The 144179-nt window shown below is 47.4% G+C and overlaps 2 protein-coding genes and 1 pseudogene across 13 annotated transcripts; all 3 read right to left on the bottom strand.

The window, feature by feature from the left end:
- Positions 1-23843: 23843 nt before the first annotated feature.
- Positions 23844-39679, bottom strand: LOC308633224 (palmitoyltransferase ZDHHC19-like; the record flags this gene model as incomplete). Its single annotated transcript, XM_081265753.1, has 10 exons — positions 23844-23903; positions 25033-25171; positions 25506-25576; positions 30832-30937; positions 31377-31546; positions 32309-32448; positions 32961-33082; positions 33151-33196; positions 39308-39368; positions 39671-39679. 10 exons carry the CDS (start codon positions 39677-39679, stop codon positions 23844-23846), a joined length of 924 nt encoding a protein of 307 aa, XP_081121879.1.
- Positions 39680-46479: 6800 nt separating this feature from the next.
- On the bottom strand, positions 46480-67047 carry LOC308633635 (chromodomain-helicase-DNA-binding protein 1-like). Of its 11 annotated transcripts, XR_014018816.1 has the most exons (9): positions 66535-67039; positions 64731-64899; positions 63815-63927; positions 60715-60817; positions 60096-60210; positions 59232-59263; positions 51619-51700; positions 49136-49298; positions 46480-46546 (listed from the first exon to the last, which is right to left on the bottom strand). XR_014018816.1 is itself a non-coding variant. In XM_081266565.1 (6 exons), exons 1-5 carry the CDS (start codon positions 67022-67024, stop codon positions 49242-49244), a joined length of 393 nt encoding a protein of 130 aa, XP_081122691.1. In that variant the 5' UTR covers positions 67025-67041; the 3' UTR covers positions 46480-46546; positions 49136-49241. The 11 variants fall into 11 exon arrangements, 1 of the variants encoding a protein (XP_081122691.1); XR_014018817.1 differs by lacking the exon at positions 51619-51700; XR_014018818.1 differs by lacking the exon at positions 60096-60210.
- Positions 67048-75489: 8442 nt separating this feature from the next.
- LOC308633223 (MICOS complex subunit MIC25-like) lies at positions 75490-103555 on the bottom strand (annotated as a pseudogene). Its single transcript, XR_014024331.1, has 4 exons — positions 103362-103555; positions 83687-83807; positions 77643-77712; positions 75490-75820 (listed from the first exon to the last, which is right to left on the bottom strand). The product of XR_014024331.1 is annotated as an MICOS complex subunit MIC25-like (transcript).
- Positions 103556-144179: the final 40624 nt, after the last annotated feature.

Below are 144179 nucleotides of genomic sequence, written 5' to 3'. Positions count from 1 at the left end.
CCTGGTCCAGGGCAGTGGGCTTGGCCTCTTGGCGCCTTGGTGCTCCCCAGGGGACAAGGTAGCCCTGCGCCTTGCCTGGTCCCTTTGGCCTCCATCTGCCCCTATCAGGTGGAGAACATTTTCTGTGTGTGTGTGTGTGTGTGTGTGTGTGTGTGTGTGTGTGTGTGTTGTGTGTGTTGTGTGTGTGTGTTGCTGGGGATAGAACCTAGGGCCTTACACAAGCAGTCTACCACAGAGATTCATTCAGCCCTTGTCCCTTTACCATGCAAATCTGCCATCTCCCTTTATTGATCCCCATAACTTCCTAATAATGATTCAGATACTCATACCAGGGACCGTGGCTGTGTGATCTGCAGGGAATTCAAGTTTGGTTTTCTGGGATTCCCTGGAATCCCAGATTCTTGGGAACCCTGGAAACTGTTTTGTGGATGTCACATGCATGATACTCTTTGTGCATAGTCTAAGGCTGTGTTTCTCAAAGTGTGCATCGTTGACAACTGAGGAACCACCAGATAATGTTAAATCATGTTGAGATCACCGCTTTTATGAGATATTTATTTTATTGGGCAACAGAAAATAAAACAACTAAATCAGATGTGAGATTTCACAAATATTATTACTTAGGGCTGGGCTAGATTTAAGTTGGATGTATGTCAGTTAAAAAAAATAATTAAGTAGGCTAGGGATGTGGCTCAGTGGTAGAGCATGTGCTGAGCATGTGCTGAGCATGTGTAAGGCCCTTGGAAAAAAATTTAATCCCAAGCATGGAAAAAAAATTAAATCATAGTATTGCTGTTGCACCTCGATGGTGCCCATTGTGACAATAGAATGTGAATGACTGAAGTTTGGGAATCCCTTAGAATTGGGGCTGTGAAGAGCTCTTTTAATTGGACTACCATATGAAGAAATTTTACAAGGATCTTTGGATTCTACCATGATAGAAACTGACTGCCCCAATAGGAGCCATCTGCTCAGGCCATCCCCGGACCTGGAGCCACTCCCACCAATGGACCTGCCCTCTATCTTGCCTTCTTTTATAATGCATCTTAATAATATCTCCCTTCTCTTTATGTCCACCTGCTCTGTAGCTCCTGTGTGTCTGTAGTCAGTCCATGCCCATCTCTCCTCCATAGTCCTTTTCCCAAGATAAACAAACTCACCCTCCCCGTATCAGCATTTTCTTGGAAATGATGAACTACTCATTTCTTGCTGTAATCCCCCCTGGTTTAGCTTCGGTGACTGATTCTCGGCAACCACATCCATTCATTTCCCCACGTCTTCCCTGAGTGTCAGAAACTGGTCCAGGTGCAAAGGGGAAAGAATGAACACCTGGGCTCAGGGAGTGCTACTTGGAATAACATAAGTCACAGAAGTGGGAGGAATTGGCCCAAGGAACATCAAGAGAGAGTTTGTTCTCTCACTGCTTAGGTGAGAACATGTCTCAAGTTCAACTCTCTCCTTTATATTCTTATGAACGCTGAGTAGACCCGTTTGGATTTCACCACCTTCTCTGTGCAGTTGATGCAGCTCTATGTGCCAAGGGCCAGACCAACCCCCACTGCCCACTGGACACCTTGAACATGGACCTAGAGTCAACACGCTCCACCACATCCCCTTGCACTGCTTCCATGCTCTGGCTGGCTCTCGGGGACTCTGGTCCTCACCTCTTTCTTCCTATGGCCCTTTATCTCATCAGTTACCAAAGCTTATTCTGCTTCTTGCATCATGTTCCTGGTATCAGGGTCAAGCCCTTCTTTTGTGTCCCAGCTCTGAGGCCAATTCTTTATCTACTGACAAGCCTCCCTTGATCCTCCCAGCCAACAGGGACCCCGCCCTCCTCCGGATTCTGAAAGCTCTTATTGTCTCCTGACTTATCCTTTGGCACTGGTTACAATCTGCCTTGATAGTTTTATTTTTTTTTCTTTTCCACTTCTGTTTGTGATTTATCTTCCAAATTTTAGAAGTCAGGACCCACTGCAATACTTGCCTCCATCTTCCATAGCAGTCAGGAAAGAGGAGTTAACAGCTGTTGGATGGTTGATGGATCCTGTAGCCAAGAGGCCACACTTGCAGGGAGGAGATGATTCTTGAGACCCTGTACCCTGGAGAGGGCACAGGCTGGTGAATAATTTTTCCCTTCATGACTATGAAGCCTTTAGAAAAAGTGAGTCATCGCCATACCCAGATGTTCTTTCTTATTATCATTACAGGACAACACGATTCATCCTAAGGAGGACAAGGGCCTACAGAGAACGTGGTCTATTTTGGTTGATAGCTTTCAATTCATTGGAAACAAAAAAAGGGGGGCTGGTCTTCTCTGACTCCATTAAACTCAGGAAAATTTGACTTGGTGGAAATGATCGTCAGTCTTTTTCACTTTGGGGATCATGAACTTCCTGCTGTCTTTCATTTGTATGTGTGGCCCCCGAAAGGCAAGACCTACCTATTTGCAGAGGCCAAATGGAGAGGTCATTAGTATACTTTTCACAGTCAATTCTAGTGATAGAGGACCATTAACAAAACAGAACTCAAGTGGCTTATGGGTTGAGATGCCAAGAGGTACCCCACCAGTAAACTCGTTACAATGTATTTGTGAATCTTTCATTTCCTAAGGGATTAATGTTGGGGAAGCCAAAAAAAATTAAAGTGTCTGCAGGACTAGTGTGTTCTACTTGGCCCTGGCCAGAGCATATTAGCTTCCTGGTTTATAATGGCCCAGAGAGGTCTCTTGCCCTTGACCAGGGCCATGTTGGAGTTTGCAAGGGTGACCATTGCTGTGTAACCAGTAGTGCTAGATTGCCGTATTGTATCTGTTCATCTGTGTGGTGCTACTGTTAATGCTGAACAGGCTTAACTCTGTCCCCTCTTGTGGTTTTAAAACCAAGAAGTCATGGGCTGTGAAAGCTTCCATGGCCATTTTAATTCCACAAAGCCTGAAGGACTGAAGGCAAAGGTTTCCTCCATCTAGGATCAAATGCAAGTTTGCTTTTATCTTCCTGTGGGTGAGCGGGATTCCAAGAGCAGAAAGGGACCTTGATCCTGTCTGTGCATTTCTGGCCTCAAAGATGAGGGTGTGGGTTCCCCATCAGCATCCCTCCCACATTTCAGAGAGAAGATACCAATAACTGCTACCGGTGGGGACCCCACTGCTGGATGCCCACCTCCTCTTAGTGGCTGGCTTGGGGCCATTTGACAAATGCAAGCAGAGCGTTTCTTTTTCTTTTTATGATGGAGGCAAGAGGAGAAAGGAGATTGCCTCAAAATTACTTGCTCTGAGTTTCTTCTTCCCATTTATGTATCCTGGGACTACGATGAAAATTTTTTTAAAAAAATTGAGTGCATTGTAGTTAAACATGATATGGGGCTCATTTTGATATATTCATAAATGCATGTAACAGTTTTCTCCATTTCAATCCCCAACACTATCTCCTTCCCTCCTCTTCCCCGCCCATCCCCTTCCTCTATTCCATTGGTCTCCTATTTATTTTCTAATTGGTACATTATGGTTATATAGAAAACTGGAATGCACTGTGATATACCCATGCATGCACATAGCCAACTGGGTGAGCTTTATCCTCAGTTCTTCTCCTTTGCCTCCCCTCCTTCCTCACCCTTGGTCCCCAGCTTCTGTGGCACTGATGCTCCTTCTGTGATGAAATTTTGCAAAGAACAGTACTGATGATGTCTCCTCCCCTGCTCAGTACCCACTGTTGCTTTCTTCTTGCTTATAAGAGAGAGTCGGCACTTGCATTTCCTTTCACAAACAGACCTACCTTCATTTTAGTACTAACCTATTTGTGTGTGTGTGTGTGTGTGTGTGTGTGTGTGTGTGTGTGTATTTGGTACCAGGGACTGAACCCAGAAGCACTTAACTACTGAGTCACATCCTCAGACATTTTATTATTATTATTATTATTATTATTATTATTATTATTATTTTAGTTGTAGTTGGACATAATACCTTTTTTTAAATTTATTTTTATGTGGTGCTGAGGATCAAACCCAGTGCCTCGCTTGTGCTAGGTGAGTGCTCTATTACTGAGCCACAACCCCAGCCCCGCAACCGTTTTTATATTTTATTTAGAGACAGGGTCTTGCTAAGTTGCTGAGGCTGGCTTTGAACTCAGGATCTTCCTGCCTCAGCCTCCTGAGCCACTGGAATTATAGGCATGCGCCACCCCACTCAGCCTCTCCTGATTTTTTTTTTTTTTGCTCTCCTACTGGCCACATGGCTTGAAGTATCATCCCTTGACCTTCCTTCCTGATCCATCTCCTCTGTTAAATGCAGATAATTATCTTCCCTGTTGATTTGTTAGGTGGATTAAGTGACATCAGATATGTGAAATTCACAACAGCTCCCGGCCCAGACTGAGTGCCTAATAACAGGTCCCTGTGGCGTTCTTAGAGCAGATGAGAGCCCAACAGTTAGATAGGGGGAAGTAGAGTCCCCCAAGCAGCCATGTCGATGGCTTTGAGGAGGAAAAGATGAGTGCTGTCACAAGGTGTGTAAGAGAGAACATCAGAAAAGCAGGGTACAGTTTGGAAAGCCAAGAGTTGATGTGTCTGTCAAAGAAGAGGCTCCCTGTGACCCACTCTGCGCATGCCACATCCCTAAGCAGAAGGGCCCACGACTCACAGGGTGCTGGCCGTGTTGCCTCAGTTTCCTCAAGATTGCACACAAAAAAGAGCATGGGGAATCCTGCTGTAGATGCTCAGCCTCCCTTTCTGGTCTGGCTTTCCAGGGCCCCTCACCAAGAGGCTGAGTGACTTCCCTCTGCATACACATTTCCCTGGAGATTCTTCCTGCATGTATCTCACAGATTGGCTTAAATAAATGTCCCCAGGTCCCTTGATTTAAACCATCTCTGTGTCCCAGACTTTTTTTTTTTTTTTTTTTGCGGTACGATACACAATGTAACATCTGCCGTCTTCACCATTTTTGGATGTCTGGTTCAGTGGCATCAAGCATATTCACGTTGCTATGCAGCCGTCACCACCATTACCCACAGAACTCTTCCATCTCGCAGAACCAAAACTCTGTCCCCATTAGACACTAACTCCTCATTCTCCACCTCCGAGCCCCTGGCGACCACATTTTACTTTGTCTCTCTATGAATTTCACTACCTGAGACCTTCATATAAGTGGAATCATACTGGAGTTGTCTGTTTGGACTAGTTTAATTCACTTAGCATAATGTTAAGGCTTATTCATGTTGACCCCTAAGATTGGTTCATGCTGTAACGTGCCAGAATTTCCTTCCTTTGTAATGCAGAAGAATATTCCACGGTGTTTTTCATACCACTTTTGATTTACCCATACATCCATCAATGTCCCCTTGGGTTGTTTCCACCATTTTGCAATGTGCATATAATGTCACCATGAGCGGGTGGGCAGTGTATAAATATCAGTTCTTTGCAATATAAACCCAGAGTGGAATTGTTAGACTATAGGATGATTCTATGCTTCATTCTTTTTTTGTTTTCTTTGAGGGATCATCATGCTTTTTTCCCTGGGGGATACACCATTTTACATTCCCTCCAACAATGCACAAGGGTTCCAATTTTTCAACATCCTCACCAACACTTTTTCTTGTCTGGTTTTATTTTCCCATATTTTTTCCTTGGTGCATTATAATTGTATTTTCTGTCTTGTCATTGTGGTTTTGATTTGCATTTCCCTAATGAATGGTAAATGTTGAGCATCTTTTCATGAGCTTGGAGGGCATTTTTACATCTCCTTTGGAGAAATGTCCTTGTTTAATTTTCAAGGGGCTATTTGTTTTTCATTGCTGATTCTAGACTTCTTCTTGGGCTCAGAGATACTGAGGCTCCTCATCTTCCAGCCATCGATGATTGTAACTGCAATAATACCTGCTTTTACTGAGCACTTACATCTTCCTCACACTATGCTGAATGTTTACAGCCTTTTGAGAAAAAAAAAAGTGGCTATCTCCATTTCACACTTGAAGAAATTAAACCCACAGGCCTTGCCCAAGGTCTTCCAGCCAATGAGCAATGATATTTTTTTGTTTTTGTTTTTGTTTTTGGTGCTGGGGAAGGAACCCAGGGCCTTGTGCATACTCGGCAAGTTCTCTACCACTGGGGTACACCCCCAGACCCAACTTATGAGTAGTGAGACAACTATAGCTTGGTACTTGTCTGACTCCATCCATAAATGGGAGACTTAATTCCTTAGCCCCTAACCAAGGAACAGCTGTGAAACTGCTTCATAAATAGCAGTTCTTCCATATGCTTTTGAGAAGCAGTGTCATATAAGAAACCACAAAGACCTCGGGACCTCAATTTTTCTGTAAAGCCGTATTTCATTCTTTACAAGGATTATTTCTAAAATCCCAAAGGTTCACCTCTGAGAGTAATCACAGAAATAGATGGAACTTTAAATGCTGAATCTTTAGCTACCCCAGAAGGCTTCTAAATGGAAGATGATGGATTCAGCCAGGATCCAGACATAAACTCAGTTTGTTGGTGGGTGCTATATTGCTGTCTGGGCCTAATCCTTTCTTTACTTGTAACTTACAACTTTGCGATCCTCCGGCCCTGTTATCTGGACCACATAGCGTTACCCCCTCCTTTGCCTTGGGTTTGTCCAGGTTTGATGGTTGAAAGGACAAAGCGAAGGCCCAGGCTGCAAACCCACATCTTGACCTCTGGGGGCACCAGATGAACAGCCCTGGACAGGTCTCAAACAACAGGTCTTTGGGGGGAAACATTCTCCATTCTTTTTATGTTGGCTTTTATCTGGCCTTGGGTTCACACAGCTGGGGCCCTGGTCAGGGCCAGAGCCAGGGCCAGAGCTATGACTTAGTGTTGGGAAGAAATTGGCAGAAACATTCCCCAGTGGAGTTTGGGTAGGCCCCAGGAGTCCCGCCTAAAAATGCAGTGGACAAAGCTGCCCTTGTCCACAGGCCAAGGGGTGGGAGGCATCTGGTCAGTGACACAGGCTTGGCTATTGTATGCCCTGACCTCAGCCAACTTTTTCTTTTAGCTGAGAAAGGGGAAAAAAGAGTGAAAGGGAGGCGGGGGGGAAATGAAGTCCTCCAGAAACTTTGCATCTGGAAAGTCCAGAATGAGTTGTTGATTTCCCAACAGACACTGGAGCAGATTTGGAAGGAACTATGCAATGTAGTGGGTTCTTTGTGCAAGAACAACTAAAAGAAAAACCACAAGAACATCCTCCGGGGTGCCCAGAGCACAGACCCTGGGGTAGCTGCTTGTCAGCCTCATTTCTCATAGAGGGTGACATGGAAAGGAAGCCAGCCTGAACCGGGCTCTGAGTCTAGGGCTTCAGACCAAACCTCAGTCTCTGGGTATAGCAACCCCCCAAGAGGATCAGCCGTTCTTCAATGGTAAGGATCAAACCTGCTTGTCTGCAGGTATGGGCTCAGGGCTCAAATGTCCTTCTGTGCATATTTCTCAGATGTCTTTGACGTTTTAAAGGGGCCATTCTGAAAACCTGCTGATCTTTGAAGGGTTGGGGACCCTGTGTGTCTGGGGGTACCTTTCACGGGCCGATGGCGCGAACAGGGAGAAGAGACAACATGGGTCACTGTGTAAGAAATCAGGAGAGGAGGGGAGGAAGAGAAAGGTTTAAGAAGGGGTGTTTGCAGAGGGAAAGGGGCCCCCAGCAGCAGTGCAGTTGCGGGTCTGGGGCAGAGAAGCAGAGTATTGATGTGGTTGATGATAGTCTGGGAATAGAGTGCAAATCTTGCTCCCTCTACTTTTCCAAATATGAAATTTAGCTTCTACCTGTGTATCTCTGTTGCCCACCATGGCCCCATTCTACCTGGGGCACTATGAGGTACAAGCTCTTGGGGGAGATTATAAGATGCTACATGAAGACTAGGGGGAGCTATTGGAAACCTCAGAAGGTAGTGGAGTATCTTCCCAGTAATAGACTATGCTTCCAAGCCTGGCTGAGGCTTCTTTCCAGTTTGGGAGCGGCAGCGGCCACAGTAGAAGTTCTTCTGAGACTTAAGAATAGAGCGACCTTGTTTTGCCACCAGAAATTTAGACATTCCCTTTTCCTGGACAAGAGAGACCTCTCATCAGTTTAGACTTTTGGTGCTCAGGCTCTAAAGGCTCTGTACAATTGAGAGGTCCAGTTTGTATAGAAAGGTGGGGGTATTTCTGCCTAGAATCTTTCTCCACCTCGCTGGACCAGTGAGCCTCTGTGATTTTGGTGTGGCTTCTGAGAAAGGCTGGGAGAAGGGAGATGGGGCTTGTTATCCAGCAGCTTCCTCCAACGGGCCAGTGGACCTCCTAGGAAACACCACAGCAGAGCTTCTTCAAGGTTAATGTGGCACCATGGTGCATGTCAATAATCCCAGCTACTCGCTCAGGAGGCTCAGATGGGAGAGTAGCAAGTTCAAGACCAGCCTAGGCAATTTAACAAGACCTTGTCTCAAAATAAAATAAAATTAATAAAAGAGTTAGGGATGTAACTCAGCAGTAGAGCACTCGCCTAGCAAGTGCAAGGTCCTAGATTCAATTCCCCGGTACTTCCCCCACCAAAAAAAAAAAAATTTTAATATGCATCTGGATTGCCCAAGGGTCCTTCACAATACAGATCCAGCACTGGGTATGGCCTGGGACTCCATATTTGTAGCCCATACCCCACAAGATTCCTGTTCTGCTGGTGCAGAGGGTTATCCTTGGAAAATAATTGCTATGAGGAACACAGATCAGTCCATCAAGTTCTGACCAAGTCACAGCTGCCCTGCAGCTGCTGCTATAGGTGCTCAGGATACTTTTCAGGTCTGTCTGTGTGCAGATGGTGCATGGTGGGTTTTTTTTTTTTTGGAGAAGGAGAGAATACCAAAGAAGATGAACACTGAAAGACAGGAAAGGAACTGGGAAGAGCCCAAGAAGTCAAGCTCTTGACCGTGTGGGGTATGTGGGTGCCCAGGCCATGGGTGGGGTGTGCCCAAGCTGATGTGGACTGTGTGTTTGGGCTATAATGTGACAGGTGAAGCAGGTGTACTTTCTGCTAGCAGGAAGACCCCCCAAAAATTCCACTGGAGCCTGTCTGGGAGTGTGGGCAGGTGAATTCTAACTTAAGAGTATAACAGATGCTGGACACAGAGACAGAAGCTCAGCATGTGGGGCAGGAATCAAGTTGCTAGGAAAATAGAGCTGGGATCTTGAATGTGGCTCTAACAGGGAAACATGGACACAAGCCTATCAGGACTATACTCCCTGTGGTGAGAGGTAGGATTCCAGGTGTCTGGGGCCTGGACAGCATTTCAAGAGTGGTCTGTGCCTCCAAATCACATCTACGCTTGAATGTGACATTTTTTTTTCCTCCTACAAAAATGGTATGCCCTTAAAACAGATATATTAATGCTAATATTTAGAATCATTGAGTATTAGGATAATATATATATATATATATATATATATATATATATATATATATATATATATATATATATATATCCCACAGAGACCATCTGGTCCAACTTCTGCATTTAAGCGATGAGGAAATGGGGGTCCCTTAGCAGTGATGCAGTGGGTTGCTTAAGATCTCATAGCAAGACCGAAGTGGCTTCCAGTCCTGGCCCCCGGGGTCCCAATTCATATCCTGTGTCCTTCTCACATTGCAACAGCACCATGCTAGCTCCCGAACCTTGGCTGTCACCCTCTGTGCATCAGTAGCAGAGACTCCAATAGTGCAGCCAAATTGGGTTGGCTGCAGTGCACCCCTGACTGACTCAGAAACTGCTGTAGCCCCCATGAGGCTTCATCTCCCTCGGGGGCTCCTGGTTCAGAACCAATTAGGAGCATCTCTTGGAGTCAGAAGACTTTGATCAGGATGACTGGGAGCACAGGCTGTTAGAGCGGCAGAGTTAACCAGAAGTAACTCGAATGGTGAGACTTGCTACTTCCATTTCTTTTTGGTGCCTGCGGGTTGCTACAGCCCACAAGGAGCAACCACAAAGCCAGGCCAACTGGATGGCAGGCCTGGGTGGGTGAGAAGACAGAGCCACCCACCTTTATGCTCTAATGAGCTCCCATCCGCCTTCTGTTAAAAACGACACCAACTCCCTGAGGAAGCCTGCCTTTGCCCCCCACCCCAGAGCATCTGCACAGAGTGGCTCTATCTCCTGCCCTTGAAGTCTCTTTCTGGTAGGTAGTTGTTTTGCATGTGATGACAAGCTAGCAACTTTCAACTGCCTTCCTGATTTCCTAACAAATTCTTCTATTATTATTATTATTATTATTATTATTATTATTATTATTTAATATATTTTTATTTTCAATTCATGCACAATAATTGCACACACTCATGAGGTACAATGTGACATTTCAGTACGTGTATACAGGGTGTGGTGATCATATGAGCGTAATTGGTATATCCATCACCTCAGACAGGTTTTCATTTCTTTGTGCTGGGAACACTTGAAATCCTGTCTACTAGCTGTTTTGAAATATCCAATTAATTGTTGTCAACTCTATTTATCCTACTGAGCATTGGAAGTTATTCCTCCTACCTAACTGCGTCCCTTTACCTGTTCACCATCCTGTCTGCCTCCTCCTCCTCCTTCCCCACACATTTCCTGGGCTCTGCTTCTTTGAAATCAAATTTTTTAGCTACCACATATATTTCTGAATTTCTTAAATCCATTTTCAATGGAACAACGCTTGGTAATTTGGGTTACAGGTTTTCGGCAGAGGCACAACAGCTATAGAAAATGCCAGAAATATTCAGAAAGGGGTAGAGGGGCTTGTAGCTTAATGATAAAGGAGAACTTTGGAGGATAGTATATATTTTCTGTCTGTCTGTCTGTCTGTCTGTATGTCTCTCTCAGTACTGAGTGTTGGCAAATCTCTCTTCTTCTCAGACTTTCACCTCTGCAAAGGGAAATTTGACCAGGAATCATCTAGATGGGTCTCACCCTATCCGGAGCTCCCTGGGGAGATCATTAGAAGTGGATAGTCCTCAAAGTGTCTTTCAAAAGTGTCTTCTAAGTTGGATACAGTGGTGCACAACTCTAATCCCAGCTATTCTGGAGGCTAAGGCAGAAGGATGACAAGTTCAACTGGGCTATTTAGTGAGACACTGTCTCCAATAAAAAAAAGAAAAAGAAAAAAGTTTTCTGGAACATGGTAATAATTGATGCCATTATAGATACAAGCTAGCATAGAAAAGCTAGGATGTATTTCAAGAACTTTTACCTTCAAGAGAAATGATAACCTCTAACCCAACTCCTTTAAACAAATCAAGACATGTCAGCACAAATTGGCCATAACAGTGACAAAAAAAGAGAAGAATCCCCAAGAAGTCAGTCTCCTTGTGCAGACCTGACACCGTAGCCACAATCTTGAATCCTGATTTGGGCATGTATTTCATGTCCAGTTTTGTTAGATCATTTTTATGTTATTGATGTCTCAGCATTTCTTTTCCACCAATTTCAAGTTAGATTTGGCCGAGGAAATGGACGAAAATGGACCTAGACTAAAAGATTTGAGGCCTACTCATTTGGGAAAAACATGCAGTTTAAAACAAAACTAAATGAACGTTTCATGATCATTTGTGTTTCTTATCAGGAGCTCTCTGTCAGCCTCATTTGTTTATGTGACTGCTGCTTTTGCAACTGAGCTGAGCACCTAAATGCTTTGAAATTTCCCTTGTGGTGGTGTTAGGCTCCATTACGAAAGACATCCCCTGGGTTCTGGAACCTCAATGCTTGAAGACTGGCAGCCCCTTCACTTTTACAGATGAGGAAGCAATGTGCCCAGAGATGATATAGGAAATGCACACATGATAGCTAGTTGTCTGTAACAACACTTGAGAATTGTGCTTGCTTTCTTTTTTCTTTTTTTTTTGGTATGGGGGATTGAAACCAAGGATGCTTTACCCCTGAGCTACATCCCCAACCCTTTTTACATTATATTTTAAGATAGCATCTCGCTAAGTTGCCCAGGTTGGCCTCAAACTTGCCATCCTCCTGCCTCAGCCTCCTCAGTACTGGGATCACAGGCCTGTGTCACCAAGACCCGCCTACCACGTATATACTTTCTACTAATGCTTTTGCCATCCTGGATTGGAGGTAGACTCTAAGAATGGTCCACTCTATTTAGAAACTGCCAGAGAAGGAGTGGGAGAGAATGAACCCACAGTCTTCAACTGCCCATCAGGAAGTGGGACGTTCAAACTGAATGTCTGTGTTAATCAAAGTCTGTTTTTTTTGGCTTAGATGCGGTTTCATTGTGTCCCCCAAAGGCTCATGTGCTGGGATCTTGGTCCCGAGTGTAGACATGTGGAGGTGTGAGACCCTTTAAGAGGCAGCAGTGAATGGAAGGGGGATAGGTCATGGAGCCATGTACCTCAGATGAGATTAATGCTGGCCTTTCTCAGTGAGCTTTCTGGGGTTGTTCTAAAGCCTATAAAGCAGGGCCACATCACATGTTTGGTCTCTTCTGTTGCTGCCGATTCCCTTCCCATTTCTGTTTCTCCGATGTTGTAACACCCATTCCATTTTTCTTGGACCTCCCAAACCTGTGAGCTCAATAAACCTCTTTTCACTATTAAGTGCACAGCAAAGCAAATTGGACTCATACAGCTGGTGAGCAGAGTCACTCAGGTTTTCTGGCTTTAGAAGCTACCAGACGCAGACTGCTTTGACCCTTTTAATTGCACTGAAGTATCAGGACCAACAGACCTTAGCACTGGAACAAAGCAGGAGAGCTTTCTCTGGACTTTCCCAGCCCAAACTTCAAGCTCTGGAAACAATCCCTGCTTCCCATCCTATTTCAAAGCTCTGTTTTCAGGAGCACGTGTTCCTGCCCCCTTACACCTATGCACATTCTCTCCTTGGCTCCTGTAGCCCTAAAACATAGTGTAAGGCCTTCAGGTAACCTGCTTCAAACCTCTGTAAGAGGCTAAAGGAGTGACACTGACATTCAGTGTCACAATCACGCTGGTTGGTCAATGCTGAGATCCTCCCAAATGAGGCAAAAGACACAGCAAGCAACTCTCAGGTCCCTGTCATGCTGTGGGTTATTCCAAGACAGATGCCACCAGCAAAAAGGACCAGCCACCTCAGATACAAGAAGTACGTGGCTGTTCAGATTTCCCCACGTCTTGCATTATCTATTAATTCGCCCTTCCATCTTCTATCTGCAGGTGCAATGACCATAAAGATCTCTTTCTCCAGGGTCCGAGGAGGAACATGAGCAAAGCTCACATAAAAGGCGTTTCTTTCCTACCCTGGGCTCCTTGACCTCTAAGACTCTTGAAGGCTGTGAAATGGCTTCTGACCCAGGAGGGGGGGCATTGAACTCATCCTTTCATTTTGCAGGATCATTGGCAAATCTTTTCATCAGTCTTGGTCTCCCTGGAGACCCCATGTTTTCTAACTTAGCAAATTTCCCTACGAGGATTGACTTCCTGTCTCCTTGCTGCATGGGCTCCATTGTAATGGTGTTCATCCAAATTCCTGGTTAACCAGATCACTCCATTCCTTTACAGGGTCAGAAAATAGAGACCATTGTTCTATGTCCTCTCCCTGCCCAGTCCTGAGAAACATACCCAGTGAGTTGATTGGCTCTCACGGAGGCACCGGGGGCTCACAGATGGACATGCGTGGTGACCCGTCTTGATCCTCACTGAGACTACCAGGATCAAGACGGGTCTGGAATGTCCCAAGGGTTGCAGCTTCAGGTCTTTGGCTGGCAGATTTGCAGGTACTGGGAGCAAACTCCTGTGGGCCTAATGTCTGCATCTTGTGGTGGGGCACCAGTAACAACCTCAGTGTGAGGCTGTCTCCCATTGATTCAGGGACCAGAACAGTGATGGGTGAGGACGTGAGGGAAAGAGATTGATTGTGGAAGAGCAGGGCAGATGCTTTGTGGGGACTGGAGTTTTCAACCCCGCTGAGGGAACCCAACTTAGGCACCCTCTGGGCTCTCTTATCTATCATTGAGGAAGCCTTTGGGGTAGAGAGGTCAGACATGAGTCAGAGGAAAAGTCACACCAGTGAGATGTGGTTTACTGCTACCCCAGCATTGTGACCCCATCCATCTACACTGGGCAGTGAGGCTAGGTCTGTGGATACTTGGATTATACCAAGTTTGGAAGAGTTTCTGGGGACATTGGCCTTTTCGTGATTAAAGGCTGGTGGGGGAAGTTCCTTTATGGATTCAAAGAGGCAGCTTGGCTGAACAGGTGGTTTCTCATAAAGATTTGAGGGTGTGCGTGAAGGGTTCTGGCCACAGTTACTGATGAGTTGGAAACAGTTACTGAGAACTTTATAACTAGAGGAGTAGAATGAAGAAAGTGGACCCTTGTGGCTCTCTGTGGCTTCTTGTTGGTAAGAGCCAAAGGTGAGTCTTATGCAGTTGACCTCTTTCTCACATGACACCAACCAGAAAGGCTCAGGGGAAGTAGATGTGCTCAGCCCGGAGATGGCCACAGTCTTCACCGAGGGCTTCTTTGAACTTTGGCTCTGGAAACCTAGTGTGGGCTTTCAGAGGAAGTGGGACAAGTGAGATCTTTGGAAATCTCTCTCTTGCTACTGAGTTATCCCTCAGCCTGTAAGCACCCCAGCCTGTCCACCTCAATGGATTCTAGGACTGAGAATTTCCTATGGAAGCTGGTTGTTCATGGGGCCAGAAGAAGGAAGGTGAGTGTCACCCAGTGCCAGGATCTTTTCTGTCTGGGATCCCATCCTTTTTGTTGTGTTCCCTCTGGTTGGGAAGCTCCAGTCTCTCAGGAAGAGACAAGTGCAGACACTAAATGTCAAAGGACAGAGGAGGGAGCCACCTGGGCGGGTATCTGATAGTTTCAACAGGAGGAACAAGAGGACACAGAAGATATTTCTTGATTGGAATGATATCTTTGTTCATTTTGTGTTACTATAACAAAGTACCTGAGTCTTGTTGCTATATTAAAAAAGAAGTTTATTCAGCTTATAGGTCTGGAGGTCTGAAAGTAGTCACCAACACAGGCTTCTGGTAAGGGCCTCATGCTACCCCATAACATGGTAGATGGTGTCACATGATAGAAGAGTAAGGTAGCGGAGGAAGAAAGGCAAGTCACAGGGTGAAAGAATCAAGAGAGGGAGCTGAAAAAGCTGAATTTGCTTTACAACAATTTTTACAGTCCCAAGAGACCTAATCCATTCCCAGGAGACAGGCATTAATCCCTTCCAACAACGGTGCCTCCAATTACCTAAGGATCTCCCGATAGGCTCCGCCTCTTAAAGGTTCTACTCCTCTCAACACCATTACACTGGGGACCAAGCTACCTGCACATGAACCTCCAGGGGAACAAATCACAGTGTCGACCACATACACACCATAGTATATAAGAAGGAAGAGCAGTTTCATCTTTCTTGATACCTTATTTTTATTCTCTCTTGCTTCTTAATCTTTTCAAGTATTATCTGGAATTCATGAGCCAAATCACCATGTCATATTTTTTACAGTTTCTGTAATGAATGGTGAGTTGTACTCACAATTCTATAGCTGGGTTTATAATTATTAATGCATTTTTTGGTACATTACTTTCAGTATTCAGCCTTAGTTCTTTTGACCGTGACTTCTTTGTTCTTTACCTGTGTGTGTCTTAATCTTTCAGGAACTTGAAGTCCATCTTTTAAGTACAATTGGCTTTGTATCCATAGGTTCTACATTCACAGATTCCACTATCTGATTGGGAATATTTGAAAAACAAATTATGTCATTTTTTTGGTTTTTTGGTAACGGGGATTGAACTCAGGGGCACTCGACCACTGAGCCACATCCCCAGCCCTATTTTGTATCTTATTTAAAGACAGGGTCTCACTGAGTTGCTGAGTGTCGCGCCATTGCTGAGGCTGGCTTTGAATTTGCGATCCTCCTGCCTCAGCCTCCCGAGCCGCTGGGATTACAGGAGTGTACCACCGTGCCCAGCAGAAATTGTGTCTTTATACTTAACATGTACAGACTTTCTTCATTATTACCCAAACAACACAGTATGACTATTTAGTTAGCATTTATATAGTTTTCCATGTTAAAAGTAACCTAGAGAGGATTGAATCTACACAGGGGGATGTGTGCAGGTTCTATGTAAATACTATGGCATTTTACAAAAGGGACTTTGTCTCACAGTACTGCTCTGGGGTTTTGGCATCCGTGGGTGTCTGAACCAATCCCCTAAAGATACTGAGGGATGACTGTATGTTCACTAAGGAGGAAACACACACAGCCGTGTTTCTGAGCCCTCGTCTATAGGAGGATGTATTTCTGTCACCTTCTTTTGTACCTGAAGTGCAGTGTGGCTCCACGTAAAGGTCTAGCCCCATACAACGTGGGAAGTGTCTTTTGAGATGTGGCTACAGACAAGTCTGAGACCAGCCTCATGCTTTTCCCTTTATTTATTTCACATCTTCTCACTTACACGAGTGTAGGAATTTATCTTTGTCCCTGTTTAGTTAGTGTGTGTCTTCTTGTTGGTCTTTTAAAAGTCCTTTTTCCTCCAACGGTGAAGCATCTACCACGCTGCACAGCCTGGGAAAGATTTCCCCGTCCACCTTGGTTTACAGTTCCTTTCTGTGAAAGAGCCTTTGTTCTGGCCTCCTCTTCAGGAACACCCAGTGTCTCTCTCTTGGCTTGCTGTTCTGTCCTTCTGTTTAATTTAATCTTTTTTTTTTCATTTTCTTTCCATTCTGGGGAAATAATTCTCCACTTTGTCTTATGCATGCTCACTTTTTTTTTTTTTTTGCAATGTTGATTCTAGGTTTTATTGCAACCAAAGTGTGTTTTCTTTTTTGTTACAACCTCTGAAATTTCCCTAGAGTTTTAGTTGTTTCTTGTTTCTTAATTTTGTTTCCTTTTCCAAACCAACTTGTCTTTTTTTTCTGCAGATACCTTCTTTTTATTTTTTTTATTTGTTTTAATTAGTTACACATGACTGTACAATGATCTTGACATATCATACATTTGAATCAGATGGGGTATAATTTCTCATTTTTCTGAGTGTACAGGTTGCAAAATCACCTTGGTCCTTTTTTTGGTCTTTGTTTGGTCTTTGTTTTGCTCTCTCTTTTGGCTCTTTTGGTCTTGCCTGCCTTCTCTTTCTTCCTTCTGTTGAGGGCTGCTACATAGTCTAGTTTTCAGCATATTTCTCCTGGATACTCTATGAGAAATCTGTGCTTTGATATTTGTGATTGGCTTGAGGATTCTGGATGCTCTTCCTCCGTCTGTTTTCTGCAGGTGAAGAAACGCCCTGTATCACCTTTTCCTCTCACCTGCCATTACGCAGTGTCCATTCGATCAGATCTGTCAAGAGCTGGGATCTGTTCCCAGGTGGAGTGCACACATGTTGTTTGGGTTGCCATTCTCTACCTGGTTCCTGAGGCAGCCTGCCCAGGTCTGTTTGAAACCAAGTTCCTGCTACAATTCCCAGCCTTCATTCATTCATTCATTCACCCAATGCTCTGGGCTAAGACCAAGAAAAAGATGGATGTGGTCCCCCTTCCTGAGTCATATAGCCTGTTTATCCCTGGATATGGTGTCTCCTTCTCCTCCCTTTCTTCCTCCCCCTGGCCATGTCTCCATCTCTGGCTTCCAAGAGAGCAATAGATGACCTCTCTGGAAAAGGGGACAAAACATGGAAAGAAAAAACCCAGTGAGTTAAGTATTCTAACTTTTAAAGAAGCCATCGATTTTTATTTTTCAAAAAAGTGGTTTTTGATGAGTACTCTTTAGGTAAAAACTTTAATTTAATCTTAAATTAATCTTCTCATAGTAAAATATTTTAAACTTGAAGCTTTTTGAAATTATCTCTGAAAGTCAAACACAAACAGCTGTTTTTCGAACACACATGCACAGATGTGCACACCAGGTCATTAGTCACTCACTGGTCTTGTATGGCCATGTCGTGGGGCAGTGAAAGGCCGAACCTCTCCATCACCATCATCTGCCTCCATTACTATTGCTGATGTTTCCGGCCCCTTGGTGTTCAGCTGTGTTCAGGAGCAAAGGAAGACAAGCTGGGAAAGTCAAAGATTAAAATGTGACCAGGTCTCCTTTTATTAAACAAACTTTAAGAAGTTATTTTTTTCATAGCTAATTTTTAAATGACTAAACCTTACTGGTTACAATATATTCAATTAAAAAATAAAGATGATTTTCTGAAATATGGAAAAGTAAATAAACATATATGGTAAATATTCTGGAGTGCTATTTAGACACATTAAATATTTCTTTACCTCTTATTTTATTTTTTTAAACATTTTTTTAAAGTTGTTGATGAACCCTTATTTTATTTATTTGTATGTGGTGCCTCATGCATGCCAGGCAAGCCCACTACCACTGAGCCACAACCCCAGCCCTACCTCTTATTTTAGAAATTAAAAAAATGAAAAACAGATTTCTTTTGGTAACCTTAATTAGAGCAAGAACTATAAGAAATACATCATCAACTTACTGCAGGTGTTCCAGAAGGGAAGCAATCCTTCTCTGAAAATGAAAGGGAAAGGAATGTTAACAATTTACCACAGAAAACTTTTCTATGACAAAAAGAAAAATAATATAAAAGAGGAGCATGTGAAATGTGTTAAAACCGATTTCATTTTAAGTTGAATTACTTCTCTAGAAATATGATAGTAATAGTAACTTAAAAATAAAATTTATATAAGACTCAGCTACTAACTCTTTAATCTTAATGAAACCTTAAAAATACATTTTGAAAAACCTGAATTGATCATTCAAATGACTGGATTTCATGGTATGTAAATTATACTTCAATCAAGTTATTAAAATGTAATGGAGTCCCAGCCTGGTAATTCCAAGCCTATAATCCAAGGGGCTCAAGAGGCAGAGACAGGAGGATCTTGTGTTCAAAGCCAGCCTCAGCAATTTAGCTAGGTGCTTAGAAACTCAATGCGACCCTGCCTCTACACAAGATACAAAATAGAGCTGGGGATGTGGTTCCGGGGTTGAGTGCCCCTGGGTTCAATCCCTGGTACCCCGCCCCCACCAAAGTGTAAGGAAAACCATACCCACCAAGCTGTATTAAAATAAAACATTCCTTGTTTAAGATACTTTCTTAAGCAGTAAAGGTGATATGATAAATATTCTTAAGTACCAAGGAGCAAGGGGATATAAAGCCACCAAACATGGCAACTGGGAAAAGAATTCTTTTTGACATGGTTTGTTTCTTTGTAAAATGCAACTTACTAGTTGATGCAGAAGTTCTAGGTAAAAGTACAAGCTTTTCCTAAGGATACCAGGTAAGTTATTTATAGAAAAAGTCAAGATCAGTATTACTTGAAAAGATGTCTACTTCTTTTTTGAACATAGCCTTTTTCTCTGTGATGATGTAAACATATTAAATACAACTAATCCAACCACATATGATTTTTGCATACTTAGATTATTTTTAAAAACTATATAATAACTTTAGAGATGCAAAACATATTAAATAAAAATTATATATCTTGGGGTTGTAATGGGCAAAATCTACTCAGAGAGAAATGAGAAAAATGATGTTGCATCTTTTAAAGTTCAGTGCAAAGAAGAGAATGTAGGAGAACCAGTGAGGAGAAGGGGAGTCTAACTAAATCTCCAAAGACATTCCAGCAATCCCTCAACCAACTGCACCACGTGGACTTCATTCCCATGCTGCCTTACACAAACTGTTTTTAAAAATCCAGTATACTTCAACTCTTACCCACTTAGATTCTAATTCTGAGGAATAAATCCTTTAACGTAAGGTATTTATTTTTATGTATTTGCATGTAATTTTTGAATAGAAAATCCTTTTTATTTCAAGGTCTATGCATTTATAAAGCAAAAATTCCTTCTAGGCCAATGACAATAAACATATCTCTAGCATAAACATGTCTAGAAATCCACAATTTTTCCTTCTCGACTAAAAATCATTTAAACCCGTGAGGAGGAAAAAAAAAACCCAAGTAAATGTAACAACATGGAACAAGAGTGAATCCCACTACCATGTTGTATTAAAATGTATAAGAAATATGGAAAACTATGTAACAGATCCAATTCCATTTCTAACAAAATTATGAGATCAATGAAATCCTCAATCTCCAGATGATGTTCAAGAGACATCCCGCCAGTTGATTAAAAGAGTATCTATGTAGGAGAAATAGGAACAATACAGTTTAGCCAAGTTTCCATGGGATTCAGTCTTTTACCACTGTCTGATGTCTCACCAGTAGGAGGAAATCTGCGATTTTTCTTTTTCAAGGTGTTGGCGTTATAATACTTGTTGACACCCCGCACAGCTAGAGGATGCTCTGTTGGCTTTCCTTTGAGGATCCTGAAGGTTTGTGGCAACGGAGCCCCCTGCTCTGGCATGCCCTAACAAAGAGAAATTCAGACATGAGTTGTGGTTTGAATTGCTCTAATACTATCAATTTTCAGAGATAAACATCAACATACATAAAACAAACCCATAAACATAATTTTAGATTTGACTAAATTCTAAATGGTCTCATTTTCTAATACTCTACTTTTCCATATTTATTTTGTAAATCAACAGGAAAGATCCAAACAGAGGAATGGGAATGGAGTGCTGGGTTTGTTTGGGGAGAGGGACAGAAGTGTCAAACCTGTATTTCCTCTTGTTCATCACCTACCAGAGTAGCTCCTAATTGAAAAGGCTTAAGCCAAGAGCAAAAGTCAGGAGACAGCAAACAGAAAGAAGGATCCTTTCTTATGTCTGGTTCTGTTCTAGGCTTTAGACAGAGAACACAGGATGGCAGGCCCATTCCAACCTCAGTAATTCAGGGAATACAAATGTAGGGTTTTGAAACCAAGAACCCACTTTATACAGTGATTACTGTTTCAGATCTTTTTTGGTGGGGAGGAGGAGGAGTACCAGGGATTTAATTCAGGGGCACTCAACCACTCAGCTATACCCTCAGCCTTTTTATTTTTTGAGACAGGGGTCCCACTAAATTGCTTAGTTCCTTGCTTAGTTGCTGAGTCTGGCTTTGAATTGCAAACATCCTTAATCAGTCTCACAAACTGCTGGGATTACAATCATGCTCCACTGAACCCAGCAATACATTACAGTTTTTTCCCCTAAATTCATTTCAAATAATCTAGTAGTACATTACATGGTCATGCCATATTCTTAACCAATTTACTACTAATGATATTTGAGTTGATTTTTAATACATTTTGCTAGATAAATAATGGGACAAAACCCATAATATGTGCTGTTCTCTGGTTCCCCAAGGACACACATGCTAAATATTACATTTCTGAGTCAAAATGTATGTATGTTAAAAAGTAACATATTCATTTGTGATTTGGGATATACACATAAAGGGTTTTTAATTTTTTTTTTTTTTTTTGCTGTTTGGTATTTGGGATTAAACCCAGGGCATCAAGCTGGTAAGCACCTGCTAAACATTACCACAAGTTACCTGTAGTCCCAAGGTCTTAATATTATGGAGTCAAATTGGCTTTTTTCCTCCCCCATCTGCTGGACTGGGGACTGAATCCAGGGGTGCTTTAACACTGAGCTTCATCCCCAGTCCCTCTACCCTTTTGCAAATTTGGGACAAGAGTCTGGTTAAGACCCCAACACCTGCATCTAATCTGTGATCATCCTACCACTACCTGGAGCCTCTGGGATTACAGGGGTGAACCAACATGCTTGGCTACACAAGTTATTATTATTATTATTATTATTATTATTATTATTATTATTATGATCATTATTACTATTATTATGCGGGATTTATGGTCTCACCATTTTCCCCAGGCTTATCTCAAACTCATGGACTCAAGTGATCTTTATGTATCAGTCTGCAGAGTAGCTGGAAATACAGGCATGTGCCACAAAGCCCAGCTTTCATGTTTATTTAAAAAAATATTAGTTGTAGATGGACACAATACCTTTATTTTATTTATTTTTATGTAGTGCTAAGGCTCTAATCCAGTACTTCATGTGTGCTGGGCAAGCAGTGTAACAGTGAGCCATATCCCCAGCCCTAATGTTTTTATTCTTTAATTTGTTTTTGGAAGTACTAGGTATTGAAGCCAGGAGCATTATACCACTGAGCTACATTCACAGCCTTTTTACTCTGAGATAGGGTTTGCTAAAACTGCCCAGGCTGGTCTCAAACTTATGATCCTTCTGCCTCAGCTTCCTGAGCTACTGGGATGATAGGCAGACTTCACTATGCCCAGTCATCTTAAATTGCTGTTTTTTATTCTGGGATTCCTATCACATGTAAAATGTCTTATCAATAAGAGATTGTACAGCCAAGTGTGGTGGCTTGCACCTGTAATCCCCCCTGCTCAGAAATCAGGAGCAGGAGAGTCACTGCAGCCCACAAATTTGAGACCAGTCTGAGCATCAGAGGAAGCCCCACCTCACGCCCCCAAAAATGGAAAAAAAAGAGATAAAAGTGGGGTACTCTAATAACTAACAGTGAGAAAATAACCCAAATTTAAATGTAAGGTCTCTGGTGTGGCTCAATGGTACAGCTCTTGCCTAGCATGCTCAAGGACATGAGTTTTCATGCTTATTCATACTAGCCCCAAAGCAGAAATCTAAAATCTCCTAATCCTTCTATATAATGAAATATATATATGTGTGTGTATATATCTTTATATCTATGTGTGTGTGTGTGTGTGTGTGTGTGTGTGTGTGTGTGTGTGTGTGTGTATACACACACACTTTCCCCCAGCACTGGGGGGTTGATCCTAAGGACATCCTACCACTTGGCTTTTTCCCTAGCTCTTCTTATTTTGAGATACAGTCTTGCTAATTGCAGAGGCTGGCCTAAAGCTGCCTCAGTTCCTGACTTGCTGGAATTTGTCATGTGCCACCAAACCCAATTTACAATCCCTTTTCTAGCCAGTCCAGTGGTACACACCTGCCTTCCAGGACTCAGCACACTGACATAGGAGGTTTTGCTTGACCTCAGAAGTTCAAGACTGGCCTGGCCAACATACTGGGAACTCCACCTCAAACAAACAGAAAACCCACAAAACTGATGGTCAATTTTTCTTTCCTTTTCCACATCTGAGGATTGAATTGTTATCATTGACCTACATGCCCAAAACTTTTTTTTTATTGATACAGAAAACAATTCTCTTTAAGTTACTGATCCTTGATTTGTGATCCTCCTGCCTCAGTTTCTTGAGTAGCTGGGCTTATAGATGGGCACCCCTGTACCCAACTGTATTATCAGTTTTCAAGTGTGCAGTAAATTAACTGGAACAACCTTATTGACCATTATATCTCCAAAACTTACTCATGTTTAACTGAAACTTTGTAATTTATGAGTAATCTACTACCCTATTAGGACTCATAATAAACAAGTTCCCTTCCTATTATATGAAATCTTTTCCGGCACACTTGGTATTATCCACGCTCGTGGGTATTGTCCATCTGCAGCCCTTGCCAGGAAGCCATCCAGGTCAGTCACTGTGATTATTACTGTTGCCACATTTTAAGGATGAGAGACATGCTGAAAGTCTTGCCCAAGGGCAAAGAGTCAGGCAGTGTTGGTTCCTGAGCTTGATTCTCCAGAGAGCAAGGATCTTCCCTTCCAGGAGGGCTCTGTCCCAGCCCCTCAGAGCTTCCACCCACACTTCCCTGAACCTAGGACACATAGGCACAGCTGCCATAGGAAGCAGCACAAAATATGTGTATATAACAGACATGGGGGTCTTGGCACTCTCAACAGGGGAGTGAGGGCTCAGGAACAAGAGACCCCCACATGGGGGTCAGGAGATGAACTTCTGGTGCATGTCCTGGCATTGCTGGGTGTGAAGGGAGAATAGGAGGTCAAGCCTCCCTTGGAAGCCTCCCAATGCACCACTGGGCTGATGAGAAGCTAAAAACAGAGTCAGTACATGGGGTTCTCCCTAACCTCCACCCCACAGCTCACAGTCAAGTACCTGGATGCCTAGAGGCAGGACAAGGGAGAGGGCTGACACCACATCACGGCAAGGGACCATGGGGGGCACTGTGGGTTACCCACCCCTGCCATAGTCTTGGCTGGGCACAGAATCACGAGCCACCACACAGCTTTGTAGATTCAAACAGCAATTCTCACACCGAACTCACACCGGCCTCTACACACACGTTCTGGGGAAATCCAGTTCTGCTGCCCAATTCACCTACTCCACAAGGCTTTTTTTCCAATATCCCATTTGAATCTCAACGGGAACAAGCAGCAGGAACACCCTAATCCCGGCAGCAATAATCTTCAACCTCCAACTTCCCTAAAACCCCTATTGTCTTAAACCGGGAAGGCCCTAAACCCAAGGACCGGGATACTTCCTCAAACCTGATCAGCTCTAAACCTGGATCCGCCTTGGTCCTTGAGCAAGGTCACCTTACATGCAATGTCAACAGCGAAATCCATTTAACATGGGGTACGCTAGCAAGGAAATTTTGATGCGTCATTCCTACTTGGCAATGGCCCTCAGCATCAAGCACACCCCACTGTACACCTAATGTTTCACACAAATGTTTCACATTGTATGTCAAAAATTTCCATAAATAAAGAATCTGGAGTGCTGGGGTTGTGGCTCTGGGGTAGAGTGCTTGCCTAGCATGCATGAGGAACTAGGTTCAATCCATGGCACCACATAAAAATAAACAAATAAAATAAATGTGTCCATCTACAACTGATATTTATATATGTACATACATACACACAAACACACAAACAACACACATACACACACACACACACACACATATAAAAGAAACAGAATTTTCTTTAAAACATAAACTACTGGACTAGTCTCAGTCCTCATTAATAGATGAGGAAACTGGGGACCAAAAAAGTAAGGACTGGCACAAAGCCAACCAGAAAGTGTGTTTCAGTCTTTTCCTCTTTCTCTATTCAGGGACACCTGGGTGTGCTCTGAAGCCCTGTGACCTGGACCCTGCACCCTCAAGGTCCATAATCCCACTCCTTATGCTCCAAGTGCTTCAGCTCCAGGGCCTGCCCCACATGGGGGCTTCCCCCAACACATGTGCAACCACAGACCCTCATGGTTCAAAGCACACCCGATACTCCTTACCTTCTGTACAGGTGCAGCCTTGCCACTCCTTGGGGGGGCCTGAGTGGCAGACCTGGGCCAAAGGAGGTCTTTAAGGTGTTCTTTTGGCCCCCAGTTGGTCCCCTCGTCCACCTGAAGGCAGACCGCCTTGGACATGTACCTGGGAAGCAACAGGCCAAATGCAAGGAGTCACTACCCACCTTGGCCTGGTCTCCCTGACCACTCTCACCCTCAGCTGGGAAAGCACAGAGCCCAGGAGCCTTATCCAGGCTGCCATTCCCCTAGAGCACAATTCTTGGGGCAAGAACCTACAACACCAAGGAAGAGTGAAATTCCCAGAAACTCCCAGAGTGCCCTGGAGAAAACCCCAAAAGAAAGGAACAGGGAGTGTTAAGGCTGGGAGCTGGAGACAGGGATCAGGGAACTAGACCCAGCTTCACCCCACCCCACCAGCCCCAGGGTCCACCACTTGAGCCCTTGGTTTACCAACTCACTTGGGTCCCAGGGGTGCACATAGTGCGATGTAGCAGTTTCTTGGGCAGCCCACATTGAATGCCTTGTCATACTGGAGGGAGATGAGGAAGGGAAGAGGAGCTCAGAATCAGCAGGACTGGGCACGGCCATCTCCCAGGGACCCTCGCTAAGTTGGTCAGTTAATCCAGGGCTCAACCTGGGCCTGTGGCCAGGCTCTAGGTACAGGGGTGCCCAAGAGTGACCCAGGGCCTCCTGCCCTCCCAGGATCCCAGGAAGCGTGACCTCCCTCGACCCACTTGTGAGCAGCTGTCCTCAGACAGTGCTGACCCAGCACCCACCTCTCCTGCCTTCTCAGGGCTCTCAACCCCTAGTGCTTCCTTTTGCAGGATCCTTGCTGTGTCTCCATTGGCCTCACCTGTCCTCTCACCTCATCCTTCCAGGTACCTTTTAAGATCTGTCTCGTGCTGTTCTGCTCAACTGATCCAAAGATGGTGTCACCACCCCACTCCCACTTGACTCTCTTACCTCTTGATTTTTCTAAAAATCTACCTTCATTGAGTTTCACTATCTGGGAGACCAGTGGCAGCAGGGGATGCCCAGACATATTTCCCTAGTCAAAAATCAGATTTTCCAAGAAAATCTGAGCTGAAGACCTTCCGTACACAAAGCAGGAAAGGTCATGTCCTTCCCAGGACTCTGACTGGCTTCTCCTCTCCCTTATTCTACTTTCTCTTTCCCCTGAGCCCATCCATCAGCCTCGACCACTCCTCCTTCCAGAACAGGTTGAGTTTCACCCCAACTTCATGAGCTTTAGGTAGCAAATACTCTGTTAGAATGTAAAGTGGCCCAGCAGCACCTCTATCCACCCCAAGTCTCCAATGGCCTACACATGAAGACTTTCATCTTCAACACTCTCCTCCCCTGAAGGAAAGACAATTCCACATCAGAACAGCTCTGGAATATGTCCAAAAAGCAACTCGAATCAATGTCCTCTATGAGGTTCTGCCTCCTTTAAGGTGTTCACAGTACTTAAGAAATGAGTATATCACCAGGTACAGTGGCACACACCTGTAACCCCAGGGAATTGGGATTTTGAGGCTGGAGGATCACAAGTTCAAGGCCAGTCTCAACAACTTAGCAAGGCCCTCAACAATTTAGTGACACCCTATCTCAAAACAAAATAGAGCAAGGATTAGGGATGCAGCTTTGGTGGTAAAGCACCTGTGGGTTCAATCCCTAGTACCAGAAGAAATAAATTAATTAATAGCGGAGCATTAAAATATTACAGAACCTTTAAACTTAGAGAAAGAATATTTGATTAGATTTATATCATGTGTAGAAAATATTGATCGTACATAAAATATAGAAAATGTTTAAGGAATGATAGTAAATTTCGAAGAACTGAGCAGTAAATGTGAATACCATCCTCCCCCAACATGGAACCCTATCACACACAAGTCGAATCCAACAGCTCTGAGGCACCCAGACCAGCCTCTCTCACTGGCTTCACTCTTGGGGCTCCTGCTCCAATTCTGTGTCTCAAACACCCTCACACTCCACAGGACCAAAATCCAGCAGCATCTTCTTCTTGCCCCATCTTCTGCCCAACTTCCTGCTGCCTCTCCTTCTTCCCCTTATCCTGGGGGGTCAGGACACCATTCTTCTCTGTTCCTTTCCTCTTTCCTTCTATCCCCAAATGTTGGTTCTTCTGTTTGATGGTTCACTCATTAATTCAGATGTCTTTTCTCTGTGTGCTGGGGATTGAAGAATTCAGGGCCTTGCACATGCTAAGCACACACTCTACCACTGAGATGCACCCCCACCAGAAATATTTCAGGGCATCAAAAATGCTTCTGTCCAACCAGGCACGGTGGCACACACCTGTAATCCCAGTGACTTGGGAAACTGAGGCAGGTCTGAGACCAGCCTCAGCAACCTAGTGAGACCCTGATTCATAATAAAAAGGAGCAGGGACTGGGAATGTAGCTCAGTGGTAAAGTGCCCCTTGGTTTAATACCGAGTAGCAAAAAACCAAAGCCCAGTCACTGCACTGGGGATGGAAAGCACACCACAAACAGCATGGCCAGCCTACTTTCAGTGGGTGAGGGCAGCTGCAACCCGAGGCCCTGTGCACCAAGGGGAGTGGAAAAGGAAGAGCAGAGAGAGAGTATCATGGGAACCATGTAGGCAACCCAGCTCACACCACCCAGGTACATGCAGAGGAGAAGCCCAGAGAGTTAAGTGCTGAGACAACGACTTCTGGTTTCAGAGGCTGTGTCTAGACCAGAGAGAGTAGTCTGAAGATGTCTGCTGAATTTGGCCATTAATGAGAGCATCATCCTGACAGCAAGGGCTGGGCTGACTTGGGCCAGGAAGTGAAGGGGAGGCTAGTGAACAAGGTCAACTCTGTCAGGAAATAAGGCCCAGAACATACAACAGGTGGAGTAGAGGCCTGGGATGTTAAGGCTGGGACTTGTATGTCTTTTAATCTGAGCACAAACATGTGTAGATGACCATGGGAAGGAATGGTAGTGATGTAACAGCAGCACACAGGGCACTCTCTGGTACCAGTCACTGTTCTATGAGGTTTACATGAATTAACCCATAATTCCCTGTTTTACAGATAGAGAAATTGAGTGACCAGGGGCTGAGTAGCATACCCCAGGTCTCCCTGCTGGTCAGTTCTAGAGCTGCGATTTGAACTTATGTGGTCTTCACCAGAGTCTTTGCCACCAACCACCAAGCAAGTGAGTCTAGGAGGAGTTGAAGTCAGGGAATGGAGTATGGTGGGAGTGAAAGTTGGAGCATGGGATCAGTGCCTGAAATTAGTGCTGCCAAGAATAGAAAGGAGCCCTGTCTGGTGAATCTTAGAGTGCAGACCACATTTCGGTCCCTTGAGACTTGGGGATCCTGGACTTGGAAGGCCTCACTCTGAGCAGAGGAGGAAGGGCGATGGCCTATGGCCTGACCTATGGCTGGAAGAACCACAGGATGGAGAAAGGGAAAAGGCTGCCAGGCAAACTCAATGATGATAATAGAAGCTGGAGACAGGAGAAGACAGGCAGACCATAGGGCTGAGGAATAAGGGCCAAGCACAGGAGTCACAGGTGGGAGGGAACCAAATATGGCAGTGGTGGGGTGGTGACTAAAAGGATGGGAGGTTATGAGCAGACAGGCTCCTCTGTCTGTTCAGCTGCCTCAGGGTCTGCAACTTCCCCTCCCCCACTGATGCTGCCCACCAGTCTTCCTGAAAGAGACTTTAGTTAAGTGATTGCCATACTAAAGGAATCCCAGGGCAAAGATGCCCACTCCTATCATTCCTACTGGATGCTCAAAGAAAAAGCAATAAAGACACAGATGGGGAAGAAAGCAATGAAACTGCTCCACAGGACATGAGGTTCCATTCAGAGTGAACAACAACGAATGCTGGGGAAGCATCTCAGTGGTCGAGCACCCCTGGTTCGATCCTCAGTGCTGGAAAAACATCAACACTAAGGACTCCTGCTCTTTGGAAGATGCGATGAAGAAAATGAAATGTCAAGCCATGAATTGCAAGAAAAGATTTGCAACACATAATCCAGTATAGAGAACTCCTGAAACTCAATAAGAAAAAAACAGTTTTTTTTTTTAAATAGGCAAAAGTTTGGAGCAAACACTTCACCATCAATATACCCATGGCTTATAAGACACGAAAATATGCTCAACATCATTAGTCATTAGGAAAATACAGAGTGGAGCCCTAGTGATATACCACTACTCATTTATTAGACAGGGTACAATTTGAAAACAAAAAAGAATAGTGACCAATGACAGTGTCAAATGCTAGTGAGGATGTGGAGCAACTGGAATTCTCATTCATTGCTGGTACAAAATAGAAACAGTAGAGTTGTTTTCTAAAATGTCCCATATGTTTATCTTATGACTCAGCAATGCTACCCTTAACAATTTACCCAACAGAAATGAAAACTTATGTCCACATGTCTATGCATCAATGGTTGTTGTAGCAGCTTTATTTATAACTGCCTGAAACTGGCTGGGCACAGTTCCCCATGACTTTAATGGCTTGGGAGGCTAAGTCAAGTGGGTGACAAGTTCAAAGCCTCAGTAACTTAGGAAAGCCTTTAGCAACTTAGTAAGACCCTTTCTCAAAATTTTAAAAATTTTTCAAAAAGAAAACATAAGGGTAATGGGGGTGGGGGTGGGTGAGGCTGGGATTGTTGCTCAGTGGTTAAGCACCTCTGGGTTCAATCCCTGGTACAAAAACAAAACAAAAATTCTGCCAAAACCTAGATGCAAAGTAAAAAAATCCTTCAATTGGTGAATGTACAAATAGTCTGTAGGGAAATACAATACTACACAGAAACAAAAGACAATAAACTACTGATGTGAGCAACTACATAGTTGAATCTCAAATGCATTGTGCTCAGTGAATGAAGCCAGACTAGAAAGCCCACAACACCATTTATGCATGATTCTGGAAAGAGAAAAACCACAAGGACTCAGGGAGAGAAAATGACAACAAGAGATGAAAGGATTTTCTGGGTAATGAAACTGGTTAACCTTGATCTTGGTGGAGAATACACGACGTCATTTGTCAAAATCCCTAACTATAGACTAAAAAGGGTGAATTTTACTGGTTGTAATTACCCCTCAATGAATGACATTTTTACAAACTTTTACCATGGCACCCAGGTTTCCACTTCTTCCAAACGGAATTCCATGCTTGGCTTTCTGGGCCTTTCTAATCTTGACCCCGATGGGGTCAACCTCATTGCCCATGTCACCTTGTGCTTGAACTAGATCCATTTCTTCATCATTCTGTTAACACCCTACTTTCAGATTTCTGTGCCTTTCTACAAAATTGTACCTCTCACAGTCAATGCCCTCCTGTCTGCCTCTCCAAAAGCACACCTAGGACAGAGAGTGGCATGTTCTCCTCTACAGCGTGGGCTTCGCCAAACTCCCAGTCTTTTCCAGTCGGCTACACCACTCAGGACTGACCCCTCTCTCAGAGTGTTCCTGGTGTCTCCCGGTGTTATTCGGATGGCAGGTTGCTTATCAACACAAGTGCACAATGTACTTACTCACCCCTACACTGATCCCTCAAATAACCACCACCTAGAACACCCAGCACACAGTAGGCTTTCAATGCAATGCACCCAGGAGGCAGAATGGCTCCAAGCTCCAGGGTATAGGAATACCTGAGCTGCATCTTCAGAGGTGGGTCTGGAAGGACTCATGAGGCATCATCAGGGCCAAGGGCAGTGGAGAAAGCGCACAAAGTGTCTAATTGAAGAGGTGCAAGATGCCTCCACACAGCCAAAGGCACACGCACTCACCGCTTACCTTCTCCTCATAGGGTCGCCTGGCGGTGCCCACCGCCACTGCCTTGATGAACAATTGCAGGATGAGCGGGACCAGGAGGGCCCCAGCAGGTACAGCCACTAGGATGCTGTGCACAGGCTAAGAAGGGAAGCCATGGAAGAGCTCCTCCCTGGCCCCGCTTTCGACCCCACTGCTCCCTCCTTCCCTCCCTCCTGCCCCAGCTAGCACCACCCACTGCTCTCCCTCCCTGTACTGGACAGTTAGTCCAATACACCCAAGGGAAACCTCCCTCCACCACACTGTCCTCCCACCTGTCCCTTTTCAACTTTCATTACCCTACTCTGTGGGCCCCTAGATTCTTAACTTCACAGGCATCCTACCCCGCCCATGTCCCTGACCCCACTGGCCTTCCAAATGTCCTTCACAGGTCCTCCCCAGTGACTTCTCCCTCTAGCCCCGTCCACCTCAGCCCCTCCCCTGTCATCCTGACCCTCCTGGGCTGTTTGCCCCTCCCTCCCCACCGCACCAGCTCTTCCCAGTGTGGGCCCTTGGGACTGTGTGGATACGTCATGGTTTTGTCCAAAAACGCCATGTTCCTCCTGCGTATGATGAAAACCACGCAGGTGGCCAGCACGGTACCCAGATAGAGGCACAGGGACACGAGGAGTAGCAGGTAGAGCCGGATGTTTCGGTGCCCCACGCAGTTATTCACCCACCTGCAATGGTGGTTGAACTCCTAGGGGAGAGGAGGCAGGTCTGAGGGTCCTTCTGGAATGGCCTCCATCACCCCCTAATCCTGGGGCCTCCCCAGCGCAGCCCTCTAGGCCGCCTGCTCTTGACCTTACATAAGGGTTCCCATCTCAGCGAGAACCTGGCATTTCCATGGTGAGAGCACAGTTAGGACCCCATGGCTCATCAAATCACCTGTCCTGAGTGAGGTCTTTAGAGACAAGACCTGCCTGGTGTCACGTGGACCAGGACATGAAAACTCTGGGCCTCCATTTCCTCAAGTACTGGATAAGGATGAAAAAATGCCCTTCCACTACTGGCTGTCTGCACTTGTGAACCTGAGCAGGGTGGGCACATCAGAGAAACACACTCAGAACCCAGGAAACCCTCCAACTGGGACACCCAGACAAAGACAGGAAAAGATCCCCAGGACAGGGCAGCAGTCAGCCTAAAGAGCTGGGACTCTAGTATCAGCAAGCCAGGGGAGGGGACAGTCGCTGCCTTTCCTTCCCCTGACTCCACCAGGCTCAGCACAGAGGGGATGCCCTTTGCATGTCACACCTGTGCAAACAAGGCCAGCCTCCCAGGACAGGTGCAGACACAGAGGTGATGACATATATAAGTGACCAACAGTGGCTGAGAGCCACTTGAAGCACTCTGGGAACATGGTCTGATACCCCCACCTGGCCCACTCATGATGTGAGGTTCCTGGTCCTGGCCAGGTGCCCGGAGATAGGTTGGTGAGTGGACAGGGAGGAGGAGCACTCACCTCCACACAGATGTCACACCTTTCGCAGTGGAAGGTTCGGGGCAGGCGGTGAAAATAACAGGTGGGACACCACGGCATGTGGTACAACCTGCCATTCACTCGGGCCATGTATACAGTCTCAGGGTACTGCTCGAAGGCGCCTAGTAGGGGGAGAGGTGTGGGCAGTGGAGGAGGCCCTTGAATCACTCTGATGCTCGGAGCAGCCCCATAGCATCACTGGGCATCAAGAAAGTGGGGAGGAGGAGGGCAGGGGAACCCCGGTCCCTGTTGAGTAAGCTGACCACTCAGATGGGCGGCAGTCAGAGAGAAGGGCTGTCCAGCCACAGGAGCTCTACATGGAGCTCCCCGTGTGGAATAGTGATCAGTGCTTGGAGTCGGGTGTGAAATGGGAAGGAGGAAGGGGGAACTGCGTGGTTGGAAGAGCCTGCTGCCTCTCTTGCCCCGTCCTCCCTTCTAAAGCAACTGGAAAACCTCCAGGATTCTGTTTTTCACACTTCATTGGTTTGGGAAATGAAGTGCCAAGGCCCAAGTAATAATTACAGGGTAAGAAGGGATCCTGAGGCCACAGGTGGGGTCAGCCCTTTACAAATGACCCCTGTAGGCACCAGTCCTTGGGGTGCCACCTCCCTCTCCCAGGAGTCTGAGGCCTTACCTCTGTGTAAGATTCCTGGGTCCGAAAAATTCATGCCAATGAGGCTGTACAAACTCAGGAGGCAGAGAAGTCCGGAGACCACTGGGTAGGCCCACTCTTCATCTTGCGCCAGTGCTCGGCCTCTGAAACCAGGGGACCAGACTCAGTTCTAGTTGGGGGCAACCCGGAGCCCCCATGAGGCCCTGCTTACCTGAGGTCAGACCCATACACCTTAAGGTCAGATCTGAATATCCAGGCTAGAGACAGACCCCATTCCCTCCACCAAATGTCACCAGCATTACCAGCCTCCCACAGTCCTCCAAAGCCTCAGGCTCCCCACATCTCTGTGCTTCCCACTAAATATCCTCCTTCCCCTCCTGGCCTCCCTCCACCTCCCTGCCTCTGCACTCTCACTGTCTATTTCCCTTCTGTCTCTTTTTGAGAAACAGACAGCTGGCCCAGAGACTCACGGAAACGTAAAGAACACAGCACTTAGAGACACCAGGGCTGCCACAGTGAAACAAGCCCAGAGGCTTGAGAGTAGCCAGGATTTGGCTGGGGGTAGGGGTGGGGACAATAAATCGTTTGATTCAGTCATGCTGCGATGCCTGCTCTCAAACAAATGAGAGCCAACCGCTCCTTCTCCTGGGTTGGCACCCAGAGTACCATGACTACAAGTGTGACATCAGAGAGGTTCCGGAATGGGGGCTCTGGCTGCTTCCCCTGCCCTCACACACTTCTGGACGGGGACATCCTGCTCTTACAATGTGGCTTTGTTGGAGCTTGTGAGGATGGATGTAGTTTATCCCCCAAAGGTTCATAGGCTGGAGGCTAGGTCCTCGGTGTGGCAGTGTTGAGGGGGTAGAACCTGCAAGAGGTGGGGCCTAGTGGAAGGTAATTTGGCCACTGGGGATGAGGCCCTTGGAAGGGAGTAATGAACTTCTCATGAGTCCCTGTTAGTTCCTGTGAGAGGGGGTGTTATAAAGAGAACAAGACTCATCCTCCCCAGTTTCTGGCCACTCAGTCTCGACCCCTTGCATGTCTTCCCACCATGATGGCATTCACCATGTTGTGATCACTCTCACCAAAGATCAGTCTCAGGGGCTGCCAAATGTTGGATTCTGTACTAAATAAACCTCATCTCTTCATAAAGTACCCATTCTTGGGTATTTTGTTAGAGCAACAGAAAGCAGCTAACACAGAGACCATGTCATATGGTTTATGGAGAGAAGTTTGGTGATGGTTAGTTATCCCCCTTTCAGGCCCAGTGCTAATGGAAATAGGCAGTGCTCCTCGCTTACCCTAGCTCCACTTCTTCCTTTTTCTTGTAACAGAGCTCCAGTTTGGGGAGGAGGTAGCAATCTACCAACTAAATATCTTCCCACTTTTCCTCACTTCCAGGGTGGGCTTTATGACATAATTCTGTCTCAACATAAAACATAAAATGGGCTGGGGATGTGACTCAATGGTTAAGCAACCCTCGGTACAATCCCTGATGATGATGATGATGATAACATAATGATAATAATTTCTACATATTTATGGCATAAAACATATTGTGAAACATGTATACATATACATTATTTCATATTCTTTTTTGTGTTGAGAACCCTTAAAATCTACTCTCTGAGTCATTTTCCAGTGTATATAACATTATCAACTGTACTCATTCTGTTGTATGTTATTATTAACTGTAGTCACCTTATTGTACAATAGATCCCTTAAACTCATCCCCTGTCATCTAAGTGCAATTTGGCCTCCTGGAACCAGCATCTCCCCCATCCACCACCCAGCCACTCCTGGGCCCCTGGCAGTCACCATTATGCTCTCTCTTTCTATGAGTTCAACTTTTACAGATTCCACATGTAGGTGAGATCATGTGATAGTTGCCCCGTGCCTGGCTTATTTCCCCCAGTAAAATGTCCTTTGGTCTCATTCAATGCCACAAATGACAGGACTTCCTAATTTTATTTATAGACTAAATAGTGTCCCGTTATATTTCTAAACCACATTTTCTGTATCAACTCACCCACTGATAGACACAGCTTTTCCCATTTCTAGGTTCTGAGAATATTACTGCAATGAACATGGGGTGCAGATATCTATTAATACACTGATGCCATTTCCTTTGGATATATACCAAGTAGTTGGATGTCTGGACCGTAGGGTAATTTTTTTTTTTTTTTTTTTTGGTGCTGGGATTGAACCCAGGGCCTTGTCCATGCAAGGCAAGCACTCTACCAACTGAGCTCTTTTTTTAATTTTTAAAGAAACTTTCCATACTGATTTCCATAATGACTATACTAATTTACATTCCACCAAACATTCTACAAGAATTCTAGTTTCTCCACATCCAGACCAGTACTTAATATCTTGTCTTTCTTTTTCTTTTATTTATACTCGGCTTGAACCCAGGTGTATGTTCCCCGATACACAACTGCAGACCTTTTTAAGTTTTATTCTGAGATCAGTTCTCACTAAGTTGCTGCGGTTTACCTTGACTTTATAATCCTCCCGCCTCAGCCTCCTGAGTTACTGGGATGAAGTCATGTGCCACTGGTTCTTTGGTCTTTTTGATAATAGCCATTCTAATAGGTGTGAGAGGGTATCTCATTATGATTTTAATTTGCATTTCTCTAAGGATTAGTAATGTTGAACAGTTTTTTTCAGATTTCTCTTGGTCAATTGTGTTTCTACTGAGAATGCAATGATGTTTGAGTCACATTCTACCTTCAAATTTTATGTCGATTTCTGTTTTAGCAGCAGAAGAAGGGATGACATGCATTGGGTCATGGAAAAAGGTCAGGAGTGGTACTAGAATCATAACTACCGGGTCTACTGAGCTTTGGAGCAGACCATGCTAGCCTTAGGTTTTCTTTTTTTGTTTTGTTTTGTTTTTAATTAGGTATATATGACAGCACAGTGCATTTTAATTCATTGTACACAATTGTAGCACAACTTTACATTTCTATGCTTGTACCCGATGCAGTGTCACACCATATGTGCATTCATACATGTACCTAGGGTAATGATGTCCCTCAACTTCCACCATCTTTCCTACCCCCATGCCCCCTCCTCACATCTGCCTCCCCTTTGTCTCATCAAAGTCCCTCCATTTTTCCTTATCAGAGAGAACATTCAGCCTTTGGTTTTGGGGGATTGGCTTACTTCACTTAGCATGATATTCTCTAACTCCATTCATTTACCTGGACATGTCATAATTTTATTCTCTTTTAATGCTGAGTAATATTCCATTAGGTATATATACCACAGTTTCTCTATCCGTTCGTCCATTAACGGGCATCCAGGCTGTTTCCACAGTTTAACTATTGTGAATTGAGCTTCTATAAACATGGATGTGGCTGTGTCTGTAATATGCTGATTTTCAGTCATTTGGGTATAGACCTAGGAGAGGGGTAGCGGGGTCAAATGGTGGTTCTATTCCAAGTTTTGTAAGGAATCTCCATACTGCTTTCCAGATTGGTTGCACCAATTTGCAGTCCCACCAGCAGTGTATGAGTGTATCTTTTCCCCCACATCCTCATCAACATTTATTGTGGTCTGTATTCAGCACATAGGGCACTTTCTGGTACAGCCACTGTTCTATGCAGTTTACATGAATTATCCCACAATTCCCTGTTTTACAGATAGGGAAGTTGACTGACCAGGGGCTAAGTAGCTACCCAAGGTCTCCCTGCTGGTCAGTTGTAGAGCTGTGATTTGGACTTATGAGGTCTGGCTCCAGAGTCCTTGCCACCAACTACCAAGCAAGGGACTCTAGGAGGAGTTGTAGTCAGGGAGCAAAGTAGAAAGTGAGTAAAGTTGGAGCATGGGATCAGTGCCTGAGATGGGTGCTGCCAACAATGGAAAGGAGCCCTGATAGGTGAATCCCAGAGGGCAGACCACATTTAGGTCCTTTGAGAATCCTGGACATGGAGGGCCTCACTCTGAGCAGAGGAGGAAGGGCAATGGCATATGGCCTGACCTGGGGATGGAAGAACCACAGGATGGAGGGAGGGAAAAGGCTGCCAGGCAAACTCAATGATGATACTAGAAGCTGGAGAGAAGACAGGCAGACCACAGGGCTGAGGAATAAGGGCCAAGCTCAAGAGTCACAGGTGGGAGGGAACCACATATGGCAGTGGTGGGTGCTGACTAAAAGGATGGGAGGTGATGAGCAGACAGGCTCCTCTGTCTGTTCAGGTGCCTTGGGGTCTGCAGCTTCCCCTCCCACACTGATGCTGCCCACCAGTCTTCCTGAAAGAGTCTTTATAGTCACGTGATTGCTATACTAAAGGAATCCAATGGGAAAGATGCCCACTCTTCTCATTCCTATTCAATACTAAAAAGAAAAAGAAACAAAGACACACAGTTTGGAAAGAATGTAATGAAACTTGGAAAGAATGTAATGAAACTGTTCCTCACAGAGGACATGATGTTCCAAGTAGAATGAACAACAACACTCAATGGTAGAGCACCCTTCATCAATCCTTGGAACTGGAAAAATAACAGCACTAAGAACTTCTGCTTCTTTGGAACATACTATGAAGAAAATGAAGTGACAAGCCACCTATTGAAAAGATTTGTAAAACATAAATCTGAGTCCAGTATAGAGAACTCTTGAAATTCATTAAGGAAAAAACTCATTTTTTTTAAATGGGCAAAATATTGGAGCAAACACTTTACCAAAGACCTACCAATAGGCAAAAAGACATGAAAATATGCTCAACATCATTTCTCATTAATAAAACACAACCTGGAGCCTTAATGAGATGCCACTACTCATTTATTAGACAGACTACAATAAAAAGATAATAACAAATGACAGTGTCAAATGTTGGTAAGGATGTGAAGCAACTGGAATTCTCATATGTTGCTGGTAGAAATTAGGAATGGTACAGTGGTTTTGGAAGACAAATATGGCAATTTCCTATAAGGTTCCATACATGGTTACCTTATGACTCAGCAATGCCACCCCTAAGAATTTACCCAACAGAAAATGAAAGCTTCTGTTCACATGCCTGTACACCAGTGTTCGTAGCTGCTTTATTAATAACTATGAAAAACTAGCTGGGCACAGTGGCGCATACCTGAATTCTAGTGGCTTGGGAGGCTAAGGCTGGAGGATTGCAAGTTCAAAGCCAGCCTCAGTCACTTAGCAAGGCTCTAAACAACTTAGTGAGACCCTGACTCAAATAGAAATACAAAATTAAAGAAAAAATAAAGGGAGTAGCGGAGCTCAGGGTGTAGCTCAGTAGTTAAGCACCCCTGGGTTCAATCCCTGGGACAAACAAAACAAAAAAGTATGAAAAAACTAGATACAATGAATAATCTTTTAAATGGTGAATGTGTAAATAATCTGTAGGACAATGCATACAATACTACAAAACAATAAAAGGAAATAAACTACTCATAGGAGCAATACATGGATGAATCTTAAATGTATTGAACTAAATAAATGAAGCCAGACTGAAAAAGCAAAGACTCCATTTACACATGATTCTGGAAAGAGAAAAATCAGAAGGATGTAGGGGGAGAAACTGACAACAGAAGGTGATGAAAGGATTTTCTGGGGTAATGAAACTGGTCTCACCTCGATCATAGTGTAGAGTGCAGGACAGATTCCACTTGTCAAAATTCTTAACTGTAGACTAAAACGGTTGAGACTTTTACTGTGAGTAAATTATTCCTAAAGAAACAACGTTTAAAATTTTTTTTTTCTACCATGGCTCCCAGGTTTTTACTTCATCCAAACTAAATTCCACACTTGACTTTCTGAGCCTTTTTAATCTTGACCTCCACATGGTCAACTTCATTGCCCATGCCTCCTTGTTCTTGAATTAGAGCCATATCCTCATCATTCTCTTAACATATTACTTTTGGGTTTCCGTACCTTTTCACACGGATGTGCTGCTCGCCGACTAAGCCTTCCTATCCTCTTCTTCTCCACAGTCACACCTAAGATGAGTACAATGCAGGCCTCGGCAAACTCAGTTTCTTCCAGTGAGCTGCACCACTCCTGTGCACAGTGTTCCTGGATGTCTGCCGGTGTTATTCTGATCGCAGGTTGCTTTTCAACACAAGTGCAGGATGTACTCACTCACCTCTATACCTATCCCTCAAATAACTAGCAGCTTAGCAAACGGTAGACTCTGGAATCGATGCACCCAGGAGGGAAAATGACCACCCCACTGAGGTCCAGGGAGAGAAGAGATCTGAGCTGCATCTGAAGAGGTGGGTCTGGAAGGACTGATGAGGCACCATCAGGGCCAAGGGCAGAGGAGAAGGCACAGAAAGTGAAGGCGGCAGAGGTGCAAGATGCCTCTGCATAGCCAGGTATCCAGGCTCATTCACTGGGCCCGGCTTACCTGACCCTCGTAGGGGCATCTGGCAGTGATCACTGCTACAGCTGGAATTAGCAGCCCCAAGCTGAATGGCAGCAGGGTGCAGGGGGCAGGGACAGCCACTATGAAGCTGTGCGCAAACTAAGAAACCAAGCTGAGGGACAGTTTCTCACTGGCCCTGCCCCCTTAACAGCCCCACATGTCCCGCCCACCTACTCTTCTTTCCTGGGCTGGACTCTTGGTCCAGTACACCTGAGGGAAAGCTCACTCCACTGCGCTGTCCTCCTACCTGTCCCTTTTCTACCTTCATTACCCGTCTGCCTGGCCCCGCTAAATTCTCAACTCCACAGTTTATCCTACCCCGCCTATCTCCCTGACCCCACTCACCTTCAACATGTTCTTGACAGATTCTCCCAAGGGGCTATTTCCTCTAGACTTGCCCACATCAGTTCCCCCCTGTAACCCCACCTTTTGGCTGTCTCTTCCTCCCACAATCCCTGCTGTTCTTAGTGTGGGCCCTTGGGACTGTGTAGATATGCCATTGCTTTGCATAAAGAGACTAGCATCTCGCTGGTGCATACAAGAAAGATGACAGACATCATCAGCAGGGTTCCTAGGTACAGAAGCAGCAACAGGAACAGTAGGACGTTATGATGCCCCACGCAATTGTTTGCCCACCTAAAGTGATGGTTTCCTAGGGGAGGGGAGGCAGGCCTCAAGGGTCTAACTGATCTAGACTCCATCACTCCCAAATGCTCAGGCCTCCCTTAACATGGCCCTCTAGGCCTCTACTCTTGACCCTACACACAGGCTCCCTGGCATTTCCATTTAGCAGTCTGTGGAGATGGTTTCATACCCACCCCTTGCCTACATATGATGTGAGGTTCCTGGTCCTGGCCAGGTGCTCAGGATGTGTTGGTGAGTGGATAAGGAGGAGTACTCACCTTCACACAGATGTTACAACAGGGAGAGTGGAAGGTCCTAGGTGGGCACTAGGGCATTTGAAAGGCCCTTTGATACATACAGGTCACATATGCTGCCTCAGAGCCCTGCTTGAAAGAACCTGGCATGGGAAGAGGTTTGGGCAATGGCAAGAGGCCCTTCCTTCATGTGGCTGCCTGGGGGAGCCCCATAGCATCACTGGGCAACAAAAAAGGTTTGGAGGAGATGGGCAGGGAAATCCTGGTCCCTGTTGAGCAGGCTGACCACTCAGATGGGCTGGAAATAAAAAAGGGGGGGGGTTTCTAGCCACAAGAGCTCTCTATAGAGCTCAATCTTTTGGAATAGTGATCAGTGCTTGAAGTTGTGTGTGAAGTGGGAAGGAGGAAGTGTGAACTGCATGGTTTGGAAGAGCCTGCTCGCCTCTCTTTCCAGCCTGCCCAGTCCTCCCTTCTAAAGCAACTGGAAAGCCTCCAGGATTCTGTTTCTTCTCACCTCAGTGGCTTGGGAAATGAAGTGCCAGGGCCCAAGTAATGATGACATGGAAAGAAGGGTTAGAACTTTAGAAATCACCCCTGTAGGCCTCAGTACTTGGGGTGCCACCCCCTTCTCCCACGGATCTGAGGCCTTATCTCAGGGTAGATACCTGGGTCAGAGAAGTTCAGGGACACCAGGCTGCTGAAGGCAACCAGAAATAGGAGGCCAGTAACCAGGGCAACACTCCACTTCCCATTTTGGGCAAGCCATCGGCATATGAAACCAGAGCCAGACTGTCAGTTCTAGTCTGGGGCAACCCAGAGATCCCCACAAGGCCTGCCTCATCTGAGATCAGACTTGCACACCATAAGTCAGATCTAAATATCCAGGGTGGAGACGACCAAGGAGACTCCACCAAATGTCACCAAGTTTACCAGCCTCCCGCAGTTCCCTAAATGCATCACGCTCTCTAGACCTCTATGTTTCCTGCTTCCCTCTCCTGACCCTCGCTCTACTTCCCTGTTTCTGCACTATCATTGTATATTTTCCCTTCTATCTCTTTGTAAGAAACCTGATATCTTGCATGGGAGACTCACAGTAAAGCAAAGAAGATGCCACTGACATTCAGCAGCAATACCAAGTTGAACCTAGCAAAGGGATGTGGGAATAACCAAGCATATCCAACAGATATTGTGTGGGGGACTTCAACTCATTGGAGAATGCCATGGCTAGGTCTCCTCTTCTCAGTGAAATGAAGTCATCAGCGACCTCTTCTGAGTTATCACCCATACATAGGGCATTTTAATCATTATTTTTTCCTTTCCCCAGTTGGAAATCAGGCTAGGTTTGTACGCATAAAATTATGAGATATGATCTCCCATTACTTTTTGAGGATGAGGCTCCTCTATGAACAACATGAAACAAACAAACAAAAGAGATTAGAAGCACTGAGGAATCATCTCTTTGTCTAGGGGACATCTCCCAGATGCTGGAGCCTCTAACTCCTGGAGTTAGAGGTCAGAAGTGTCCATTCCTCCTTCCATGCATGAATGCCTGCACATACAGGATCTCTTTCATATACTTTACCCCTGACAGACCAATTTCAAGACTATATAATAATCCAGAAAAACCATTAAAAGCCAGACCATGTTACAGTAAACTGTCTTTCTCTTAGACATGCTTATACCTATAGGTGGCCCATGCAGCCAAGATCTCTCTGCTCAAAAGGCTTCCAAAATCAATGCAGCATGGCCCATGTCTAAAACAGCCAGTAGCAAATACAAAAATTTCAGACAGACAAGAAAGGATCACTGAAACAATGCTGACAGATAGTAACCTTTAAAACAGACAGAACTGCAGGTACAAATTTCTTCCACTTACTTTACCTTTGACAGACCAACTCCAACTGCAAGATTGTACAATAATCCAGAAAGCTATTCAAAACCCAGATTGTTACAATGAAACATATCTTATATAGGTTTATACCTACAGGTGGCCCTTTATTCAACTTACTTTACCTCTGACAGACCAACTCCAGTTACAATATTGCAGAAAAAAGAAAAATAGAGACAACCAGAGAAGAGTCCCAAAACCATGACTGACAGATGGAAACCTTTAAATTGACCAGCCAAGATCTATCCCAAGAGACTAACTATAGAATTAATAATGCAATATTGGCCATGTCCACAAAGAGGAAACAGATGTGTGGAATCAAGGTTCTCAGTATGCACACTGGAGGACTTACCAGATGGCCAAGGGTGTCCTGACTTTACCTTTCAGTTTCCTTTTTCTCAAAGTGCACAATTGAACAAACCACCATTCAGGGAAGGAAGGTGGGTGTTCCCTGAAGCAAAAGGAGCTTTGGCAGCTGCTGGAAGAGTCCCTTAGTTCCTCCCTTTACTTGTAAAAACAGCTTCTCCAGTTTGTCCCAAGGCAAACTCACCCATCTCATAACTCTCTTGCATTTGGCTCTCAACAAGTTCTCCACCCACCTTGCATCCTCATCATGGAAGCAGGGTTCCTTGGAGAGTGAGGCTTGCCCAGGAAAGCTGGAGTGGAGGCCACTCTTGGGTCTCACCTGGAATACCAAACTTTTTACTGATAGCTCAGTACTTGTTCCCAATGCCAATCCAGTAATGAGGACATGGTTTTGAGAAAAGGGAAAAAAAATTATTGCTTTGCTAGCAAAGGAGAAGCACAGGGGACTCGTGTCCCAGAGGCTGTGATTCATGAGCCCAAATTTTAATCTTACATAAAGCTGTAACTATAGCATTTTTTTAAAATTTTTTATTTGTTTTAATTAGTTATACATGACAGTACAATGACTTTGATATATCATATATTTGAATCAGATGGGATACAATTTCTCATTTTTCTTAGTGTACAGGTTGCAGAATCATATTGGTCACAGTCACATATATGCACACAGTAATAATAGAGCATGATTTTTAACCATGTAGACTTTGTTAGAATATGTATTAATAATTAAAAAAAATAGATGTGAAGAAAACAACTAGTGTCTGCCTTCTCACGTAGTGGGCAAAATGTCAGGTGACCTTTTAACTTTTTAGTTATGTTATTGCTACAATATTGATTTGGTAATATATCTTAAAAATGATTTAAAATTATTAAAATCCATTGGCATTGAAAGTTAGATATAATTTGGAAATTATTTATTTATTTAATTCTTATTATTTAGTAAGTATTGTGGCAAATGCCTATATTTTCTCCTATAATCCTTTAGTAACTGCATACAATGAACTTGAGTGTTAGATGATTTGCTGAAGGCTAAACTAAAGGTTAAATCTAAACAACAAACACCTGATCCAAACGTTGTGCTCTTAATCACTATTGCTCACCTGCTGAAGAAAGCCCTGTCTTCTCCAAGGATAAACTACACCTCACTTAATTTTATGTTGGTTTCATGCTAACATTAAATATTCAAAATAACAACCCTAAATCTGGCTGTGACTCAACACAAGGTCTCCCAGGAGACTGCTGGCCTGGTATCAGCAATCCCAGATGGGAAACTCATCCAAGCTGCCTTCATAGGCCTACTTTGGCAGCATATATACCCAGATGGAAACTGCAAGTGAACAAAACCAAATTGGACAGCTTAAATTGATTGAATTCAAGTTCAGTCATTTTAAATTAAATTTTTAAAAAGTTAAAGATCCAAAATAAGGAAATGTGTTTTTTTTAATTAGAACTTTTTTTCATATTGCCTTTAGATTATAAAATGTGTTCTTCCAAATTCTAATAATGATCAGAAAAAAAGTGTATATTTTTAAAATAAGTTCTACCTTTTTAATGGTCACTTTCATGGCTTTCTCCTCAGGTGTTTGTCTTTTTCTCATGTTATTAGTCTTTATTGTGCTTAAACATATTTGTTACACCAGGCACTCATCCTGTGATAAGAAAGCAAAAGAGGTATTTTCCTCTTTCAATTATGGGGTAAACCCAGGTGCAGGGAAATTCAAATAAAAACTTCACTGAGATTTCATCTCACCCCAGTTAAAATGACAATCATCAAAACTACAACAGTAATAGCTGGTGAGGAGGTGAGGAAAAGGTCCATTTATCCTTTGTTGGTGGGACTGCAAATTGGTCTAACCACTTTGGAAGGCAGTATGAGGGTTCCTTAAAAAGCCACATGATTAATGGAAATAAGATTAGCTGTGAAATTTGGACGGTAGAGTTTAGATTCCCCTCCAAACACTTGCTCAGACTTTAGTTTCCTAGGGATGTTGCATTGATATCAACACTAAGAAAATGAGCCCTCTTCTACAGCTCCCAGAGGGATATACTTTTTACTCAAAACATATTCTAGCTAAACCCTTAGTCCATCTATCATTATCTAGCTGTGGAAATTTGGGCAATTTATATAATCACATTGAGATTAATAACTGTGAATAAAAAGTAAAGTTATGGTAAACCCAAATTAGAAAGAGTTATTGTATTGAGCATTAAATTTAGTTCACAAACATTTTTATGGGGGAGATATAGAGTTGATTTGTGTTAAGACTTCCAATGAAATTATAAGGTCTGACTCATTCCTACTGCTTAGGGAAAGTTTTCAACTTCTTTGGATTTTAGGTTTTTGTTTTGTTTTGTTTTGTTTTGTTTTGTTTAAAAGGTCTCAGAGAAAGAAATTAAGCAGAAGGATTGCCAAACCTGAAGGGAGGTAAGGGACAGGTGCTAGAGAAACAAGAGAGAACTGATCAAAAGTGGTAGGAGAACAACACTCTTTGAGGGTAGAGTTTTACAAGTGTCAGAGGCCTTGTGCTGACAGGAACTCTCACACTACTTTCAGATAGAGAACCAATTGGATAATTGGAGAGGGGCAAGCCAACACATGTGGATGATGGCTACAACACCTCCCAAGGACCAGTAATCCCACCCCAGTGCTTGGCCTTTGAGCAATAAAAGGCAAAGAAATAGTATTCAACTGTGGCATCTCACAGCAGAAGGAGCAGAGGTAACCATGGTGACCATGATAGCCAAAGTACTGTGCATTTTCCCAGTATTCCAACACCAAGTGAGCTTGAGCAGCTCCATAATGAGTAATAACGGATCTTCTGCCATCTTGAGTAAGACGCTATCAGAGTCAGGTTTAATTTAATCTTAAGTAAAATTAATGTGGTATTTCTAACACCTAAGTTGTGTAGAATAAACTCATACATGTTATATGTAAAGTGAGTTACATCATCATAAAATTTTCCTATTGAAATTTCCACACATTTTCTACCAAAATCTTAACTCTCTGCCATCTGCGGATCAGTTTAAGTATTTATAACAACAACAACAACAAAAAGCTTCTTTGAAAGATTTTGAAACTAAAAGGTTTTAAGTAGAAATTTTATTTCCAAAGGTAAAGGATTTTCAGTTTTGAATATTCAGCAAAATATATGTAATGTCTTATGGAGGGGAAGATTGAGGAGAACTCGGACACTAATTTGAATATCAGCAGCTTTTTCTAGTGGGTGTAGGGATATCTTTGCTGCATGGGAAACCATTTACATAACCACCCACCTGCCCAACAATGAGGATTAAATCCCATTATACTTTCCATTAACCAAATTCTCAGACTACATTTCCTCAAATCTTTATGCAGATGTCAAGACAGTTTGATGCTAAACAACTAAGTGGAAAAGATATAAATTCCAGAAATCTGTCAGCTAGTACTTTTGTATAGTTCATCATAAATATTAATTATCACTCTTCAACAGCAAAATGATAGTAAAAAGATTAATGATCATTTTTTGAACAAATCAAATATCTCCTAGATTTTTGTAATTATGAAGAGATGTAAATTTTTAAATGTATACATTGTGAATGTGGTCCAATGGAAATATCACCAAAATATTTATAATTTTTTTGTTGTATAGTTAGATACAAACCCCCAAATCAGTATTTGTATTTTAGACAACTGTAAAAGATATCCAGGTATCTTTTTTTGTGCTATTTCATGGCTGCTTGAACTCATTTGTCCCTTGTTCATGCCTCTGCACTGGGTTCTGCAGAATCCTCTCTTGTGGCTGTGCCCTGTTTCTTTGAGGTCTGAGCTAGCAATCCATAAAGTACAGTTGAGAGGTACAGTTCTCCAGTGGAACTCCAACAAATGGAAAACAACTGGTAAATGCTTCTTACCCACCCTCCCTCTTCCCAGCATAGACTGATCTGAAAGGAGGTTAGGCAGCTCCTTGGTGGCTAGGATATCAACAATCAACTGCATGTAGTCAAATTAAAACCATGTCTAGTAATTGGTTCTTCATTTCTCTTCTTTAGCTACCGCTGCTTTCACTCTCCTCAGCAGAAACGGCTGCAAGAGGTTGTGAAGTTCACTTGCTGTGGAAGGAAAAACATAAAAGAGTGTGGTACAAAAATACAGCAGAGGCGCCGAACTACTAGAGAACATGGAGCAACTCACTTTCCTCATTTTCATGCTAATTCTGCGTTCTAGGTCAGTACAGTAAGTTTTCACAGTTACAGATGCTCCTGGACTTACAAAGGGATTACATTCCTATAAACCCATCACAAACTGAAAATATCTTAGACGTAAAAAATGCCTTGAACGGACCTAACATACCAAACACCACAGCTCAGCCCACCCTACCTCAAATGTGCTCAGCACTTACATTAGTCCACTCAGCAAAATAATCTAACCCGAAGCCTCTTCTATGAAAAACTGTGAATACTTCATGTAATGTGCTGAATGCCTGTGCCTAAACAACTGAAAACACAGAGCACTGTGTGGTATCAGTTACTTACCCTCAGGGTCGCTGAGTCATTGGGGAGTGGTGCCTCACTGCTGCCACCCCGCCTCACAGGACAGTACCTTACAACCTACCCCAAGCCTGGGAAAAGACTGAAACTCATGCCTTCTTATGGCTGAAGAGCATCCCATACTGTCTACACCACATTTCCTTTTTATCTGCTAATGGACATCTAGGTGAGCTCCACACTCCGGGTACTGTCAAGAGTGCTGCAATGAACACAGGAGCACAGACATCTCTTGACGCGTCGATCCCCTTCTTCGACTATACCCAGTATGGGACTGCTGAATTGTATAGCAGTTCTATTTAGTTTTCTGAGGAAACGCCATCCTGGTTTTCACGATGGCCGTACCATCTCCATTCCCACCCGGGTGTCTCAGATTTCCCCTTCCACCACAGCCTTGCCAGCGTGTGGTGTCTGTAATAACCATTCTAACGGGGGAGGAGGTTTCCCATTGTGTTCCTGATTTGCATTTCCCTGATGATTATATTGAACATTCTAATAACAATAATGCATTTTATATCTTAAACCAGTTAGAATCCAGAATTTTGAATATATTCACCATAAAGAAATGATCAAGGTTTTGCTATATGATATGCTAATGACCTAAGTGATCACTATGCAAAACATCAACAGGTATAAATACGTACCTCAAACATAGGTACAAATAGGTACACCAATAAAAATTTGAAATTCAAAGTACAGTTTCTATTGAATGTTGCTGCTTTTGTAAACTGGTAAAGTCAAAAAATTATAAGCTGAACCACCATAATTAGAGGACCAATCATTTCTCCCTTTCCTGGTTTCTTCCTATTCCTTCTGGACTTGTTACTGGCTTTTAATACAGAAACTACAACACTCAAAGAACTGGATTCTTCTTAGGAATAATCTCATTTTCAAGACACTGTTTTCCAGGGTATTCTTCATTTCATCTCACTGATCAGCATACAGCCTAGAAATGCAGGGTGAGCAATACTGTCTCCATGTTTATGACAGTTAAGTGAGGCTCAGAGAAATCAGGCCACTTATCCAAGGACACACAGGTGAATGTGAAAATGGCGAGCATTAAAAGTGGATTTTTAAAAACTTCTAATCCCTTGTTCTTTTACAGGCATCTTAGACTTCAAAAGCTACACTAAGTTGGAAGTATACATCATGTAGGAAAACCAGAAACAGAAAACAAAAATACAAGCAACCTGTTAAATGTGAAATTCAGATAAACAATTCATAGCTCTTCAGTACCAGTATGTCCCTTGTCATTTGTAATTAGATGTCACATATCTGACAACTCTAAACATGGGAGTAATCAATCAGAGCAGGTTTGCAGGTCATCTTTACCCTGTGGTTTGGGAATTTTTGCTCTAAGAACCCTCTGCAACTCATATTTAACCAGCTCACACATAATCACTGGGTGGCCCCCTGCCATCTGTTTTGGACAATCATCCTAGGGTATTCAGATATTATGGGAATGTTCCACAAGGCAGAGTGGCAAAGGTATAAGAAAAAGCTACGGTTATACGAATGAAGGCTTCCCTTTTCCCTTCCACATCCCAATCATCTCAAACTTCTGGTTAAAATAAAACAGCAGTGTTGCAGAATTCTTAACAGTAGTCTGGGTCTATAGCATGCACTTACTTTTCTGCACTGGCAAGTGGCATGGAAAGTTAACAAAGTCTATAATTTTTATAAATTACAAGTTGAAGCCACATGGTAACATGAACTTGAGGCATGAGGATGGTAAGCTGAAGGCCAGCCTATGAAACTGAGCAAGACGCTGTCTCCAATTTTTTACAGAAGGACTGGGAATGGATCCCTGTGGTAGAGCACCCCTGGGTTCAATCTCCATACCACAAAGAGAAAAAAAATTAGAAGTTGGTTTTTAAAAAAGCACACATATCAGTGGGTACTTTCTACTTTTTCCAAAAGTAAACCAATAAGCCTCACTGCAGAATCATGTAACAAACAAGTAAGAGCCATGGATAGCAGACAAGTGGACACCACATGAGGGACCATCATCTGCCTTATATCTGTGGTGGTTTTTCTCCCTGGAAGGCATTCTCTGGTTATTGATTCTCTTCCTTTTCAATCTACAACTCTTATGCATTAGGGAAGTTTCTGTGTCAAGATCTCTTGGGGATAATTTGCTGAATGGGAATTAACCTGATTTGGACTCTTTTTCAATATCCCGGTAATGTTCAACAAAATCCTCCATCTGTTCCTTGGAAAACAGGTCAGGTTCCACAAAACTGAGGAGAGAGTAGAGTTCTTAGAGGCTGTTCTGGATAGGAGTTCCAGTCAACAGGAGACTGAAGACCACCGAGAACTAGAATATGTAAATAAACACAATTAAAAATCTCTACCACTGGGAAGCAAAACCAAGTGACCCATCACAACATTTATTTGAACACAGAGGGACATGATATAACACAATGAACCAAGGCAAATGAAATCAGAAGGCTCAGGTTCAAGTTGTACACTCTATTTAATGTGAGAAACAATACCTCTCCAGTTTCAACCATAAGGAGGGGATAATAATCTGTAAGAAGACACTCTTGTAAGCATGTAAGTGACATCGCGTTGTAAACTCTTTGAGTATTACATGAGTATTCACTAGGGTTACTAAATGCAATCTATGTGAGGAGTCAAACTATGTTATGACCTACATGGAGGAATTAATGGGAGTATCTGAGTAAACACATTCAATCAAAGAGTTTGAGAAGCCAAAGTTATTTATAGCATCAGGCCTCTCTGCTACAAGCAAGCAGCAAGATTTACACTTAATGTCTGTTCATAAACTTTGCAATATATCAGAGTCAAGATATCAAGATTTCCAGATGTTTCTGGATAGTAAGCCATGGACAGTCCAACATAAAAAGGGATTCTGTAAATTTTTGAGAAACACGGCTGGGAATGTGGGTCACCAGCATAACGCTTGCCTAGCATGCATGAAGTCCTGGGTCAATCCCCAGCATTTCCAAGAGAAAAAGGAAAAACACTGAGAAACAGATAGGAACACGGAGGTAAGAGACTAATGAAGGAAGAAAAACAGTAACAACAGATATCAGGCCAAGCAAGGTCAACCTCTGAGCTGACATTAACAAGAACTTACACCAGCAGAATTAAGTAATGTGGAAAAGTCACATCCTGTGCATGTGTATTATTTTAAATATAGAGTACAAACTCTTGGGAAGGACATGTAATCAAGGCTCCCTAAAAAGAAGGCAAAGAGGACAGCAGAGATAGAGGATGCCCTACCAGGCAGGGGATAACAATATTTGAAACTAATAAAAACGATGATATCTTCAGTAAAAACTCTAAACACTGCAACTTTTAGGCCAATAAATATTAAATACATAATCCAGGTCTAAGATTTTCCTCTAAATGACCTCTAAATTTAAGTGATTTGTTATAGGATGAGGACCAAATTTTGATTATCTCAGAAATTAACAAGTGTGGTCTCATGAATGAGCAAATTTTCAAGTCAACAAGGAGAAGGTATTTCACATTTCATTGGCTTCTCAGAAACAAGGGCAGCTCCAGGCCACAATGATCTTTCTCATCTACTTTGCTGAATGATACAAGAGATCAAGAGAAGGGAATGCAATCAAGTGTATCATACTAAAAATATAACAGACGAGAGACTGAAGGCAATATGCTGTAAGAAATTGGTCTCTTCATGACTCCATGTGAAGGGTAAGTTTCTAAATAGGTAAATTGGGGGAGGCGTAAGGTATATCCAATGCATCTACAACTGCAGACAGGAGTGTAAGATCTTTATTTGTAAAAAAAAAAAAAAAAGAGAAAAATTAAAAGCCCTCAAAAGAGAGTTGAAACATCTCCAAAAATACAATGCATTTTATTGGGGTAGGGTCTGACTCATTTGATAACTAGATTTTAGTAAATGTTATCTTCTATATAAAAGAGAAAGGAATAGTAATTAGCCATATTAAATACTACTTTTGCCACTGCCCTCCCAAACAGGTTTATTTAGCTCTGCAGAAGTCTGACTACAAAAGTTTTAATTTATGAGATGGACATCATTATCCGAAGTACATGTATGAAGAGACGAATGGTGTGACTCTACTTGTGTACAACCAGAGATATAAACAATTGTGCTCTATATGGGTAATGTGAATTGTAATGCATTCTGCTGTCATATATTACAAATTAGAACAAATAATAATAATAATAATAATAATAATAATAATAATAATAAAGTTTCAATTTAGTTAGCTCTGTATAGACTAAACTAAGTGGTTTTAAAGGGGAGTTAGAGGGGAGAAGGAATGGTGAACAGATGGGTATAGGATTTCTGTGCCAGGAAACTGCTCTGCATGATACTATAGAGTGGAAACATGCCATCAGCTGTTTGTTCAAACTCAGAGGACACGCAACAGCGAGTGAATCCAGCATTACGAACTCTGGTGACACTGCGGTGCCAATGTAGATTCATTAGTTTTAACATCTCTCTTCAGAGATAGGCTGAGAATGGGGGAAGCTAGGCTTGTAAAGGGGCAGGGGATATATGGGAACTCTCTGTACCTTCTATTCAATTTTGTTGTAAACCTAACTTGCTCTAAAAAATAAAGTCTATTAAAAAAGGAAGGGGGGGTGTAAAAACTAAGACTATCCTTTGAGTTTACCTCTGAAAGTGTCTTATGCAGCAGAGAGCTTTGGCTTTTCAATCTGTGGGCTTCATCCACCACAAGAACACTCCAGGAGAAGCTGTGAGAGAAAATCCAAACTTTCAGCTTCGTGTAGCTCAAACATATTTCACAACCACATCTTCCTATACAATTATGACTTATTAGAAAGACTAACAGCCCACTCTGTTAGAAGCATACCCGGCATCGTGACCTTCCTATCTGGAAAGGTTACCATGTGCTTTGTTTTCCCCTCAGATGAGAGAGATCTATGCAGAAAGTAAGGAGCCGGAGACAGAAATGAAATGATATGTTTATCATATTGTACTATGTACCAGACATTGTGCTTGTGGCTTTGTGTGCAATTTAATCCAAGGAATAAGACAAGTAACCGTAATTGTGCCAAGAAGGACACTAAAACTCTGAAAGGCTAGGTAACTAGGTCAAGATCATAAGGGCAGAGCAGAGATTCAAACCCATAAGAAAAATCAAGAGGCAGTGATGTCACAGCAGCTAAAGGAGTAGGACTTTAAAATGGGAGAGTGGTGAACAGGATCACGGAGATGTCCAGGACGATGCAGCCACTGGACTTGTTAACGTGGAGGTCACTGGGGGCTGATGCCACAGCATGTTTATAGTATAGTATGTCACGAGAGCAATTTCTGAAGAAATTTCAGTCCTAGAATCATATTTTTGACAGATGCTACTGGTGGAAAGCTGTTAAAAAAATCCAAAATATGGAAAAAGATTGGATGATATTCTAGATGCATTAACTTAAAATAGCAAAAAATGAAAATAAACTATCTAATAATAGGTGATAAAATGATAAATAGTAGCTGCAAAATACAATCATGAAAAAGGTATAAATATTGAATATCCTTTTAAAAATGTGAAAATCATGCAAGAGATAATAAAGTGGGCGTTATAAGACTTAAGTTTTTAATTTTATTGGTAAACATTATGGAATCCCACTGCATCATTTTTGCACTTGTAAAACTAAGTGTGTCAAACAAAAAAGTAGGTAAGGAAGGACAATACCTGAAAAATTAAAACAAACGTCTATGTAAAGGCTGGCCTATAAAAAGGAAGCCTTCCTTCCAATACCACGACAGACACTACAGACATACAGGAAGATAATCAGAAATGATGTTGAAAACTTGTACTCCAATAAAATAGAAAACCTCAAAGGCATCCACAAATTTCTAGAGTCATATGATTTGCCTAAACTGAATCAGGATGAAATACACAATTTAAACAAATCAATTTCAAATGACGATGGGCTGGGGATGTGGCTCAAGTGGTAGCGCGCTCACCTGGCTTGCATGCGGCCCGGGTTCGATCCTCAGCACCACATACAAAGATGTTGTGTTCGCCGAGAACTAAAAAATAAATATTAAAATCCTCTCTCTCTTTCTTTCTCTCTTAAAAAAAAATTCAAATGACAAAATAGAAGATACTATCAGAAGTCTACCAACCAAGAAAAGCCAAGGACTGGATGGATACACAGCCAAGTTCTACAAGACCTTTAAAGAAGAACTAATACCAATACTCTGAATTTATTTCAGGAAATAGAAAAAGAGGGAGCACTTCCAAACTCATTGTATGTGGCCAATATCACCCTGATTCCAAAACCAGGCAAAGACATATCAAAAAAAGAAAATTTCAGACCAGTATCTCTAATGAACAAGATACAAAAATTCTCATAAAATTCTGGCAAATGGAATACAAAAACATCAAAAAGATTGTGCACCATGATCAAGTGGGATTCATCCCAGGGATGCAAGGTTGGTTCAACAGAAATCAATAAATGTAAGTCATCACATCAATAGACTTAAAGATAAGAATCATGTAATCATCTCAATAGATGCAGAAAAAGCATATGACAAAATACAGCACTCCTTCATGTTCAAAACACTAGAAAAACTAAAGGTAACAGGAACATCTCAACATCATAAAGGCTCTCTACGCTAAGCCCCAGGCCAACATCATTCTAAATGAAGAAAAATTGAAGGCATTCCCTCTAAAAACTGGAACAAGACAGGGATGCCCTCTTTTACCACTTCTATTTAACACAGTACATGAAACACTGGCCACAGCAATTAGACGAAAGAAATCAAAGGGATACATATAGGAAAAGAACTCAAATTGGCATTATTTGATGATGATAACGATTCTACACCTAGAAGACCCTAAAAGTTCCACCAGAAAACTTCTAGAACTAGTAAAGAAATGAATGTAGCAGGATATAAAATCAACACTCATAAGTCAAAAGCATTTCTGTATATCAGTGACAAAGCCTCTGGAAAGAAATGAGAAAAACTATCTCATTCACAATAACCTCAAAACAACTACAATAAAAATAAAACAAAAACAAAAACAAAACAAAAACCCCAGAACACACACAAAAAAACTTGGGAATCCACTTAAGGAAAGAGGTAAAAGATCTGTGTAAAGAAAATTATAGAACCCTAAAGAAAGAAATCAAAGAAGGCCTTAGAAGATGGAAAGATCTACCTCGCTCTAGGTTAGGCAGAATTAATATTTTATCAAAATGACCATACTACCAAAAGCAGTTTACAGATTTAATGCAATTCCAATCAAAATCCCAATGGCATTCCTCATAAAAACAGAAAAATCAATCATGAAATTCATCTGCTAAGATAAGAGACCCAGAATAGCTAAAGCAATCTTTAGCAGGAAGAGTGAAGCAGGGGGCATCACTATACCAGACCTTAAACCATACTACAGAGCAATAGTAACAAAAACAGCATGGTATTGGCACCAAAACAGACTGGTAGACCAATGGTACAGAATAGAGGGCACAGAGACTAACCCACAAAATTGCAATTATCTTATATTAGACAAAGGTGCCAAAAACACACACTGGAGAAAAGATAAACTCTTCAACAAATGGTGCTGGTAAAACTGAAAATCCACGTGCAAAATGAAATTAAACCCCTATCTCTCACCGTGCACAAAACTCAAGTCAAAATGGATCAAGGACCTGGGAATAAAACCAGAGACCCTGCATCTAATAGAAGAAAAAGTAGGCCCTGATCTCCATCATGTGGGATTAGCCCCCAACTTCCTTAATAAGACTCCTTTGGTTCCAGAATTAAAATCAAGAATCAATAAATGGGACAGATTCAAACTAAAAAGTTTCTTCTCAGCAAAAGAAACAATTTGTGAGAGTGTACATCTTGGGAGCAAATCTTTACCCCTCACATATCAGACAGAGCACTCATCTTTAGGGTATATAAAGAACTCAAAAAGCTAAACACTAAAATAAATAAATAAATAAATAAATAAATAAATAAATAAATAAATAAATAACCAACCCACCCAATCAATAAATGGGCCAAGGACCTGAACAGACACTTCTCAGAAGATGATATACAATCAGTCAACAAATATATGAAAAAAAAAAAAGTTCATCAACGCTAGCAATTAGAGACATAAAAATCAAAAGTACTCTAAGATTTCATCTCACTCCAATCAGAATGGCAGCTATTATGGATACAAACAACAATAAGTGTTGGCGAGGATGTGGGAGAAAATACACTGCTGGTGGGACTGCAATTGGTGTAGCCAATATGGAAAGCAGTATGGAGATTCCTTGGAAAGCTGGGAATGGAACTACCATCTGACCCAGCTATCCCACGCCTCGGTCTATACTCAAAGGACTTAAAAACAGCATACTACAGAACATAGCCACATCAATGTTTATAGCAGCACAATTCACAATAGCTAAAATGTGGAGCCAACCTAGATGCCCTTCAGTAGATGAATGGATTAAAAACTGTGGCAAACATACACAATGAAATATTACTCAGCAATAAAAGAGAATAAAATCATGGCATTTGCAGGTAAATGGATGGAGTTGGAGAATAATGCTAAGTGAAGTTAGCCAATCCCAAAAATCCAAATGCTGAATGTTTTCTTTGATATAAGGAGGCTGATTCTTAGTGGGGTAGGGAGGGAGAGCATTGGAGGAACAGACAAACTCTAGATAGGGCAGAGGGGTGGGAGGGGAAGGGAGGGGGTATGGGGTTAGAAGTGATGATAGAATGTGATGGACACTATTATCCTAAGTACATGTATGAAGACATGAATGGTGTGCATATACTGTGTATACAACCAGAGATATGAAAAAAAACATGCTCTATATATGTGACATGAATTGCAATGCATTCCGCTGTTATACATAAATAAAAAAAAACTAATACAAAGAAAGATAATTAACCCATAATGAATGTGTTGGTCAGCTTTCTGCTACTGTGACAAGTAGCTGAGATAATGAGTTTATAAAGAGAAAAGTTTTACTCTGGCTCACAATTTTGGAGGGTCAGTCCGCCATCAGCTGGCCCCCTTGCTGTTAAGCACACCACAGCAGAAGGGCATGGCAGAGCAAGCCAGCTATCTTAAGGCTGGGACAGAGAGAGCAAAGAAGAGGATGAGGCTGGATCCCTGCTACCCATTCCAAGACACACCCTCAATGAATGACCAGAAGACATCCCATGAGGGCTCACCTTTCAAAGGTTGCACACACTCTCACCAGTTTCATGCTGGGGACCAAGACTTTAACATATGAGCCTTTGGGAGATATATAGGATCCAAACTATAGCAGTAAATCTCAATAAATACTACCTGTTAATAATATCATCTTCTTCCTCACTTTTACCCAACTCTTTTTTAAGCATCTCTCATTTTTCCCTCTTATTTAAACCATTTAATAAATATGTTTACACAGTTCTTGTGTCCCACAAGCACTGTAAGAGGAATTTTGGATGGAAGGAATTAAATGTGGGAAATCTGATCACAGAGGCTCACAGTATAGGCGGTGGGCAGGTTAATAAATACACTGGCACTCTACCTACTGGTGAGCACATGCCACCCTTTTGCCTTTGTTTCTGTTTGTCTTCATCTGCTACAAGACTACACACCCCTGAAAGTCAAGGTCAATGTCTTAATCTTCTCTATCCCTATGGCCTCATCTGGACCATGATTCAATAAATATTTGCAGAAAAACAACAACAAAAACAAAGGAAGCCTTCCTCCTCAGGCTACAGAGAAAATTGAGAGGAAGAGAGCCAGAGACAGACACTCAGCTAATGAGAGTGGAGTAGGAGAAGACTGAACTGGGGATCCAAAGAGAGGGCAGGAAGTCCAAGGAGAGCACTGGGAAGAATAAGCAGGGGATATATTTAGGATTATAAGGAGACAGGGTCCCCATGAGGTTGGACGGTGGTTATGACATAGGGGGTGAGCGTCCATAGTATAGTTCCACTCAAAACAGACTAGGTCTGATTCCTTTGGAAGGACTAGACACAGATATGTATACACAAACATCTAAAAATGCTTATTTAACGCAAAAGGCTAAGTGAAGTGGATTTTGGTTCAATGAGTGAAAGTGGACTGAATCACTCATCAAAGGAAATTCAAGATTGTTTCCCGGAAACGAAAGTAGAGGGAATTCCAACACAAGAATGGAGAGTCCAACAAGGGAACTCCTGATCTTCTCGATCCAAGATTTTACAAGCCTACTGTCTGTTGTCCAAAAGATTTCAATATTTCATGGTGATAACATACAACTTTAAATGGCCTTCATAAACCTCGAGTGCAGATTTTATCACATTGTCTATTTTCAGAATGTAAAATATAGCAATGGAGAAATATAACATTAACAAACATACTAAAAGAAACAACTATGTTGTTGGGATTCTTGCTATGAGTCAATATTATAAATGTCCCTTTATTACTAAGGCTCTTAAATCCACCCAGAAATGCATTCAGAACAGACTGAAATATAAAAATGTGTTTCTGCTGAATAAGGTGACATTTCAATGCTTCTACATACTTAGAGACACTCTCTTAAAAACACGGTCCAGGGCCTGGGGCTGTGGCTCATCAGTAGGGCACTTGCCTAGCATGTGCGAGGCCCTGGGTTTGATCCTCAGCACTACATAAAACTAAATAAATAAAATAAAGGTATTGTGTCCAACTACAACTAAAAAAATAAACATTAAAAAAAAGAGGTCCAAAGCACCAAGTGCTGGGTTTGAATGTCTGCTCTGCCTTACTTGGATTCTTAATCTCTTAATTTCCTCATTTGTAAAATGAATAATAATCCCTGCCTACTAGGATTTTCATGAAACCAAAATGGGACTATTTACATAAAGTACCCAAGAACATTTATGTCCCAATCTTATTACCTTCTGAGACCTGCCAGATAGTACCATGTTTCATGGATATCTTTGTACTCCTCATCCCTCTATTGTACAGACCATGGGGCAGCTCTATAATTTACTTTCCTGGTTATTACCAGTAACTCCCTTTCCATGGAGAGACTTCAAAACAAGATAAGTTGGATATTAAGTAGCCAAGAAGAGCTGGGGGAAGGACTGAGTGGAAGAGCAGTTGGGAGGCTCTCAGCTCAATGCCCAGAACCATAAAATGAAATGACATGAAATAACGTGACACGACATAAAATGAAATAAAGTAAAATGAAAGAAAAAGAGGGAACACATCATATGCTCATTTAAATGTAAATTAAGTAAAACAAAATACTGGATGGAATCATAAAATCTTGGGCCCAGTCATCAAAGTAAGAGTAAAACAGAAACTCATTCACAACAATCTGGATGAGGAAAAAATATTTAAAATATTGATAAGGCCCTTTGAGAACAAAACCTTCTGAGTATGAAAGATGCACACAGGGCACGATGGGGCACACCTATAATGACAACTACTTGGGAAGCTGGAGGATTGCAAATTTGAGTCCCGTCCCAACGACTTAGTGAGACTATCTCAAAATAAACAATGAAAAGGGCTGGGCATGCAGCTCAGTGGTAAATGCCCCTGAGTTCAATCCCCAGTACCAAGACATAGTTAAATGGACAAATTACAAGTATACTTCAAACTTCTTTTCCAAATAGTCAGTTCTACAGCACTGACTGCTGCTTGGTAATTGCCAGGAAAAGGCTCCTATACTACAGTGAAATCTCAAGCAGCATTCCTGACAGGTGTCTGTGCAAGTTACAGTGTAAAGAATCCAGTGTCCAGGCTGGATGCAGTGGCCCACCTGTAATCCTGGAGACTCTGGGAGCTGACACATGAGGATTACAAATTCAAGGCCTTCCTTGGCAACTCAGAAAGACCCTGTCTCAAAATTTAAAAAATTAATGAATAAAAAGGACTGGAGATGTTGCTCAGTGGTAGAGTACTCCTGGGTTCAATCCCCAGTACCAAAATAAAACCAAAAAACAATAAAAATCTGCTAGTAATAAAAATCTCTAGTAATCTGCTAAACATCAACCATGTAGATTTAATCTCAGTTGTCACAACAGTCATCCAAAGTAAAAAAGGTAACTACCCCCAGTTTACAGATGAGGACACTGAAGTTGATGGAAATTAAGAAACCAACCCAATAACACATAGCTAATGAGTAGAGGTTAGATCACAGAATTCCCACCATGCCTGCCTATACATCAACAGGACCCAAAGAAGACAGACCGGACATATCAGGAAAGAGGCCAAGTATCAAAAAAAAATGTAAGACAAGACAAGACTTCCACACATTCAGCACAGTTTCTGACAGGGTACAGTATACTCACGATTTTAGAAACGGTGCATCTTTCAAGCAAATCTGAAAAATTAAGGAAGACACATTAAAAAGACTGGTATTGCTGGACATGGTGGCCCACACCTGAATCCCAGCAGCTTCTGGAGACTCAGGCAGGAAGACGGCAGGCTCAAAGCCAGCCTTAGCAACTTACTGAGACTCTGTTTTCAAAAAAAAAAGGGGCTGAGGATTGGCTCAGTGGTTAAGTACCCTTAGGTTCCATCCTTGGTACCAAAATAAAAAAAAGTTAGAATTAAAAAAATAAAGACTGGTATTGATAAATTCTGATTATTAATAATCTAGTTTCTTATTTCTTGTTAACTCTCTTAAACCACAGGATCTCAGCCTTTAACTTGTTTACTAATTTAAAAACTAAGCACAATTTCTAAGTAGCACTATCACACAAACAGAAGTTATGGTTAAGTAGAGACTTCAAAACAAGCAAGTTGGATATTAAGTAGCCAAGAAGAGCTGGGGGAAGGACTTACTTAGATAAGGACTTAAAACAAGACTGAAACTAGGCATCCTGCATTCCTATCCCCCGGTTATCAGACATGATGCCTCTGTACATGAAACCCTCTGCCCTGCTGCCTGCCTCCTCCTGTTCATCAACAAAGAGGCAGCTAAAGTGCCACTTTCTGGGAAGCTTTCCCCTTAATCCACCAGTAGAGAGGGAAATATGTCTAGCTACCTTGAAGCACAGTGATCCTGCACTTCGTTTGGTCACAGTCCCTCTTTGACAATGTGATGAAGGTGGATGTCCTCCTAGAAAAATGTGTGCTCTCAAAAAAAATCAATATAATTCAGTGGGTTCTACAACTTCTAAGGACCCAGGTTAGGAGAAACGAATGAATACCACATAGGTAGTCAGTAGCACATGAAAATGTGACTTCTGTTTTAGGTCTTGCTGAAGATGGGCTCTTTCCTCCTTGTCCCCTGCATATGTTACACAAGAAAGACCTGGAGCAAATCTAAATCCAAGAAAAGAAGCAGATGAACCAAATGCCACAGCCATGAGATGGTGTGTGCATGTCATGGATGGACTGCAGTGTGCAGACGCCATTCATTAGGTGCTGGTCACAGAACTGTACCTAGAATAATGATTAAACCCCAGGGTAAGGTCTGTGTTAAGCAGGGAGAAGGATCAGGTCTAAGAGGGTCTCCTGCTAACTAAAAATGCAATGATGTTTCTCACTTTAGTTACTTCCTGTGTTACTATGAGAAGGACAGTTTCTTCTTTACATCAGCAAAATTTACTGAGAATAAGTACTAGCCTTTAAATTGTAGAAGGGTAACAGTAACACCCACTGGATCCTCCCCTATCAGAGCTTGTGTCTTGCCTACACTGTTTCAGTTCAACCTTTCTGGAATAAAATCATTGAATATGACAAGATTTTGCTTCATGATCTTTTATCCATCATCTAGAAAAATATCTTAACATAAACAATACAAGTTCAGCTACATCTACTCTGTACCTTTCCATTTCTTCTTTCCAGTTGTTCAAAACAGAGGACTGAGAATCAGAAATGGTCCTTCATCATTTAACCTTCCCGTCAAGTAAATGAGGAGAGCAATCGTCTGAAACAAAGCAGGCAGTTTTGATCACCTTTCCAGGAGACACAACCATAAAGTTCCCACAACCATAGGCAGAGAACACAAACTGTTATACATGACTTGCTTTATAAAGAAATTCCATACAATCTTCCACATATTAGGAAACTAGTATGTTCTTAGAACGACATCAGGTAAGCTCAGTGACTTTGCTAAGGAAATTGATGGTGTTCAATTACTTCAAGAGTTAACGAGCAATGAGGCTCAATATTTATGTAACTGAACCAAAGGGAAAAACATCAGGAAAGAACAGAAATCAATGAAACCAATACACCTGTTGGAAAACAGCAGGAGTACTTTGAAACTATTAAGCCAGAAGTGCTAAGACCTGACAGCAAACAGTACCCGCACATCACGGCCTTGGCCCTTGGCTCAGCTGCTCTGATGAGAGTGCTTTCCTTCCTCCCCAACTTTCTCCATCCTTCTATAACCATTTAGAGGGTGCCTTCTACTGGCTCAAGTTCTAAGCTCAAGTTATATGTGAACAAAACAGATACAACCTTTGGTCTTTCATAATGGGTGCATTATAATCATACTGTATAGCGAGATCCATATGCCATAGTTGTACATGCATATATCTACAACACACATTCAAATGCAGAAAACAAGACAATAAATCATTCTCACAAGAAGTAGGAGTATGAAATGAAACTTTGCAAAGCCAAATGTGCATACTTCAGGACATGTTTGAGTACACTTATGTCTCTAAAGTTGCTCTCAACAAACAAAAACACGGGAAGAGCTTGCATCCCCAAATACTGTGCTATTTCTGAGGAAAAAATATGCCCTAAGGATCAAATTCAAAATCCTGAGAAAACTATAGGCTCAAAGGTGTTCAGATCAAAATTAATTTAAGTAACCCCAAAAAGGGGGAACTCATGATTCCTCATCAATAGGACATTTAAGCAAATTATAAATTCTCGATGCCAGTTGAATGATTGTGAATATAATAAAATGCAAAACTACAGTGCCAATGTTACATTAATGAATAGAAACCATATAGGCTAGGCGTGCTCTGTAACTTCAATGATGTAAAACATACCTTGCTGCTTATGGCTGTGGTTAGAGTGCTGTGATGACAGAGTGGCAGTTCATTTTTTTTGACACAATCATATTAATCTTATAAAGGAAATGATTTTCTCATTTAACTATCCCAGCCCAAAGTGTGCCCAGAGCATCCCTCTAATAAGTGGCTTAACTGGATTAAAACCATTCTGTTGAGTGCTCCCTGAGGATGCAATTTAGAGAAAGTTTGTCTTTTATTACCACAAATCAGAAGTGTCTACCAAATAAATTTAGAGTCACTAGTGAATTTTATCAAACATCTAAAATGGAAATGAGAACAATTTTACATAAACTCTTGCTGAAAATTGAAGAGGAACACTTTTCAATATATTCTATGAGGCCGGATTTAGCCAAATACTAAAACCAGACAAAATTAGTATAAAAAAGGAATATCACAAAACAATATCCTTCATAATGTAGATGCAAAATTTCTAAACATTCTTTTACCAAAACAGACTTGGAGTTGGTATATTTTTAGAGAATTTAAAGTAGAGGTGGAAAGGCAAAGGACAAGTGGAATTTGCTGGCTCTCTGTGAAGTCAGTAGGACAATTTCAATGACTGAGACAAAGGAGATTATAGGGAGGATACCTCCAGGAAACTGATTTTAGTTTCATAGTTCTCGTTCAGGAATATACCAGGAGCAGATTTGTTTGCCCAAGAGAGAGAAGTGATGAATTTCAGGGGACCTTATATAAGTGGTTGCATTGTTTCTGAATAATGCCAAGATTGATGAGGTATATCTGGCCTAAGTAAAGGAGGCTTCAACATATGATCAGACTAGCCTATGTGCACCGCTGCTCCAGCTTAAAGTTTATATATATATAGTGAGCGTCAGAGGGGACAGTTGAACTTCTAAAAGGATGATGAGACCCTTGCTCATTCTCTCCAGTGACCACTGGTGAAACTTTCCTGGGATTGAAAAGTTTTTATCTTCCTGATTTCTAATCAAGCTGCCTCTGACATATATTATGATTATACCAGGATATCTTTTGTATCCTTCAGATAAGTAATCCTTATGTGATTAACCCAAGAGGTGTTGTGACTGAATTTTCCATTAATCCAAGGCCATGTGTCAACCCAGGGCATTATTGCTTATTATTCTGGCAGAAGCATCAATTTCAACACTCCACCATTAATCACTAGATCAATGCCCGAGGGGGCCACATCTCATTCTCCCCTTTTAAGGTCAGAGAGTCTAAGTTTTATTTTGGAAAACATAGGGTACTTCCTCCATATTTCTCTATCACTGTAAAAAAATGGACAGCAGCCCGACCCCAACCCACCCCCACTGAGAGAGAGAGAGTAATATTAGAAGCAATACAGTTAACTTCATATAGTGTTACTAAGGAGCACAGTCAATTTGGTCCTTGGGCAAGTATACATGCTTCACACAGAGAAAAGCCCTAAACCTGGGCCCATTAACTGCACTTGTAACTCAAGTAACTTTTCTCACAGACACATGTCAATGCTCATATAAAGGTATAATGACATAATTAATAACTACCCCTACAACTAGAAAAATCAATCCCAAGATTGTGATCTCTTAAAAGTTAAGCATATCACATTCTAGTATATATATACATACACACACACATATATATAACAGCACTTAAAGATGGTATTAAGCCAGGTGTGGTGGCACATGCCTATAATCCCATTGGCTCCGGAGGCTAAGGCAGGAGGATCATGAGTTCAAAGCCAATCTTAGCAATTCAGCGAGGCACTAAGCAACTAAGTGAGACACTGTCTTCAAATAAAATACAAAAAGGGCTAGATGTATGATTAAGTGTTTAAGTGCACCTGAGTTCAATCTGGGGTACCAAAAAAAAATATATGGTAATGAGTTGTGAGGAGGTGTTTCGGTGTAGGTAAACAGTGCTTCTTCACAGTAACATACCTGGCAGGTCTTACCAAGGCCCATCTCATCTCCCAGGATGCAGCCATTTTGACAGTGGAATCGCTGGGCTAGCCAGTTGACTCCCTCCAGTTGATAAGGGCGTAAATGAATTCCTAGAAATAAAAAATAGAGCAAAACCAGAGAGCAGACATTTCAGCACATATGTGGGCTAAGCTCTAAGGCTTTGAATGAAGAACATAGCTTACACTCCCTTAATGTCAAACTTTATTGGCTCTATCTTTTATTGGGACGTTCTATGTATACAAACATTAGCTGATTTCCAAATTTCTTTTTGGGCAGACTTGGGTTACCATTCAAAGCCCTGAAATAGCCAGTCACTGTTATATAATCTTCTTGATCGATGAGAAACTCAGCCTGGGATTTGTTCTGTAATACCCAGTCTCAAGCCACTGTCCTTTCCTGGAAATAAGTATTCCTGGAAGTGATGTGACAAACAACACATGGACTGTTCATATGCTTGCTTAATGGCACACATCTAAATCTGCCATTCTGCTATATTGTCCCTTAAAGAAAAGGGGGACAGTAAAACACCATGATCCTGAATGCTCCCTTTCTGTTTACAAAAACCTAGCAAAATTAAGGGACCAATGAGATCAAGGCTAGGCTGGAAAGTGCAGATACATATCATCTTGAAGGACACTGGCTTTCTCTATGCACACTGGGCACTAGGGCAAGTTAGTGTTATCTGTAAAAAGCTACTTTCTTGCATGTATGCTGGTCATACACACAAACTAATGCTGATGTCACTGCTTCCTCAGTCTAACATGTAAGCCTCCTCCCTGAATGGGGCTGGGCAGAGAACTGAGGGCTCTGTGGAAAGGATACATGTCACTTGTTTGGCCAGAGCCACCAGGCAAAACACCAGGAGCAAGAGAGGTACTGCTTGGAGAAGCACCTTCAGGGACCCAGATGCTATCTGTTCAGTCTGTTGCCACGGAACTCTTCCTGGAGCCGTCACTGATCTGTTAGAAGCTTTCCCCGATAAACCATGTCTCCTATGCTGTCTCCAGCACCTTCTTTGGCCTCCCCACAACCTAGTACAACTGGGCTGTGGACTGCCCCTGCTAAAGGACAAAATGAAAATAGGACTACACTGTGTGCCAACAGAGAAGCAGGGTTAAAAATGGAGACGCTTAAAGGTGTTTTAAAACCGAACAAGGATGGCAAGACACTATAAATACTTATGTTATATATATTTATAATTATATCTATAAAACAGTCAAAAGTAAAAGGTTGATGGGATGGGGATGTAGCTCAGTGGAAGAGCACTTGCGTCTCACATATGAGGTCCTGGGTTTGATCCTCATAAAATAATAAGTAAAAATAAAGATATGTATTTAAAAAAGTAAAAGGTTGAAGTGGTGGATAAAGAGTGACCCTCAAAGAGTTCATGCACAGACCTCAGAATCAGTGAATGTTACCTTACTTGGCAAAAAGGACTCCACAGCCCTGACTAAGGTTGAGGGCCTGGAGGTGGGGAGCCGATACTGTTACCCTGGATTACCCAATCTAATCACTCACACCTTTAGAAAATGGACCCTTTACCAGATGTGATTAGGAGGAGGTGACTATAATGAGGCAGTCCAGGTACCCCCGCCCAAAAGACCTTGCCATGATTAACCTTCCCCTCTTGTGAGATCAGGATGCCTGGCAGTTTGAAGCTTCCTCTTGTTCTAAATGATCTGTTGGCTCTCCAGAGTCAGGCCTCCGTTCTAAAACTCCAGTCAATGTCTGGGCTATGGTATTCTACAGAAGTTTTGCAAGATATTATCACTGGGGAAACTGAGGAAGGTTCCATGGGATCTCTTTTTTTAAACTGCATGTGAATCTATAATTAGTATATAATAACATGTTTAATTAAAATGACATGAAACTGTACAAAGATAACAATATTTAATACTTAGAAGATGACTGCAAAAGAAAAAAAAAATTATCCAAAAAGAAGTTAGAAAAGGATTTAATATAGGGAATTAGGTCACCATACAATTTTTTGTTGGAAGGGCTGGAAAAGCAGCCCCCGGTTTAGCTTCCTGTTACAAGTGCTGGATAACGATCACAGAACTGGCTCATGAAGGTGGTATCTACCTCCAGGACCAGGACTCCAGGAACCCACCAAAGGCATACGCTATTTCCCCAAACGTTTTACAAAGAACACACACCACTGCTGGAACCAGGAAAAGAAAAATCTTAGCTCACAAACAGTTTCCCAAAATATCCATTTACTTTAACCAACAGGATGGCCAGTCGCTACCCTTGGGTCCGGTGTCCCCCTCTTCCCTGCACGGCCTGGTAGTTCACACCCCGACTGCTCTTCCCAAGGCTTCCCCGGCCACCCGCCACCTCCGCAGTCCCTGGCAGTCTCTCCGGGTCCCTGCGGCGGACCAGCCGCGCACACAGGCCCCTCTCCACCCGCCCACCACCCTCTGAGGGAAGCCGCACGGAACCGCGGGTCGGACCCCACAGTCGGGGGCGGGCCGAGCGCTCTCCACCGAGACGCGCCGCTCTCCGGGCGGGAACCTCGCCCGCGCGGCCCCCCCCCCCCCCCCGCGCCCCACCAGCGCTTCCGTGAGACGACTGACAGCGACTCCGCCTCCCACGGGCGCCGCGACGGTCCCGGGCTCCCGTGAGGAACGGGGCTGGAGAGGCCGGCGAGGGTCGCTGCAGTGGCTCCCCGAGGGCAGGACGGGACCCCGACTGACCGCGCAGGACGACGTCAGCGTGCGTGGCCCGAACGCCGCGGGGAGGAGAACCACCCAGCGGCCAGCCACCTGGGGCCCGCGCAGGCTCCCTCAGGAGAGTCGTCGGGGCGGTGCGTCTTCCGAGTCCGACCGCAGCGCCACCCGCAGAGCCGGAGCCCTGGACCCGGGCTTCGCGCCCCACCCGGCACGTTTTCTCGCCCACCGCCCGGCTCCCTGGAAGTGCCCCGCGCCGAGCTCCGCCCACCACGCGAGCGCCCACCCACTACCGGTGGAGGGGAAGCCCCGGCGCCCGCGGGGAAACCTCCTTCGAGACCGGCTGGCGAAAAGCTGGTGTGCACCAGGTGGCGCGTCTGGGCAGCCCTTCTCCTGCAGCCCACTTACCTGTCGAGCCGCACTGCCGTAAGTCCTGCTCCTGCACCCGCGTCCTCACCGCCTCCGGTGGGCCCTTCGCCTGGAAGGCTACTAAGAAGCCCCGCACGCGGCCCTCCATCTGGCTGCAAGAGGCTCCGCCCCACGCGCCTTTCCTGGGAGCCACGGAGGACCCTGGGAGGTCTTTGTGTTTCTTACATGTTGCCCAGCATAGAACATAAAGCTAATCTTTCTAGTGTTCTACCAGTATAGAAGGATGTGTTTTATCTCTAGAAAGACAAAACGCAATAGAGATTAAGAATGTGGGCGTTGTTTTCTATCATATGTGGAAACTAGAGAGAAATAAAGAATAAAAAATAAAAGGGATGGATGACAAGAGGGAATTGCATGAAAGTAGAGGGAATAACAGTGAAGTAGAGGAAAAATGAAGGGTGAGGGAGGAGGGATGGGAAAGGGAGGAGGTATGGAAAGAAATTGACCACACTGTTCTGTGCATGTATGAAAGTACAGTGAACTCCACTTTCATGTATAATTACAGTGTAACAATTAAAAAGTAATAAATAAATACAAGAAAGATCAATTAGGGAGAGAAACTAGTGAGGAAGAGGAGGAATAAAATGGCAAATACTGGGGTTTGAAATGGAGAAAAATGTGTTATCTATGTATTAATAATACAAGACAAACCACACTAGTATATCTAACTACAATGCACTAATAAAAACCAATTTAAAACAAAGAACATAGTATTTGGAGAGGGATATCTAGTTGTCACTCTGGGACACTTCAAATAAACCAAAAAGATGGAGTAAGAATTAAAAACTATTAGGCATTATTGCAGTGAGCTATTTTTAGGGTAATAAAAGCTGGACTATTATATGATTTTTTTTTAAAGATGAACGAAATAAGAATTAGATTGTTCTAAAGAATCTAATTTGAGTTTTATTTTTTGCTTTCATTGAATCACTTTGTTTTCATCATGAGAATATTATGTTTTTCCTGGATTCACAGCTGGCAGTAAAAATTAATGGCATATGATCTGAATGTATAATATAAGCTTCTTTTGTTATTATACAACTGTGGCTTTTTTCCTCCTTACCTTACCTGTAACTTGTTGATTTGTGTTCATTTATTGGGGTAAGCAGACAAATATGAAATTTGTGACTTTTCATATCATTGTAAGAATATCCTGGACATGATATGATGGCTATTAAAATAATTAGACATGAAATAGAGACCGAAAAAAACCCACTATTCATAATGACTTTCATGTGTGAGATGCTAAAAATCTGTAAGAATCAGGCAAAGTGTTCAGCTTTCAGCAGTTCAAGTTGGAACTGCACATTGGAACAATTAGTTTCACTTCATCAAAAAAAAACATATTTTCTTGTCCCAAACTGTATTTCTTGTCCTGCTCAGCTGTCTGAAAATTTCTGATGTTGCAGAGGAAGTCCCTAGAGGAATATCTATGATTCAACACGTATTAATCACATCTGCTGGATGAAAAAAGGTCCCCTACAAAATGATGTATCAGTAGCATACATGATCATGTGTGAAAATTTCAGAGAAAGCCACACATTTTTCTATTACTATTATTAAGGTTCAGCAGGAGCTCATAAACTTTTGTTTCCATGGAAGACTTTGCCATTCTTCCAGAAACTAATTTAAATTTACAAACTATGTAACATTCAACATCAAAACAGAAATATAAGATACTTAAATGTATATGTAAATTTTGTCGATGAATTATGTCATAGTATTTCACTATAGTGATGATATGAAAGGAAAAATAAAACAGATTCTTTAGAACTATCTAATTCCTATTTCATTCCTATTTTTAAAGTAGTAATTACTATCCAATATTTCAACATATCTTAAGTATGAATAATCATAAGAAGTGAAATGTATTGTGACTTTTATTGCTCCAAAGTCACCAATTTTACCAAACAACACTATGGTTTGCTATCTATTTTCTTAATTGTTGAAAATATTATATAACAATTAGAAAAAAGTAAAAAATATTCTCAGTTATTTCCTCTGGATTGAAAAAAAATATGTAAAAATATTGATCTGAACTACTTATAAACACTAGAGTTTCTCTATGTAAAAATGAATTATGGAAGTCATTTTTTTTACCTAGAAAAACTCTAGTGTTTAATATTAGAAAAATTGACCTTCACTTTGTGCTTATTTCAAATGGACTATTTTAGAAGTAGGAAAACCGTATTGATATAAATTAATGACAGAAAGGTTGAATGCATTTCAATAAATCTATACACTATTAAATTGTAGTGCTATTTTCTCCTGACCATTAAAGGAGAATTTTTAGAAACCAGTGGTGATAAAATCTTCTCTTATACTAAATCTTTAGATTCCTATGTAGTAAAACACACCTTTTCAGAAAAGCAGAGTCTAGGTTTGATGATTCCTCATTCAAAGAATGGTCAAATAGAGACTTCCTAAGAAAAATTATTAGAAATGAAATTTTTGTCAATTTCTTAAATTTAAAAAGAAAGCAAACTTATACATACACATTAATTTTTTTTAGGTATAATTGAATGACTTAATTCTGGTAATAATATTTGAAATTTTATAGCTATGAAAATATTATGATGAAATTATCTCTTTATAGGATACTTTTAAGAACTTTCAATTGGTAATAAATATATCTTTAATCTATTAATTTCACATAAAATTATAAATTGGGGCTCATCTTAGTCTGTTGTGGCTGGTATAACAAAATTATATAAACTGTGAGGCTTGTAAAAGATGGACAGTTATTTCTCACAGTTCTGGAGGCTGCAAAGATCAAGGCACTGGCAGATTTGATGTTTGGTGACTGCCCATTCTTCACACAAAAGGCCTTCTTGCTGTGTCTCACATGGTAGGAGAAAAGAGGAGTTTTCTGGCACCTCTTTATTGAGGGCAATAATTTCATTAATGAAGATTCTGCTATTATCACTTCCTAAAACCTCCAACTATTGATGTTTTTACCTTGGGTGTTAAGGTTTCAATAGCTGAATTGTGAGGTTACAGAAACATTCTGACTACAGTGTGAAACAAGAAGACTTGGAAAAGACAAAAATAGGTGTGGTATTTTGTTAAGGTTATAGTCTTTTTTTCTCTTTTATTTAAATATTTCATCAGCAAGTCACTCAAATGCCTTCTTCTTATGTTCTGTGAACCTGTGTTTAAACAGTCATCACTCTTTACATGATAATAATTATAATAATTAATTGCAGTATTTTTAAAAAATATATACATTCTGGATTTGAAAATAGAGGATCAAACAATAAGCCTGGTACTTCTGTTTCCTGATTTATGTTTTTAAATGGATCTTTAATGTATTTTTTTTTTTTTTGTAATGATACTAGTTTAAAAAAAATCCATATGTACAGCAAGAAAAGTGTCATACAAGAAGGGTATCCTAACACAATTTTTTAAATGTTTTGGTTTTTACTTAAGGCTGAGCAAGACAATGGCCATCCCCTCCCTGCCTTTGCCAGTTTACACATTGAAATACTGGATGAGAACAACCAGAGCCCCTATTCCACAATGCCAAGCTATCAAGGCTACATCCTTGAATCTGCCCCAGTGGGAGCAACCATTTCTGACAATATAGATTTAACCACTCCTCTAAGAATTATAGCTCTGGACAAAGACATAGAAGATGTAAGTGAAACATGCATTTTTCCTTTTGTTTTGTTAATACTTATTCTTATATTTATGCTGTTTTAATAAAAATGTTACAAAGATATGGCTACATAAACTATAGAATACAGGATATTTAAAATCATTATAATGATTTAATTCCATACTAAAGATATTTTTTAAAAATGTGTTTGAATTCATTAACTGTTCTTTTTCAGTTTGCAGCAGTTCAGTATACAATAGAACAGGAAATGTTTCACGTGGGGTTTGCTAAGTCACCAGGGCAATCTTTTGTATTAATATAAATTAAAAACTGTTTTACATAATTACTGATAGGGAAAAAAATAATGTTGTTACAGAGTGAAAACGAAAATCATGACAGTGGCCCAAGAGTGTGATTAGGGGGAGTTTATGCCATCTGTTGGTACTCTCTTAAAGAAAACACATTTGGGGACAACTGATGGACTCAAGTCTGCTAGTGGCTATTGACATGACCACTCCTCCATCATTGTCTTCTGGTTTTGTGGAACTGACACTATCTGCATGAGTGGAAAGTGGTCCAGGTTGGACAAATCAGAGTACTTTACTGCCTTAGTGAGAGTCATTTTTATGTGTGGACTTGACAGAAAATCTATACCTGAGTTTACCTCAAATATACCTTCATGACACATATTTCCTTACAGAAAAAGCTTCTAGTTCAGGTACAAAACATTCTATATTTGCTATCCTGAACATTTCTTCATCCTCAATTTCTGACATTTCTGCTTTACTCACTACATTTATCAATTACTTGTAGTTCCCTGCATTCACCAAGCTATGTTTTATCTAATTTTGTTACATATTTTTATGTTTTGAAAACTTTCATCTTCTTTTATCTAGAGCAGCATGGATAGCTTATATTTAATGTATGATTTTATAATTCAGCTTAGGCATTTCCTTACACAAAAATCTTTCAGGGCATTCATTGCCCAAGTTGCATTGCAAACACCCTCACAGTGCATGTCTCTATGACTCATCCAACTTTGTAATGTGGGTCTTTCTCCCTCATGGAGTTTAAATTTCTTGGGAAAGTGTCCTATATGTTAATAACATATGTATCCTGAACACTACCAGTTCTCAGCACTTGATAGATTTTAATAGTTCTTCAATTTAATGATAAATTCAGACATGATTAAAGAAATGATAATATCTAATATATGATTCAAAAATTATAATGATATTAAGTTAGTTAATTCCATAATTTGGAATATAGCCCATTCCATGGTTAGCCAATTCAATTCTGAGACAGTTCTTCCTTATATTGCTATGAAACCAACCTACTTGGAACTCACTTATTTTCTTTAAAATTTAAATTTACCAGAGCATAGAATAAATCTGTGAAATAGTCACTAATGTGTTTGAAGATGAATTTACGTTCTTCTGAATCATCTCTCTTTGCTGACCAAACATTCATTATTTTTATGACATACATTATTTCATTGCTAGGATCTTTAAAAATCTGCATTAACAAGAATATTTCAAGGTGGTTTTTCTTTACAATAAAAAAATTTGCTTCATGGTGAAATCTTGACAGTAATGAAAGCTAGAATTAGTGAAAATAGTCAGCATAGGGATAAACTGTTTAAGAATAAAGAGACATGTCACCTTAGACCAGTATCACCAATAAAATTGCAAATTAAGCTCAAATGTAAAAACAGAATTGGTCACTGCAGGGCTAGGCTCCCATGAATTGTTTTAAGAATAGCTCTAACAGGGCAGATACTAAGGAGTGACAAATTTGAATTAATAGGTCCAAAAATCAAGTTGGACTTCTTTCTTCAATTAATTAGAAAATGAGCACAAAGGTTTAAGAAATGTTGTTAGGGATTGAAGAGTTATGATGTTCTTCACAGTAAAGATTTTGACTTAGAAAGAATCCTAAGAATCATAGTAAAACTGAAAAGAGCAGAGAACAGAAAAAAAAAAACTTATGCCAGTGTTTTTTTGTATAAATGCACATAGACATATACAGATTTATAGTTATTTGCACAATATTTATGAATCACTCACATTTATGATTTTTAAAGGACTCTTACCACATTATAGTTTCAAACTAGTAATAGGTAATGTACAAGGTGTGTAAAAAGGAGATCTGAGACTGCCATGTTTATAATGTCAGAACAACTAAAAACTGATTATTGAATTCCATTTAGAAAATAATAGTGTAGAGATCACCATTTGACTGGTAAAAAGAGAATTGTTTACTTACCATTCATCCATTTATGTAAGTTAATTTCCATAAAGTGTTATTGTTTCAAGACACAGATATCTTACTTAGAAATAAACTCAATATATTCTTAAAGATATTATGTACTTTAAATAAATACTTATAATAAATATCATTGTTACATAATATGTATGTCACAATAAGAAAAATGTTACATGTATTTTGAGAAAAGTTGTTAATTTAGAGATTAGAAAAATTGATTTTTCTCTTACTAGTGTACATTTTATGTATAATGTTGTAATTGTAATTATTTACATTTACATTTTTTTTCATGTCTAATTTGCATATAGGTTCCACCTGGTGGAGTTCCTGTAGGTATTAGGCGCTGATTTTGTGACTGTTCATTGCTGTGGTTCATTTCTTTTTTTTTTTTTTCTTTTTTCTAGTATAACTTCACTATCATTTATAAATATATCTAAAAAAAGCTTTATGAAAGTTTAACTACATTTACATCATATTATTGATTATTGATTATCATACCATGAAAATTTGTAGTTCACAATGAAATTTTGTAGTTTGTAATTTCATTATGAATTTTGATAAATAATGTTTATTTATTTATTTATTTTGTCTATTACAGACATTAATAATTCATTACAGCATTCTTTCTAAAAGACTAAATTTTAAATTGAACTTTTCGGAACTAGGTACCTCAGCAACTACTTGTTAATTAATAAAAATTTCATATTAGATGAAATTTTTTGTCATTTCCTGTTATGCTTTGTCATACCTATATATGCATGTACCTAGGTAAGTATACATACATATGCACATATGTACATATGTGAAGAAGTTTTATGTGCACATGTAAAAACATGCATATATTCTTGTGTGTGTGATGAAGTGTCTTGATACCCTTATGTACTCTAAATTGGTTTAAAATTCACTAATGCCATATTTGAATTCTAAATAATGGGATGCCTTTGCTTATTTTACATTCATGTATTTGTTTACTATGGTTTTATACATGTATTTAAATTTATATTCATTTTTATGTCATTTTGAGTGTTTGTCAGAATTTATTTTACTCTCAAATAATAATATATAAGTCAATGTAGTAATAAGTCATGCTTTTAGTATATACCAAATGCATATTCTATAGTAAATATTTCTTTATGTCACAGAAGAAAATGATTTTAATCAATTATCTGTTTATATATTGATTTAGAATACTACCATTCATTTTAAATAATCCAACAGACACAACTACTACAAGATATGTATTCTCTATCATTATTTTTCTACTTGTATCCTAGTTTATGAAACTTAAAACTATGAATTGAAATGTGTTATATAAATAGAAATGTTGACTGAACTTAGCACATTTATTATAGGAATATAAAGTTCTAATATGTTTATGAAATAGAAACTGAATATTATGGTACAGTTTTTCAAAGAAAGATTTAAAGTTATAAAGGGTTTGAAAGAAGGATATTTGACTTCATATATACATTGTTCCTTACTAAATTTCTTACATAACTGAACTTGTCAAGATCAGCAAAACCACTGTAAATACTGTAAATCAAAACAATAGTTTTGTTGATGTCAATGCATGAACACTGAAGATTGATATTAATATTACATAAAATTTTCACAAAATGCATAAAAACATAATATACTTTCTTAAACACTCATATCACTCTTGAAAGTGGTATTATTTTTAAAAATCAAGCTAAAATATTAAACTTTGAATTATATTTTGCTGAAAATTTCCAAATACGTCTTAAGTTTTTGTACTTAAACATCAAGATACTCACCAATAGCATCTGTGTATGATATATACATCTATGTGTGTATGTATGTACACATACATACATACATATAAAATCTACTATTTTAAGTAAATATAAATATCAAGAGTTCTATTTCAATCATAGATTTACTGTGTAAAATAATCAAGCCAGACAGTGAAGCTGCGCACCCAGGCAGCATGGCAGGCTCCCCTCCCAGGGCGGGGCCTCCCGCCCTGCCCAGTTGGTGGCACACTGGCGAGGCTGGAGCGCAAGGCCACTGAAGCAGGCATGACTGAGATCCTGCAGCAGCCTCCCCTCCCCTCTGTCCCAATTCTGTCTGGTCGTCCCCCCTTTTGCAAATGTGAAATGTGACGCTGCAGTCAGCGGGGCGCTCCTCAGCACAGTAGGCTGCAGGAGCTCTGCTGAAGGGCTCTGGGTAAGCCGTCCTTGCCGACGGAGATGTCTGGGTGGGCACAGCCTCCCTCCTGCCGAGGGCTGTCCTGTGGCCCTGTGCCCACAGGCGGCAGCAGCCCTGACTGGCTCTGAGGACAGTCAGTCTGAGCATGGCCTGGCCCTCAGGGGACAGATGGCACAGGAGGGAAAGTGGCACTGATCCGTGATGACACCAGCGAGTCACAACTGGCCACCCAGGGCTCCTACTGCAGCATACAGATAGAACCCTGGCGGCCTCTGGCGGGTCTGACGTGCAGGAGCAGCAGCAGGAACCCCCCTCCATGCTTGCCAGGCACCCGCTCAGCCCTGGGCACCCGCTCTGCCCCTCTGGGCAGGCCCAGTGTGAACACCTGAGCCCTGATCCAGATTCTGAAGGCATCTGTCCATGTCCTCTCCGCGGGCCCTCAGCCCCCAAGCCTCTGTCCTCACACCCACAACCAGCGCTCGACAAGTTTCAGAGAGCCACTGTCAAGTGACCCGGGGTCTTCACGTGGAGGCCTGAGGCCCACGGGGAATGAAAACACGCCACAGGCGGCACCGCACACCAGGGACAGCTGGGGCCCCAGAAGCCAGGTCCCCGATACCCTTCCACGGGGCACAGGCAGTGGGCGGCATCAGCCACCAGCTCCGGACAGACCGGGCTTCCCAGAGGCCCCTGGGAAGGCTACTCACCAGCTGGGCCGACTTGGGCTTCTCGGGGTCAGTGCAGGCCTCCTCCCGGGGCGGGGGCGCCTTCAGGTGCTTGGCGGCGGCCTCGCACTCCCTCTTCACCACCTGGAACAGCTCCTCCTGGATGGACGCCTGCTCCTGCTGGAACCTGGCCCGGGCGACAGGGCAGGCAGATGTGGGGCAGCACTGCACAACAGGGCAGGCAGCTCTGCATCCTCTGGCTGAGCAGCACTGGGGTCCGGGGGCCACTGGCCAGTCGGGAGAGGAGAGGGCCACGAAACCACATGCCTGTCGTCTCAGCAACACCTCCCTCGGCCACGAAAGACCAGGGCCACTCAGCCAGGACGAAACACAGCTGCCCGGGAGAGGGGCCAGGAGGCGGGGAGAGGGCAGAGACGCAATCCCCGAGACACATGGCTTCCAAGGGAAGGGGCAGGCGGGCAGGCGGGATAGGGGGCAGCCCGTCCTTTGTTTCAACGTTTAACCCTTCACCTGGACACATGGCCACCCTGGGACCCATCTCTGGGCACTCTGCCTAGTCAACTAACCCTAGAGACAGGGGAAAGTCACAGTGTCCGACGCCCTTAGAAGTGTTATTGATTATACTAGAAACAGAAAGCGAGTCACCTAAATGTCCAATAATGGAGGTCAAGTTTAATATACTAAGGTCAAACACCAGCAGGGTCACAGCACCAAAGGGAAAGGCAGCCTTTGATTCATTAATATTTTGAGTCTAAAAACTGAGAATTGATAAATAATTGTTGGCAATTATAATGGTTATGAAGTAGGTGTGACTAATAGAAAATAATTATGATAATAAGTGAAAATAGGAAGAGTACTTATGACTTTAGGAAGTGATCCTAAAGACAAGAAGGTCCGTGGAAGGGACACCAAGATATTAATCGTGGTCACACAGAGATAACGAGTCTGTGGGGATTTTTTTTTTCATTTTATGTATTTTCTGAATCCTTCCTGAGCACATTTTACTTTAACATTTTAAAAATGTTTAAAAGTACCAAGGAGGTGGGTTCAGGTTGGTGATTTAGGGTCGGGGAGGATGGATTCCTGGATGTGAGATTGCACCCCAGCTGTGCCAGTGAAGGGCGGACCTACCCAGGGTGACACTAGTCTGCATGAGCCATTGCTCTGGGTCCCCTGATCACACAGAGACCCATGTCCTCTTGGATACTGAAGCTGCGCCGTGTGCTTGGTACGTGTGAAACAGACTGAATCATGACCATGCCCAGGTGAAAGAGGGGTTCTCAGCCCTTCCAGACACAGTGCCTTTCCCAGGTGACAACTGGCGATCACAGGGTCAGGGTGCCGGGCTGTGCTCCAGGACCCGGGGCTTTAAGCACTTCTCCACAAGTCCTCAAGGGAGAGCACAGGTCTGTGTCTAAGGTGCGGCCAGCTCTCAGGAGTAAGGCCTGTGTGGATGGGAGGTGGCTGACACCCTGGGGTCAATCCACCAGGTAGAACCAGGCCTCTCCCTTCTTCTCACACACCCCTGACACATGTGGGGACAGTAGCTTGACTACTTAGTCCTGGCTTTTAAAATGGATTTTAAGAATTCATTTTTTAAAAATCAGCACTCCCCCATACTCCTTTGGAGCTCCTTTCTTAATTTTTGGGGGTTACTGAGGATTGAACCCAGGAACACTCCACCCCTGAGCCCCATCCCCAGCCCGATTTTGTATTTCCTTTAGAGACAGGGTCTCCCTGCGTGGCTCAGGGCCTCGCTTTGGCTGAGGCTGGCTATGAGCTCGAGATCCTCCTGCCTCAGCCTCCCAAGCTGCTGGGATGACAGGCCTTGTTTGTTCATCTTTAAACGAGGACCAGTGTCACCTACACCAGAGGACTGTCCTTCGACATGAATGACCTGAAATATGTGAGAACAAACCTCCAGAGCTTCAGGCAAGGAAAAGGTTTTCAGGAAGCTCAGCACTGATTGAGAGAACACTCGGGCTCACCTCTTGAGATCCTCCTTCACCTCCGAGGGCTGCTGCTCACCATTGGTGTTGAACTAGGGCAGTTTGGATTCTGCAAAGAGAAGAAAAAAAGGGTCACTGAAGGCTGTGGTCACCTAAGAAAGGGGCTCAGGAGCACATCCCTGTGGGTGGATGTGCACCCCTGGAACACAGCGCCCAGCAGACAGGTGGACGTGTTCCCACAGAGGATGCCCCCGATGGCCCCCGAGCCCCTGTGGGCAGAGGAACACATCCTGGACCACCAGGGTGGGCAGCCACACCCACCAAGGGGTCTCTCTGCACTGGGAGGCTGACAGTGCGGAGCTGTCGCAGCAAAGCCACCGAGTACAGCGTCCCAAATCCATCCCCGCTCACTTGACAATTATTTGGAATCTAGGTCACCTCCTAACAAAGGCAGATGTGGCTGACAGTGGCCACTGCTCTGCTTCACAAGGACAGCCCCAGGTCTGGGTTTTGACAAGAGGCCAGGGGGGGCGGGAGGCTCCTGCAGTTTGGTTTCCTGTGGGACCTGCCTTCATTGGATGTCTGCCCCTCTCTGAAATTCAGTTAATTTAACTGCCACTTGAACAGGGCATGGCTCAGCTGTGAGAGTCCCCTGGACGCCCGTGGGGCCAGGCAGGCATGATCAGGGTGGGATGATTAGGTCACGGGTGTTGGGCCTGATCCATCTGTCAATCCATATAATTTGAATGGATCAGGGGCATGACTGCAGGCCTGGGGCCCATGGTGGGGAGCAGGGAGTAACTGGGGACGGGGCCTGGGGGATGCCATTTGTCCCTGGCTCCTTGCTGTCTCTCTGCCTCCTGGATCAGACAAGGCGAACTTCTCCTCCCCTGAGCTATTGTTGTCAGGCAGTTTGGCCACCGTGACGGGAGGGCTGGCTAACCAGCAGCTTTAAGAGGTGGAGCCGCTGGAGTAGGTAGGAGCAGGTGAGGTGCTGGGGGGCCCATGAGGGAGTCAGTGGCTCATGAGGAGAGGGAGAGAACCTGGGCTAGCACCCCTGCTCTGTCTCAACTTCCGCATCACCTCAGAACTACAGGACCGCCTCACCAGGAAGACCCTCACCAAATGCCTTCGACTTCCCAGCCTCCAGAACTGTAAGAAATTAATTTTTTTTCTTTATAAATTTCCTAGTCTATGGCATTTAGTTACAGCAACAGAAAACAGACTAATACAATATCCCATTCTACAGGTTTCCAATCCTGAGTGTGGCAAGCACCCCACAGTAACCCTGGTTACACTTGAACCTGCATCATTTCTCGTCATGTTGGGCTCTGTAAGTTGTCACAGCAGGTCTACCTTTCCTGATGGAAATTTATATAATTTATATTCATACTTGAAATATTTTTTTTTCTGGTACTGGGGATGGAACCCCAGGGCGCTAACCACTGAACCACAGCCCCAGCCCTTTTAGTTTTTATTTGAGACACAGTCTCGCTAAGTTGCTAAGGCAGGCCTCAACTCTGCGGTCCTCCTGCCTCAGCCTCCTGGGCCCCTGGGAGTATTCAGGGATTTTTGAGCAACTGCAATTTAGTGTCTCTGCTGCAGTTCTGTCCTTTCTCCCCTGCCTCAAGTCTTCATCCTTCCCAAACCCTCAGCCAGAGCTTGGCAGCTTTCTGGGGTCTTCTCCGGTGCTCTGCCCTCCCTCGCAGAGTCTCACTGCAGCAGTGTCTAGAGCTGCCCAGACGGCTGTGGAAGCAGCAGATAGGGCAAGGAACAGGCGAGGGGCTGCGGCTCCACATGGAGACCTGTCGGGTCCCTGTGAGGGTGCGCTTTCCCAAGTGCCCATGACTTGCACCTTCTCCACCATGACACAGCACGGCACATGGATCCAGCCTAAACAGGGGCCACTGTGCGTGCTCCTCAGGACCAGGCCAGGTCATCCAGCGAGAATATAAAGACTAAACACCGTGCGCTGGGGTCTTGTTTTGACATTCATGCTCCCCATTCTGTTGATATCAACAGCTTCACTGAGTTGTAAATTATTTTTGCTTTTGATATAATTTTCCTTTTTTAAAAATTAAAAAACAATCCACGTCCCCACTGCAGAGAAGGTGGCACTCAGCCACGCTGCTTCCCTGCCTGTAGGAGCCTGCCAACTTCCTGCTCCCTTGGTCGCAGGCATCAGTGAATATTGGTGTCCTCGGTTATTAGCGAAGTTCAAAGTCTCGCCATACATCCAGTCGGCCATTTGTGCACGTTTCCCAATGAGTTCTCTGTTAAGAAAGTCTTTGTGAACTCTTTGGGTGTTCCTAGTACTTGGTTGTGGTAGAAAGCTTCTCGTCACTGAGACCCAAACACCTGATAAGAATGACGTGGCTCATAGAGGTTCAGTCCGTGGTGGGCCGACTCCGTCGCTCTGGGCCCAGGTGAGGCAGAGCATCATGACCGAAGGGCCCCAGAGGGAAACTGTGCACACAGGCAGCCAGGAAGCAGGGGGCTGCAGGAAGACGCACCCTTCCCGGGCACAGCCCCAAGGACCCCCTGCTCCAGCCACAGCCCACCTGCCCACAGTTACCACCCAGCCCACCCCAACTAGGAGGGGCTGATGAGGTCACGGTCCTCATCCAATCATTCACTTCCAACATTCCTGCAGGAACCCAGGAGACTTTTAGAGAAGGCACCTCATAAGCAAATCACAACACCCTCATGCCCAAATTTGACATCTGTCAAATGTCCCCTAGTTTGTCATTTGTTTGGGAGGGATTTGTCCCTCCCCAAATTGCCTCTGATTTCTTCTAGTCAGTTTGCTCCTTTTCTTCTTAATTTAAGGTTTCTTCATGTGATGTAGGACTTAGAAATATCTCTTTTATTACACTTTTACGGTTTCACGTCTTGTACTCACATCTTTCCTTTTGGCTGACATTATTTGGGGGTATAGTATGAGATAAGAATTTAATTTTAACTTCTTGTTCTAAACTTGTTCTATCACTTAAATAAAGCAAAAGATTAGTTTTAGAAGAGAAAGATATCGTTCCGGGCGCGGTGGCACACTTCTGCGATCCCAGCAACTTGGGAGGCTTAGGTGAGAGGATCAAAATTCAAGATCGACCTCAGCAACTTAGCCAAGACCCTGCCTCAAAATACAGGACTGGGAATGTGGCTCAGTGGCAAAGCACCTGGTGGGATCCAGTCTCTGGTCCCGAAAAGAAACAAAAGTAGTAAAAGACATCTTAAACGGGGCCACCTTCAAACTGCCCATTTATGCCGAAGCTTCTGCAGCAACAGAGCACACACCTGTCAGGTACGAGTTCCCGGACAGCACGGCGGCAGAGGCAGGGTAAAAGGATGCCGCAGGAGGACAAGACAGGGACACAAGTCATGACCCTGTTTAGAGTAAGTCCCATCACCATGACAACTCCCTCCACTAAGAACTTATCAGCAAGACAACTCCTGCCTCAGCTTCCCTATGTTAAAATGACCAATGAGGATCAGGTGGTAGTATTCTGATGAGGTCTTCTAAAGTAACCAATGGGGAGGAAATATTCAAATCAGGTATCATAAGGTGACCAATGGGAGCAAAGGGGCCAGGTCTTCACTCAAGTCCACCAGGGGAAGAGATGGCCTCACAGTTCAGCATGTAAGATGGGGTGGGGGGCTCGGGCCTCCCTGCTTAGCCACCCTGCTCTACCCAATGGAGTGCTACTTTCACCTTCACCTGATCTGTGCTCTGCCAGGTACCTGTGTCTTGCTCAGTTCTGCATTTGGGACACCCAGGAGCTGGACGCCCTGACAGTGTCACACTCATCACTTCAACTGCAAAGCATGTTGTCATCGTGAAAGTCAATCACAAGTCATGATTCTTCCTTCTTCTACGGCTAAAACTTAAGATGGAAGTGAATGCTTCCTTTACCTATCAAAGCTCAAACGGACACGTGTCGGACTTTGGCAGTTTTTCCTTTTTTCCATCACTTTCTCCCGCTCACCTGGGAACCCAGCTTATTAAAGCCCCCGGGGTCAGGTTGGATTCCACTCCCACCCACCCCCCTCCATGAGCTATAGATACTGTGCAGTAGTCTTCTGGGTCAAGGATGAAAGTGTCTGGTGGAGTTCTGAGACTCCCCCTAGCCTTTTCAAAAAGATCTCAGGTGGGTCCAATCCAGGCACTGACCTGCTCTACGGGGTGCAGGAAGCCGAGGGGCAGAAACGCAGGGTAGGAGTCCCAGCACTTGGCTCTGCATCCTGGCTTTGAGCATGAAGCTGGGGCTCTCTGATCACTGTGTGGTGGTGTCTACAGCCTGGTCCCCAAACAACACCCCAACACTCCCCCTCTTGGTACTTTGTATTCCAAATGCAGCAAACTACTTCTCTCTTTTTGGTACCAGGGATTTAACCCAGGGGTGCTCTACCACTGAGCCACACCCTGGCCTTTTTTGTATTTTATTCAGAAGCAGAGCCTCATTGAGTTGCTGAGGCTGGCTTTGAACTTGGGAACCTCCTGCCTTAGTCTCCCCAAGCCTCTGGGATTAGTCTTCGCCACTGCCCACAGCTAGCAAACTATTTCTAGAACCCCAAAAGGGCAAGGCTGTGCCACACCTTGGTGTCTCTGTTCCTACTGCCCCTGTCTGTGAATCCCGCTCACCATTAGTCCATCTTCCCAAACGGAGGAAGCCCCTCCCTGCAGCGAGGAGCCTGCTCTGCGCCACCCTGTGGAACAGGTCCCTTTCAAATGCGTGAAACTGCTCTTCTGCATCCTGTACAACTTCCTGATAACTGCTTTTACTTCCTCCTGCTGAGCATGGAGGCTGAGGAGCTGCACCCTGATCCTGAGGGGCACCGAGGGGACCCATGACGGAAACATGTTTCTTTTTTTTCCCTTTCAATAACATTTCTTTATATATTTATTTGTATGTGTGCTGAGGCTGGAACCCAGGGCCTCACACTCTGCCCTGAGCCCCAGCCAGCCCCGTCAGGGGGTTCTGAGGAACCCAGCCTACCTCAGTCTACACGTAGCTTCTGTTTCTATAAATCACAGCTGCTTCTGGGGGACCTACAGAGAAGCCAGCCAGCTGCTCCTCCTCAAATGACACAGAGTTCGTTTCTCTGTTTTCCATCATTTGCCTACTTTTCTAGGTGGGCAGACGGCAGACTCTGGCCAGCCAGGATCCAGCCTGGCCTCAGGGAGGCTCCTCCTATCCCATCCCGATTCTCCTTGGGGTCCACAGAGAGGGGTCATGTCCCCGTGCTGCGTCCTGATTCCCACAACCCCACAGGGAAGGTCAGCAGGGTGGATGGACAACAGCACTTCGAGGCCAGGCGCTGGGCCCTGCTTGGAATGGGGTGCAGCCGTCTGTTGGGGTGTGGCTCCTCCAGCCCATTGACTTTTAAAGGGAAACACCTAGTTCTAGGCGACAGACCCAGATTCTCGTGAGCGAGTGTTTACTGAGCAGAATGGCAGGTGCTCCAAGGGCTTTTTAGTTTGTGGTCTGTGAATATGTTTGTACTTAGTACTTTTTTGTGCCTTTGTGTTTGCTACAAGTCGCTATTAACGGGCACAGCAGGGCAGGGCAGGGACAGCACCACCACCAGCCACAGTGGGTTAGTGGACAGAAACTCCCCTTATTTGTGACTGAATTCAGGGGCCCTCGACCACGGAGGCCCATCCCCAGCCCTTTCTATATTTTATTTAGAGACAGGGTCTTGCTGGTTGTCTAGGGTCTTGCTTTTGGCTGAGGCTGGCTTTGAACTCATGATCCTCCTGCCTCAGCCTCCCAAGGAACTGGGATGACAGACGTGTGCCACCGCGCCAGGCCCAGCACCCCTCTTAGAAGCCCAAGGGTGAGCCATCCCAAGGACTGGGACAGGATCCTTCGACTTGAGACTTAGGTTGCTGAGGCTGGCACCCACGTCGGGTCCGTCATGCCAGGAAAGCTACACTGTCCTGGAACGCAGGAGCAGAGCGGAGTCGCCACGTCCCCCAGAAACAAGCACGAGCCTCATGGGGAGCGGAATGTGCTGGAACAAACATGCCCTCTGTCACACCTCAGCCCCCTGCCTCCCCAGAACCCCCGCGCCCCCCCCCATACCTCTCGGAGGGGCTCTGGAGCCGCCTTCTGCAGGGGTGCATGTGCAATACGGAGGGCTGGGCTGCTGGCAGTCTGAAGGCTGGCAGGGATCCTTCATGCGGTTCACCACATTCTCTGACAGCTGCGAGAATCGAGGAATGGGAGAGGAGACATTACTATCACAGAAACGTCTGGAAATTAAGGCTCCCATCTATTCGTGCCTCGAATTTCCTCAACACGCGGTTTCCCCAAGACCCTCTCCAACAGCACAGTTCTCCAAAGCCTCTGCCACTGGTCCCCTGCCCCGCAGACCCACGCCAAGCCCATCTGGATGCCAGGAAACCACACTGTCCCCCCAGGCTCTGTCGCTTCTCTGGTTCTTGTGTCCACACTGTAGTCTTGGCGGCTTGAGTCCTTCCTCCCCACTCTCATGGCACTTCTGCTGTCCCTCGGAGCCAACGCCACCCCCGCCTCCCACCCTGGCTCATCTCTACCTGTCCAGGCTGCACGTATCTCCCTTAGGGGCAGCCCAGTGTCCCTTTCTCCAGGCGCCCTCCCGGCCACGTGCAGGTGACTGGGGCTTCTTCCTCAGGGGCTGCAGCTCATTCACCCCCATGTCCTCTCCAGGGCCACGCGGCAGAGAATCAAAACGCTTCCCGACTCCCTTCACCTTAGTTCCCCTAATGAAGGCTGGATCACCAACGTGTTCATTCATTTTCGGGCCAATGAAACAGGCATGAGGGGGCCATAAACAGTTTAACAAGATGAAACAGCGAGTGAGGGATAAATCCAGGCTAAAGACCCTTAAGAGTTCACTTCAGTAAATATTTATTAAGTGCCTAATGTGCACAAGGCATCATAAAGCACAGTGGAGGGGAAGGCATTAAAAACGACGGTAAGACAAAAGATATGATCAGCAATTCTCCTTCTAGATAGCTAACCAGGAAAAGTACTCCCCTGGGCACACGAAGGCACGTGCCGGGATGTTCACTGTGACATTGGGACGAGAGAAAAAAACAAGAAAATCCTAAACTTCCAAGATAGACAACTGGTTAAAGAAACCAGAGCGCAAAAATTCTATGAAGTGTTATGAAGTGTTAAAAATTCATTAAAAAAGAATGAGCCAGGCACGGTAGCGCGTGCTTGGAATTCTAGCATTTAGGGAGGCTGAGGCAGGAGGATCGCGAGTTTGAGGCTGGCCTCGGCATTTTGGTGAGACCCTCTGCAACCCAGTGAGACCTCAAAACAACAAGGACTGGGGATTCAATGATAAAGCACTCCTGGGTTCAATCCCCAGCCCCCCGAAAAGGAGGCAAGACTTGTATACTGTTATAAAAGGATGTATGGGTCTCCGTTTTATAAAAGATATACACAGCTATTAAAAAAAAGCAGAAAACACAAATCTAGCTGAGTGTGGTCTATGCATATCCACATTTACAAAGGCAAGTGTGAATTTTCATGTATGTACACAGGCATGAGATTGGGATCTGCTCAGAGCAGGACCCAGGGGGACACCTACCCAAGCTCTCAGGGGGAGGAGGGGCTGCTTAGATGCAGCTTCACTCTGGGCCCTCTTGGGTCTTTATCCCCTTCTCCCCTCCTTATGTTTGTGTTTTAATTTTTTTTACCACCAATATTTCTGTGGTAACTAAACACTATAGAGGTCCTTCAAGTATTTAGGATGTAAACAAACCAAATAGCTAATTAATGATACAGAACAAGACTAAACCTAACGTGTACATCAATAAAGAGAATATGGTGCTAGGAAATGGATCCATACATAAACAATCCCCTGATTTTCAATAAGATCCTGCTGTGGCCTGGGTAGGGCTTGAGTTCGTCTCCTGGGGCTTGAGTGTTGGAAGTCAGGTCCTGGGGCTGGGGATGTGGCTCAAGTGGTAGTGCGCTCGCCTGGCATGCGTGCGGCCCGGGTTCGATCCTCAGCACCACATACCAACAAAGATGTTGTGTCTGCCGAGAACTAAAAAATAAATATTAAAAATTCTCTCTCTCTCTCTCTCTCTCCCTCTCTCTAAAAAAAAAAAAAGGAAGTCGGGTCCTCAGCTCAGTGCTATTACAGGAGATGAGACCCTGAAGAGGTGGTGACTGGTGGGAGCTGGTACTGACCCCTCCCACGCCATCAGAATGCCATCAGCCATGAGGTGACACAGCCAAGAGAATTCAGTGGGTAAAGAACAGCCTCTTTAATTAATGGTGTGGGGACAACTTCCTACTCCAAAGAGTAAAGTTGGACCCACATCTTCCACCAGCCACAAAAACAACTCAAGATAGTTCAGCGACCTAAAAGTAAGAGCTAAAATGACGACTCTTCCCAGGAGACGGGGGTAAGCCTTGAAGACTTCATCAAGGTCACCTTAAAAATGACCCCAAAGGTAAAAGCAAACTTCACCCAAGTGTAAAGGTTTGCTTATCTAAAGACACAACCAAGCACCTAAAAAGATAACCCATGGGATGGGAGAAAATATTTGCAAATCAAATACCTGAAGAGGAATTTTATCTTGAATATACCTAAAAATTCACACAATTCATGATAAAGAAAAAAGAAAAAGAAAAAACCTTCTAATTTAAAAAAAATGGGTGCTGTGGTGGACTGGATAAGTTTCCCCAAAGGGGAGGCCTTGGGCCTGGGTCAGCATGACCAGGAGATGACAGACCTTTGAGGGGGGCAGCAGGAGGTCCTTAGGTCAGGGACTCTGCCCTTAAGGGGTACTGCAGGATCCCAAGCTCCTCTTCTTCCTCTTTCCTTCCTGGCTTATGATAGGAACCATCTGCCCCACCACATCCCCCCACCATAAGGTGACACCCTTGCCACCGGCCCAAAACAATAAGGCCAACCGATCACAGAAGACAATATACAAAACTGGGAGCCAGAATGAACATTTCCTCTTCATAAGTTGATTATCTCAAGTATTTTGTTATAGTCAAGTGAAACTGACTGAACACTGGGCAAAGGACCTGAACAGAATGTCCTGAAGCAGCACTGCATCATCTGTCATTAGAGAAATGTAAAATTAAACCACGACAAGAAGCCATTTCCATCCACTGAGAGAGATAGAATGGAAAAGTCAAGGCCAGGGCTGGGGTGGTGGCTCAGTGGTAGAGCACTCACCTAGCACATGTGAGGCACTGAGTTCGATCCTCAGCACCACATACAAATAAATAAAGTTCATTGACAACCAAAAAAATATGTGTGTGTGTGTGTGTGTGTGTGTGTGTGTGTCAAGGCCAGAGCTGGGTGTGGTGGCTCACACCTATCATCCCAGTGGCTTGAGAGGTTGAAGCAGGAGGATCACGAGTTCCAAGCCAGCCTCAGCAAAAGCAAAGCACTAAGCAACTCAGGGAGACCCTGTCTCTAAATAAAATACAAAAGTAGGGCTGGGGATGGGGCTCAGTGGTCAAGGGCCGCTGGATTCATTCCCGGGTACCAAAAGAATTCAAAACAAAAAGTGGTGGCAAAGATGTAAAGAAATCAGAACCCTAATACACTGCTGGTCAGAATATAAAATGAGTCAGCCACTATGGAAAAACAGTCTGGAAGTTCGATAAAAGATTAAACCTAGAGCAATTCACTCTTAGCTGAATATCAGAGAGAAACAAAAACATGTCCAAACAAGAGTTTGCACACTAATATTTGTATCAGCATTACCCATGATGGCCAGGAAGAAGACAACTCAAATGTCCATCACCTGATGAGTGGACAAGGAAAATGAAGTGTCTCTAGACAAGGAATACTATTCGGTCATGAACAGGAATGAAGATACTGATGCATGCCACGATGTGGATGGCCCTTGAGAACACGCTGCCAGGTTAAAGATCCCAGAGGCCACACCTATGCGGTAGGTTATATATGTCCAGACTGCACAATTGTCTAGATAGAAAAAGTAGATTAGTGGTTACCTGGGCTTAGGGAAATGAGGGACGGGGCTGATAGTTACAGGGTAAGGATATTTGAGGGTAGGGGGTGAAAATGTTATAAAAATCATTGTAGTGGCCGGGCACGGAGGTGTGAGCCTATGATCCCAACGGCTCATGAGGCAGGAGGACTGCAAGGTGGGGGCCAGCCTCGGCAACTTGGTGAGGTTCTAAGCAACTAAGCAAGACCCTGTCTCTCTCTCTATATATATATATATAACTCTGTGTGAGTGTGTAAAATGACTGTGGTAATGGCTGCACATCTGGATACAGCTCCCTAGTAGAATACTTGCCAGGCACACAGAAAATCTGGGTCCAATCCCTAGCAATGCTGGAAAAATCTGAATTGCAGACTTTAAATGGGCGAATTGCATGACATGAAGATTACGTCTCAAAGCTGTTACAGAGACACTGCCAAAGACAAAAATGAGCAGCCCAGATGGGATGTCACACCAAATCGCAAAAGGAGACGGTCCTGTCCCTGCAGCCCTGAGTTCTGCGGGAGGCTCGGGCTGCCGAAGGTGGAGCGCTCGAAACTGCCACAGAAGGCTCGCGGGCTGGGGCAGAGGGTCAGGCGACTGTGTGGACAGGGAAAAGTCGGAGAGCAAAGAAACCATGGGAGGAGCTGAAGGGCAGCAGGGGAGGAGTAGGGTGGAGGGGACTGTGCCCTCCTTGGGAAGGGACAAAGGCTCTGCCTGGTGCTTGCCTTGACTCGGAGGAATGAATGAGCCGGAGTTACAGAAGGCAGGGGAATTGTGACCCCAAGTCAGTGGAGGAACGTGGGTGGGGATGACAGAAACAGGAACACGTAGAGAAACTATCCTGAGAAGGTGGCACACGGGTTTGATTGTAGATATAAGAAACCCTCAGACTGTAAAGAGCGGCCAGCTTGTTCCCTAAGCTGTAGCCACCAAGTCGACCCCGCAGGAGCTGAAGGGTAAGCTCCAGAGCACGGCCGGTCCCCAGTTCTTGCTAGAACCAATCACACCCGGAGGGTCGGCCTGGGACACCTGGCTGGGTGTGAGGTGACAGCAAGGGCAGAGTGAACATTCTTCCAGATCGGTGGGGACACGGGCTGAGTGGACACTCTGGGGGCACCCTGATAGGGTGCTGGGTGACTGTCCAATTCTGGAGAAATCCTGGGGGCTAGCTAACTACACAATGGTAGCCTGGAACTGGCCAGGGCTGGGAATATTGTCACCACAGAAGAGGATGGAAAAACAGCGATGTTCCTGGTGGAGCTGGGGCACCAGTTGTTACAAATTAGCCAGCACCCAACGGGGCTTCAGAGTTGACCCTTTTGAAATGCACCAGTGCCAAGCCTAGTGGCACATACTGTCATCCCAGCAGCTTGGGAGACTGAGGCAGGAGGATCACAAGTTGGAGGCCAGCCTCAGCAAGAGCCACTCAGGGAGACCCTGTCTCTAAATAAAATACAAAATAGGGCTGGGGATGGGGCTCAGGGGTTGAGTGACGCTGAGTTCAATCCCTGGTACTCCCCATTCCAAAAAGAAAGCTCTAGTCCTCTGAGGGGCTGGGGGCAAAGAATGGGCACCCAGGTGCGCAGCACTGAGCCTTGGGCGTCCTGGAATCTATGTGGGTGTGGCCGAGGCACTGATGACGTGTGAGGTCTGCATGGAAGAGGCTATCAGAGCTGGCAATGATGCAACCCACGCTAAGGGAAGAGCCCCGGGACCAGGGGAGCAGCCCCTGGCATATCAAAGGAGGCTGGAGCAGTGCAGCCCACGTGGGGTCCAGAGGAGCGGCCCGGCAGAGGGAGGAGGGCAGTGCAACCAGCCTCCTAAGTACCTGCTACGTGGAGGGTAGGTTCTAGAAACAGTCCCGGCCTTGGACAGACAAGTCACGGGTTTCACACCCTTTTTCACCTGACCCCAAACACCACTGATTTCAACCACAGCCTCATTTTCCACAGCCTGATGAGAGGGAGGGACGCACTGATGAAATCCGCGTTCCACCTCGTACATGCCATCCCTGCTGCAGAAATGTTCAAACATATGCTTTGAAAACTCAGTGAGGATGTGACAAGTGCCATCAACGAAGAAATACATTATTCAAGTCTTGACAGCGCGCAGAGCAGAGCAGGAAGCCACCTCCGGGAGGGAGGCGACAGTTGCGGTGAGACGCCCACCCTCGGATGAGGAACCCCAACGACACACCAACCGGAGGCCAGATTCAAACAGTCTGAGAAGCCGGGGGCTGGCGTGTCCTAGGGAACCACAGAAGGCCAATATGGCGTGGAGAGAGGGGACCAGATGACCAGGCCACAGGGGCGGGCAAAGGCAAGACCGGGAGGCCAGGGAGGAAGTTCAAATCTGAGCCAAGGGCAAGAGGGGGCCATGGTGAGGGTCCCACAGGTGAGCCACAGGCTCAGGTTGGCCAGGCCCAGCCCAGGGGGCATCGGCTGAACCAGGCGCCTGGCGCCCGAGGGGTTAAGGGAAACATTGGCAAGATGCTTGTTGACAGCGAGAGATTTGTAATATTTTTTAATGTTGCTACAAAATACAGCGAGTAATATTTTTAATCAACAAATATACATACACACAGAGGAGTCGTGCGAGAATAAACACCATCTGGGCAGTGCCAACAGAACCAGAACGGCGGCTCCAGAGCCAGGCAGGGTTGGGTGCCTGGTGGCATAGGCCCACTGGTCACTGTGCCACCAGAGCTGGCCAGAGAGGATCCCGTATGGCCGGCGGAGGGAGGGCTGGATACAGAGCATCGCAGGGAAGAAGGAGTGTCTTCCAGCTGCATGACCTTGCCCTTGACCTCCAGCTGCACGACCTTGACACACATTTTTAGTTTCTCTGCACTTTGGTCATCTGTGAGGCGCAGGCCCCCTAGGGCTGGGCAGCTCAGGGATCAGGCCTGAGTCTGGATGTCAGCTAAGCCGTTTCCTAGCTCTGTGACGTGGGGCTGAGGTGGGGGGTTGTTCTCTCTAGATCCACGTCTTCACCTGTGACATGGGAATAAAGCAATGTCGGGCTTCACAACAGGGCTACTGTGAAGAGTCCCAGGAGCCACCTACAGAAGCCAGCTGGTGCGAAGGGGACAGTCGGTACGAGCTACTATGAGAAACTGCAAGGCGCTGAGCAAATACTAATCGTGGCCCCTGCCACACCTATGTGGCCCCTGTGCAACGTCTGGACAGTAAATGAGGACAGTCGGGATTTCCCACGCGCTACAGATCCAGTTCCTGTGTTCTCCAGGAGACTCTGGGACCCTGAGCAAGTCTCTTCCCTTCTCCTCCATGATGTGCACAGAATTCAACGGGGCAGACTCTTTCTAAAGCCCACACGGGCCCCACATCTCACGGCCCAAGCTGGACCTGCCCTCACCTGGAGTGACGGGGAGAGGCTGAGGAGGAGGGGTCTGTCCCCACCTGCACGGGCATCTGGGAAGTCCCACAGAGGCAAGGACATGTGAGGGAGCGGTGCAGGGTCTACCTGAGTCACACCTGCCCACAGAGACCTCCCCCCTTCCTTCCCAGCAAATGCTCCTGGAAACCCAGATTCCTCTTCCCATGACCACAGCCCAAACCCTGCCCTCACCCCAAAGCAACTGTGATCTACAGGAAAGCCCCCCTGGAAGACCTCGAGGGTTCTTTATTCAACTGTGTAGGTCTAGGAGTAAGTCACGTGCCCCCCACAGCTAGAAGGCAGGGGGTGGGGGCCACGGGTGCTGCTCCCACAAACCCAGTGGCACTAATAAGAACCGACAGGAGATCAGTGACAGAGGAGCTGTGCCCTGCTGACCTCATGTGACCAACAAGAGTCAAAGCAACCACAAGGACCGACGCTCTGCTGTCACTACTCACGGTTGTCCCCACTCTGCGCCCACTCCGGGTCCTAAAGGAGGAAGGTGTGACCGGCTCCCTGCTTTAGGGATTTCAGTTCACATCACTTCCTGCTGCTTTGGGCCTGCAGTGGCACAGATATCACCTGGTGACAGAACTCGTCCCAGGCCACGAGGTCAGTAGGAGGCCGGCCCACTGCAGAGTAGGCTGCCCGAGTCCAGGGCCTGCGCGGTGACCATGGGGGCCGACAGGTCAAGAGCAAGGGGAGGGGCACTTGCTCAGCAGAGTCCATGGGCTCACAATGACCCCGGAAGGACAGGCTCCCAGGGAACCCAGGAGGTAAAGAGCAGAAGGGTCCAGAGAGCTGATAAAGCCAAGGAACCAGCAGAGTCCAGAGGAGGCTGGGCCACCAGGGAGCCCGGTGGACTTCTATGAAATTGTGAATGAAAGCTTGATGCCCCCACTCCACACCGTCGCTGTGTCCCCTGCCCTGCTTGGCTCTTTGGACATGACATCCAGGTGCCTACTACTGTGCTGTTACTCCCAGAATATGAGCTCCATCAAAGGCAGCAAGGGTTCCATTTGAAATGTGCATCTTCAGTGCCTAGATAGTGCACATTTGAGATGCTCAGATATTTGTTAAATTCAACTTTTATTAAAAGCAAGATGCGGTGGCCCACACCTGTCATCCCAGGGGCTCGGGAGGCTGAGACAGGAGGATTGAGAGTTCAAAGCCAGCCTCAGCAATGGTAAGGCACTAGCAACTCAGTGAGACCCCATCTCTCAACAGAATATAGAATAGGGCTGGGGAGGGGTTCTCAGTGGTTGTTAAAGGCACAGGTCCACAACACCGTCCTCATGTAATGGAGCACTGAGTGTGCTGGCTCTCCTGAAAAACTACCTGAGAGAATCAACTTCACAGGGGGAAAGGTCTAACCGGGCTCACCCCTTCAGAGATCTCAGCTCCCGTCACTGTCCCTGTTGCTTTGGGTCTGTAGTGGCCCACTACATCATGGTGGGAGTATGGGTGAGGCGAGAAGAGGCCAGTTCCCACACCTGCTTCAAGGGCACACCCCCAATAACCTAAAGTCCTTCCACTAGGCCCCACCTCCAATAGGTCCCATCAACTCCCTAGGGTGCCAGAGGCTGATGACCAAATCCTTAACACATGGGCCTTCGGGGATGCTTATCCAAATGACAGCAAGTACAAAAAAGATCTAGCCGTCAACTTTATACTCAGTGCTTACAGTCACATGGGACATCACTTTCCCACGTTCACATATGAACACTCACCCTGGGAACACCATATCACATCCAACCACGAGAATGGGAAGTTACACTCCAGGTCAGTGTCACATGTCAAAATACACTCTACTGTCCTGATGGCTAAAAAGAACAAACAAAAATCAAAAAGTGCTTATGGTCAGCCAGAGCAGATAAGGGTAAGACATGGGCCAGTGACATGACAGACGAGCACAGCATACAAGCCACAAAGCAGTCAGGCAAGACAGCGCTGCTCAAGGGCCCCAGGAGTTCCAATAGCAGAACTCCAAGTTCAACTGCAGTGAGGAGGAAGACAGCCTGAAGAGATAATGGCAGAGAGGGCGGGGACAGAGGCAGCCTTTGGGAGTAAGGAGGTATGAGCAGGACAGGGAGGGTTCAGAGGGGCCCTGAGGTTCAGCCTGGCAGTGAACAGAGGTGAGGGAACCCAGTAAGACGTACAAGGTCACTAGGTCCCATCAGTCGAGACTGCCGATGAGTCTTCAGGAGGCTGGAGTGCATTCTGCAGGCCTCTGGAAGTCACTGATGGCTCCTGAACACACACCCAGCCAGGATGGGCTCTTTGCACAAGACAGTCCCCAAAGCAGGAGGAGGGAATGAGATCGTAGAGGGCCGGGGGCAGGGTGGTCACCACCCGTTAACCAGCAGTAAGAGGACTGAGAACATGTACTAGCTGCAGGACCAGGTGGGGACGGAATGGCTATGAAAGACAATTAGGCAACGAAAATTACTGAAGACCCGCATGTGTCAGGAGGCACGCACGGGGCAGGTGGGAAAAGAGACTTACAGAATAGTACGTACAATGTGATCTCATTTGTGCCATAAAAAAGGAAAGGGTACACTTGTATATATAGGCTTGGAGAAAGTCGGAAAGGATTTATGGAGAATTGGGAACAGTTGGCATTTAAAAATAAGATGCATTTTGGAAGAAGACAAAGTCACAAAGTAACAGACAAGAGATGACAGCGAGGCTCCAAGCCTGCTTGCTGGGAAGGAGGCGTCAACAGCGAGCTGAGAGCGGCGTGGTGCCAAGGAGCTCCTTCCCCGCACAGACAGGTCACAGGAGGCTGCAGGAGGTTGCATCTGGAGGAAGAAATTAGGGAATCCCTGGCACAAACCGAGCCAAGAGACGGGCCAGAGGGAGGGTGCGTCTCCTCCACCCTCCAGAAGGGGGCAACATAGCTCGTGGCTGGAGCCAGGAAATCAACCCCCTGAGTGAAGACAAGGGCACCTATTTAAAGCTAATGATAAAAGCAACTGTGACTTACTATTCCTTGAGCACCTGCCATATGCCACGTTCCAGGCTACACGCATTCCCTGAGCACCACCATGCCACAGACGGAGAACGGAGTCGGGGGGCTGAACAACTCACCCACGGCCACAGATGTCCTGAGCGCCAGGGCTGAGACTGGAACCCCAACCCCGCGCACTGAACAGTGATACCCGTACAAGTGGCAGAAGTCACCTGGAGCTCCACAGAGGTGACAAGAGACCATTTGAAGAGCAAGTCTCCTGCCCTCCATTAATGGTGCTTGATGGAGCCCAGGGAGGGGGACTGAGGAGCATCTCTCTGAAAACAGACAACCTATGTGAACTTGTTGAATGTCATGGACATGAGCATTTTTTAAACTTCAAATGTCACTCTCTGGGCATGTTTGAGTAGTAGCCAGTGGAGGCATCGGTTCCATATGGGCAGGAGCAGGGCCACCACCTTGCTATAAGAATAGAGAAAGCGTGATGCTGAGCACGGGAGGTGGCCCAGGGTGCCCAGGATCTGTGCAGCCGAGCCAGGCCCTGACCACCACTCCACCCACCCAGTGCCACGCTTCCTGAGGATACACTGGGCACTGGGTGCTGTGCCAAGCCCCGGGCAAAGAAAAGGAGATAAGTGCATCCCTGATTGTCCCCAGCCTCGGCTGATGGCCCCGCAGGCAGAGAGGGCGGGTGGCGTTGGCCGAGCACCAGGGCAGTACCCACGTGGCTATGTGGAGCCTGAGTCTGTCAGGACACCCCAATCCGAGAAACTGCCCAATTCTGGGATCCTAAAAAGATTCTTCCTCTCCTTGCCGAAGGCTGTTGCCATGGAGATCTCCCCCCCAGCCCTGTTTTCTAGGAGCTGAAATTAGACCCGCCGGCTGCCTGCCACAGATCTGAATCCCAGAATGTCAGGACCAGAGGACCCCGGGAGACCTCCTGGCCCAAGTGTGGCAGGGCCAAACACTGCAGGTGCCAGGCAGGCGATGAGAACAGGTAGCATCGTCCCATCAAGAGAGAGGGCGAGAGAGAGAATGATCAAAGTGCAAGGATGGGGTGGTGGTAAGAGGTGCCAAGGCGTCACCCCAAGAGGGCAGTCACCTCGAAACTCCGACAACTGCAAAATGCTGCCATATGGGAGCAGACCACACGCTCAAGGCTTTTTTCCAAAAGGGCTAAAAATCCAATTTATGTAAAGCCGCTCATTTTTTTTTTTTTTTTAGAAATACTGGCAATTAACTCAAATCTATTAATACCATGAGGTTTCTGGACTCGTAGCTGAGGGCAAGAAAACAGCCGTGGCTTAAATCTCTGCAGCAGGTGTTTCACTGAGTGGTGTCAGGCTCAGGGCTGGTGACGGAGATGGAGAGAGCAAGATGGGGCTGCTCACATGGCCGTGGGGGGGCAAGGGTGTGAGCTGCCTTCAGCCAGGGGCAGTGAGCAGCACGCCGCCAGCAGAGTCACAGGGTGACAGGCAGAGAAGGGACTGAGCCAAAGAGGGTCAGCCCAGCACTGCAGGGGGAATGGAATCAAGCAAAGATGCAGGGCAGGAGCAAGCGTCCCCTGCTGAGAGGCACCAACACATGGACTCCTGAGCCAGGCCAGGCACCAGCCCTTCATCTAGAGGCAAGAGGGAGAAGTCCAAGGCGGGACCCAATTAGCTCTGGTTCTGAACAGTCCCTGCAGTGCAAGAGGGGCATCTGGGGGATGTGCTCCCCCCAGGTGCCTGCATGTTAGGGTCACCAGCTTGAAAACCGTGGAGAGTCCACTCTGCCTTTACGATAAATGCCCTGGTGGCCCAGGAAACGGGGATTTGTGAGAACTGATTCTACGGGAGAGAAAGATGGAGGGTCGAGGGTGGAGGGTGTGGGGTGTGGACCTGCACTGAGAGAGGTTAGGATAGAGGGGATGACGGGACAAGAAACGGCCACAAGGTACAGGCCAGGACCTGTCACCAGGTGTAAAGCAGGGGAGGAATGGGGGGTACTGCAGATTTTCTGGTTGAGGGGCTCCATGGTGGAGTCACAACCTAAGGGACAGGTCATTCCCATTGGAGGCAGAGGGGGTGCCGGCAGGTGCCACATGCTACGTGGGATCTCCATCTTGCACAAGAGGAAGGCCGACCCCTCTGCAGTGTCAGGGCCTAAGTCCGGGTCTCCTGAGATCTCATTTAAAACACGGACTTTAAGCAAAAGAGGCAACTGAGAGGCAGACATTAGAGGTGGGACAGGCTCCCAAGCCCAGGGATCCACATGGAACAAGAACAAAAGAAAGATAAAAACCTGCAGGGGAAAGTGATAATACAAAACAATATGACAGAGAGGGTCAGTGTTCACGCCGAGACATCTGAGGCAAGCTCGAAACTCGGCTGATCAACAGCATGGTGGAGAGGAAGTCTACTGCACAAGTGTGAAATGAGTCTGTGTCGAAGCCATGAAGGGCCAAAGTCTCTTGCACAGCTGCCATCATGGTCACCAGGACTGTCATTTCACTAATACAAGCATGGAATCTGAACATACCTGCCAATAAGCCCCCCACTCCAACAAGACATAAAACCTACAGCTAACATACTTAATGGCCACTGCTGTGCCATATTGTACACTGACTGTTGCCAATACAATAAGACAAGAAAAAGAAAGCGTATTCACATTAGAATGGAAGAAGGAATGTGGACTTTATCTGCAAACATGATCCTACCCATAAAATACCTTAAGGAATCAACAAAACAACTGAGTTCAACAAAGTTGGCAGATACCACACGAGTATTCCAAAAGCCAACTCAATCAACTCTATTTTTGTACACGCGCGATGACAAACCCAAAAATGAAATTGAGAACACAATTTCATTCACAAGAATATATAATAGAATAAAACACTTGGGAATAATTCTTCTTCTTTTTTTTGGCACTAGAGATTGAACCCAGGGGCACTTTAACACTGAGCTAGCTACATGCCCAGTTCTCTTATAATTTTGAGACAGGTCTTAGGTCCCCTGAGTTGTTGAGATGACATGTGCATCTCAGCACTGAGTCCCTTGGGAATAAATTTAAGAAAAGATGTATATACTGAAAGAACAAAATAGGGCTGAGAAAAACCAAGGGAGATCTAATAAAGAGGGAGATATTTGATATTCACAGACCCAGAAGATTCCAAATTGTTGAAAATAGCAATTCTTCCCCAAAGTAATCTGCAGACTCAACACAAATCCAATCAAAATCCCAACAGGCTTTTCCAGAGAAGTTGACAAACTGATCCTAAAATGCGTATAGAAACGCAAAGGACTCAGAGCAGCTAAAACAATCTTGAAAAAGAACAAAGTCGGAGGCGTTACGCTTCCCAATTTTGAAACCACAAAGCTGCAATCATCCTAACAGTGTGCGACCGCCATAAGGACAGGCAGAGATCAATGGAACAGGATGGAAAGTCCAGAAATAAACCATTATTTTTACTCGATGGATTGTCACAATGGTCCCAAAGTAATACAAGTGGGAAAAATAGTCTTTTCAAAAAATAGAGTCTGGGTCTGTGGCAGTGGTGGGGGACAGTGATGATTACCTAGCAAGGCCGAGGCAGGAGGACTGCAAGTTCAAGGACAACCTGGGCAATTTTGTGAGACCCTATCAAAATAAAAATGGTAGAGCACTCCTGGGTTCAATCTCCACAAATGCTTAAAAAATAAATAAAAAGATTTGGAGAAATAAGATAGGCAAAAAAAATGTGTTTTGATCAGAGTTGGGCAAGCTGCTATTGGAGCTGAGTTCTACCAGCATTTGATTTGGTAAATAAACAGAGCCTTAGCCACACCCACAATTAACATATCACCTGGGTGGCTTCCACCAGCTACTGAAGGGGTGGAGTCATGACAGAGACCTCCAGTCTGCAAAACCTATAGTATTTCCTGTCCCATCCATTACAGGAAAATTTTGTCAGGCCCTGATTTAGAGCCTTACCTCTGAGTATACAGAAAAATTAACTCAAAACAGATCACAGACCTAAATATAATAGCCCAAACTACAAAACTCTTAGTAGAAAAAAATAGGAGGAGCTGGGGCTCAGTGGCAGAGCACCTGCCCAGCATGTGTGAGACTCTGGGTTCAATCCTCAGCACCACATAAAAATAAACAAATAAAATAAAGGCATGCTGTCCATCTACAACTACAAAAAATTAAAAATTTAAATTTAAAAAAGTAGGAAATTTCCATGACCTTAGGTTAGCCAAAGATTTCTTAGATAACACCACCAAAAGTACAATCAATTTTTTTAAAAGATAAACTTCATCAAAATTATAGATATCTGCACTTCAACACCACCATGAGAATGAGAATGCAAGCCACATATTGGAAGAAAATATTTGCAAATCAGAATATTTGCAAATCAATAATAAAGGGTTTGCACCCATCACAAAGAAATCTTATAACTCAATAATAGAAAAGACAAATAACCCGGTTAAAATCAGGCAAAAGCCCTGAATACACATTTCACCAAAGGAAACATATGGATTGCACCGAAGCACGTGAAAGATGCTCAACATCATCCAGCAAATGCAAATTCAAACCACAGTGAAACGGCACTTCCCAGCCACTAGAACTGCTATAATTAAACAGATGATGCCAAGTGGTGCTGAGAGTGCAAACTTGAACCCTCACATATTGCTAGTAAAGATATAAAACGGTACAGCCACTTCAGCAAACAACTTGAAGTTTTTACTTCAACATGACTCCCCAGATTCCTAAACAGTGGCTTGGGAGGCTGAGGCAAGAGGATTGCAAGTTGGAGGCCAGCCTCAGCAACTGAGCAAGGCCCTAAGCAACTTAGCAAGAACCGGTCTGAAAACGAAAAATAAATAGGAGTAGGGATGTGATCAGTGGTTAAACTCCCCTAGGTTCAATCCCTGATTTAAAAAGTAAATAAATAACGCAACAAATCTCCTCCTAGGATGGCTCAAGACATACCACCGATGTCATCTTTTCAGATAGGCACTATCCATCTCCTTTGTAACTCTGTCCATGTGCAAAAGTCACTTGTAAACATCATGTTCATAGCAGCATCATTCCTGACAGATGAAAACCAGAAGCAATTCCAATGCCCATCAGCTGGTGACCGAATAACAAAATGCAGCGCGTAATCCACACAACAGGATCCTGTTCAGCAATAAATGTGCACCATCAATGAACCCACATCAAAAACAAGTGGTACAGTACTGGCCTCGAGGGGAGGGGTTTCATCCCCAGCACCACAAAAACAAAACAAAAACACCCCAAAAATTACGCTAAGTAAAAGAAGCCAGATGTAAAAGACATACAGTCCACTTACAGGAATTATCCAGATAAGGCACATTCATACCGGCAGGAGGCTTTAGTGGTTCCCTGGGAATGGAAATGGAGAATGACTGGCACGAGGTCTCTTTTTAACTCTTGTCAGTGTTCTAAAAGTGGATTGGGGTGCCAGTGACCCAATTTTGTTAATTTACTAGAACATATTGAAGTGGATAAACTGCATGGTATGTAAACGTATCTCAATAAAGTTGTTTTTTTTTAAGGGAAAAGGGAAATCAGCATCACCTGATGGAGCGTTTGACGGCTCTGCTCCTGATTAAAGAACCGCAATGGGGCATCCAGGATGGTGTGTCCACAGCCCTGTCTGGCAAGCCAAGGCCACCAGTCTGGCCTCACCGCCCAGTAACCTCCTCCAGCAGTCTAGCCCCTGATGATTGCCACGCACACAGGCCTGAGTCTGAGAGGTGAGCCTCCAGGTCCTCCACTCACTCACTGTGACCTGGGGTGACTTCTCTCACTCTGGAAATGGGGATCTCTCACCTAAGCTGGGGACCGGGGTTTCTCACAGATCAGCATGTAAAATACCTGAAACAATTCTCTTAGAATACGGTGGGCACGGTGCTTAGCACAGAGTGAACACACTCCTCACAAGGCTGGCTTAGGACTTGCCCTGCATGTCACCTTCTCAGAGAGGTATTATGTGGCCGTTCCATCTCAAGAAGGCCAATCCCGTTACTCTGCACCCTTCTGATTTCCTCTGCAGAGCCTGCAGTTTTATTCTTTGGCTTCTTCATCCTTCTTTCCTTTTGCTCCCCTCCCACTACTAGGCTGGGGTCTCCGTGATGGCAGGGACCTTGGCTGTTACTGTCCTTGCGTGGCCAGGCTGGCTGTTGGGCAAGCATCATGGTAATTAATAGTAGGCACCTGCTGAGGAGTGACTGGCAGCACAGGCTCAGAGCCCTGGCCCGGGCAGTGTGTCTCAGGACACTCCCTTCTTGGTGGCGCCCCCCTGCTTCGGCCCAAAATCAGCTTCAAAGGGGCAGTGAACTAAGACTAGGCAGAAGCAGCCCAGAGGCTGAGGAAGTCGGTTTCCCAGGAGTGGAGCAGCAGGAAAGAAAGGGGAAGAGAGGATGCAGGACTGGGAGAAGGTCTAGTCACCAAGATGGCAGCTCACAGGGTGGAGAAGTAGCTGCATACAGGACATGCCTGCCCTGGGCCTTCCCGGATTGCAGGACCAGGTGAAGCGTACTGATGGAAACCATCTTTCCCTATTTCACACATGCTTGCTCTGGAAATTGGAGTTGAATATAATTGCAGCATTTTTGCATTCATTAAATTCCTTTTACCTTCCCTGGAATTAGGGCTTGAACTCCTATGTAAATTTATGCAAATAAACATGCAAATGAACAAGGCCCTAGCACTTCATTTTCAAGGGACTAGAGCACTATCTAGGACCAGGACCTCAGGATTAAATAGAAGTGGTCCCTAAGAATATGTAATTTTCTCTGAAGGAGCCGGAGCAGAGAGTCCTCTTGGTCTCATTTGTTCACTCTTTGAATTGCTGTGTTGATCGGAGGGTCTTTTTTTTTTTTTTTAACTCACCAGCCTAAAGACAAGGTGAACCCCTCAACCCTCGAGCAACTCTGCTTACCAAAAAAGGCCCCATCTTCAGCACAATAACATCCTTTCTCCCAAGCTTCCTCTTTTGAATCGGGCATATAAGCAGAAGCGAGGACATGGCTTTCCAGATGTGGGGCTGTGCCCCTCACTGTAGAGCTCTGTGCACAAGTCATGGCTTCTGATGAGTTTGCTCAACTGGAAAAGGAAGCCATCACCAAAGATCTTTCTAGTTTTAATAAACTTAAGTAGGACACCAGCATCACTGTGCGGTTCAGCGGAGGTCATGTCACAAATTTTAAGGCTGCCCTTACGTGTATCCTGGGGCGGGGAGGGGGGTAGAGAGAAAAAGCTGGTTTTCTGAAGGCTCTAAAGTTCTGGAAGGAGGAAAGGTGTTCACCTCTCTAAGGTGGATGCTCCATCTTTAAAGAGAACTCACAGTTTGCAGAATCATGAACCAAACTAAACGGTACCAAGGACATCTCCGGAAATTCTACTTCTGGCTCTGGCCTCTCAGCCTTGCAAGGGGGCCACCACCTCCCCGTTTCATCCTCACCACCAGCCAGGTCCTCAACAAGACTTTATGCCATCTGGGCAGCACCAAATGTCCCCACAAGGCACCTCAGTTTTCTAACCGCTTTTCCTTACATCTTCATCTCCTCCTGGGCGGCTCCTACAACTGTCTCACACACACATGCTTTTTTTAAAAAAAATTTGGTAATTGAGGCTCAAAAGACAATTTGCTCATCCAAGGTACACACCTAAGAAGCCCAGAAATCAGACCTCTTTTTCTCAACATAGTTAATTCCCCTCCACGCAACTCTGTGCTTTTAATTTAAATTTGGTCCGTTTTGCTGTGTTCATTCATTTAACCACTGAACACTTACTAACCATCTGCTCTGTGTGATCCACAGGTGTGGGGGAAGCGCAAGAGCAGTCCTACAAACAGCCCTGGAGCTAACCTACTTCAATCCCACCTCTTCCACTTGTTCACTATGTGCCCTTGGGTAAATCACTGCAGGTGACCTCAGTCCTCCTTAATCTATAAAATGGGCGAACAGAATTCTAATTCTCTCATAGGTCAACTGAAAATTAAGTAATACCTTTAGAGGGCTTGGCACAAAACATGGCCTCCACTACATGCCGAGATCTGAGGGGGCTTTTATTATTCCTCTAGGTTCTGGGGATAGAGTAATGAATCCCACATGATCCTCCTTCTCCAGGAGCTTACAGACTAATGGGAAAAGAGTAAACAGATAATCCCAATCATCAGTGGTACTTTCAAACTGTAATGAAGACTAGGAAAAAAGCAAATATATGCCAAATAGTAGTGGCACACATCTGTCATCCCAGCACCTTGGGAGGCTGAGGCAGGAGGATACCAAGGTGGAGGCCAGCCTCAGCAACTTGGCGAGACCCTGTCTCAAAATTTTAAAAAAATAATAATAATAAAAAGGGCTGGGGATGGGGCTCGGTGGTTAAGTACCCCTGGTTCAATCTCTGGAACCAAAATCATCATCATCATAAAAATAATGTGTAACAGTAGTAGGAAGCTCCTTTACCGTCAGTCAGTGGTCAGAGAAGGATTCTTGGATCTGAGCTAGAAAAATGACAAGAGGCAGAAAAAAAGACAGCAAGGGGGAAGAGAGAACAGACAAAACAGTGATGTTGTGCTTGATGGAAATTGGTATCTTCCAGGAACAGGAGGTGTTGAGGCTGGTGAATAGGTGGAGGGAGAGGTGGGGGATGAGGGAACGGACCTGGGATGTGGTCAGACAGGTCAGCAGGCACTGGGGCAGCTTTTATAAACCCAAGTAAGGCATCTCCTCATCTTAAATGCTCTAGGAATCCACTGAAGACTTCTAAGCCAGGGGAAATGTATGTTAATTGACCCGCAACTTTTTTATTTTGTTCAGAGACAGGGTCTCACGGAGTGGCTTAGGGCCTCGCTAAGGGGCTGAGGCTGGCCTCCACCTTGTGATCCTCCTGCCTCAGCCTCCAGAGCCGCTCGGATGACAGGTGTGCGCCCTGGCGCCTGGCTGGACCTACAATGTTTAAAAGGGCTTCTTCGGCTGCCTGCTTGTGGGGTGGGGGAGATCGTCGGGCAGGGTGGAAGGGGACAGTCCCCCAAAGAGGACGGTGCTGCTCCTGCCCACAGAACCGGCCGCCCACCTGAGGGGCGGAACCCATAAAGAAAACCGGGCCGATCCCGCCGGAGCAGGGGAAGGTGGCCCTAGACCTAACTCGTGACTAGCGTCCTCTGCACCTGCCCCTTCTGCGCTCTTCCTAAGGGAACCAGCGCAGTGGGGCTTGAAGGCTGCAGCCCCGGGTTCGGGTCCCAGCGGGGCCTCTTCGGGGCCTCACGACCCCTCTCCCGGTGCAAAGGCTCCACGAGGGAGGCTCGGCCGCCCGCGCCACGCCGCTCCACGCCGCTCCGCGCCAACCCCCAGGCCGGGCTGGCGGCCTCCGCGTCCTCGGGCGCCCTACACGCCCGCCCGCCCGCCCCGGCGGCGCCGCTCACCCGGATGTCCTGCAGCACCCGGACCCGCTCCTCCTCGTCCAAGCCGAAAGACACCCTGCGGCTCTCGCAGCTCTCCATGCTCCCCATTGGCAGGAGGCTGACAGAAACACTCCGACTGGCAACCACGAGAACCGGCTCCAGAGCAACCGGGCAGACGCCGCGCTCTGCGCGCGCCGCGCCGTCGCTCTCCAGGACTCGGGCTGCGGCGGCACAAGCCAACAAAACCACGTGCTATTGGCCACGGCCGGAGGCTCGGCCAATCGGAAGGCGCGGTGCCGCGGGGCCTTATGGGAGTTGTGGTTCGCCAGCCTGGCACCGCCCTACGGTAAGCCGAGAGGGCGGTGCGGCCTGGGGGCGTGGCCGGGCAGTGCGTGGGGCCCTCGTGCAGGGGGCTGGAGCCGGCGGGGGAATCCGGACGGCGGGAAGCGGAGTCCCGAAGACGCTGAGGGGCGCGGACCCTGAGGAGCGCAGCTTCGGAAAGCTAGCCCTTCCCACGGAGCCCTGAAGGAGGCCACAGGCGCCGCGCCGCATTCGGCGCCAGGCAAGCGCCGCCTTGGTGACTGCGACCAGCGCAGTGTCCTGGCTTCCCGAGGTGAGCAGCGCCTTGGGGACAACTCACCAAAACCCAAGTCAGAAGGGAAAATGGCGAGCAGGACACTGCGTCCTGATGGCAGGGCAGGGGCCCTGGAAGGCAGCCGCGTTATGGGGCCAGGCCCGGAGCTCACTGGGCTCCTCCGGGCGCTCCTCCCGCGGCTCCTCCCCTCGCAACTTCCGGGGCTCCTCCCAGAGCTCCTCCCACGCTCCTCCCCTCGCTCCTCCCGCGGCTCCTCCCCTCGCAACTTCCGGGGCTCCTCCCAGAGCTCCTCCCACGCTCCTCCCCTCGCTCCTCCCGCGGCTCCTCCCCCTCGCAACTTCTGGGTCTCCTCCTGCGCTCCTCCCTCCCCCCTGGGCTCCTCCCCTCGCTCCTCCTCCCCTCCCCCCGGGGCTCCTCCCGCGCTCCTCCCCTCCCCCCGGGCTCCTCCCGCGCTCCTCCGGGGCTCCTCCCAGAGCTCCTCCTGCGCTCCTCCCCTCCCCCCTGGCTCCTCCCGCGCTCCTCCGGGGCTCCTCCCAGGGATCCTCCCAGAGCTCCTCCCACGCTCCTCCCAAGGCTCCTCCCAGAGCTCCTCCCACGCTCCTCCCAAGGCTCCTGTGGAGGCTCCTCCCGCACTCCTCCTGGGGCTCCTCCTGGCTCCTCTGAGGTCGGGTGGGTAGGTTCCCATTTGGGATCTTATTTATTAATTAGTTATTTGGGGTAGAAATATCCCTCTTAAAAATCCTTTTGCTGCTTCCCCTGAGTTTTCATGTTTGTGTCTCTCAAGACGCATTTTAATTTAATTTGCTTTTTTTTTTTGTACCAAGGATTGAACCCAGGGGTGCTTAACCCCTGAGCCCCATCCCCAGCCATATTTTGTATTTTATTTAGGGACAGGGTCTCCCTGAGTAGCTTAGGGCCTCATTAAGTGGCTGAGGCTGGCCTCCAACTTGTGATCCTCCGGCCTCAGCCTCCCCAGACCCTGGGATAACAGGCGTGCGCCACTGCATGCAGCTAACATTTTTTTTTTTAAATCATTTCAGTGGAGGTGACAGATATTGTGACACTGCGCTTTTAAGTAGTTCAGCATGCCTATCATGTGTAACACAATCACTTCCTGGAGCCTCCGTTTTCGGGGCCTTGGGTTGCAGTAATTGCACTCAGGATGAGTTTGAAATCTCAATGAGTTGGTCATAGCTTAATGGCACCAATGTCGTGTAATCAATTTCCCTTCCTCTCCTCTGCATCTCTAGCTTGTTGCCTTTATTCAAATCCCCTTCCTACTTTGGATGCAGTGTGCTGCATTCCCTGCTTCTGTGTGGCTCCTCAGCTTTCTCATCTGTGAAATGGGGATCCGGAACTTATTTTGTCCTGAGGCTGATCTATGCTGCTATACTTTTTCTTTTCTTTTTTTGTTACCAGGCAACAAAAGGCAATAACCCCTGAGCCACAACATTTTTTCTTTTTAATCTTTAAGGTTGCTAGGTTGCTTAGGGCCTCGCAGAGTTGCTGAGGCTGACCTTGAACCTGCGATCCTCCCATCTCAGCCTCTGAGCTGCTGGGATTATAGGAGTGAGCCACCGCGTCTGACACTATGTTGTTGTACTTGTACCCACCACGGGAAGGCTTGCAGGATTCCAAGACTCCCCCAAAGATTTTTCACAGGGGAGATGAGGCACACATAGTGTCCTGGTCACCTTGGGCTCTGACTTGTGTTTTCCTGAGTTAGCTTAGTGTATTAATCGCTTCATAATTTGACCCCAAAGTAAAAAATCCAGTTCTTTCCTCAAGTTTTATACTCCACTTTTACAGTCATAGTTAGGAACCCAGGAAACTTTTAAAATATATGAAACATGTGGCATGAAACTGGCCTCAGGACCTCTCACTAGGTCACATCTCCTGAAAGGATTTGCCATCACCCAGTAGTGCTTCCCTGGGACCAAACCTTCAACACATGGGACTTTCTGGGACATGTATGATCCAAATTATAGCAGACAGTTTGTTGCTAGAAATGCATTAAAGGAAGAAGTTTCAGGAAAAATTCACAAATGTGTGGAAATTAGGCAACACAGTAGGCCAAAGAAGAAATGGTGCAGGGAGGGCTCTGGAGGCGCATCACCAGAGCCACAGGAGGCCAGGCAAGAGCTAGCCAGGCCTGTCCCCAGCTCCCTCAGCCCATCATTCAGCAAAGAAGACTGCAGGCTGCTTAGACCCCGCTGTGACAGCAGAACACCTGAGAGTGGACGTTTGTTTCTCACTGTTGTGGGAGCCTAGAAGTCCAAGAACTAAGCACCAGCAGATTCCATTCCTGGTGAGGACTCTGCTTCACAGATGTGCCACCTCTTGCTGTGTCCTCAATGTGGTACAAAGAGGCCTAGCTAGACCCCTTCAGCCCTTGTACAGGGCACCAATGCTATCTATGAGAGCGGAGTCCTCAGCTTAATCACCTCCGAAGGCCCCACCTCTTAATCCTGTTGATTGGAGAGTCTGTTTCCATGTGAATTTTGGAGGGGACACAAACATTCAAACTAGAGCACATACTTACTGCATGGTGGGCTTCAAAGTGAAGTGTTTCCTGGCGGGCACTCCAGCTCCTGAGGACTTGGAGGCAAGGCCTCATGTGGCACAGGTGCTCCAGTTGCTGTGGTCAGAGCTGCACTGACAGCCAGCCACGCCCTGCTGAGTCCTGAGCCCACAGCTCCAAGCCCACAGCAGTGTCAGGACCAACTGGGGCTCCTTGGCAAAGGTCACTTGAGAGGTTCTGGGTGCAGACTTTGTGGGTCTGGATCGGGGCGGAAGGCTGGTGGCTCTCACCACAAGAGCAGTCTCTGGTCAGCCCATTCTCAGCCCTCCCACCCCACCTCCTCTGGGCTGGTCCTTGATCCTCTTCTTGACTTTGTGTTCAGCTCTGCCCTTCCTCCTTTCCCTAGTCCTGGGCCTCCAGGCTGACTGGACACCACCCTTGCCCAGCCCTTCCTCAGCCACAGGCACCCTTGCCAGGCCCAGCTTCACCTCCCTTCGCTGTGGTTTCCCACCTAGGAATACGATGATGCTTGAAGCCACCCTGTGAAGTGTGTCACATGAGCACTGCCATGCCCTTGAGGAGGGAAGCAGCTTCCCCTGCTGCTCTTCGAGGGAGCACTTTAGGATCAGGAGCTGGATTTCTAAAGCCAAAGCCAGCTCTTTTTCTCCTGCTCTCCCAAGTCCCTCTTGAGCTGCCCAGCCACACGGTGGCTTAGCATTCCGTCAGTGGGCCGTTCGGGCTCCTGTTGGCTCCCAGAATGTGATTCCCACATCATGGAGCTAGACCAGGCCTGGGTTCCAGGGGCCCCTGTGTGTCCCCTGCAGGGTCAGAACATCATTTCCAGGGCTTTCCATCATCACTTGTGGGGGCTGGGGCAGGCCACATGGGGCTGTAGCCTGCTGCTGCTGCAGACCAGGTGGGCGGGAGAACAAACAGCTCTCACGCTTAGCTGGGAGATTTATGGAGCTACTGGAGGGGGCCTGTCCTGGCCCTGTGCGGTCCGGAATGGCCCTCAAGGCGGGGACAATAAATCCAGCCCATTATTTTTTACGAGCCTCCCACCCCATAAACAACTCCCTTGGCTGGTAAGGCAGCTTCATGCACTTCTAGCCTGGCCTCGAGCCGGCGCCAGGGGCACCCTCAGTGCTGACTTCTCAACATAAGAGGCAGAAATTTCCCCCAAGCTGTAGAACCTTAGGTCTGGAGGAGTGGATGGTGTGGTGTGAAGGCGAGCCATAGCTGAGGGCACAGGGTAAGAGCTGGCCTGGCCCTGGATGTCGTCTCAGCAGCAAGTCCTAGGGCCTTGGTTTCTTATCTGTAAAATGGGACTGACCTGAGTATCTTCCATTACAGAATGGTTGTGCGGGTTAGAATGAGACATATCCAGCACCATATCCCCCAGGGTGGCGGCCACCCCAGGTGGGCAGAACCGGGCCCAGCTGTTATGGGCATCACACATCATCCTAGGCACCGCAACCGAGCACAACCATGGGCCCAGCACTTTGCCTAGACCTTGGTACAAGTCATTGTACCTGAGTACAGTCTGTAGGTGAGAAGACAGAGGCTGAGTTGTGAAGAATTTTGCCCACAAAGAGTAAGGAGCAGAAGAGGCAGAATTTGACTCCACTCTATCTGCTCAGTGTCTGCACAGTGGCTGGAAGACAGGAGCAGAGGTTGCTCTGTAGCCTGGACCCCAGGGACACAGGGAGACCCCACCTCCCCACACCACCCTCCTCTGAGGGCCTGGACTGCCAGCCTCTGGCCAAATGGGCACAGCAGCCAACACCAGGTCTCCCTGCCCTGTCGAACCCTCTGAGGGCAGCTGGGGCCAGTGCTCCACCCAGCCCCTGACCACATTATGCCCCGCTGGACCTCCCACGACTCCCCACAGGGCCCTGGCTCAGACCTCTAGAGCCCTCTTGTGTTTCCAACAGAGCCCTTGCTGCTCTGCCACCTGTCTTCACTCCCACTGCTGCCTCTGTCTGGAACATCCTGCCCACCTGGCCGTTGCACCCCTTCTCTCTGCATGCCTCCTGCTTCCCCAGGCAGAGCCAGTGGGTCCCTGCCTTGTCACCCCTTTCTGACCCCACCTCAGCCTCCCTGCACTGCCCACTCTGGCTCTGCACCAGGCCTTTCTTCCTCACATAATGACCCCTACACCCTGCTGTCCAGCATGGATCCTGGTAGGGAGTGGGCAGTCAGGAGAGGCGAAGAAAGGGTGTCATAGAGCTGACATCAGAACCCAAAGGGCCTTTCCTGGGCCAAAAGTTGGCCCACATGCCTGTTCTAGGAGAAGGTAACAGTAGCCTATCCGCCATCACCAGCACGCTGGTGGCAGAGCTGGGACTTGCCCTGGGCCTCTTGGCTCCAAGCTGGAGCCCATCCTCACACGTTGCAGCCCAGGCCCAGCATCCCCCTGGAGTTTGTGGTCATGGCCCAGGGTGTGAGGAGTTGTGCAGATCCAGGGCTTTGGATGTCAAAACCTCTGGGCAGAGGCCTGCTTGGCTGTGGGGAGCCAGCACGGTCATCCGGGATCATTTGGGGTCTGATCCCTCTCCAGCCTCTGTGGGCCTTTTTTCCAGCCATGAAGTCTCAGGCTGATCTGACAGGACATCTGCCCAGCACCCCCTCCCTGCCCCTGAACCACCCCCAGGGCCTCATCCCCAGCCAGGGCCAGCTCGGCAGACTCCTATCTCCAGTTGGTGGCCACTTGATCCTCTCCCAAGGCTCCTTCTATATTTATGTCCCACCCTGTTTTCTCCTGTTCCTTTTCAGTCCCTGCCCAGCCCCTCCTGGGCCTCCTCCCCCTCCTGCCCCTCCCTGGCTTCTTTAGTCTCCCCTGGCTCCCACCCTGACCTGGGAGCAGCCTGGACAGGGTCTGCTGTCCCACTGACTCAAACCTAAAGCATTATCTTCCCATCCCCTAGCCTCAGTGAGGAGGGGTCCCTACATTGGACCTACCCTTGGCCCCTGCCCTTTCCTGCTGCCCTCCCTTCATGACCACACATTGCCTCTCAAGCCCAGCACCTTCTCACCCCCTCACTCCACCTTTTTTCTTTAAGCACCCATGAGTACCAGCTGGGCTCCCTGCCTCTGCCTGTCCCCTCCCCCACACACCATAATGAGGTGCTGTCTCCAGAGCCCAGCTCAGGTCTGCCCCACCCTGCTGCACCCCACCTTTGCTGCCTTCTGAGGACTGCCAGCCACTCCTCCTGCCTGCCACCCTCCCTTCACGCACACATACCCTCGCCCATGGTGAACCTGGGCATGCTGGCTCTGGACTTGGATGCCATTTCCCATCCCCTCTCTTCTTGAAAAGCTCTTACTCCAGTGCCCAGCTCAGTTTCACCTGCTCTTCGCAGCTGCCTCTGATTCAGGCAGCACATCTTCCTCCTGACTCGGACTCCTGTGGTTCAGATGGCTCCGCCCTCTGCTGGAGGCCTGGCCTACTACCTCCTGAGGGGCAGGGACATTGTCCAAGTTGTCTCACATTTCTCATGTCAGATACGGGGCTGTGTGCAGAGAAAACCCGTCAAGTAGAAGAGAACTCGGTTTATGTCATGTGGGGGATGACACCTGCCGTGGTTGGCATCAGTTTTACAGAATGCTCTTTTGTCCCAATGCTGAGTGGTGGGGCTCAGGCTGCCCAGGTCTTGGTGGGATGCCACTACTATTTTCTTGCCTCGTCCCCCTCAGCCTGCCAGGCTTCTTTCTCCTCCCCAGGCCCCTCTAGCAGGGCAGTCCAAGTTCATGTCAGAAGTTCAAGGACTCCTCAACCTCCCCTGCCCAGCCTTCCACTGTGTGAGCTGACTCCTTGAAGAGAACCCCTTTCCTTCCCTGCCCAGACCCTGGCTCATGTCCCCAGGCACATCACCATGTGTATCCACACACTGGTTGACTGAGTGAAGTGACAGGTTATTGAAGATTGGCCTCAGTACCCAAAGGTAGTTGTTCCTTCCCTGTGGAGCACTGACCCATGCTCTTGAAAAAAGAGCAAGGTCCTCCATGTAGATGAAGTATCTGTCTGCTGTGCCCCAAACCCTTGGAGCTCTTTAATCCTCAAGGTTCTGGGGAACAACAGCTGCCCCTGTGGTGCTGAGGGGGCAGGCACAGTCGGTGGGGCGGCAGACAGCCCACCCTGCTCCGCAGTGCAGCAGGGTGCTCTCTCCAACTCCTGGGGGCACAGTAGTGGACAGTCACTGCTGTAGCTCTAGGGAGCTGCTCACACCCTGAGAAAATCTCCTAGTAGTGCAGCCCTGCTGCTCTTGGGTCTCCAAGGGCCACCATGGGAACCCTGATGGGGTGCTGCCATAGGGACCCCATGCCTGGGTTTTGTCCTTCTGGTCACTTATTAGAAAGGAGAAACAGACTTGTTTCCTGGTCAAGGCCTAAGTGTGGCACTGGGCAGCCTATTCCCCATAACATCCTTTAGGGTGTCCATGGAAGGAGGGGTAGGATTGATGTGTGCCTATTTAAAATAGGGCTTCGAATAAACCCGATTTTTTCAGTATCACCCATGCAACAATGGGAGCATACTTATCAGAAAGTATTTATTGTTTATGTGAAATCCAGGTCTAACTGGGCATGATGGATTGTTATTTGCTAAATCTGGCAACCCGAAGGAGGGAAGGACAGCTCCCACCACCTGGCCTGAGGCTGCAGGAGCCCAGTGTCTCAGCCAGGCTTTCTCTGAGGTCCTATCCTGGGAGGCTTGGACTTGACTGTGGTGACACCTAGTGACTAGCCTGGGAAACTTCAGGAGGGGCAGGGGAAGGACGTTAGTCCTGGGAGAGGCCAGCCTTCCTGGAGCAACCCCTGCGTCTGAGAGGGCTGTCAGGAAGCGGAGCAGGGCGCAGTCCCTCGTGCCTGCCTTTAGCCCTACAAGAGGCCTTGGTCTCCCCGCTTCACAGATAAGAAACAGACCTCACACCTCAGAGGGCCAGAATGGGGACATAAGCCAGGCTGAGTTCACAAAGCCCACCTCAGTGCTACCCACGCCCACAAGGCCCCAGGCAGCTCTGCAAATGCCCATCCATATGTCTGTGCAGATTACTGTCCAGTCCTCAGGACTGGTCAAGGTCCCAGGGGGTGGGTGTGGCCACCAAAGGCCAGAGATTGACGTCTACTGCTACTTCCCAGAAAGCAGGGCCAGCCCTCCACTCTCATCCGGCACTCCAGGGGCCAGCGCAGGCTTCGTTCTGTCTGGCCAACCGCCTGTGGCTACAGTGCCTGTCCCCCTGGGGGGCAACTGTGGCACTGAACTTGGTCCCAAGATGAAAATGAACCTGTGGGTCGGTGCCCTTGGTTCTGCTGTCTCAGGTGGAGCAGCAGAGCTTTGGGAGCCACCCCTGGTGTGACAGGCAGAATGCTAAGATGCTCTGTGACCCAGGACAGCCCTGGTAGAAGAGGAGTGGCTCCATCAAGATACTCTCCAAGGCTTCTTCCAAGCCAGTGGCTTGCTAGTGAACATGAAGCAGAATGGCAGCTTTTAAGCTGCCCAGGCCCTTCACTGGGGCATCAGCCATGCAGCCCGCAGGAGTTTGGTCAGCACCTGCCATGGCTGCCCCTGTGGTGCTGTGGAGCAGGGTGGAGCAGGGCAGGGTGAGAGGCATGGACAAGGGGCAGGTGCACCTAAGTGGGATCTTGGGGCTGAAACAAAGAAGGCCCCCCTGACCCCTGTGGAATGGAAGGCACAGGTGCAAGTGAGCAGGTGAACACAGGGGCAGCTCTCTGGGCAGAATATGGCGGGGGGGGGGGGGGCTAGCCAGGCAGCTTCCTGGGGCCTGATGGGGCTATGAGACCCACAGGAGGGACTGCAGGGCTGGTGGGGAAGGGAAAAAGAAGGCTGGGCATAGCTGGGTGACACAGGTGCCCCAGGGGAGAAACTTTCCCCTTTGTTCAAAATGGTGTATCAACCAAAGTTGGTGGGATAGTGGGGGGGAGGACGGGAGGAGCAGAGTCCCCAAGGACTGACAGGTGGGCACCAGGGCTGGTGGGAAAAGATGTGAGCACTTGAGTGTTGGTATGGCTGCCAGGGGTTGGAGTCCCTCTCCACCCACAAATTGGGAGACAAGTGCCTTTACCTCTCCAAGACACAGCATCCGCACCATCAGGTGGGACTGCAGATGGTCCCTGGCAATCAGCTGTGGAGATGTGTTCAGGTGGGGAGGTTTGCTGAGAGCCAGCTCCACTGAGGATATCTGGGCAGGTGAAGCCCATGGTCAGCAGTCACTCATTCCCAGGTGGTGCTATCTTGGGCTCATTGTTAGCTGGGGGTCTCATCTGAGGTACATGGCTGCTGGTGCCCCTCCAGGCCTGAGTTTTTTCCCAGAGGAAGTAAGTTAGGGTGCAGGATGGGAGGTAAAGCCCTGGTTTCTGCTGAAGCCCAGGCCACATAACAAAAGACACTGGATACACACTCCAGATGTTAACCTGCAACTGGCAGGGGGGCTGCAGGTTCCCTGCATCCAGGACCAGCCGGGGCCTGGAGACCAAGGCACTACTTTTGCCTGAGTGCCAGCCTCTCTTCTGATGAGAGTCCAAAGCCCAGAGTGGCTGTACCCAAGTCCTCAAAGCATTTACATTCAACAAATGTTCCATGTGTATTCTCTCCGACATGAGCAGCTCAGGCCCTGCCACCTCAAAGTGGGGACAGTGTGTAACTAGCCAGTTATAATTAGTGTGGCAGGCTCTGTGATCGAGGAGGGAGGGCAGAGAACTGTTGGGGGAGGGTCAAGCACAGCCACTAATACCACCAAGGGACTTGGGGAGCAGATGGGAATAAAGAGAGCTGCCGGGAAGAGGTGACCCCAAACAGGATCTCAGATAACACATCAGCTATTGCCAAAGAAGGGAGAGGGAGTGTGACCTCGCAGAGGAAAGCACATTCACAAGGAAACTTGGCGAGGAGGGAGGGAGGCCGAACAGGGCTCTGGTACCTAGGGCTTGGGTGGGACATGCAGACAAGCTAGAGGGTGGCTGGCAGGAGTCAGAGGACGGAGTGCCTTGTCCTGTTGGTCCTCGGTAGAGGCTTGTGTGTGTGTGTGTGTGTGTGTGTGTGTGTGTGTGTGGTTTTTATGCTGTGGGTGGACATAGTCGTATTTATGCTCTAGAAAGCTCCCTGTGCAGCTGGAGGCAGGCTGACCTTCCAGTCAGTCAGACCCAAGCTCCTATTCCAGTTCTACCATGTCCTACTCTCTGAAGCACCTCTAACATGGGCAAAGCTGCTAACCTGGCAGGGTGGTGCCGTGGAGGCCTCTGTCTTCACTCAGAGCCGTGTGTGGGACAAAAGAGCGAGCTCTGGCCTCATGTAGCTCTCTGTGGCTCTAAGGAGCCTGGTGGCATCGTTCCCTGGCTGGGCTGGGGCAGGGTCAGAATCCAAGTGCATTGCAGAAGCTGGCACTAGAGATGGTCTTGGAGAGATGGAGTGTGGGAATGGCCTTGGGCAGGAGACAGCTGGGCCATTGTAGTCCTTACATGGAACTGGGGGGAAAGTTCCCAGGGCTGCCTGTCTCACTGACTCCTGGAAGCCCACTGGAAGGGCAGGTTCTGAGTCAAGGGTGGGTTTACAGCCCACACCTCCCTTACCATGCTCCTTGAGCAAGTGACTGATTCTTTCTTTGTCCTACTCTGCTCACTTGTCAAGTGGAGGTAATGGTGTCTTTGACAAGTGGTCCTGTGGCCTCAAGGTTATTCACTTAAGTACTCAGTGTGCAGCAGGTCTCAATAAATGGCTATTCTGGTTGTCATCAACCTATTATCACCACATTTCTTGTGGGCCTGTTCTGCAAAACAGAGCTGCTGCCATCTGTCTTACAAGTCTGTCCCCGAGACCCAGCCCCTGTGCCTCCATATTCCCATCTGGTGCACTGCATAACCCCATGCCACTCCCACCTCTGGGCTCATCTTGGGAGACTAGCCAGGCAGTCCGTGGCAGGGTATGGAGTGGGGCTCTGCACCCAGGCAGCTGTAGCCACAGCAGTGCTTGTTGTCCTCTCCCACAGTCCAGTCCCCTAGCTGCTCCTGGGCCCCATCTTCACAGGGCCTTTTCTTCAAACTCTCTGGAAGCTTGCTTTTCCCTGCGTGGCTTGGACTGAGCTGGGAAGGGCAGCAGCCTCTTCCTGCATCGCAAAGCTCCGGCCTGTTTCTTGGCACCATCATTTTCTATTGATAATGTGAAGGGGAGGAAAATCCCTTTCTCACACGTCTGGGAATGCGGGGCAGAGCAAGGCCATTGGGTGGATTTTTGGTTTTGTTTTGCTTCTTCTCTCTTCTCTCCCTTCCCAGCTTGCCCTTTTCCTATGTGTTTGAACATGAACACAGAAAGTGATGTTATTGATGAAGTTGCCATAGCAACAACCCTCAGGAGACACACGTTCCAGCTTTGTTATCCGAGCAGGGGGCTCCTAAGTACAAGCAGACAGCATGCCTCACGCCCACTGCAGAGGTGTGACGTATGCACTGGTTTCAGGCACGCAGAGTTTGCTGTCTCTTTCCATGTGCACCCTGGGCCAGTGTCCAAAATTGATGGCAGGCCTTTAGGGAAAATAGGTCTTCCTGGGGAAGGGCGGTGAGCCCATCAGAAGGTTCAGGACAGGCGACGATGTGGGGAAGGGCCATTGAAGGGAGACATTGGGTGCTTCTGACACAGTTGTGGCTAAGCAAATCCTTTCCCCACGCTGATCCCCCCTCCATGTTTCATTATGCAGCGGGGAGCACAGCACCTCCCAAGCAGCACCCAGAGCTGCTCCTGCCACAACTCATCACTGGCCTATGAACAACATTTTGTGGCTCCTTCCTGCCCAGGAGAAGTCCCATGGCAGCTTTATTTGCACCCTCAGTCTGCTACTCCCCTCACCCAGGACTGAGGGCCACACATGTCATGCAGCATACCTGTGACACAGGTCCTGCAACTGTCTGGTTTTACACAGATGGAAACCAGGCTCAGACATGAAGGAAACTGCCCAAGGCTGTAGACACTTGGCAGAGTCCACGTGTGGATCTGGCGATGCAGTGACAAAACATCGTCTCCTGACTGCGCCCAGCCCAGCCCAGGCACCAGGGAGACACTCAGCCAGAGTTTGCAGCACCTAATTGGATTTGGATGGGTTGTGTCAGATTAGATTTGGTGTGGTGGGCAGCCTGGACTGGCAGGCACCAGGCCTCGGAAGACCAGGGCTTCTGGAAATAGCTCTGGAATTCTATCTGGACTCCCCACAGGGAGGGGAAACAAACAGAGCCTCTGTTGAGCTTGGTGCTCCTGGTTCCTCCATGTCCAGATCAAGGGAGAAAGAGGGTGGATCTTATAGTTTGGTTCCCAAGAACAGTCATGGCATAAGCAAGGAGTTGCAGAGGACAGAACTCACTCTTGCAGGAAGCTGCTCTGTGCTTGGCCTGGGCTGGGGCTGGGAGTGGGCTAGGTCTGCATTAGAGGAACATGCAGGCTGGCACAGTGAAGTGTCTGCTGCCATAGCAGACTGGAGCAGGCCTGCTGCTCAGAGGAGTTGGGCAGGGTTGCAACTGCAGAAGAGGTGAGCGCTTCCCAGCTGGAGCTCAGGACCACTCTCCTGGAACAGAAGTGTCTGGTCCCAAGCACCTCTTATGCCCTGGGGTTCATCTTCACACACCCACTTGGCCATGGGCCTCTCATGGGAGCCATCTGCTACAGGAGAGGACAAGCTACCTCCCTGCTCTTGGCTCCCACCTCAGGTCAGCACAGCCCTGGAGAGGAGATGAGAGGACATGCTACAGCTCTGCCTGGAGGCTTGGAGGGAGGCCTGTGTGCCACCCCAGTCCTGTGCCCTACTGCCTTGTCTAAAAGTGAGAAGCTGGAGTGGGCCACCTTAAGACCCTTTTAGTACTGGGGTCTCTTCAAGTCCAGGATACCATGTTGAATAAGGGAAACAAGACTGTTCCACAGTGAGTGCACGACTTCCTCAGAACTTTTAATGTGTGCCATGAATTTTCTCCATCAGGCATCTGAAATACCTGAATGTGTTTCTAGAACACAGAGCCAGAATGCCCCAATAGTACTTTTAAAATTCTTACCTTGCCCCCTATTATGGTAGACAGTGGGTTGATCTGCTCCTAGGTAGGACAGCCTTTATTCCTCTTTTCCTCCTCTTCCTCCTCTCTCCTTTTCCACTCTTCTCTCTCTTTCCCAGCCACTCTTTGCTGAGCCCCCACCCTGTACCAGGCCCAGTGCTGGGAACGCGTGATACAGAATAAAGCTCAGGTCTCCCTGTAGGTTACCCATGGCTGCAGGGGAGAGCAACATGGGCAGCTGACCCTTCAGCACAGGCTGCAGGAAGCAGGCAGAGGCAGAGGCTGTGTCCATGGTGTGCTTTCTGGAGGAGGTGCTCTCTCGCGCTCTTCAGTTTCCTCTGCAGCCACACTCCGGGGTAGACTCCTCAGCCCCATTTCATGGCTGACAAAACAGATGCAGAGAAGGTAGTCCAGTCAGAGTCTTTGATGGTGGTGAGCGTGGCTGGGCATCTGAGGACCTGGAGCTGGCTGCTCTCCGTGGCTGTTTGTGCGTTGGCTTGGTAGGCACTGACCTGGAGTGGGCAGTGCACGGCATGGTGCTAGCACCAACCCCAGCAACGGGACGTCCCCACCTAAGGTGCCCAGTTGGAGAGACGCACAGAGGTGAGGTGTGGTGCCAAGCCACCCCATCAGGGGGAAGAGCTCAGAGCCATGAGGCCTGGTCCTGAGCTGCTCTGGGAAGAAGGCTGCCTCAGCAGGGCAGAGGCAGTGTCCAAGCCGTCCCCAGAGAAGAGGACGCTGTGCAGGCCAACCTCCTGTGCTTCTGCCCATGCAGGTGGGTCTTCTTTGGCCTGGAGCCGGTGCTGCTCCCAGGGGAAGTAAGGTAGCACAGCCACCCAGGAGCCAAAGTGACAAGCAGAGGTGGCTGCAAGTTGCCCCCAGGCTGGGCAGTTGTGGCCATCTTTGGAGTGGTGGCAAGGGTTGCTTTAAAATGTGGTGGTGATGCTGGACGCCACTTCTTTCAGGGGAAGGCCCCGGAAGCCCTCAGGCCTCCTCTGCCCCGCCATGCAGCAGGGAGCCCAGCTCCACAGGGCTGCAAGGCTGCTCCTCTCAGGCCTGCCCTGCTCTTCTTTTGAAAAATATAGTCTTTGATAAAAGTACATTATTTAAATTCTTTTCTGTGTGGTAGACATGGGTAATATAACATGTGGACTCGTACACCTGGACTCTTTGGTCTCCTCTGTCATTGTTAGGAATGTAAAGAGGACTGAAAGCCAGCCCCAGCTGACCCTGGGCAGGAGAGGCAGAGCAGGCTTAAGGACCTGGGGCAGAAGGCAGAGTGCTCAATGGCTATCTGGAATCTGGTGAGGGGCCTCCAGGCAAAGGGTGGAGGCCAGCCCTCTTCCCTACAGTTGCCAGAGAAAACCCAGCCAGGACCTTTGAAACCACACTCCTCCTCCCCAGCTCTGCAGCTCCACATGCTGACCTTGGATTGCTACCGTAATGCTGGATTATGCCCCCAGGTTACCCTTTGCCAGCAACTATGGCAACTCTTGGCTCACTATTAAAATCCACGTGCTCAAAAGGAAAGATAATTAGATGGCAAGTTGTGGAAGGGGAGATGGAGGGAGTTCTAAAGCTCATGCTCTTTAGTCCAGGGTTCTTGGATGCAGCAGTTCTCCAGGGATGAGTTTTACAGCGGGTGTGATCAGCAGGGCTTCTCGTAAATTGCTGTCCTTTGACTGAAAGTGGAAATTCAATCTCCCTTTCTTCATCATGTCCAAGCCTGAGCGAAACAGGGGCCTCAGACTCCTCCCACTCAAGAAGCAGCACAGATCTGCTTCAGTGTAGGCACATGGGGCAGTGCTGGGAAATTGACAGGGGGAATTGACAAGACTAAACTCAGGGATCAGGAAGTTTGCTGAATTGGTGGGGTTTGAGATGCGCCTAGGATTTTTTTTGTGGAAGGCAGGAGAGGGAGTTTCCCAGGAGAAAGGAGAAGCTGGGGGGATGGGACACTTCTCAAGGATGGTACAAGGTGTGTGGGATTGGGAACTTGGGGAGTATGCACAGGGGGCAGGGCTGCAGTGTGGGTGGAACAAGGGAGCCACAGGAGCCTTGTGAGCAAGGAAGGAGGGGTAATCCTAGGCTCTGAGCCCACCGTTGACATTGCCCATTAATGACGGTCATGGAGACTGCTTGGTGGCCACCACTTGCCAAAACTTCTCAGAGGCTGGAGTCTCCCAGAAGACCTGCTGAGAGACTGAATGTGTCTAAACATCCAAGAAAGACCCTCTCCTGAAAGCCACCTCTGAAGCAGGGTGACTGGCCTCTCCAGGACCTAGCAGGGAATCCCTTTCTCCAGATCTGCAGGGGGGAGCAGCAGCTTTCAGAAGTCAGGCCCCTGTAAGGATGTCTGGTCTATTAGTGAACACCTTCAGCAGGCCTGGCATCTGCCCATCTGTGACCTCATTTCATCTCTCACTTACTCCAGGACAGTCGTGCCAGCTCAGAGATCATGAGGCTCAGAGAAGTGAAGCAGGTATCCCCAAGGGCAACAGCTGGTAGGGAAGCCAGGTTCACACCCACATCTGTCTCTGCAGGGCCTTTCTAAGAAAGCGATGTGCTAGCACTGGCTAATACCAGCTTCAAAGCCAACCGTGTACATGGCGTCCCTACTCCAGTGGTCCCTGTGGATACCACCACACCCCCATAGCTTGAAATCAGCCAAGAGGAGGGTTTGCACCACAGAACTTTGCAAAGACTGCAGCTCAGCCCTCCACCCTTTTACCCCGGGTGTTAAGCCTCCATCAACACACCTCCGTGATAGTCATGCATCAGAGCCAGTGGGAGTTGAGAAAGGAGAGAGCTGGTCTCTCCACCTGAACTTGGAGCCTCCTGTGAGGCACAGCAGCAGTCAAGTTCTGTGCATCTGTAATCATTGGCTGGTGGGTAGACTCTGCATCATGCAACCGTTGGACAGGAAGAAGTTGAGAAGGCAAGGCAAAGAATGGCCAAAAGTAAAGAAGCAGATGACACCAGGAGTTTGGGCACTGGGCAAAGTGCAGGCTTCACTCTTTTCCATTTTGGGGGTTTTTAGTTTAACATTAGACTTTTGGGGGTGTTGCAGATTGACTCCAGGGCCTGTGTGCACTGGGCGGGCACTCTACCACTCAGCCACACCCCAGCCCTAGGTTATTTTAAGCTGTAGTATGACTGCCACGGGGTTTGTGTTTTTACATGTTGCATTGATGCATGCCTGTGTTTATGGTGTGCAGGGTCAAGATGGAGCTGGCCCTCTCCTGAACCAAGAGTCCAGTGTGTGCTCTGGGAAGGAGAGGCCACCTGTGTGTTCACCCACCAAGGATTCCCGCCTCTCTCCAAAGCCGGCTTCACTCCTCCACAGCTTCTTGCAGGTGGAGATGGAGTCAGGTCACAGAGCTGAGGTGCAGGCTGCAGCTCTTCCCTTTCATCTGCCTTTGGCCTCTTGATGGACTTGTGACCCACAGGCTCTCACTTGACCCTTGACCTCATAAATTCTGGAAGCTCCTCACAAATCACCAGGAAGATAAACATCAACTTGGGTCAATGGAAGGAGGTCTGAACTACTCCAGGCAAACAGGGAGGGGAGATGGAGGGAGGGAAGTTTCTGGGACTGTGGGGGACAGACCAAATGGCCCTGACCTGAAAGCAGTTCCAAAGACCTAACCCAAAATGTGGCTTAGGGCAGGAACTTTGCCAAGTTAGTCCCCAGTTTTCATTTACAGTGCTGCTCACAAAGCACCAGACCTGGGCATAGTGTCCTTGGCCACTAGGACCATCCTTTGTGTCTCCATGTGGATTACCAGTCCACACCTGTGTGTGTGTGTGTGTGTGCGCGCGCGCGCACACATGCACTTGCACTTGCACATGTATGTACACACCAGCATACATGGCGTGCAATAGCAGTCCAGAGACTATCATTTAATCATGACATTGTTTCTCTCCCTCTCTCTCCCTGGTCCCCAACCCCTCTCTTGTCTGTGTCTCTTCCCAGAGGGTATGAACTGCATGAACAAAGACCACGGTTGTGCCCACATCTGCCGGGAGACGCCCAAAGGTGGGGTGGCCTGTGACTGCAGGCCCGGCTTTGACCTTGCCCAAAACCAGAAGGACTGAACACGTAGGTAGATGGAGGCAATGGGTCAGACACCCCATACGTCTCCCGCCATTGCTTTGTAGAGGGTCTGTCCAGTCTGCTGGCTGTTGGCCAGGGAGGACTATGAGCTCCATGGGGTGTAAAGAAGGGCAGCTCTGCTGAAGGGCCCTTGGTGGGCTGGAGAGGTGGGCTGTGAACCCTGGGTTTGGGGTTTTCCCTACCTGCTGTGACACTACCAGCACAGCCCCAGGAGCTGGCCTGGACTTGTGAAGTCCCTGAGCTGAACTCTGCAGTGGGAAGGAGGGGCTGTGGTACTAAGATCTAGATGCCCAGGTTTCTGGAAGGGCCTGGCAAGCCCTCAGGAATGGGAAAATGTGAAGAAGCAGAGGAATGACCTGGGGTCCCATTCCAGACTGTGCTGACGTGACTTCCAGGCTCAGAGATCAGCACTCACAGTGGCTGACTACAAGTGGTAAGACCCTGGGAGGCCACAGGTGCCACAAGAACGGCTGGGGAGTTGGCCTGCAACATTCAAGTGTCATCCAGCTCTTAGCATGGCCACTCAGCTCCCCATCAGGAGTGGGGCCAGGAAGCCAAGTGGGACGGGGGCTGAATGCACTCAGCTGTCCTTCAGAGCTTCACCACGGCTACTAGGAGACAGCAGGATACAGACTCTGCCCACTGGGGACAGGGATGCCCAGGTTGGCACCACATTTGCCCTGGGTCTGCCAAGAGCCAAGGAAGGCTATGGTAAGCACTTCCATCTCAGCCAGAGCCACAGGCTTCAACATGCTCACTTTCTGATGCAGAAAAATAGGATGGAAGAGTCTGATTCCAACCCTGAGAGAAAGCGCTCCTTGCCGGGACTCTGGAGTGGGGGCCTGAGGCTGCCTGCTGGTGTGAGGAAGTGGCCTTTCTTCCTCTCCTCATTCTGCACAGAAGACACTCATCCATGCTGGTCCACCATCCTCTGTCATTGTGACTTCTTGTCACCAGCTCACTGGTGTATGTCTCGCCACACCTCTCCCAGTTCAGGATCAACTCAAACAGTGGCCAAAGCCCTGGGGATCCACATATGTCAGACACTGTCCCCATCTCCAGGAGCTTGTGCACTGTCCCCATCTCCAGGAGCTGTTTGAGTTGATCCTGATAGAGCCCTAATATCCAGAGTATACAAAGAACTCAAAAAATTAGACAATAAGAAAACAAACAACCCAATCAACAAATGGGCCAAGGACATGAACAAACACTTCACAGAGGAGGACATACAAACAATCAACAAGTACATGAAAAAATGTTCAACATCTCTAGCAGTCAAGGAAATGCAAATCAAAACCACCCTAAGATACCACCTCACCCCAGTAAGATTGGCAGCCATGATGAAGTCAAACAACAACAAGTGCTGGCGAGGATGTGGGGAAAATGGTACTCTTGTACACTGCTGGTGGGACTGCAAACGGGTGCGGCCAATTTGGAAAGCAGTATGGAGATTCCTGGGAAAGCTGGGAATGGAACCACCATTTGACCCAGCTATTGCCCTACTCGGACTATTTCCTGAAGACCTTAAAAGAGCACACTACAGGGATACTGCCACATCGATGTTCATAGCAGCACAATTCACAATTGCTAGACTGTGGAATCAACCCAGATGCCCTTAAATAGATGAATGGATAAAAAAAATGTGGCATTTATATACCATGGAGCATTACGCAGCACTAAAAAATGACAAAATCACGGAATTTGCAGGGAAATGGATGGCACTAGAGCAGATTATGCTTAGTGAAGCTAGCCAATCCCTAAAAAACAAATACCAAATGTCTTCTTTGATATAATGAGAGCAACTAAGAGCAGAACAGTGAGGCTGAGCAGGAAGAAAAGATTAGCATTAAACAGAGACATGAGGCGGGAGGGAAAGGGAGAAAAAAAAAGGGGAAATCACATGGAAATGGAGGGAGACCCTCATTGTTATACAAAATTATATATAAGAGTTTACGAGGGGAATGGGATAACAAACATGGAGGGAAATGAATTTCAATAGATGGGGTAGAGAGAGAAGATGGGAGGGAAGGGGAGGGGGGATATTAGAGGATAGTAAAGGTAGCAGAATACAACAGTCACTAATATGGCAGTATGTAAAAATGTGATGTGTAGCCGATGCGATTCTGCAATCTGTATTTGGGGTAAAAATGGGAGTTCATAACCCAATTGATTCTAATCTATGAAATATGATTTGTCATGAGCTTTGTAATGTTGTGAACATCCAAAAAAAAAAAAAAAACCTCACAGGTTTCCCAAGGACAGTTACCCCGGGGCCACCACCTCACGGGATTCCCAAGGACAGTTACGGTGTTAACAAGGCCAAACATATAATTAGAGGAACAGGCATAATTCTTTGATGTAATTGAAAAATAGATTGAACTCAAGCCAATTCATGTAAAAACAAGATGCTAGAAAAGTAGGCCAAGTCCCAAAGCCAGGGTAGGCAGTAGCCTGCTCCCTCCCAAGGCCCTGAGGACCGCGGCGTCCTCAGCCTCTGTGAGGCCCCCAGGGCAGAGCAGGCCTCCAGCCCCAGCCTCTGATAACAGCCTGGTCCGACAGAACCACATGACCTCACGTTCTTAAGAGTCTCACCTTTGACCAGTCACTTGAGACTCACAAAGAATATGTTTCTATTTGAATTTCTTTAAGCACAGATTTTGGAAAACTGCTATCTATAATCATGCTTGACCTGACAGTTTCTGAGACACAAATACTGGAAGAAAGTGAGTTGAGATCTAGACGTGAGTTCCAACCTCGGCTCTGTCTGGTGGACTGTAAAATCTCAGGTCCTTTGTCTCACATGTTTCACCTTCAGCTTGTTTAACGCCCTACACGGCCTTCCTGCCCCCTGCTCCCCACTGTCCTTCGGCGGAGTCCTTCCTGGTCTCTCAGGACCTCCTGGGCTGGGCCTTTCTTTGTACCCTCATGTGGCCTCCTGATCTGCCTCCTGCCACATCTGCTCACTATGCTCACAAAGCCTTTCCTGCCGACCTCCTGATCCCTTCTTCGTACGTGTCACTGTGTCTGGCCTCTGTCTGCAAGGCCTTGCCCATCCAGCAGTCGCCCCCACCACCTGCCCTGGCTGGGGCCTCCAGCTCCACCTCAGGTGCTCTCTGAATACGGCCTTCACCTCCTGAGTCTCCCTCCCGCCCTGCAGAAGGCTGGGCTCCGCTAACGCTCTGCAGTCTCTTCACTTCTTCCCCGTCTCCTTAAAAGCTGTGTCCTCTGGCAGAGAGACAGACAGACAGAAAAGAGGGACAAGGAAAGGGAAAGACAGGCTTCAAGTGAAGACACCTGGCCACACCTGAAGAGGCAGACGAAGCCCTCTGCTCCTGGGGCTCATCACCTCCAGTCTTTTCTGTTGGGAATTCCTGGCTGGCCACCACCCGGCCTCCTCTATAGAGGACGGCTCTCTGCATGAGAGACAGCTTGGCACCTTCCCCTGAGTCTGTTTCCCTGGGGGTGTGACATACATATGAAGGGGTCCTTCTTTTATTTTATTCTAATTTGTTATGTTTGACAGCAGAATGCATTACAGGTCATATCACACACATAGAGCACAGCTTTTCATATCTCGGGTTGTACACAAAGTATATTCACACCACTCATGTCTTCATACATATACTTTCAAGTAATGATGTCCACCTCATTCCACTGTCTTTCCTACCTCCTGCCCCTCCCTTCCCCTCCCACCCCTCTGCCCTATCTAGAGTTCATCTTTTCCTCCCACGCTCCCCCTTCCAACCCCACTATGAGTCAGCCTCCTTACATCAGAGAAGACGTTCAGCATTTGGGTTTTTGGGATTGGCTAACTTCACTTAGCTTATATTCTCCAGCTTCATCCATTTACCTTCAAATGTCATGATTTTATTCTCTTTTATTGCTGAGTAATATTCCATTGTGTATAAATACCACATTTTCTTTATCCATTCATCCACTGAAGGGCATCTAGGTTGGCTCCACAGTTTAGCTATGTGAATTTTGCTGCTATAAACATTGGTGTCCCTCTTAAGAGCAGAGTAGTATTTGCTTCCAATTTTTGGAAAAGGAACTAGACTGTGAACCCAGGCACGCAGTGCTGCCCATGGCTCTCTGTGGGTCCTCCACGTGGGGCTCTCAGGGCACACAGTCCGTGCTGCGGCTTGCCCCCTGCATGCTCTTTACCCTTAGCCCTGGACTGGTTTCCAGACACACCCTGCACAGGGGCAGCGGCTGACAGGCTCCTGTCTGCCTTGCTGATATGAATTCTGGTCTAAATCTAATATGAGAAACGTCCCTTGTCACAGCTGTTTTGTGCTTCAGGGATGTAACTGCATTTGATCCGTATGCGGTTCTTGAATTGTCTCCTAGTGAGGGCCACTCTGAGACCCCCTGCTCTTCCTCATTCAGGACAAACACAGGCAGGGCAGCAACCAGCACAGAGCAAAAATTGAAGATCAGCTGCCCTTTGGGGGGTCCAGGATCCACAGGAGAAACCCGTGGACCAGCACAAGGCGCAGGGTGATGGTGCACTGGGCCAGGACCTGCTGGGCCCACGGTTCCCAACTGAGCATCACTGCAAGGATCACTGGAAGCTTTAGGGACAGCTTGAGGCCTGCGGCAGCACCCAGGACCCTCCCAGGAACGCCCTCCACCTCGCCTACACAACTCTGGAAGGGAGGCTGGCCCGTGAGTACCTGGAGGCCTTACCTCCTACCTCTGGAGGACAGAGACTCTTCACTCACCTCTCAGGACCTGGGGGAGCGCTGGCGCAGTGCAGGGCTGCCTCCAGATCCCCGTCCAACAGACTGAGCCCCAGAGGAAAGAACCCAATAGCTGTTCTTCCCTCTGCAGGGAGCGCCACCTGCAGGTCTTGGCCGGGAACTGCGGACAAACATGGGAGCCTTTCACTGCCAGGAACACTTTTGGGGTTAGCAAACTTTTCACTGCTCTGGGGTCCCTGTTGCAACCACACCCAATGTCTCCTATCTAAATGCTTCTTGGGATTCCTGATACAGTATTTATCTGAAGGGATCAGAGCATACATAGGTTCCGTGGTCTTCTCTAAGATACCGCAAAATGCCTAAAATGCTGTGTGATCTAATAATAAAGAGGTTAGACTGGATTCTGCCTTAATTCCTTTCACCCCGAAAGTTCTGTAACTCAGATACTGGAATTAAGAGATAAAAGAACAGCATAAAAGGAAGCAGGACAGAGCCATACGGACATACAAAATGTTTGCTAGCTTTTCATACCATATAGTAATTTGCATGCTGTCAGAGTAGAGTGGTCTGAGTCTGTCCCATAAATCACCCCTTAGAAATATTTATACCTCCATCATAAATCTCCAAACTACCTTAATTGACAGCAATTACAGATGCATTATTCATGGAAGCCGTCAGACCTCAGGGAAATGTTTTATTTTACTAAATTATAGTTAAATTGACTTGACCAATTTTGATTTAAAGCTACTAAAAGCCAGGAAAATTACCATTCCATCAAATTTTAAGATGCAAAGTAAAACAGTCTGATTTTAACAAATAAAATGTATCATAACCAACATCATAGCCATTAAATTTTGGTACTTGAAAAGAACAAAGATGTAAAAGTTAAGGCAATGTGTTTTTGAAAATAGTGATTTTTTTAAGAAGAAATGCATGCCTTCCAAGCCATACCCAAAGCCCGACCCAGCTGGCCGGGGCTCACTCTTTCCCAGGGGGTTGAAGGGACAAAGACCAGCCCCTCACCTCCCCCACGTAATGCTGCACTGGACAGCAGTGTCCTCGTGTGCTCTCAAGTTCATTCAGAGCCAGAAAGAAAGCACCTGAGAGTGTTCTGCAGAGCTCACACTCTTCTTCCTAAAGTTCAGAGGAGACTTTTATGTACCTCCATTTTCCAGTTCAACTCCTCAGTACAAAAGCCCCTGCTTGTTTCTTATTAAGCCTCTCAAATCCTAATGCAGATGTCTTGCATATAAATGCTCCTTTGCCCCAGGAAGATGCAATCCCCTGCTAAACGGGAAGCATTCAGAACACGGAGAACTTTCCCAGGGGTCCTGGATGGAGAAATGCAGGCTCAGAAACCTAGGATCTGCTCTGCGGCTTTGATTTCTCACCAGGAAAGAAAATTTTATGTTTGATTATCATAGAAATAAATGCAGTTGTCCCTCCACACCCAAGGGTTCCACATCTGCAGATTCGACCAACTGTAGATCAAACTGCAGAGAAACGTTGGCTCTGTGCCTGATGCGTGTGGACTTCTCCTCTTGTCACTGTTCCCCGGTCACACAGTGTGACAACCACTCACGCAGGCTGACCTTGCCGGATGTCAGGTGACCCGGTGATGGAAGGCAGAGGGAAGGGTGTGCGTGGATGATGGGCAGACTCTGCCTTTCCACGGAGGGGTTTGAGCTTCTGCAGATTTTGGTAGCTGGGGGGGCAGTCCTGGAATGCGTCCCCTGCAGGGACCAAGGGACAACCACCACAAGCATTGCTTTGTAACTTCGGGTGCTCAGTGTACATCTGGGAACCCATGTCCATCTCTGCACACACACTTGGTGTAAGAGGACACACCTTTAGTCAAAATGAGATCCTCCTTTACGGGGGAAATGGGAATCTCCGGCTTCCACCAAGAACTAGGAACGCACTGGGCGCTCGGCCCTGCTGCTCCTGATTTCTCACAGCTGCTGCCCTGCCTTCAGGAGAGCTCAAAGCCCACTGCAGGCCCCCTCGTCCTCCCTCCCAACCCACCCACGCAGTGAGCCTCCAACATCCAGACCTCCAGTAGCTCCCAGTTTCCCTCCTCGGCGGCCTCAAGGCCCTGCTGTGGCACACTGAGACGCGGCTGGGGCTCTCTGGCCGAAAAGCTGAGTTCCACCCTCTTCCTCACTGCCCAGACCAGGTGGGCTGTGCCTGTCTCTGCAGCCCAGGATGGCAGTGCTGCCAGGCGACAGTGAGTCCAGACCCGGTCAATGGCCAGAGCCCACACGAGCCTGCAGGTGTCAAACCCTGGAGCACCCAGTTCTGACACTCCTGCTGTCCCTGACCACGGCACTGCCCCAAGAGAAGGGGGTGGGTGTGCGGCACACTACCCCCGTCCAAAGCTGGAAACCCGGGAGCCCTCCCAACTCAGGGACTGTCTATACTTCAGGACGTGACCGGGGGGAAGCGAGGCTGCCTGTGTCCAGATCACTAATAATGACCAAGGTCACGTCCTCAGAGCCAGGGCCAGCTCGAGTCCTGGTGCTCTTCCCCACCAGGCGGAGTGGCCTACTTCACTGCCCCTGAAACGCAGGCCGGGGGCTGCAGCTTCCTCCTTGCCATCTGTCTTGTGTGGTGCATGCTGTCCCACCCTGGTGTCTGGAGGGCACCTGGAGAGGTGGACCTGCATGAGACCCTCTGTCCTGAGCGAGAAGCCTGCACGCAGTGCCCCCCCTCTCCAACGTGCTCTGCATGGTCTCCTGGAAAAGCCCCCAACCTCACAGGAGTCTCCTGAGCATATCCGGACCCCAGCTGGGTCCTGCTGGGACCTTGAGGGAGCACTGAGTACTTTCCAACTCATCTAGATTCCACCCTGGGGAAGGGAAGGACACGCAGAGGAAGATACAGGACTGTACAGCATTTGGGGAGTGAACATGTAAACACCAACACAATGAGTCTGCTCCTGCTGACACTGAAGTCCTGGCAGGGTCATGCTGAAGGGCTGGTGAATGCCAGGTGGTGCTTGCAGGAGAGGCCACCCACACTGGGTGGCTGGGGGTGATCTGTCCCTTGGCTGGGGAGGGACTCCCCTTCCACCTGCAATCCCTGGCTCATGCCGTGGTCTGGAGGGCACAGGGCAGGGACGGAGCCCGTGTCCCTCTGTGGGCATCAGCCCTGCTCAGCAGCCCTCTGTGGCTGGCCATCCCCCACAGCCCTGGAGTGAGGGCCCAGGGGTCCTGCATGGCGACTTCTGAGGCTCAGGCTCAGACTTCAGAAGTTGTTCAGCTGGAGATTTTATTGTGCTGGTTCCATGAAACTCCCAGAGAGTCCAACACGACCATCAAAGGACAGCTGGAGCCGCGTCTGTCTGGGACAGGGAGCCTCTCATGGCCATTCCCCTGTGTCCTCCAGCAAGGCACCTGGGGACGGTGCTGCCCGTCCTACTGCCCTGGCTGGGAGAGTGCACTTGGGTGAGCGTCAGTCTGCTCAGAGCCAGAGGCCAACAGCTGAAGAACGGTATTAGGTCACTCTCATGCAGCGAGGGCCAGCTGTCCAGCCCACGCGGAAGCCAACACCCATCTGGGGTTCTGAAAGAGCTTCACTGTGAGGTCAGGAGTGAAGGCTCAGGTCTGCCTCCCCAGGGGGTGGGTGTGTGAGGAGGGAGAGGGCAGCGCTGCCCCCTGACTGCAGGCAAGAAGGGCGTGTTTTAGGGAGTTTGGGGCAGGTGAAGACCCATCCCACCTCTTCAAAGTCCCCATGTTTCTTTTGGGACAGTTCCTGTGGTCTGTCAGGGGATACTGAGCCTGTGACCTCAGCAGGTCACTGGCTGGGCCAACTGGCTTCTTCCTGTGTGTCCATTCTTCAAAAGCTGGCTCAAGCCCACCCTGGAGTGGATTCTAGGTTCTTCCTGAAAGACAGCTGAGGGGCTCTGTCACTTAAGGAGCCTGGGTCCCATGTGTCCAGTCTCAGCCTGGTTCCCCCAGGAGTTGGGAAAACAAGGGAAGACCAGGGAGAGCCATGGGAACCCACGGGCAGGCAGGTAAGGAGTGTGACCACACCTCAGCCACAGTGACCCGACTCAAGTCACATTGGGGCCATAGGGAGTCAGCCGTGGGGAGCTGGAGCCGCACCTGCCCCACTGACCAGGGCTGTTCCCATCAGCAGGCAGGTCACAGTGGCCACCCCACAGAACCTCACTGGCTCCATGACCTTCCGGTTGTGGTGCTGGACTTGGGCAGGGTCACTTGTGCCCACAGGGCTGTATTTTCCATGAGCTCTTCCCTCCCCTGACCACAGCAGGCAATCCTCTGAGACACGGAGGGCGGGAGGCTTGGCGTGGTCTCAAAGCCTGTCTTTGCTGGGAAAAGAAGTCAAGTGGAGGGACAAGACGCTGCACCCAGAGCTCCAGAGGGAGGCCACTCCTCAGGGGCAGAGTGTGTGCAGATGGCAGCTGTGAGGACAGCCAGGAGCACAGCAAGTCCACCCCTTCAAGAGCGAGTCCACCCAGGGAAGCCCCCACAACCCTGGACGGCCAGGTGCCTTTCCTACAGCAGCAGCAGGTCACCTGCTCGCCCTGCTCTGCCGGCTTGGCCTCCGCAGGATAGTCTCCCAGCAGCCTGAGGAGCAGAGCTCCTGCAGTCCAGGCAGTCCAGGAGGGACGGAAGCTGCCCGAGGACCCATGGAAACAGCAGACTGCAGTCTCCAGTGCCGTCCAGAGCCGTGTCCAGGGCCTCCCTAGCTGGCCGTTTTCCTGTGATGGTCCTGAGACAGCCAAACCTCATGGATTCCTGCCTCAGATGCAGGCCACAGCTGGAGCACCCGCCCAATACCCCCGGGGGACACAGCTGAAGCTGGGTCTGAATCCCTGGGGTCATTCAGAGACCCAGGGAGCAGTGGCTCTCACAGAGAGGCCAGAAGCGAGAACAGCTGACTCCTTGTTGCCATTGTGAATCTGAGCGTTAGAGTTCACAAACTGAATGCTCTGTCCAGCCTGGGCCTCCTCATTCTGACTTCTTTTGCCACAACAACTGTCTGCATATAGAAGACACGTTGGTGTGTCGCTTGTGCATCATCCCTCTGGTCCCATCCCCGGGGATCTCGCCCAGGAGGTGGCTCCTGTGGATTCAGAGCCCAGCTACAGGGAGACCCGTCATTCCCAGGACTCCCCTTCACTGCCCAGACTTCAACCTGCTTCTCAAACGCCCCATCCTCCCCCACTCTTTAACTCCAAGCCCAACCTGCCTCGCTGATGTGTTTGTGAATAAATATCTAAGAATCTAGGTGCTTAAAATCCCACTCACCGCTTGCCCCCAAACACTGTTCTCCTGTAGCGATGTGCAGCAGAATATTCAGTGGTGATACTTATATAATAGAATGATGAGTTTTTAAATTTAAAAAAAGCTACAGCTGTCCACAACAAAACTGTTTGAAAAGTCAGAAATCTCATGTAAGATTAAAGAATATTAGAACTTCACTGTTGTTGTTCTATTTGTTTTGTTTTGTTGTGGGGGGGCAGGGAGGGTTGTGCCTTTTTAAAATCCAAACGCTATGGTTTTCGTTGGGTTTATATTTGCCCTGGCAAATGCTCAGTTTTTCCCCGAGCCTCAGAGGACATTTGAAACTCAGCAGCAGATTAAACAACAAGAACTTCTGGCACTTCATAGAAAATGATACACGAGGGGCTGGGGATGTGGCTCAAGCAGTAGCGCGCTCGCCCGGCATGCGTGCGGCCCCGGTTCGATCCTCAGCACCACATACAAACAAGGATGTTGTGTCCACCAATAAATAAAAAAAATAATAATAAAAAAATAAAATAGTGAACAAACACTTTATAAAAAAAAAAATGATACACGAAGCAGAAATAAGACAGTTGCTTTCTGAAGACAGGGAGTTAACCACCTGGGTAAGTTTCCAAACTTTCCTAGTAAGAGCACTAGTAATTCCCTGTCTTATTCTTCTTGAAAATGAAAAGAGGAACCAGCAAAGCTTTGTTCTAATTCCCAGATTTCTTCTGCTTGGAACTCGGAAAATACACCACAGACTTAGTATTTAGGTTTCCTTAGAAAGATCTTCCTTTGTTTGGTCCCAAGTGCAAGCTTCAGAAACAGTCCTGAGATGCAAGGACTGCCCGAGTTCTCTGTTACACAACGCCAGAGAAAACTTCAGGGGAAAGACGTTGCATTGGAGGCCTGGGCATGATGGTGCGAGGAAGCCGGGCAGAGGTCAAGGCAGGAGCCTGTGGTCAGGTTCTGCCCTCCCGAGGGCTCTTCCCTGCCCAACCGTGATGAGAACCTGCTCCTTGGAGCCAACTGTATGCACTCCTCCAGTTCCTCATGGGCTGCCCTTCAAGCTGCATCATGTCAGCTTGTCCTGAGCAGAGCCTGACGCAGGGGATCTAACAAATCAGGTCCAGCGCTGACCCAAAACACACACAGCAAGGGTGGTGGTGGGAACAGAGCAGAGCTTGAATCCACGTAGCTGCACCAGGAAGGAAGGTCCCACGTCCTTGGCCTATGGCAGAGGCCAATGGCAGAGTGAGGGAAGGCCTGGGGTTTGCATAGTCGGGCCTTCCCAGCCAGAGCAGGTGACCTTGAGCAGGAGGCCTGGGCATCTCTCGGCACTGGTCAGACAGAGCCTGGCACAGACCGCAGGTTGCTGCTTGGGTAGGGGTAGCTTCTCCTCCTCCCAAGATGCTCACCCAGACCTGGGGCTTCGGGACTCCAAGACCACAAACGGCAGGGAGACGGCGGCAAACGGAGGCAGAGAGCCGCGGTGTTCAGCCCTGCCTTTCTCCACCTGTCAGACCTTTGCATGAAAAGATGTTGGGTCTAAGTGTTTGTTCCAGCTGCAGGTGAAGCCAGCTCAGAGAAAGCACTGGTCCGTGTGGGAGCGCCTCTTTCCTTAGAGAGGGCATCATCATGGGGACTGGCTCGCCCTCCACAGGGCCCTGGGCAGCAAGGCACCAACTCGAATCCATACAGGCGCATGAGGGTGACCTCACATGTCCCTTCAGGCAGAGCATCTTGGCACAGGCCCCTCACCCCAGCTGCACACTTGCGAGGCTAAGACGGTGCCTCTGTCTCAGCAAAGGGTCGTCTTTCCCTGAGATTCTTTTAAAAATCATTTCATTTGTCCTTTTTAGCTACACGTGACAGTAGAATGCATTTGGACATATTTCCCTCGGACTCTTAGTGTAGTCTGACTGGCACCACCGTGAGTGTGAGCTGTGATGATTTGCACGGTCCCTAGGGAACCAGCCCTGAGACCCAGGGTGGACGCGTTCGGCACTGGAGACGCTCCCGCAGGCCTGCAGCCCACGCCCGTTTGCTGACCCCTCCTCGGGCTGCATGCCTTCTCAGTGTACTTCTTACCAATGCTTCAACAGGCGTCTGCAGTGGGCAGAATGTCTGAGGACCTGTGCGTCCACAGATAGTCCTTGCACTCACACTGGAATGACCCTTGTTGGCCGAGGTTTGAAATTCCAGCTGCTTCTTTTAATCCTTAGGAATATTCTCTGATGTCCTCCCCCTCCCCCTGCTGCTGTCAAGAGCTGTTGGTGACTACTTCTTGCCCTTCAAGAGTCCACTCCTTCTTTCTTGATGCCTTCTCCCAGAACCCTCCTGCTGCCCCCTCCGCGGGGGTGCCCACAGGGTGACCAGGTGTGGTGTCCCCCTTCCCTCCCTGTGAGGGGCCAGGCAGGCTTTCCTCCAGCCACCAGGAGTCAGCAGAGCTGGACGTGGGTGACCTTCCTCCAACCTCCGGCTTCAATCAGAGCAGACTCCAACGTGACCAGAGCTTTCTCGATTCGGGTTCAGTCATTAACTTTCTGGCAGCTTCGGCCGCCCTTCTCATCTACTCTAAGTCCCAACTTCCTCGGGGGTGACCTACCTCAGGCCATCTGTGCTTCCTGGGGATCCAGCTGCACTGATGCCCTTGTCCTGAGCAGCTGTGGCCCCAGGAGGAGAGGACCAGCCTCCACCCTTCACAGTGCAGGGGCTCAGATGGTGACACCCCAGGCTGGCGCAGGACACCCAGGGCCCAGAGCTGCTCAGGACGAGTCTCACCCCCTTTGATGAGGACAGAGGAGGCTTGCACATTGTTAGGGCCACCTGGGAGTCCCGTCAGAAGGCAAGGGCACAGGGCCTACACGTCCCCATCTCTCCCTTTTGCACACCCATTGTCACAAGGCTGACTCTGCAGGCAGGAGCAGGGCCTTCCAGCGGCTCTACCCTGCATTCCTAGGTGGCCCCTCATGCCTTCTTCTCAGCATGCCCTTGTGCCAGGAGCCACTCTGGAACTCTGCCCGGTGTCCACCAAACATATTCAGATTCACTAAGAAAAATGCCCAGAGAAGACCCCAAGCCAAGATGGTGTCATTACCCAAGCCCACTTTGTGTAGGAGTGCAACAGTGTCCTCCTACCCTTCACCCTGCTCTGGCTTACGTGCTCTCGAAAGTCAGGTTCTTTCTAATTAAGGCAATAATGGCAGTTTGCAATAAGATATATTTTAATAAGCAAATTAATTTTAAATTTCACTCTGCTCCAGGGTTTCTTTTCCTAGACGAAAGTAGTTATGAGGCCCTTTTGTGCCGTCAGAGGAAGCACCATCTTAAAATTTCCACTTTAGCTTCACGTGATCTAACATCACACATTGCTGCGGCTTGCAGGAGTCTTTAAAATGAATTTGTATTGATCAACTTGCTTCAGCTCCAGAGGAACAAAAGAGAAAGTCCCCATCTTAATTTTGCTTCATTTATTGTTACTTTCAGCTGTCACAGGATTCTGACAAAGGCCTTTGCTCCTCCAAGACCATCCTGCAGAGCCCACAGACGTGGACACTCAGCAACAGCGTGCCAATGAGGGTTTCTTTGTCTCCCATGTTCCCAGCTGCCCAGCGTCCCAGCAGCTACCACAATGAGGACAGAGTCTATGCAGGTGGACGCTGCCCTGCAGTCCTGAAAGGGGCAGACCTAGCTGCTCTGTGGGTTAAGGGAAGAGTTGAGCTCAGCCCATCTTCTCTGAAGCCCGCGTTTTCACAGAAACTGAGTTGGGCTTTGAACCTTAGGCAGGAAGAGCAAACAGTTGATCAGGATGCCACTGACCAGGCAGGGGCAGGAGGGTCAGCAGGAGGGTGGACTGCTCCACAGAGAGCCTCAGGCCATCCAGAGCCATGCAGAGACCCATGCCAGCTGGGCCAGTGGGTCAGCGTGACCGTGGGGGCTCAACAGAGCCCGCTCAGTGGAACCCTGGAACTGGGACAATGAGGACCTCTGCCAGGGTCAAGGGCAGAACTGGAGTCTGCAGGCCACCACTCAGGTGGCCAAGGAACAGGGTGAAGTACCCAAGGGCAGAGCACCTATGGGGACCAGGTAGAATAGCTCGTGGAGTCTGCAGAGAGAACGTTCCTACAGAGCCACGGAACGCCCTCGCAGGCCAGCTCAGAACTGAGCACCCAAAACAGGCCCTGCTGGAGCCAGGAGGGCCTCAAGCCACGGGGAACTGCAGAAAAGCTGCAGTCAGCCAGCCTTCGCTTCCCTCGGGAGAAGAAAATGGACATTCATAAAAGGTGACCTGTCTCCTACCAGAAAAAAGAACAACCCGACCTCCTGAGATGACTCCTGTATGCATAACATAGGAAAAATGCCCATAGAGAGACCCCAAGCCAAGATGGCACCATTACCCAACTCCACTCTGTGTAGGAATGCAACAGTGTCCTCCTACCCTTCACCCTGCTCTGGCTTATGTGCTCTGAAAGTCAGGTTCTTTCTAATTAAGGCGATAATTCCAGTTTGCAAACAAGATGCATTTTAATAAGCAAATTAATTTTAAATTTCACTCTGCTCCAGCCCACCAAACTTCAAGTTTGCAGACCTTCCTGGGAGCTAGGACCCCAAGCCCCTGCTCTACACCAACTCCTCCTCCCCCCACCCCAGGGCCTGAGCAGGCCCTGCCCACGTCTCATGGCCAACTCCCTTGTGCACGTAAGTGATTAAATCTTAATACTTCTCTTGTTAATCTGCCATGTTAATTCACAGGGCCCTGAATAGGAACCTAGGAGGGAGGAGGAGAAAAGCTTTCCTCCCGCACCGCAGGGATCCGGAGTTGGTGGGGAGCCCCAGAGGGTGGAACCCTGGGGCTGGGGCCAGCTCCTAAGTCAATAACTGGAACAACAGCAGGGAGAACTAGAATTTTCTTCTGTACTTATGAAGATTTAGGATTGTCCTTGTACAGATGAAATGTTCAGGGAAAACACATTTCATACATTCAAGATATGAACTAGAGAGCCACACCAGCAGAGGTTGTCATCGTCATCTTCATACACCTTAGATGACCCGGAAACCTGCACCCCCACACCTTGTTTTGCATTCTTGAGCATTGAGCTAATTTCAGTTGGTGTTGCCCTGAGCCGGAATGCAAAGCGTCTCTCTCCATCACTTGTCTAGCTGTCAATCACCCTAGTGGTATTTCATAACTGTCAGATAGTCTAGGACAGTCACCTTGTGGGAACCAAAGAATGGAAGCTCATGCTGTCAGACGCGCTGTCCAAGGAGTACAAACACCTTCAGCCGCAGCGTCTCTGAGCCCCTGAGGGTGCACTGGGACCTTCCTGGGGCTGATAAAGGCAGGAAAGCTGCCCCCAGGCTGCCTGCACTCCAGTGCCCGCTACCCTTGACGGTCTGCTCCCTCCGTCCCTCATCTGTGCGACCTCTTCCTCTCCACTCCCCCACAGGGGCTGGGCTGGAGCCAGGCCCAGGTGCTGCCCCACACAGCCAGAAGTGGGCACGGCCCACCCCCAGGTGCCAGGGCCCAGGAGGAGAAACTTGAAGACAGAGACGCCTGGAAGGGAGCTCAGGACAGGAGCCTGCGCTCTGCCGCGGTGGTTCTCCGTGAGGTCCTCACACTCTGGGTGAGCTGTGGCCTGCGGCTGAGAGCCTTGCCCAGCTGAGGGACTGCGAGAGATGGCAGGAGGAAGGAATGGTGAGGGAGGACGTTTTAATGTCCATCTCAGGGGAACTTGGAAAGGTCCATGACTGCTGGCCCCTGCTGAGCAACAGGGTCTGAAGACATCAGTGGGACTGACCGGTGCCCAGCAGCAGGGAGCTGCACGGGGGCTTTTCCGTCTCTGGGTGAACTTGAAGGAGACACACTGGGCACCACCTCTGCTCCCTGAGTGCTGGGGCCTCGTCCTGCCTCGCCTCTGGGTCTACAGTCACCAGATGGAGTTTCTGGTCCTCAGAGCTTCTCCCCATCCCCTGTCAACGCTAACCCAGTCTCTCTGTTCCTTTTAGGTGTTAGGGCAGAGCCTTAGAAGCAGCAAGAGGGAGGGAGGTCCCCCGAGGCTCAGTGCCCGAGCCCTGCAGCTGGGCCATCGCTTCTCCCAGGCAGGGCCAGTGCTGCTGCGCAGGACCAGGCTCGGCCCCAGAGAAACACCCTGCGGGGCAGGAAGGACAAGCAGCCGCAGAGTTGCCGTCAGAGCAGGAGGCCAGGGAGGCTCGGCACGGGACCTAAGGGGGACAGCGTGACGACCCCTGGAGGTGGAAAGGAATCGCCCTCTCCCTGCGCGTTTCCAATAACGTAGCCCTTTTCTTTCCAGACTGGGATAACCAAGAAAATTCACAGCACAACTGCTCTGTTTACCTATTTAAATGTAAATAGTCCAAAATTCTTGGCAGCTCCTCTCATGAACTCCATGCACTGACCAGGACACTTAGATGGAGCCAACACTGCAGGGAGACAGCCACGGGACAGAAGGATCCAGAGTGGCCCCAGATGAGCCTCTGTGTTAGCAGAATGTCAAACACAGATGGACTTGGCACCCACACAAGAGGTTCTCGGGGAGGGGTGTGCGAGGCATGAGGAGGACATGGGCACCAGACAGGGCAACCCAGGCCTCGGGGGTCTCTCTGGGTGTTCCAGGAGCTGTGAGCCCCTCGTATTTCCTTCCTCCCTAACCCTTTTCCTCCACCCCTGCTCCTTCCCTCCCTCTCTCCTTCCTCCTTCCCTCCTCCTTCACTTCCTCCATCCCTCTCTCCCTCTTCCTTCCTTCCCTCCCTTCCTCCTTCTCCCTTTCCTCCCCCCTTCCTTCCCTCTCTCCTTCCTCCTTCCCTCCCCCTCCCTCCTCCCCCCTTCCTTCCCTCCCTCCTTCCTATATCCCACCTCCCTCCCTCCTCCTTCCCTACCACTCTCCTTCCTCCTTCCCTCCTCCTTCACTTCCTCCATCCCTCCCTCCCTCTTCCTTCCTTCCCTCCCTTCCTCCTTCTCCCTTTCCTCCCCCCTTCCTTCCCTCTCTCCTTCCTCCTTCCCTCCCCCTCCCTCCTCCCCCCTTCCTTCCCTCCCTCCTTCCTATATCCCTCCTCCCTCCCTCCTCCTTCCCTACCTCTCTCCTTCCTCCTTCCCTCCTCCTTCACTTCCTCCATCCCTCCCTCCCTCTTCCTTCCTTCCCTCCCTTCCTCCTTCTCCCTTTCCTCCCCCCTTCCTTCCCTCCCTCCTTCCTATATCCCTCCTCCCTCCCTCCTCCTTCCCTACCTCCTTCCCCCTTCCCTCTCTCCCTCCTCCTTCCCTCCCTCCCTCCCTCCCTCCCTCCTCACCCTCCTCAGCCTCCCCACCCTCTGGTGGTTGCTGTGGCCTAGGGCTCCTGCAGAAGGAGGGCGTGGGCTGCACTGTGCACAGCTCAGTGGTATCTGTGTCCCTTCCGGCTTTGGCCAGTCCACAGAGGGGCACAGTGTTGGAAGGTGGTGGGAGGAGCCTTGTCTGGCTGCGGTGGGCCTGGGCACAGCCCCACTCTGTGTGTGCAGGATTCTGACCCTGCTCCCGGGGACTGGCTCCCTCAGCCTTGCTGTGGTCTTGCGTCTTGGTAATGGTGAATGGCCACCAGGAGCAGCTGACCGTCTGAGCTGGGTTCAGGGCAGATGGTCATGGCAAAGCCTGAGCCGAGTCTCACATCCAGCCCTGGGAAGCAGGGCACCTGGTGGACTGTGAGGCACAGGACGAGGAGTGACATCGCGTGAGGGGTGGGTACTGCTGCAGCCCAGCAGGCTGGCCGCTGCCCAGGCAGGGCTCCTCCACGTACCACGTCCCCTCCAGAATCCAGATTGACAAGGGCTCCGCCTTTCCATAGTGAGCACCCACGTCACGTCCCCGTCTGTCCTTGTGCAGAGTGTGTTCAAAGCCCTTCCCTCTGCCCGTCCAGGCTCTCGCCCACCTGTGCCCAGTGCCTGCGGCCTGCGACTGCTCGTCCTGGTCTTGGCCAACTTGCGCAGAGGGAACGGGGAGCTTGGAAACGTGAGGTGGCCCTGGATGCCACCAGAACCTCCCGTCCTCTGAAGAGATCAACAGCAATGGGCTGTGGGGCCTTCCTCGTTGGCCACCACGTTAGGACGTTTGCTGGGAAGCCGGAGATACCCCTGGAGAGGCAGGTGGGCCGAGGAGGGGAGCCGGGAGCTGGACTGCAGTTGCTCCATCCCCGGGAAAGCCAGGAACTTCAGGAAAGGTGGTGATGTGACGATGGCACACACATGTGCCTGCAGGCAGCCAGGGAAATGGAGAAGACGGGAACAGGGACGTGGGCGAAGGAACCTCAGCCACAGGCACCTTGGACCAAGGTGGTCGTGACCATGCCACATATAAAGATAGGATTTGTCTTGTGTAGTTTTGGGAATCTAAAAATACACGTGTATGTTCTTGTTTCGTCCTGGAAACTGCCCTGCAGAACATAGGAGGGATACGAGCTTTCCTGATGCCTCCTCATTGACAAAATGCTACACACCATCGCACACTGCTTATGGGTTGTGGTGAATTTCAGACGTGGTTGTGCCCATCCTGACTCCACGGGGCTGGCACGACGCTTCGGACCCCTCTCTGCCCGGAGAGCATGAAGACCTGTGAAGGAGAACCAAATCTCTGATTCACGTCAGAATTTAGATTCTTTTGAATAGATCAATCCATTATGTTGTTTAAAAACACACACACACACACACACAAGTAACCCATGGGCTCCTTGGCACTGACAGGAAGAGTGACATTGAAGCAACCCAACACACTGTCCCACAGGCAGAACTATCACACAGAGGCCGGAGAAAACCCAAAGAGAGGAAAAACCAAAGAAAAATCGCATTTATTAATAAAATGTGAAGCATAAGTGTTGCTCGATTTGCTGATGTTTATGGGCAAAATTCACTAACCAAAATAGAAGAAAAATCCTTGTGCTGTAAACCGAGCGGCTCAGAAAAAGGCGTGAAGAACTGCGTGTTCAAAATGCTAATCTGAAGGGTGAGAGTGGCCAGCGGCCTCAGCGGCCCCCAGCTGGTCTCCCCAACGTCAAATGCAAAGTGCACATCACGAAAGGCACCTTCGGAATTTTAAAAAGTGCTTCCCACAAATGACGCTCGGTGTTGTGATGCTTCACAGAAACACGTGTGGGTGATGGCATTGTTTTTGTGAGCATGTGGCTGTGTGTACCCATGGTCCAGGTGTGTGTGTGTGTGTGTTGAAGTTGAGCTTCAGGAAAGCTGGGCTGAGGAGCCTTAGGGAAAACGCCATGAGGTCACTCAATGCCACCACAAGCAGCCTGGCCTGGCACGTGGACAGAGTTAAGTTCTGCTGACACTAAGCCATAACCCCGTAGGAATACGGCGTGGTCCGGGTGCCGGTGTGGTCCCCGGGTGCCGCCCTCCTTCCACGGGGAGAGACGGGCCAAGAAGGCACCGTGGGAGGACCAGGGGACCTGCTGGGCCCCAAGGGAACCTGAAATGGGCCCTGCGGTGTCCACGCCACCCATCAGCGGCTTTCTGTGACAGATCCCAGCTGCTGTTTCTAAATTCAGGTGCATGTGTGTGCGTTTATGTATGAAACTTAGTATATGCATATGCGTTCTGTACCAGAAACATGGACGTTTTACCAGTTCTCCTCTTTACCCCACTTAAGTTCACTCAGAGTACAACTGACTGCACAAGTCAGATCACTGAACTCCCCGGTGCAACATGCAGGAAAGGCAGGCGCCCTGCTTGTCAGGGACGTGGGGAGGACCGGCCAGGTGCACTGAGGTCCGCTGGCCAGCGAGGTGTCGCTGTGCTTCCCCCCAGAGCCCTCGGGAACCCTGCCACACGCTGGTACCACACCAAAACCACCTTCGTGGGAGGGAACCTTGCCACACGCTGGTACCACACCAAACCACCTCTGTGGGAAGGAGTGGAGCCCAGTGCAGGGCCCAGGAGTCACAGCAAGTCCTCCCTCCCGAGAGGGATCTGTGGGCTTGGTGGACAGGACAGTGCCCTCCTGTGCCACACCCCTGCTTATGCAGTGCCACAGTTCCCACGACGCTCCTCCTTCCACCAGGGCACGGGAGAGTGCCACCCAGGGAGCCCCCAAGCCCCGCAGGGAGAGGAGTCTCCACAGAACCCTGTCCAGGTCACTTGTTCCTTTAAACAGACATGCCTGTGTGTACCCGTCTGTACCGTGTGTATGTGTGGTCCAGGGGTGTGTGTGCACACATGCGGTGTGTACCTGTGGTCCAGGGGTGTGACTGTATGTGAGTGTGTGTGTGCACATGCGGTGTGTACCTGTGGTCCAGGGGTGTGTCTCTGTGTGTGTGTGTGCACATGCAGTGTGTACCTGTGGTCCAGGGGTGTGTGTGCACATGCAGTTTGTACCTGTGGTCCAGGGGTGTGTGTGTGTGTGTGTGTGTGTGTGTGTGTGTATGCACACATGTGGTGTGTACCTGTGGTCCAAGGGTGTGTCTGTGTGTGTGTGCACACGTGGTGTGTACCTGTGGCCCAGGGGTGTGTCTCTGTGTGTGTGTGTGTATGCACATGCGGTGTGTACCTGTGGTCCAGGGGTGTGTCTGTGTGTGTGTGCATATGTGGTGTGTACCTGTGGTCCAGGTGTGTGTGTGTGTGTGTGTGTGTATGTGTATGCACACATGCGGTGTGTACCTGTGGTCCAGGGGTGTGTCTGTGTGTGTGTGTGTGCACATGCGTTGTGTACCTGTGGCCCAGGGGTGTGTCTCTGTGTGTGTGTGTGCACATGTGGTGTGTACCTGTGGTCCAGGGGTGTGAGTGCACATGCAGTGTGTACCTGTGGTCCAGGGGTGTGTCTCTGTGTGTGTGTGTGTGTATGCACACATGCGGTGTGTACCTGAGGTCCAGGGGTGTGTCTGTGTGTGTGTGTGTGCACATGCGTTGTGTACCTGTGGCCCAGGGGTGTGTCTCTGTGTGTGTGTGTGCACATGTGGTGTGTACATGTGGTCCAGGGGTGTGTGTGCACATGCAGTGTGTACCTGTGGTCCAGGGGTGTGTCTCTCTGTGTGTGTGTGTGTATGCACACATGCGGTGTGTACCTGTGGTCCAGGGGTGTGTCTGTGTGTGTGTGTGTGCACATGCGGTGTGTACCTGTGGTCCAGGGGTGTGTCTGTGTGTGTGTGTGTGCACATGCGGTGTGTACCTGTGGTCCAGGGGTGTGTCTCTGTGTGTGTGTGTGCACACGTGGTGTGTACCTGTGGCCCAGTGGTGTGTGTGTGTGTGTGTGTGTGTGTGTGCACATGCAGTATGTACCTGTGGTCCAGGGGTGTGTCTCTGTGTGTGTGTGTGTGCACATGCAGTGTGTACCTGTGGTCCAGGTGTGTGTGTGTGTGTGTGTGTGTGTGTATGCACACATGCGGTGTGTTCCTGTGGTCCAGGGGTGTGTCTGTGTGTGTGTGTGTGCACATGCGTTGTGTACCTGTGGCCCAGGGGTGTGTCTCTGCGTGTGTGTGTGCACATGCGGTGTGTACCTGTGGCCCAGGTGTGTGTCTGTGTGTGTGTGCACATGCAGTGTGTACCTGTGGCCCAGGGGTGTGTCTCTGTGTGTGTGTGCACATGCGGTGTGTACCTGTGGTCCAGGGGTGTGTCTCTGTGTGTGTGTGTGTGTGTGCAAATGTGGTGTGTACCTGTGGTCCAGGGGTGTGTGTGCACATGCAGTGTGTACCTGTGGTCCAGGGGTGTGTGTGTGTGTGTGTGTGTGTGTATGCACACATGCGGTGTGTACCTGTGGTCCAGGGGTGTGTCTGTGTGTATGTGTGCACATGCAGTGTGTACCTGTGGTCCAGGGGTGTGTCTCTGTGTGTGTGCACATGCGGTGTGTACCTGTGGTCCAGGGGTGTGTGTGTGTGTGTGTGTGTGTGTGTGTGCACATGCGGTATGTACCTGTGGTCCAGGGGTGTGTCTCTGTGTGTGTGTGTGTGTATGCACACATGCGGTGTGTACCTGTGGTCCAGGGGTGTGTCTCTGTGTGTGTGTGTGCACATGTGGTGTGTACCTGTAGTCCAGGGGTGTGTGTGTGCACATGCGATGTGTACCTGTGGTCCAGGGGTGTGTGTGTGTGTGTGTGTGCACATGTGGTGTGTACCTGTGGTCCAGGGGTGTGTGTGCACATGCAGTGTGTACCTGTGGTCCAGGTGTGTGTGTGTGTGTGTGTGTGTGTGTGTATGCACACATGCGGTGTGTACCTGTGGTCCAGGGGTGTGTGTGTGTGTGTGTGTGTGTGCACATGCGGTGTGTACCTGTGGCCTGGGTGTGGTGGGGTGTGCACCTCATCAGGCTCATCACTGTTGAGAAACACCTTTCTCTGCTCAGGACTTTGCTCAACCTGGAAAGTCCAGGAGTCGGGCCCCTTCCTCCTTCCCACTGAGGGCCAGCCCCCGAGGCCAGGCAGTTCCACATGGGCCCTGGCCTCTCGGTCCGAGCTTCCTTCTTTGTGCCGAGAGCGGAGACTGCAGACCCTCACGTGGACTCTGACCCGAGGCTCTCTTCCTTCCCCAGGTCTTCAGGCAGCTGCCCTCCGTCCACCTCAGGACAGCCTTCCCCTGGGTCCACAGGCCCCTGGATCACAGCACCACGGATCACGGGCGAGCGCTTGGCTGGCCTGGGTGGCTCATCTCAGACCTGGCTTGACCCTGGCCATCGTCCCCTAGGACATGGGCACCATGGCCTCCGTGCTCAGGAGATGTGACGGTGTCAGGGGGCAGTGGAGAGCACAACTCCCCTCTCAGAGGCACAGTGGCCCAGGAGCCGTGGGAGTCGGGCTCCCTGAGATGGACGCGCTGACTCAGGCTGACTCAGCTCCTCAGGAGCTGCGCGACTGTCCTCACTCTGCGTCACCTCGTGCCTGTGGAGGGAGACGCAGGCGCTGCGCACACCTTCAGGCCGAGGGATGCCCCGCTCAGCAGCCGGCTGAGGGAGGGCAGTGCCCGCTGCTCCGTGAGCCCAGGGGCCCATCATGTGCCTCACACAGGGCATCTGGGTGGCCGGTTGGTTGGGATTCCAGAGTTTGGTTCCCAAGGAAGGAAACCCTGGCCACTCCACAGTGGCCACTGGCACTCTGCTCCCTCGGTGAGATGATGCCCTCGGCATTTGGGTGGCAGGTCAGTGGTGAGAGGCACACACTGACCCAAAAGCCTGAGCTGCCTCAACTCACTTCTCCCCCATCAACAAGACCACATGGGATCTCTTCTTCAGTCTGAAGAAGCACAGTCCCTGACACTCATATTCCCCTCTACCCCGTGCCGTCTGCTGGTTGTCAGGAGTGTCGCACACTTACATGCACAGAGCCCTCCTGGCTGTGTCCAGAACACTCACCTGCAAAACCTCCTGTTTACCAGAGTCGTGCACTTGTTTTCTCCAGGAACCAGCTGAGGTCTCCTGCCCTGGGGAAGTCCCCTGAGCACAGGATTGGTCTCCCTGCATGCTCAGCAGCCCTGGGGGTCCCACAACATGACCTGCAGGCCTGGCCAAAGCAGTGTGGTCAGGACCACCTACACTTGGGGCTTCGCAAGGTGGACTGTGAATTTCCAAACCTCGGAGGTGCTGTGTCACTGCAAGGCTCCGGTCCTATGCATGTTTTATTTCACGTG

Source organism: Spermophilus citellus (genome assembly GCF_964194105.1).
Source record: "Spermophilus citellus genome assembly, chromosome: 14".
Taxonomy (NCBI): Eukaryota; Metazoa; Chordata; class Mammalia; order Rodentia; family Sciuridae; genus Spermophilus; species Spermophilus citellus.
Note: the sequence above shows the minus strand (reverse complement) of the source record. Positions and strands in the feature narration are given on the sequence as shown.

Coding starts and splice junctions, on each gene's coding strand:
- LOC308633635 (XM_081266565.1), bottom strand. CDS start 67,024: ATGGAGGGCCGCGTGCGGGGCTTCTTAGTAGCCTTCCAGGCGAAGGGC. Junction 59,264..63,814: donor GCCTTGGTAAGACCTGCCAG/GTATGTTACTGT, acceptor TTAATTTTTCAG/ATTTGCTTGAAAGATGCACC. Junction 49,299..51,618: donor TGCATAAGACACTTTCAGAG/GTAAACTCAAAG, acceptor TACATATTCTAG/TTCTCGGTGGTCTTCAGTCT.